The following is a 144,179-nucleotide window of genomic DNA, read 5'->3' as shown; positions in this document are numbered from 1 at the left end:
TGTTAGTATTCTCTCAGACCACTCTATTTGGTAAATGTTAGGCTAATGATGAAAATGGAACAAGCATTCTTGATTCTATTTGACTGCTCCACCTCAATCTCCATTACTAACCTCCCCTTATGTTCCCCCTTAAATGCTGCAGTAATTTACTGCTTTGTCCTTTTTCCTTTTTTATACATTAAATACTCTTCCTGTGCAATAATAATGGTACTTTAGTCTTAAAATTAGTATACAAGTTGATGAACACAAAATCTTGTTCATACTAGATTGCTTTGGGATTCATATATCCTTCTTCCTCTTTGACAGTAGCTTAAAGTTCCCAAAGGGACCTAAAAGACAAAAAATCCAAACTAAATTCAGGAGCTCTATTAGTCCTTCTCCAGGTTTCTTCTGGGTAGTCTTAGTGCATTGTACCCCTTCCCACTCTCAAGTCATCTAATCCAGAAACATGGAAGTAACATTGGATTCCTCTATCTTTCCCTAACACAGTTAACCACTTAACATGTTTCATAAATGTTGTTTCCTAATTAGCTCTGAAATGTATCCTGCATCCCTCCATTCCCACTGCTAATACTTGTCCAGGTTTAGCACTCCTTTTTATTTGTTGAAACAGAAAAAAATTCCCAGCTATCTTACCAAGCTACTTCAAATGTGATCTCTTTCAGCCTGTCCTCCATGCATCTCCCAGAATTATTTCTCTGTAGCACAAAGCTAGCTATGCTATCGTCTTCCTTAAAGCCCTCTATTATCACGTTGTAGAGAGTCAAGTTGAAATCCCTGTATCTGCCGGGCGGTGGTGGCGCACGCCTTTAATCCCAGCACTTGGGTGGCAGAGGCAGGCGGATCTCTGTGAGTTCAAGACCAGCCTGGTCTACAAGAGCTAGTTCCAGGACAGGCTCCAAAACCACAGAGAAATCCTGTCTCGAAAACAAAAACAACAACAACAAAAAAAAAAATCCCTGTATCTGACACGGAAGAAAGAGTTTTTAACTACATGTCTCGCTTCTGCCTTCCACAGTTTCCTTTTCAGTTATGTTCCTGTAATCCTAAGTATGCTTCACTATCTACCTCCATACACTACATCACACACATACACACACACACACACATACATGTGTGTGCATGCACTACTTATGACCTTCATGTCCCTGGGTGCTATGTTCTTCTTCACAACTCTCTATATACACAATTACTATAATACATCTTGTCATAGTTTTACTAGGTGACTTGCTGGCTGATATAAAATAGACATTTATAACATATGTGATGTTTTATTTTTGTCATATGAAAAATTATTCCAGTGCTGAGAAATATTTATAGAATGTTATCATGTTTCAGGCATCCTAGTGTTTTCTTCTAGTAAACCATTTAGTCTTCACAGTGGCTCTGTAAGATAGACACTGTTACAATCTGTTCTTAATAGATGAGAATACAAAGTCACAGACATCACTCATCATCAGTGATAAAGTGAATTCATGCTCACATATCTAACTTCAAAGTTAAGCTCCTAATCACTGCCCCCTTGCTACTGCACTGCTTTCATTGTGTAGGTAGTTTGTGTAAGGCAATATGATATAGTAGGTAATAGTATGGACAGCTCAGAAAGAAGATGTTCAAATTGATGCTCTGTAGCTTTCTATTTCCGTAAAAAAAGCTTTCTGTAGCTTTCTATTCTTAGCTTTCTATTTCTAAAATTGAGATTGCTATGTACAGATTAAATGAGGTAAGCAATACATGGTAAGGATAATTGTGTACTACTTGGTGCACATTAAATTTTTCATAAATTTGTTGGCTATTACAATTATGAAAAACAATAACACTAATGTTGGGAATTTCAGACATCAAAGAGAAAAGAATATAACAGGGTAGTTAAGAAAAGGACTTCAAATCTTAGCCCTACCTCATAATAAATGAATTAATTGCTGTGGTTCTCATATAAAACATGTAACAGAGCCTGACACTAAGTGCTTCATAAATTTGCCTTATGATAGCAAATATATTTCCATTGTGGCCTTTGCCTCTTCTGATGTAGGATTTCCCTCTGCATGCTGTGATTACTGTTAATGAATAAAGAACTGCTTTGCACCTATAGCAGAGCAGGGAGGATTGGAGCAGACCTAGGTGGGGTGAACTGGACTGAATGCTGGGAGAAAGAAGGGCAGAGTCAGGGAGAAGCCATGGATCTGCTGCCTGAGACAGACACTGGAACTTCAGCTGGTAAGCCCCAACTACGTGGCGATACACAGATTAATTTAAATGGGTTAAATTGATATGTAAGAGTTAGCCAATAAGAAGCTAGAGCTAATAGGCCAAGTAGTGATTTAATCAATACAGTTTCTGTGTAATTATTTTGGGTCTAAGCTAGCTGCTAAAACCAACAAGCTCCCTACTCCAAAACTCTTCTGCCTGTATATCTAGTTTATCATAATAGAACTTTGTTTTGATAATACCTGTGATAGCCTGCTGCCTCTTATTTTAAATTACTAGTCTACTTAAAGGCAGGCGTGATTTCTTTGTTCTACACATCCACAATCAGCAAACTCCAGACCACAGTATGATGAATGGCTAGACACATGCATATAGTTGTCAGTAATGGATAAATGATTGAGTCTGAGGTGCAAAACCAACAAACGAAAAGAATGAAACTTTTCAGGTTTGGGGATGTGGCTTCATAGGCAAAGTGCTTGCTTTATGATCATGAGAACCTGAGTCTAGATCAACAACAACAACAAAAAAACTGTACTTGGTAGACTGTAACTGCAGCACTGGGAATAGGAGAGAGAGGCCAGACAGGCTACCTAAATTGGAGCTCCAGGTTTACTGACCCATGTTAACCTTGTCTCAAAACATAAGGTGAAGAGTGGCTGAAGAATACACCCAATTTCTCCCTCCCCTCTGGCACCCACATGTACACTCATGTACACATGCACCATACAGAAACATATATATATCACATACATACAATAAAAATGATTAAAATTGAGGAAGTCCTATAGCTAGTACAACATCTACCACTGGGGCCAATTTTATTGACCAAAGAGTAAAATAGAAAACTCTTGTCAACTTCTGGAAAGACATTAAATATTTAATAAATGGCACTAAAATGTCAACTGACAAAGGCTATATTTCATTTTATTTAGTTCACTGTCCTACCCCCTTGGTCTTCACTTGAGTACAACACATTCTGACTTTCATATCAGTCATTATCTTGAAACTACTTTTCCCCCCAAACATGGCAACCTGTGGATCTGGAGCTGATGTAAGAAAGACTGACTGAGATGTGCATTTGTACAGATATGTCTACCTCTCAATTATGAAAGCTCTATTTAGAATCCTAACTGTGTATCAGAACAATATGGAGAGTTTATTAAATATGTAGTTACCCAGATTACGTCAAGATCATGTTCAGAATAGAGAAGAAAGTCAAGGAATCTACATTTTTTTAAGAATGTATCCAAATGACACCAACACAGTTCAAAAAGATACACAAGGTTAATTAATGGATATTATTGAATCCTTCCAAGCCTACATTGCTCATTTATATTCTTGTCATATCATTTACTATTTATCTGTAAACATTATGTAAATACATTCTTATGATATCTCACATAGCATAAGTCATGTGGACCCTGGGAAAGAACAAGGGTCCTGTCATACAGAACATCTGGAGACCAAATGTTTTTCTAGACAGCTTGGTGAAGCAAGAGTGACAAGCAATTTGGCCCCTACAGGAAGCATCCCATAAGCCTGTGGTTTTTTCATCCTGTCTTTGCACACTGACTTGTAAGCTGATCTAGGATGAAGGAGCTCCTGTTCCTCTCAGTGATTGGACGCACAGAATCAGAAACAGAAAAAAAAAAGGAGCTTTTTAAAATGAAGACAATAAAGATACTTTAACTTTTATATGGATGTTATTTTTAAATGTTCCTTCTAGTTCTAGAGAGCAAATGGAGAAAATATACAAACAAAAGACACCGACATAATCCAGTCTGCTCCAGAAGGCCACCACAGAACTTGACCGCTTAAAAAAGATACTGTTCTTGCTGCAGTAGATCAGCTTCTCACGCTTCAATGTAGCCAGCCTTACTATAGAAGGAGTCAGGAAGCTAGCCATTTGTACAGAAATGTGGGTTTACTTCAAAGCACAAATGGTCCGGTGCTATGCAACCATTGCTGATCTGGCTGAGTTAACATTGAGTTGCTGTCCTTGTTGTGGATGTGGCAGGCGCCACTCACATGTTGTCAACCATTCCTTCTCATGTATAAGGACTTCAGATAGCAGGAAGTGCATAGCCATTTCACTGTGGATGGGGGTATCCACTTGTTATCTGAGGAAATGGAATACCCACACATATAGCAAGTTACATGAAGCAGCATTATTATTTACAGAAAGGCAGCAAGAGACAGCAGAAGTCAAGATGGTGCTCTAAGTCTTAGCCCAGAAAGTTTCTTGGGGTAGATGAAGCCAGATCGCTCCTACTTACACCAGATGCGAAGCTCCTGAAAACAACCTGCCCTGGATTTTATGTCTCCAGAGTTATATGTCTCCAGAACCGTGAGAAAGTAGTGAGAGGCACACTGTTTCTAGGAGAAGCTAGAACTGAGACTAGAATGTTCTATGCAGCTCCCTCCTTACCTCGGAATGTTGTATTTCCATAACATTCCATAGGTATTATGGAGAACAACAATCAAGAGAATGCAGAAGACTGGATGATTTCAATGCTATTTTTTGAATACTCCCACAGACAGGCAGTGTAGGATCAAAAAAATAGAATCCTATAGCATCAAGCAGCTTCTAGAAAGGTCCATGAAAAAACAGAAACAAATATCAGTGAGAGAGCAAAACAACTACCAAAGTGAGAATCAGGCTTCTCCCCAGTAACCCTCATCTTCCATTTCATACCTACCCAGCTGATATTTTCAACAGGAAGTTGTGTCCTTTCTGTCAAAGGATGCATTCTTTAACCTACATTTTAACAGGCACCCCAGCCAATTTAATTATATGCTCTAGGACCCAATTATTTTCCCTCCAGAGAAACATGCAAACTAGATAAAGCCGGGTGCCAGCTAAGGCATAATAAGAATAAATATCTATATATCAAAAGAGCAGAAAAATGAACCATCTGTTCAACTCAATTTGAAGAACCTGTTTTACATTATCTCAGTTGATCATAGAATTATAATAGGAGCTATTGTTCCTATTTGACAAATAATCAAAGCGATAGAAACCACCCATGAGAGTACCCAATGTTACAAATCATGCTATTATTGAAATTAATGCTGATGCTTTAATAAGTGTCAGAAGTCAAATTAACCAACCAAATAATGCATTCAGATTGGCTCCCTGGGAACCAAAAGTGTTCGTATGTACATGGGATCACATAGTATAGCTCTTGTTTTCCTTTCAATTACTTTGTATAAGTTTATTTTGTCCTCATGAGTTATTAATTTCTCAGAATTAAAAACCTAAGAATGTATATTATTGTTTTTCACATAACGCTAATGGTAAGTTTGAGATAAAAAGCATGGATTCCCTGAAAATGCTTAATATTGATAATAGTGTTTTTCAGTTGAGCAAATTCTTTTAGATATCTTACAGCAGTCACAACACAGCAGTACATCGGGAAAGAATGCTCTCTGTCTTCTTTTGCATAGGATGCCATTTTATTTTTTATTTTAATGTATTAGTTTAATGAATTATTCATTGAGAGTTTACCATTTTTATTTAGTTATCATTTTTCTCTTTATTTTTTATACTGATAACAGTTTCCTCTCCCTCTTCTCCTTATGTTTCCCCCACCCAACTCCCATCTATCTCTTCTTCATCCTCCTACTCCTCCTCCTTCTCCATTCACAAAGGGGCAGGCCTTGCCACAGGCTTGAACAAAGCATGGCACATCAAGTTTAGGTAGGACCGAGCTCCTCCCCTACATAAAGCCTGAGAGAGGTAATCCAGCATGGGGAACAGGTTTCCCAAAGTCAGAAAACCGCCAGGCACAGGACCTAACCTCACTGCTTAGGAGCCTTACGAACAGACCAAACTATACAACTGTCACACACTTACAGAGGGCCCAGGTCAGTCCCATGCAGGTTTCCTCACTGTCTGTGCTCCCATGAGCTCAGGTGAGCTGTCTCCATGGATTCCCTGTCAAGGCATTGAACTACTGGCTCATACAATCCCTCCTCCTTTCCTTCAGGAGGACTCACAGAGCTCATCCCAGTGCTTGGCTGTTGATCTCATAACGGCTCTGTGATGGCAATTAGGATAGTCTCCAATCTGATTACAGGAGATGGCTAGTCAGTTCAAGCACCCTCTGCACTATTGCTAGGGGTCTTAGCTGGGAACATCCTTGTAGATTACAAGGAGATTCCTTGACGCCAGATTTCTCTCTAACCCTGAAATGCCCCCATCAAGTTGTCTCTTTCCTTACTCTCCCCCTCTGTTCTACCCCCAAACTGCATATCACACACCCAGCCAGCCCAGCCGGCTTCCCTCTCAAGTGCCCATTCACCATGTCCTCCTTCCCCCTTTACCTCCACTCCCAATTTACCCAGAGAGATTACCATTATTTCTCATTATTAATGACAAACTATTCAAATACCTACTATGTAGTAGGAATTGAGTCAGACATTAAAACTTGTTGAGGGTAGAGCTGCAACCCAATCAGCTTTGATGGGGAGACTTGACTGGAGCAATGAGGGAATGAAGAAATGACAAACACACAGACAAAGAAAAGATGGGATCAGATGGGCTGTGCAGTCTGATGGAACCATACCTATACCACTGACACTGGGAACTTGAGCATCTTTCTTATGTACAGTACAGGGGAAGTGGTTAGTCAGTCACAAGAGGAGGTCTAGGGCTATAATCTTGGAGGAGGAAGCCGCAGTTCCCGGTTTTGCATACACTGATCTTAAATACTTGTACTCGAACTAGAGGAAGAATCCTTTGACAAATTGAGCAAGATAGACCCATATAGGGAAAAGCTTTGCCAATTTCCCACAGAGCTGAGGCCTCGGTCTTTGTCATGGCTTTGCCCATGTGAACAATATACATTCACTCAGAGCTTCATGTACTCAGTACTCCCTCCCTCCTTACAGGGTACAAAATAAATCTCATGCTTCCCTTCACTCAAGGAAGGAATCCTGTGACTAAATAAGTAATGTACTGTAAGAATTGCCCAGTAAATTATTATTTGGCTTCAGGACTAAACTTCTTCAGTGATAAAAGTATAATGATACTCTAGCTAAATAATTCCATTTTCTTAGGGTTCTGATAGAAAATTCTTTCTCACATTGCAGATACATCTGTCTTCCGCATTCTACTCCTACATTATAGGCCTAGCTCAAGGATTTTCACCAAACACATTTCAAGTATTTCAATCCAACTGTCATCATCAGCCACCCTCAGCTTCCTTGTTTCAGTCCCTGCTTGACCAGTACGAGGAACAGACCAGTGTACCCCAAGGATTCTTCCCTGCCCCAGTTTCCAAAGTAATTGGTTTGTGGTAGAATGTGCATAAGCAGCTGAATTCAGCCTCTGTCATTTCAGTTCCAAATTGCTTGTGCTTTGAATAAGATACCGTCTGTGTTTGTTTAGTTTCTGAATCATAGCATCTTTTCCACCTGTGCCAAATGGGCTTTCTCCCTGAACCTATACTCTGATTTTCTGGCATTACAGCATAAACCTTGGTTAAGAAACTGATATCTGACTGGACTGTGGTGGTGCACATCTTTTATCTCAGCATACAGGAGGCAGAGGAAGGCAGATCTGAGTTCAAGGACAGCCTGACCTACAAAGCTCCAGTAGAGCAAGGACTACACAGAGAAACCCTGTCTTCAAAAATCAAAAATTAAACAAACAAATAAATAAATTTTTAAAAAGCTGTAATACAGTTATCACAAGAAAGAAAGGAGATCTCAGTTTGAGCACTTTAACAGACAAAGAGATGGAAGGGGAGGAGGGAAACAGAGGTTCCATATAAAGGAGTAAAAAGACTTGTGGGTAATTACTTCAAAGTGTCTTAGGTGATGAAGAGAAGAGATGTAGAACAAAGATGGGAAAGGTGGAATTTGATGTTGTTTAGAAGGCTCCCTTGCCTGCACCCTGCAGATCTGAGCAGGGATTGAGTGGGATGAATGCGCCTGCATAGGGGGCTGAAAGTTCAATTCCATGACGTTGATTTTCCTCTAGTTAAAAATAGCATGTCAAAAGCAATGATTTACACCCAAAGTGAATTCAGAGTGACTAATAACTATACTTACACCCACATAATTTTGTATGTTCTTAACATATCTGAGATTTCCACCTGAAAACTGTTTTCATATTGGATTAGGATCTGAAGACTATCTGTGAGCAATGCAGGTGGATATTCATAGGTTGTGTGAATAGAAGACTGTGGGTGGAATATAATTAGGAATCATGTTACATTGGGCTACAAAAGCTCTGAGAAATTTGTTGCTATATTATTTCATCATTTTCCAAATATCAGAATGTGCTTACATATATAAAGATAGCTACAAAGTCAGTGGTATAATGACATAGAACTGCTATCATATATGTGGACCACATCTGACCAAATTGTCATGTGATATGCAATTATTGTTACTTAGGAAATAGGAAACTGGCTCATCAAAGTGGCAGCACAAACCATTTTCTAAGTGAGTCAGGCATGGTGGTGCATACCTTTAATCCCTGTACTCAGGAGGCACATGCAATGTATCTCTGTGGGTTTGAGGCCAGCCTGGTCTACACTGTGAGTTCCAGGATAGCCAAGTCTACACAGAAATCCTTGTCTTGAACCTCCCCACCCAAATATTTCCAAGTGAAACTAGAGATTATGTGTATGTAGTGACTCTAGGGCCCTAATCTAGACATTTTAGTAGAATATCTAAGTTTCAGGAGTACAGAATTCACTTTGCTGAATTAATCATTAATTCTCTTATCTAAACAGTCTTATGGAGCACTATTTTGTATCAGCTATTATTCAAGCAAGAATTGGCAGCTATTTTCATAGGAGAAATGTTGCATAAGTTCATCTTTTCCCTTTCAACTCCTCTAGTTAAAAATAGCATGTCAAAAGCAATGGAAATTATATAAGTGCAACAGGAAAGATGAAAACAAAAGCCTCGCAAAGAAAACATGTTTACCGGGAAAAGTCAATGTCTCTGTCAGTTTCTTTCCTTGTTGTTGTGACAAAATCCATGATAAGATGCAACTGAAAAGAGGATGAATTCTGCCTGAAGTTCAAGGTGATGTATTCCATCAGACAGGGAAGACATGGAGGCGGAATCAGGGACAGATTATTATATTGTATCTACTGTAAGGAGGCAAAAGGTATACAGGAAGTGAGACTGGGCTATAAAACATCAAGATACACATGCAAGTGGCCCAGCAACACTTCACTGTCCCAAAATGCCCAAGCAGTACCACCAGCTGGGGCCCAAGTATTCAAACATAAGAACCTATGGGCAACATTTCACATTCAAGCCATAGCAGTTTCCATTAGGTGGCCACAGAACTTCTTTTAATTATGTTACATAACATTTATAGAAGGCCATTTATTTGAACTGAGCTTTTCCACTGGTTTCCACTGGACCAAAGCAAGGTGGAATTGCTAAAGTTTTATAGCAAGAAATCAAAAGTAAGTCACTCATGTAAGCTTCTGACTAATTCGATATAACAACTAAATTATCTTAAACAGACCAGGTTTAGCCAACATAAGAAGTCACCTCTGCTTGACTTTTTATTTTACTTTTTTTTATTTTTCCATTCAAAAATTTACATGTCCTCCCCTCCTCCCCTCCTCCCATTCCTCTCACGCTCCCCCACTCACCCTCTTCCCTCTCCCTCCCTCCTTAAGAGAGGGCAGGGAACCCTGCCCTGTGGGAAGTCCAAGCCCCCCCCTCACACACATCCAGGCCTAGGAAGCTTTGCATCCAAATAGACTAGGGTCCCAAAAAGCCAGCACAGGCAGTAGAAACAATTCCCAGTGCCTTTATCAAAGGCTTCTCAGTCAGCCCCCATTGTCAGCCACATTCAGAGAGTCCAGTTTGATCACATGCTCATTCAGTACCGGTCCAGCTGGATTTGATGAGCTCCCATTAGAACAGGCACACTGCTTCAGTGAGTGGACCAACCCCTCACAGTCCAGACTTCCTTGCTCATCTTCTCCCTCCTTTGGCTCTTTAACTGGACCTTGGGAGTTCAGTCTGTTGCTCTGATGAGGATCTCTGTCTCTATCTCCATCCATTGCCAGATGAAGATTCTATGGTGATATTCGAGGTAATAATCAGTGTGATAGTGGGGCAAGGCCAGTTCAGGCACCCTCAGCTCTGCTGCCCAAGGACATATCTAGGGACATCCCCCATGGACACCTGGGATCCCCTCTAGAGTCAAGTCTCTTGCTAACCCTAAAATGGCTCCTTTAATGTAGATAACTTCTTCCCTGCTTTTATATGCACCCTTCCTCCATCTCTACCCTCCCACTCCCCCAATTTCTCCCCAGTCTTTCCCTTCTCCCTTCTCTCTCTTAGAGAAGCCAAATAACATTGTGAACCCAAACAAAAACATATGTAGATCCTCCTGGAAATTGGAAGCAAACAAGATCGCTGGGCAAAAATTGGGAGCATGGGGGTAGGGGTAAGGGTGGGGGTGTGGTTGAGGTTGGGGGAAGAGGAGAGGGGGAGAGAGAAGGGAGAAGGAAGTCTGCTTGACTTTTTAAAAAGAAAGCAACTTTTGGCATAATCAATCCACTTTTGATTCTGTATTTCTATTCTATTCTATCTGTTTTATTCTATCTCAGTTCCTGCTACCCACACTGCACAATGGGGTTCTTTAATAATTTCTGGTTCTGAAGGATATCCAATCTAGGAAGTATTCATTCTTTCCTCAATCTGCCGAATTTATTTTGTATAAAGTACTTTAAAACAGATTGTTAAGCAAAAAAAAAAAAAAAAAAAAACAAAAAACAAAAAACTCTTGTCATGAACTTTCACTGGTACTGCTTTTAAACGGATATAGGTTAGGATACTCCAAATTGTCCAAAGACGAATAATTAAAATGGAACCTGGAACAACACAGGATACAAGTGTATTTATTTATACATGGAACTATATAATAAAAACCCCAATGGTACAAAGCACTTTGCCACAGAATAAATAAGTATTCTGTTCAAATATGCTTTCATAAAATTAGAAACAAAATGAGAATAATTAATTCTTAAATCAAGAACACAAGAGGTTAGAGCACCAGGTAAAAAATTGGTGGTCCAACAGCAAAGAGTGGATTTCAGCATTCACAACTAAAGAGAAATTTACTGGTCCTAGATATATTTGGAGATGAAATGAATGAGATTTGTTGATAATACAAATATGAAGTATGTGTGTCCACTCTAACATCCTGTATGGGTCCATATGAATGAGTTCACATGGCTTCATGTTTCTATAAAAATTTAAAAAAATAGCACATCTTAGTATGCTGACTTAAATGGTTATGATTATTGACTTTATGTGACAACTGAATGAAATCATTTCTTTTTCCCAGTACAAGTCTTGGTGTGGTTACACAAATATTTCATAATGGAAGGGGGCTCCAGCCAATCACTTAAAGACCTTAAAACCAAAGATTTAGCTTTCCCAAGGTACAAAAATTTCAGCTCTAAAATTGTGACATCCACTCTCACCTAAATTTCTATGCTGACTGATGAGCTTGGTTTTCAACTTGACACACACGGGAAGAAGGAGCCTCAGCTGAAGAATTGCCTCCATCATATTGGTCTGTTGGTGTATCTATGGGACATGTTCTAGGTTGCTAATTGATGTAGGATGGCCCAGTACTCTGTGGACCATGTCATCCTGGGCAGGTAGACCTGGGCTATACAAAAAACATAGCCTAGCAAGCGAGGAAAGGAAATCCAGTAAGCAGTGTACACCTTCATGGTTTCTTTTTCAGGCTCCTGTATTTGTTTTCCTTGGTGACAATGTAACTTTTAAATTGAAATTCTTTGCCCCTCAAGTAGTTTTCTGTCAGAGTTTTATCACAGAAACAAAAAGCAAACTAGGACAAGTCAAAACTCAAGAGAAAGGTACTGTGTGTGTGTGTGTGTGTGTATTTGAATTTACTTAATGAAAATATTGCATCTAATTATTTTCATTGTGGCATTTGGGGCAGTCAGATTTAAATATTGTAGATAGTTGTGATTTCTCATTTTAAAAACGCTTGAATATCTGCATTTGTCTTTCCTATATTTTGGCAAGCATATGGCATGTGTGTACATAGTAGTGTGTGTGTGTGTGTGTGTGTGTAGTATATGTATATGGTGTATGCATAAGTGTATGAATATGTACATATCTGTGCAGAGGCTACAGCAGGAGGGTAGTTGTCTTCCTCGCTCTCTCCCCACCCTATTGCCTGGAGACAAACTTTCTCATTTAATGGGATGCTTGTAATTTCTGTGAGCTCTTGAAATCTACCTGCCTCTACCCCCTTTGGGCATTACAGGCACAAGCAGCCTTGTTCAACTTTTTATGTGGGTGCTGGTGTTCAATTTCAAGTCCTAAAACTTTCAGAGTACGTGCTTTTAACCACTGAGCAATCTCCAGTCTTGTTTGCACAGTTTTTAAGGATGTTTGACTTAGAGAGGACATTCCAAATTGTCACAGCTTTATAATTTACAAAAATTTGACTCTGACCCTGGGTATGAGGGCAAGAAGAGTATTGAAAGACATACCCAACTGCCTCTTTTTATTTTTTTGATCTTATAGTTGGCTATTTCTGGGTCTTCTTACTGTAGAAGTGTAGCCACAATCAAAAGCACATCAGTTATACATCTGTTACACTAGCTTGTAATAGTCAGAAGGTCACAAAATAGCAAATTTCCTTCCTAATTTGCCCATCTCCTATTATCCCCTTAAGTATCATGTTGCTTTAGCAAATGCCATGCTTCTCTTGTCCATCTTCTACAACCTAAACTTGAATATTTCCTTTTTATTCTCCCTTATTTATTCCACTGGTCCCCTAAAACTGACTAAATGTAAGCTATCATACATTCAGGGCTTTAAAGAAAGGTTAACTACCTTGTTTTCTCTCTGTTTTGATTTCTCAAATTTTCTAGAAAAGGGATTCTTGTGAATTTCTTTTCTAGGAAAAGTCATACCCATGGAACGAAAATGGTGTTGGTGAAGTCAAAATGGGAGAAACAGTGCTGTGTGGACAGAACTAAGAGAAAAAAATGAAGTTTAAAGGGTATATCTGCAAGTATATAGAACACTTACAGTATATTCAGTTTTGAGGATATTTTTATGTGTGCCACATAGTCAACTTTGGATCTGTGTGAAAGAATGTATGACCTCAGAAGCAGTATTTAGTCTCATGGAATCATGTAGGGTAAGAGCCAGAAAGGACATTAGAGATCATAATCCAGTGACTTCATATTACAAAATGGTCACTGGCACTGAATGAGCTGGGCAAAATCACAAATGTGGTTGCAGTTGCCTCAAGGACTCTAATCCATGTAAACTAATAACTAAAGTAACCAACAACATGCTCTGTTTGATAGTAGCAGTAAATCCAACTACTTAGAGTCATAGCTGTTGAGAAGTATGGGCAGTCATTTCCAAGGCTAAATGAAGAAAACAAAATATCCCCTTAAATAGCAGAATGCACTGTAGTTAACACTCAAATTGAATTTACTATTTAACCATGTGAGATCGGGGCCTATTGCATTATAGGAGAACTTAAGAAAAGGGAAGTAAAATAAATGCCTGAAAATAATTATTTTTAAAACTATGTGATCTCAGGAGTTACATCACTGTCTTCCAGGGAGCTGTATAAAAATGAAAATTGTAAGGTTTTGGTTTAAAGCTATAAGATCAGCACATCTAAGTGCAAGGCCAAGTAGTGGAGACTCAATAAGTGTCAGAGATGATGCTTAAAAGTGCAGCTTTGGATCTCAGTTGTATTAGCAATCTAAAAATGTTTTAGGGTCTCCATGGACAAGAATGGTGTGCTATGTATTCCAGAAAGCTAGAAGAAAAGTTATTGTATATATTATTGAGGGGATAGACATGTTTACTTTAATTTGTGGTGATATTTTATTTATGCTTCTTGCCTGAAGATCAGAGGGCTGAGTGAGACATTAGTTAACCATAGAGGTCTATAGGTCTGTACAGACAGACAGAAAGTGATATGGGTGGGTGTAGAGAGGAATATAAGGTAGGAGGAAACAGGAGCTCAGTCTTTTTTAGACTGAAGAGTTAGCAAGGTAAGATTGGGCTGTGGCTTGTTCCTTTGTCTCCCTGATATTTCAGCATTTATCCTGATATATAGCTCCAGGTTTTTTTAAGATCAATTAGAACTCATGTAACACTAACTTCAACATTTCAGTAATGTGTGTGTATATATGTACATTTCAGGAAATGTACATATATACATATGTATACACATATATACACTGAATACACACACACACACACACACACACATTTATATATATATGCCTATCAACTTACTTGTGCTGCAGGAATTCCTAAAGCCAGTAGCCTTTACGTTACCTGCCCACTTAGGCATGACCTCTTATACTACTATATATGCCACTATAAAGCACATGTCCTGCCTCTCTTCTGTTTGTGGAATTCAGTTGCTGTTCTCCATTCAAGCAGAGGACTATAATCTGTGAGTCTACCCCTAAATAAATAACCCTCTATTATACTCACTTCTGAGTTAGTGTGGATTTCTTTTAAGCATCCAACTTTATCTGGCACTCACATTGATTCTGACTCCACAACTAATGCGTGGACACACTTAAAGGCCTAAGTGCAGCCAAAAAAAGTCTCCTACCCCAGCCTACCTGGTTTGATTTTATCTAAACAGTCTTTTTAAACCCCCGCCACAGTGAAGCTATGTGCAGCGACTCAGAAATTTCCCAAGCTCATGTACATCCACTCCCCCACTGCTGCATTCCCTACCATGTGGTGACTTGCACAGCTTCCAGTGTGTGCTCTCTGCCCATGAGTTCTGAGCTTCTTGCTCCATGTATGGAAATTATTTAATTGCTTAATTTGTCAAGCAAAGCATATTTCTCAATATTTAACCAGCATCAAGGCAAAAAAAAAAAAAAAAGCAGTTCAGAACTGTTCGTGGCACTGGGTTGTGCCACTAGTTGCAACTTTCAACCATGACACCTACTGGACAATAAAGATTATTACAACTAAAACAATTTACCAGACCTCATAACAGTAATTAATAAATCAATAAACTTGAAAGTTATATAATGGCAGACAGCAATACGATGGAAAATTTTAGTAACATTTTTGCTAATACTATAGATTGTATTCTGCAAGGCTTATATGGTTATTGTGATACATCCATTTATTGGTTATTGGGGATCTGTTTTCTCTTCATATTATATCCTTAAGAAAATGGTTTGATAGAATAGTCCAGAGTGAGACACTTTTAGAAATGATACAGTCTTTACAGACTAATAATAAATAGCTAGCTGACAAGATTAATACCATCGAAAATCCAAAGATACTTGAAAATTAATACTATTTAAAAGGGTAACATTAATTTGACAGACAAAATTGAATCCATGTCAAAGGATACTGAGAAATTATCTGAAGAAATTCATACTGTTTAATTTGACAATCAAAATTTAATAAATAGTTATGATAGGTTAGCAGATACACTATCTCTCCAGGAAGGCAATCTGTATGCTATCCAAATAATGTTCAAGGATGAGATATTATCTTTAAAGGAAAAACTTTAGACCTTGGAATCACACGTGCAGGATGAGGACCAGAGGCTAGTGCCTCAATGAAATCACTAGAGATATATACAGGCCAGGAGATTCAGGCTTTACAAAAGACAGTAGTAAAAAGATTGGAAATGATTAAGCAAATTATTGGAGCTGATGAGCAGGGAAAGAAGGTAGAAGGACAGGATTTGCCATCACCAGTAGCTGTCAGAGATGACTTACCCAGGGTTTTAGCTTCCTACCCTGTAATCTACTCTGACAAAGCATCAAGTTCTAAAGGCCCTAAAGGATCAAAAGAAGGTGGATGAATACCTATAGGAATGAATGATCTAAAAGAAATTAAGCAAGTAGTAGTAACTTATGGTTTGCATTTTGCATTTGTTAGGGAAATGATAAAGACATGGGCTTCTAGCATTAAAGTGATGCCACATAACTGGCTTTAGTTAGTTTTAACTGTCCTCGATAATGGGCCTAAACTGATGTTTAAATGTTATTTCAGGGAAGAGGCTAAAATTTTAGAACAGCAGGGAAAAGCAAAAGGACTTGAGACTTCCCAAGATCAAATTCTTGGTGAGGGCACTTATGCTGACCCACATGCTCAAGCTTTTTATAATGAAGAGATCTTGTCCCTATGCCACAAAGCTTGGGACAGGATTCAAGAACTAGGAAAATAAATTGAATCATATACCAGGGTTAAACAGGGCCAGAGAGAATCCCTTAGTGACTTTTTTTTTTACAAAGATTAACTAAAGCTGTACAAATAAGATAAGAGTAACAGACCCAGATGCTAGATGAATACTTATTGAATCTCTGGCTTTTGAAAATGCCAACTTAGAATACAAAAAGATACTTGGGCCTTTAAAGGTTATATCAGCACAAAGAGATGAATGGATCCTACATACAATGAAGACTGAGACACTTGACTATAATACTGAATTTGGGGTAGGAGAAGCAATTTCTACAGTAATGAAGTGATATCAAAATGCAAAACATTTTAATTGTGGCAGAATAGGACATCTGAGAAGGAACTGTAGATAAGGAATTCCTAGGAATAATATCTCCTCTGGGAATGGCAAGAATAGGAGGTCTCGGCCTTCAGGTATATGTAGAAGGTGTGGCAAAGTGTGACATTGGATCACTGAATGCAGATCAACAAAAGATAGACAAGGTTACCTGATACCATTGGGAAACTCCCTGGGGGGGCCTCTCTCAGGCCCCCAAATCAAAAGTGGATCAGTCATTCCCAGTCACTCTAAAGGATATATCTCACAAGGAAAATTTAAAAATCCAGAGCCTTCTGTAAAAAACCATACTTTTCTAGATGATGGAATAAGCATGGGGAATGAATAAAAATTCCAATAGGAAATAGGAAACATATATTCTGGCAGACTTCTATAAATGATCAAAGACTACAGCTAAGAGTGCGTATAAATAGCATTGCAATTATGGGTTTCATAGACATGGGTGTGAATATGAGTATCATTACTCCAGAATCTTGGCATCAAAATTGGCCTCTTCAAGAGCCAGGTGTTCAATACTAGGAATTGGAACCCTATCTCAAGTTAAACAAAGCACAAGATGGGTAATGCATAGGGCCAGGAGGACAGAGAAGAAGGCTGAGGATGTGACTAATATGGGGTTATGAGCTGCTTTAGCAATGGAATATCCAGACTAGCATTCCTGCAGTCCCAGAAACTCATAATTTTAGGAAGGATATTATAAGGTACTATAGACAAAGGTCACCAGCCATTCAATTTGTACAAGAACACAAAGCAACTAGCAAACCTTTAGAGGTACCAACAGTACTACCTTTAAAATGGCTAACTGAGAAACCAATATGGGTTAAACAGTGGCTATTAACAGAAGATAAACTATTGGCTTTAGGACAGCTGGTACAGAAGCAACTAGATGCTCATCATATTGAAGAATCAACCAACCCTTGGACCTCTCCTGTATTTGTTGTTAAAAAGAAATCTGGTAAATGGAGAATGGTGACATATCTAAGATCTGTCAATAAGGTAATTCAACTTATGGACCCTCTACAATCTGGAATCCCTCTGCCTTCTTTATTACCAAAAGGATAGCCTTTTATACTTATTGATTTAAAAGATTGTTTATTCACTATACCTTTACAAGAAAAAGACAGAGAAAAATTTGCCTTCACAGTGCATCCTTATAATAACCATTAGCCTACTAGGAGATGCCAGTGGATCATCCTTCCACAGAGAATGCTCAATAGTCCCACCCTATGCCAATACTTTGTAAGTCAGCCATTGGAAATAATACGTAAAAAAAATTTCATAAATCTATAATTTACCATTACATGGATGACATATTGTTATCTGATTCAAACAGATACTTTAGAAAGAATGTTTAAAGAAATAATGGTTTGCCAAAATTGTGATTACAAATTGCTCCTGAAAAAACATAGAGAGGTGATTCTGTCAATTACCTAGGTTATAAAATAGGTTAAAAGAAAAATTACAGGAGGCAGATGTGAATAGGTTGAATCCAAATCTTGATGGCATTTTAGTCATATTGACTTCCAGAATTTCCCCCACAGGAATTTTAATGCAATGGAAAGATATTATCTTAGAATGGATTTTTACCATATAAATCAAGTAAAAAATTAAAAACTTATGTGGAAAAAGTCACTGAATTAATTAGAAAAGGAAAATTGAGACTTCGTCAACTAGCAGGTATAGACCCAGCAGAGATTATAGTTCCTTTTACTTCTGATGAAATTAAAAAAAAAATATGGGAAGACAATAAACCTTGGCAAAGAGCTTGTGCTAATTTTTAAGGAGAAATTAATAACAATTATTATCCAAATTGATAGAATTAACCTTATGAAGAGAACTACTGGGATCCTTCCCTGCATTGTACAGAACACACCAATAACTGGAGCCCATACATTCTATACTGATGCAAACAAATCAGGAAAGCCAGGCTACAAATCAGAAGATTTAAGTAAGGTGGAACAAAGCCCTTATAATTCTGTCCACAAGGCAAAATATATGCTATTTTCATGGTACTAATGGGTTTTAAAGAACCTCTTAATATAATTACTGATTCACAGTATGCAGAAAAGTTGTTTTGCATATTGAAACCACTGAATTTATACCAGATGATACAGAATTAGCTTCAAGATATAATCAGGAATAGCTTTATCCCATATACATAACACACATCTGATCCCTTACAGGTCTTCCAGGTCCTCTAGCACAAGGTAATGCAGAAGTTGATTGATTACTGATTGGAAGTGTATTGAAGGCCTCAGAATTCCATAAGAAACTTCATGTCAATAGCAAAGTTTTAAAGAAAGTGTTTTCTATTACATGGAAACAAGCTAAGGAGATTATAAAGATATGTCCTACTTGCTCTTTCTATAACCAAATATTGCTAACTGCAGGGACTAACCCAAAGGGTACTCAAAGGAATGAATTCTGGCAGATGTATGTGTTCTACTTTGCAAAATTTGGAAAATAAAAATATGTACACCACACCACTGACACTTATTCAGGTTTTCAATGAACAACTGCTTTGAGATCAGAAAAAGCTGATTCAGTAATCACCCATTTATTAGAAGTTATGGCCATCATGGTTATATCTGCACAAATAAGACAGATGATAGTCCAACATGCTTCTCTAAGAAAATGGAATAGTTTTTTCTTATTATAATATAAAGCATATTACAGGTATAGCATACAATTTTGCAGGTCAGGCAGTTATAGAAAGATCAAATCAAACTATAAAGGATATGTTAAACAAACACAATGGGATGGAAAATACCTTCAGAAATAGATTGCATTATGCTTGAATTTTCTTAATGCTAATGAGAAAAGGACAACAGCAGAAGAGAGACATTGGATAACAGAAAAGTCTTCTGAATTAAATCAGCCACTGTATTTCAAAGATGTCTTGACATCACAATGGAAGCCACAAGATGTGCTACGTTGGGGAAGAGATTTTGGTCTTGTTTCAACAGGAGAAGAAAAGTCATGGACACCATCAAAATTAGTAAAGATTCAATATGAAAAAGAGAAATATCTTGAGAAAGAAAAATGACAGCTCATCCACAGAGGTGACAACCAATCAGCTGGTAAGGAAACCTCATAAGGGTTGCGGCATGGTTATGTTCTTGTCTTTGCAGGAAAATACTCATTTTCAGAAAGTCAAGAGACCCTGGACACCTAGATGCCTAAAGAGGAAAGGATAATTATCCAGATTATCCAAGCAAAGAGAATTATCACTTGTGAGAACATGTCATCTGAGGGTAAGAATATCTGAATACTAAATAAAATAATAACCATTACTCACTTAAAAATAAAAGTTGGCTTTTGAGTTGGACAGTGGCTCTGTCCTTCTCTAAATCCAAGCATGTTGTTAAAATAAAAATTCGGAGTTTTTGTCTCATGTCAGGAACCATGGTAAGGGACAGAAATAGCTAAGAATTTAGAAAAAAAATTACTTTTCTTCATACCTATTTTTGTGTCTGTCATACCTGTTACTGAATATATACGCCTGTATAAATAATGTTTAAATTTTCCACAATTAACAATGAATTTTCCTGCAGTAATCTTGGAAGTTTCCAGGAAGAAGATGGGGCCACACATAAATCCATCTGGTTCATGTGACATCAATATGCTGATAGTGCTACTATAAGACCTGTTTTCGGTACCAGCTGCTCAAGATGGTTCCAACTTGGTTAGCTGAAATGGTGTAATTTTTTTTTTTTTACAATGTTCTGGTCAGAACTCTAAATAGGAACCTCAGAAAAATCCTACCAAATACTCAGAGTCTATTTTCAATTGTATCAGACAGTAAGCTTGGGACTTAACCAACATTTTACTTTCGCAGGATCCCATAGAAAGAACATTGCACCCATAACAGCTAGAAGTAATTCTAAAAGATGATGTCCCCTCTCCCAACAAAGTTTGTCTTCAGCGTTAGGGACATTGTTTAGGTGTTGATTATAATTGTTTTAGTGTTGGGTGTTGAGGGGGAAATTTTGTAAGCTCAGGGTTTCTTTTGAAAAAAAGGAAGAAATTGGATGGGATAATAGATTAATTTGAGCTTACTCACACTAATAATAATAATGAGTAATGAAGTGAATACTTGTGAGCTATTATTTACATTGGTATAGTAGATTCTCTTATATGATTCAAACTTAAATTATATTGAATATGTTCCTATTTTCATCTACAATATTTGTATACCTAGGCAAAGTTACTTTGTCATATTGTATGCATGCATGCTTCTACCTCTTCTTAAGACATTTTGTATATTGACATAATTTTAGGATATTATTTATCTTATTGCAATATAATTTCTACCTCAGATCAAGATACTCATACATTGTTTATATTTTGAAGTTATTGTCCTCGTTTGCTGCACAGTTGTTTAAAGATTGTTTAATATTTTCATATGAAGTCTTAGTCTTTAAGTTATATAGATATTAAGATTTATAGGTCAATAGTCATCCATGTTTGTTATACTTAGAGTTAGACTAATCAGGTTCTTTAGATACATAGAGATTGTATTCTACATAGATAGGTAATCTTCAACCACTTCAAAGAGCTGTAGAATATGACATTTATATAACTTAGGGTTTTGTTAAAGTGAGACACGAGTGCTCTTGGCAGTACCGATCTATTCCCAAGAGAATGCTGAGCAGCAAAGACACCCCCACTTGGAGCTTGTTTTCTTCTTGGCAAAACTGGCCTCTGGGAAAGGAACTGCCCATGAATCCACCACTGACAAAATGCACCATTTCCAACCAGGACATGCATGATACAAGAAAAAAGACTGTCAAATCTTGCCAAGACAGGGTGCTATGGCTTTGAGAAATTTCCTGCCTCTGAAAATGGTATGTCAGTTACTCTAGGCCTTAGCCAAAGTTGATTGCTCCAACGTTGCAAATGAGGCTTTGGGTGATTACCCAAGTAGCTAGGTGTCTCTGTCATTTGTGGCATATTTTGGAAGTTGCCCAATTGCACTTCCTGCTTACTCAAGTAATATTATTTCCCTTCTCAGGTCTTCGATAGGGTTAAAGTCTAGATAGTTGTAGTTATTTTCCTCTCATGATTTGGCCAAGTTATTTATAATACAAGACTTAAACTCTTTAGGTAAGAATAATTATTGAAACATTTATCACATGTTTCTTGCTTGATATTGTTTGGGCTGATTGTAATTCTAATTTTTATACCTGATATTTGTTCTTATTGTATATAATTTTATATTAAGCTTAAAACTTTCTTATTTAAACAAGAGGGGGAGGTGCTGCAGGGATTCTTACAGCCAGTAGCCATTAAGTTACCTGCCCACTTGAGCATGGCCTCTTTTTTATATATGCTGCAGTGAAGCACGTATCTGGCCTCTTTGCTGGCTTCTAGATTCAGTTGCTGTTCCCTGTTTGAGGAGAGGACTGTAATCTATGAGTGTACCCCTAAATAAATAATCCTCTATTGTACTCAGTTCTGAGCTAGTGTGGGATTTCTTTTCAACATCTGTCTTCATATTTGTATAAATTTTATGTGTTTATGTATCAGTTAAAATTCAAGCGAAAGAATTATAGACTCTAAATCAGTTTGGCTACAAAAAAAATCCGGTTGTAAGGCAAGACCCTGTCTCAAAACAAGCAACACTGAAAATTAATATCAGAAAAATAAAATGATAATATAAAATATCATATAATTCATGAATTTTGAACACAAGAAAAATAATATACAGTATGTGTTAATAATTCTGGTGGAATAAGAATCCATTTTTTTATACTTGTTCTAATACATCCACTTTTCAAACTTTGGGTAAATGCTTTTGCTTTGGGAGGCCCTATTTATATTTATTTATATTATAACAATAAGCAGCAGTAGGAATTTTAAGCATGGAATGGTATTATATAAACTTTGCTGCTGAACAGTAACTAGAAAAGTGAACAAGTGTGGGTATGGCAGATCAGTAAATAGGTTATTGCAGTAGTCCAAACTAAAAGGTTCTTAGAAGAATTGGAACTAAATTGATTTAATTTTAGCTTTATTTTTATTGGATCAGGAACAGACTGGACAAGTAACAGGGGAGAGAAGTTTGTCAAGCATTATTGAATATTTGGTATGTGGTGAATATTGAAATTTTGGGGTATGAATAAATATATTGACAGTTCAGGCAAGTGAACCTGAAGTACAGATCGGGTAGGTAATGGCTGAGAACCTGGAAATAAATGGAGGAAACTGGGACCTTGAGGACTCTCCAAGGTCAATGGACACATAGGAGTATTCTGAACTAGAAAATGTGTGATGGCTAGAGGGTGGGTGTTGGCAGACATGGTGTCCGGTATGGAGCAGTGGTGATAGGCTGCTCTGGGTTGGCCATGAGCAGAATATGCTAAAGTGGAGCTGATATGGAAGTTAGTGGAGATGAAGATGCTAGGGAAATGACAGGATGCTGCTTAAATCATTTAGAAGAGAAGATGTAATTGTCACCCAGGAACCAAGATCACTTGTGATACTAACCAAATCAATAGCTATAAACAAGGAATGCTCAACTGGATGTCAGGAACATTATGAGTGGAAGATAGCTTAGTATCTATATTGAAAAGCCTTGAATAAAATATCCTGTATTTTGAAATGTGGGTCATCAGAGAATGAACACTCATGTTTTAAAAAAATGTAAAGATATACTTACTTATTTTATATGTATGAATTTTTGGTCTGCACATATGTCTGAGCATTATGTGTGTGCCTGGTGCCCTCATAGTTCAGAAGTCACTGGATCCAGAACTGGAGTTACAGATAGTTGTGTGCCACTATGTAGATGCTGAGGAACAAACCCAGACCCTTTACAAGAATAACAAGTACTCTCAAACACCAAGGCATCTCACCAGCAACCTCTACTGTTTTTGAGAACAGAGGTTTTAGGTTAAGGAAGAAGTTGAAATTAAATGAAAGGGCTTTGTACATGCCAAAGCAAGAATATTGTCATTTTTATCCAGTGGTTTATAAATTTTTGTTTCATGTAGAAGGTGGGGGGTTTATTAATTAATTTTATTTTTATTGCTAAAATTTCTTATTTATGAGTATTATTTATGGGAAAGTACTATGGTGTGTGGGATGTGTTTCAAGTTAATAAATGCAAAGTAGGTGAATAAAGGCCATTTGTGAATTAAGACTGGCCTTGTGTTTATAATAATTAGTGTCCAGTAATGCATTCCCCCCCACCATGAGTGCCCTGACTATTCTATTTTTGCACTGGATTTTTCTTAAATAAAAAGTCAAAGAAATCACTTCTTCATATATTTACTTCCACATCCAGTACAGCTTCAGGGACAGACAAGTGGGGTGGAAAAGGAATGAGGAAAAGACAAACACACAGACATACCAGACAGAAATCTGTCAGCAGCTGGGCTCTCTGCTTGAGAAAGCACAGCACCTTAATTAAATAGAGTCAAACAGAGAAGAATTATTGCATCTAGCTAAACATCGAGGAGAGTTAAGAAGGCAGGGTCTATGCTATACAATTTGATGAAGTCTAATGACTTAGCTAATCTCAGTAAGTAAGTCCCCTACATAGGGGAGCAGTCTTTGGGCAATAACATCTGGTGGCTATGGTGGATATTTTCTACACACACTCTCAACATCTGCACATGGACCAGAAGGGAAAGATTTTGCATTTCCCTCTGGGTCCGAGGCTAGGGCCCTTGACACGGCCATACCCATGCCAAAAATGCACACTGACACAGGATCTCACACTCATGACTCTCTCTATACCCCACATTTTAGTCTATTGCTTTGACTGTTATTTTTAATAGTCTCCCTTTGAGTGGCTCTCATACCATTTTCTCATAAGGTACACAGGAACTATTTGGAACTAATTATTTGTTCCCATTTTACCGATAGGCTCCTCTTATCCTACCAAAAAAAATCCATACCCACGGGTTTGGCGGAGATAGTACTCAATCAAGCACAGTGCTCTGTTGACTTCCACACTAGTACTGTCTACCACCTAACTGGAATTTGAAGTTTTTTCACACAGATGTTCAACAGTCATAGAAATTTTCTAAGACCTTTGTTTTTCGAAACAGCCACTTGACATCTTTTTGCTCACACTGATCCTCTCCCCTGGAATGTTTTCTAGTCCTCCCTGCCGTCTGGTTAATGCCTAAATAGTTTTCCTCAAGTTCTCCCAATAACCATCCCTTCCTTTGCACTAGGAATTTTGTCGCAATGAATTTTAACTGTGTGCTCGTGTGTGTGTCATTTCCTTAATTTCCTAGAATCATGGACTTAAAATAGTCTATTCTAGTTTGTTTTTTTTTTCAAAATGCCAACATCAAGTATAAGTATGTACTCAGGAAATTACATGTACTTAATTCAGAGGTAACTGGTAAATGGCAATACATGGGTAGCACAATCGATGCTTTTGGTCATTTGGTGCATCTAAGAGTGCATACTTGTAATGTGATATGCAATGTTGAAGTTGAAAGGAACATTTTCTGGAGGAGGTACTGAGTAGGTCCTATCATTGAGGATCCTCCCCTCAAATACCAGGTGATTACCAACCATGCGTAAAATGTTCTAAGGTCAAAGAATTTGCATTAATTTTTTTCCAAAGCACGCGAACAAACGTATGAGCAAATAAACCAAACTTCTTGTAGGGGAAGATGGCAGCAGGAGAGGTGGGAAAAGGGATTTCTGTTCTCAGGAGGTAATGCTCCACCAAAGGGTGTGAAAAACAGGTAGACATCAAACTGATACATCAAATACTACCTAGAAATGCTCCTATATATGTGATATCATATGTTTTAAATGGGCTCTTGAATACACAACCATTTAAAAACCAGGAAGGAGCTATTTCTGAAAGCTCTGGTTGCCAAAGCTTCGTAAGATGCTTTTATTACCATCTTTTTGTTTTGTGCTGAAAAAGAGGGGCTGGTTTCCATGCAGAGTTGTCAACTAACTCATAAATATGGAGGGGAATCAAGTCCCAAGTCATATTTAGAGGTTTATAAATTTTGTGTCCCTGATCAACCTCATTTGTAACATCAATCAAAAACAGGTCACTTCAAAGTACTTGTGGATCCTTTCTTCTGCAGTTAGGTTCCAAACTCACTAGTAAACATGAAGCACAGAAGACTGTATAAGGGTAGCCTTATCATTTTTAGTGATGACCCAACTGATGTGGCTTTTCCCCTAATTGATTTATTTTTACTATTTAAACGAATATATGACTAGGTGTTTTCATCAAATCCCCCTTCACTTCCTCCTTGCCAACACGCCCCATACTGCCCCACCACTTTTCCCTCCCTGTTTAATATGCTCTTGTTTAAACCCACTGACTCCTCCTAGTGCCAACAGTATGTGCATGGGTGTTATTTGCCTTTATAACAAGCTTTCTCAACCAAAATGGTTTAATTGGCACAACTACTATTGTTACAAAAGGAATCCCAAAGTGTGTGCATATGGTGTTTCCAAAATGCTAACCTCCAATTAATTATTGGCTTTGGGTGGCCGTCATTATATCCTCCAGAACCAGGAAACAAAAAGGTGCAAAACTTTTTATTATATATTGTATTTGTAAATAAAAAGACTGACTAGCACATGCTGCCTGTTATGTTATCTGGAGACTTTTTAATCACTTCCCATACTTTGAGCAAATGCAAATTCTGTTGCTGGTGCAAGACAATTTCACTGTGTACTGAGTTGAAAGTAATTACTAAGCACATAAGGCCTATACTCAGTAGACACCAAAGCATTTTCCACACGGTGCTTCATTTTCAAACAGCTAACTTTATTGTCAGTGAAAAGATAGGCACAAAGTGGATTTAACCTGCTTAACTTTATTTGATCTACCACTCATGATTACAGAATAGAATCACAACCACTATGAGACCACATATATTAAACCAAAAGTAATTCTTCTCGAACTATCTGCCAACCCCATCTAGCCATTTTATTAAACACATGCCATTGATAACAAAGTAGGTCAGGAGGAGGTTTGAACACTTCGTGTAACCTGCCCTTGCTACCAGAAGAAAATGTCCATGTTTCCAACCTTTCTCCTACTGTCAATGGTGGCACTTGGAAGAAGAATTTCTAAAGATTGTGGCAGACAAAAATTGGTAACAATGAACTCACAGCCAATACCTCCCTTTGAAAGTATTTCCTTGGAAAAAGAAACACATTTTTCAGTAACATATTCCATGTATAAATGAGCATTTAAGATAATAGATGTACAGCTAACAGACATGAGCATTTATTAAAGTTAGCACATACATCTATACTTTAAGCTGCCACATTATTTAGATTCTTCATAAAAAGTAGCTTGGGAATCAGTTTGTCAGAGCCACTCAACAGTGCAAAAGGAAGAAGAGAACAAGACAGGTATCTTGCTATATTTCCTGTCACAGATCATGGCAGATGCTTCAAGTTTCTACCACCCCATCACCCTGCAGCTCAAAGGCAACACTGAAAGGAAAACCTTCATTAAGACAACAGTCACAATACATGACTTTCAAAGGAAGTTCAAGTTGAGTTTACTTCCTCAACAATGTTAACAGTTTTGTATCAAGTATAGTTCAATCAAATGAAATTCTGCTGGACATGGGACATTGCGGGTAACAAATGAATAATAAGATCCTCATAGACCATCAGACAGTAAAAGTTAAGACAACAAATGCCCCCTCTTCTTCTAGGGTGCCAGGAAAATGCATACATTTTACTGTAAATAGGAGCAAGTCCAAGAAGAGGCTCCAAATGCTACATCCATATAAATGGGAAGAGGTGGCCAATTTGAGATTTTCCCATATAACTTAATTTTTAAACTTATACCTAGTAGAAATTTTCTCAAGAGGTGGAGACTGTACGGTCCATAAACAGACTATACCAGCACAATCTTCTTCCATTTCTTAGACGTACACTGTCCTTCTAGCAAGTTGCCTGGGCCTGAATACTGAGCAGGACTGCCTCTAGTGTGATGGGCCAGAAAGGTTCTGGAAAGTTCCAAATAGTACTTCCTCAAGGACTTCCTTCTTTCCCCAAACACATGATTTTAAAGAGATAGTTGCCATACAGTGAAGAAGGTACCATATCTGTCACTTCACAGAATGTGACTGGAATCATGGCTCCCAGAGTCAGCCCAAATTCTAGCAAAGAGTTGTCATCAGGAGAGAACATGAAAAGTTTTTTATTTTCATTCATTAGCTTGGGCAGAAAGTTGCTTTCCTGGTGCTTGCTGCCTGATTCTTCTAGTGTCTCAAGTTTTATTTCCTTGCAACAGAAAAATGGTGTGAATGAGCATTATTCACAGGACTGCACTTTCATGTTTCTATTTGGCGTTCACTCTTTAACTGAGGACTGATGGGCTGGATGACCATTTTGTTATTAATAATGTGAAAAAACTAGTTAATAGTTGTTGTATTTCCTTCACACACACACACACACACAAATAAATCCTTTGGAAGGTAATTAGGAACTACACAAGAATACAGGTAAATAGAGCAATCTTGTACTCACAGAGCAATACATAAAATGACCCCAAACACATGATTTTATAGGGAAAAACAGTTGAGTTGATGTCTTAGGGGTGCATTTCATGTAGCTCAATGATGAAATGGGATGAGAAAAAGAACAGTTCCATACAAGACACTCCAGCAGAGACAAGACGGAGAAATCACCCCAAACAATCTAGTCAAACCAAGGAGATTTTCATAAAGTAGGCATACCCTAGACTAGAAAGATGCCTTTTCTTCAAAACAGGCTCTTTTTTTATAGATAATCACTTCTCAAAATAGGTATGTAATTGGCAGAGCAGACAGATATGCTGTGTGATCTTGAAAAAGTCACTGAACTTCTCCAAGTCTCAGATTCCTCATCACTAAAGTTAGAATGTAGAGCTACATTGCTAGATAAAGTTCCTTCCCATCACTGAAGTCCATGGCATAATATATAGGCTACTCTTCTATCAATCTGATTTCTAACTTAACATATCACTAAACCTCTACCCCTTATACTTAATAGTCCCCCTCCCCTTACCCTCGCTATACCCCTGAAAACAGACCTTAATGATACTATCTGAAGTTATGTCACCTTATGAAGGGCAGAGACTAAGGACAAGGACCTGTGACAACTGACACCTTCTGTGTCCTTAGAGGCAGCCCTATGGTAAGGCTCCCTGTTTGGTCCCGCCCATGTATACATTCCCAGCTGCGTCCTAAGGGGTTTCCAAGATGGAGTCACTGGCAGTGAGAAGAGGTAGTTGAGGAGATTGCTGCAATCAACCTCTCTCCTGACTGCAGCCTGGCACTTTGGACTGCTTATGTTATTTCCATGGAGGTGACAGTTGCATGTGCCTTTGAAGACACATGCTAATTTGGGAAAACAAAACTGAAATAGTTCAAAGTATTAGCCAGAAATTCAACACATTCAACCTGTCCAAAAAAGATGTTTCCTCATTTTGCAAAGTATTGGCAAACAAAGACTGGGGAACCAGTCAGTGAATCTGCCTTGTGGAAGAAATAAAGGCTATGTCAGTCAACTGGTCAAATTTAAGGTGACTGAGCTGTGCTCATGACTATATCTTGACCACAAAAGTCTGCATGCAGCATCTCATGAAGCCCTCCATTAAAGCTTCTAACATCAGACCCCCCATGAGAGAGGAAGTCATGCATCACTCTGTTCATTTACTCTCCTACCATCTGAAAGCAATATATTAATTATCCAAATGCATAAATTATTCCAGAGTATATATATGAATGGATGAACCTCCAGGAGGGAACCAAAAGAATCCACTTCCAAAGCACCATTGAAATGAAGATAAATACCATTAGTATGAAGGGGCAGGGTAACTGGCAACTGGGAGAGAAAATTGGTCCAGTTCCCTTCTTAACCCCAATACTCTCTTCCTTTTCTCCAGCTTCCAAAGCTCCTAAAACGCTTTCTTTTCTCAGCTTAAAGAAAGATCTTTCTTTGACTGTTGTCTAGGTAGTCACTAGACAAAGCAGCAAATCTTCAAATTCTCTCCAGATTTCCACTTCTGAACTACGTGTTACAAACTGCCTTCCACACATGCTGTATTCTTCAATGAAAAATGACCTCAAATTGGAAAACATCAAAACAAATTGAAGCATCTGAAATCAATGGACATCGCTACCAGTTAAGAGTCCATGATTTAGATCAATGCCAGCAATTAGTTCTAGAGCACATTCTGTTTAACCTATCATCTTGAGGTACTCCCTATGTATTCCAAAATAGACTGGAATTATCATGGTATTAAGTACTACAAGAGTCCAATAAAAAGTCCCTTTAAAAAATCATACCCACCTCCCAACCCCATCATCACCCCAGATTAAACAAACAAAAGGGAAAAACGATCAAAAGAACTCTTGCTGATAACTTCAGCTCTTGAGTATGCTGTTTAGATGAGATATTCCACCATCTCTGCATCAGGTTCTTGACTCAGGATCTGAATGGGTGCTTTTCTTTCCAGAGTGCTGGAATGGAAAACAGGCCCATCTAAATGGAAATGAGAGGGTAGAAAAGAATTAGAGACAATAAAAAAGAAAAAAAAAGAGCTTTCACCAAACAACGGGAAGAACCACCACAAAACTAATTTCTAAGTGTGACTTGCCACTAGGTACATCGGCATCATTTACTTTACTGGTAAAATGGCCACTCATGACCATTTTTATTTTAGTGAATGGGAGAAAGCATTTCCAGAAGCTCTTTTTGTCTCTTCTCTGACCAATCCCCATTAGATCATGAAACATTCAACTCTGTCAAAATGGCAGGCACCAACTAATAGATCTACATCTGAGAACAAAACCAGAAGATAAATTGGAATTACCTGGCTTGTCTGGGTTGCACATCAGATTTGGTGTGGACAACCGGCGTGGTCCACAGCTGGTACCTGGACTTGCAGGACCCTCAGCCTGAACCAAAGCTGGAGTTGGAGTCGGAGCTGGAGTAGGAACTGTAGTCGGAGCTGGAGTTGATGCCTGAGTCGGAGTCGGAGCAGAAGCCTGAGCCGTTGCTGGAGCCGGAATCGGAGCGGGAGCTGGAACCGGAGCCGAAGCAGCTGGAGCAACCTGAACAGCAGTAGCAGCAGCAGCAGCAACAGCTGCTGCTGCATTAGCTGCAGTAGCGACAGTAGCAGCAGAAGGAGCGGGAGAAACAGTAGCAGAAGTAAGAGTTGAAGCAGCTGGAATCTGAGCAGCAACAGCTGAAGAGACAGGAGCAGCTGGAGAGACAGGCGCAGCTGGAGAGGCAGCAGCAGCAAGAGCAGCAGCATTTGCTGGAGATGGGGCAGTGGCAACAGCAGCAGCTGGAGCAGCAGCAGCAGCAACAGCAACTGGAGCAGCAGCTACCATGATAGTGGTGTTGGTGGCAGCTGTGGCAGTGTTGGTGGCAGCACTTGCAGTGATGGCAGCAGCAGGGGCGGCAGCAGCAGCAACTGGAACAGCAACCGGAACAGAGATGGGAGTAACAGCTGCGGTTTTGGTTGGTTCCGATCCACGTTCTGTTTGGGTGCTGCAGTCGCGACTGCCTGTCTTCGAGTGAGCCGAGAGCAGGGGAGTCGAAGGAGGCACAGGTGAAGGTGTGGATGGGACAGACTCAGCACGATAGTCTCCACCCAGAAGAATGCCTACAGATGAAGTGAGGGACAAGAGAAAAGTAGGTGATTCCTATCCAGACACGGATTAACTATTCACCCTTGTTCAGGAAAAGAAAATATATGACATTTTTCTTTGAAAACTGTTTTTACTTCTAGTGAACCTCTGGGATGCTACATTTCCCACCATAACTAAAGGTTGGTTTTGGACTTAGAGGATTCCTTCTCGTCTTCGTTATCAAAGTCTCAACACAACATATTAAACCTGTGTGTGTCCTTGGTACCTGATCAATTTTCTCCCCATTGGTGATTATGGCAGAGCAACTCATCAGAGTTCTATTCTCTTCCAGTAATATTAATGCCCCATATTACCAGAGAGCTGAAAATAACCCAGGAATATGGGGAATCTGTATGGATACCCACGAGGGTGCTTTTCATTGTGTAAACTACAGTGCCAACCATGACAATGGCTCCCAGAATGCTTACTCAAACTAAAGGATACTGCAAGAGTCAGAGAACCAGGAAAGGCAATAAAAACAACAAAAGATTTGAAATATATATTTGTTTGCTTCCTCGGGGTCAAAAAAAATGTCTCAGTATCTATGGGACTCTGAGGCTTTAATTAGAGGGGATGAAACAGACAGGAATTGAACATAAAAGCACATTCTGTTCTCATGTTGAAACAAAAGCTACTACCTGACCCCATTAGCTTAAAGAGAACTTTGGGTCCCCTTTCTGTATAAAAGGAAGGAACACAGCAATGCTGTAATTTTGAATTTTGCCTGAGATGAAGGCCATTTCGGATTTCAACAAAGTTCCCATGTGGCAAAAGCCAAATCTGAATTTTTTTTTTTTTTTTACATAAAATTCAAGTTGTCTTCCTTCCCATCCGCAAGGAACTCAGGATTCTCATTTTTCTTTTCAGGCTTTGGCCTCAGTTAATATTCTCCCCATGAGACTTCAGAGTTCCTGGGCATGTAGCTTGTTCCATCGGGGCCAAAAGTAACCCTGAATTCTCCTCTCTAGAACCTGAACCATTGTCTCTTCTCCTTGCTGTGTGTAACACAGGCGAGGCATTTTCTAAGTACATCACTGTGCACTTCCCTTGTTTGCTTTTATTTTCATTACCTAGGCTCCCCTTCCAGTTTTTATCATCTCGCTTCTCCTCCATGATGGGAGTACCAGTCAGGGTAGAGGAGTGGGCAAGCAGGCCTGATCCAGCATTGGAGATGGACATCAGAGACTTTGCTGGCCTCATGGATGACAGCTGCTCTGTCTTACTTGGCTCTTTCCTGGAGCGCTGCTGCAGCACTTTGATCATAGCATCCTTTTCAATAATCTGGGCATGGAGCGTCTTAATCCTAAAAGGCGAGAGAAAGTACATACAGAAACGTGGTTGCTACCTCTGTGTTCTGATCTCACTGCCTAAGTGGATTTGCATTCCCATCATCTTTTCTACTAAGTGTTGTCTGAGTTGGAAGGAAGGGTCAGTACGTTAGAGCTTTAAAGAAAAAAAATAACACATTCTATGGATGGCTAAGGAGATGCAAGCGGACATATAAGAACTTCTGCTGCACATCAGAAAATCAAAGTCAAATATCAGCAAACAGAAAGGCTATAGATCTAAGATGTTGTTCTTTGCTGAAGGAGCTCTTCCATAGTAACAGTACATTCAGTGAGAAAATGGAGCATTCTACTAATAATACATGACCTTCAGGTAAAATGTAAATGACACTCTCAGTGTGAACAGATGTTTTGTTGAGAAATCGGCTCTATTATAGAATTGAGCTGTAGTGTTATGAAGAACACCTCAGTAGGAATGTCAAAAATCGGATCTAGCAGAACGCAAACGAAAATAATTACAAAATCCAGGGAAAGCAACCCTACTTGGAATTGCATAGTTGAATGTTCATTATAATGGTCATCACATCAAACCTTAGATAATCGATTAGCGGGAGGGAAACGGGGAGGGGACAACACAATCTAGTTCATTACTTATGAATAAACTTTCTTGTCCTTCTCTATTGATCTAGCTGGTCTCAACTTCAACTTCTCAATCCATCTGGGTCCACATCCAGATTTTACCTTCCTTCCATGTCCATGCAACGCTTGTTGGCCATCAGAATTTCTTCCTCTTCCTTCTGGATGCGGGCCTCTAAGGCTGTGTCATAGCTGGTGTTAGGAGAGTGGCTAATGACCGTTGTGTCTCTGTGGAGGAAAATGGGCAGTGATGATGATGAAAAGGTATCAGAATGAATAGATGTCATTCTCTATCCTAAGTCAGTGGATGTTTTGCTGAAAGATTTTAAACTGAACTGAATCTCAATAGGAACGGTTGGTTTCTGAGGGACTTACTGGAATGAGCTTTCAGCAAGGAAGATTTCAGGGTAGCAGACCCTGGCATGGACATGGCTGCCGAAGTGGGGATTTGGTTAAATATGTATACACTGGCTATATGGAACTGGATAAGCACATCTCCCCCAATTTTCTAGCGGCCGTCTTATTCAGCATTTTAGGTCCCCAAAGAGCAAGAGGAATCGGCACACTTTCCACTTTATTCTTCTGACAGTCACATAGTGGAAAGGTTAAACTTTGGAAGAAATTGGAGGGTTGCTGGGTAGGATTTGTGACAGTTGAATAGCATTTACATATGAGAGTAAGAAACAAATAACAGGCACAGTTTGGGCACAGGAACTAACAAAAGGGGCCTTGATTCGGTGCTATTTGGTTCTTTATCTAATCTACATCAGAACTATTCTATCACCGAATGCATGAGCTTATACCAACTAAGTAACTATTCTCTTGCCAGAGCGCCAGCTGGGAAAAGGGTCATCAGGTTCCGCCTGAAATTGTCTCAGGCCATTAATCATCGACTCTTATTGTGGAGAAACATGTGTGCATAGGAGAGAATGGCAGAAGCAGAGATGGGGAGGGGAAGAAAAGACAGAGAACTAGAGATGTGGACCAAGGGAAAGAGATGGGTATTATGATTGAGGGAAGACATATGGGATTACAAAGATTAACAGGACATTGGGACAATAGACGAAGAATGATGAACTGGCCCTGCTTCACCGTACTCCTCCCATATCCTAGGTATATTATCTGCTGGAAACTAGATAGCTATATTTTATTGGCATTAAGATTATGATGAGTACATGTTGGGTACAATATAATAACAGAGGAGTCAACAGATAGTAAGTTAACGTCCAGCTTGGGGAAGTTCGGGAGGCCTCTGCAAAAGCCACTGCTATCCCAAAGCCTAGAGCTCACTTGCAGAGTTGACACCATTCATTGGAATTGGCAAGAAGGAGGGATAGAGTTGATCTCATCATTTGCCAAATCCAAGCTATTTCAACATCCCCAAATTCTATATTCCTTCAGTGCAATTCACTTGTTCACAATCTCACTGGATTGTCTGAGAGAAAACAGCACTATGTACTTGATATCAAGGCTTTTACTATAGACAGGCCCAGGATCACGTCTAAACTTCCACAAATACTCTGCCACTAACAAACTTTCGGATCTCCCAAAGTCAGTTACATGTTTTATGCTTATTCTTCCTCATATGCAAAAAGGCAACAAAAATGACATTTCCTTCTACTTCATGTAAAACAAAATTATCAGGTAAAAACATATACCATCAGGCACAATAAATGCACTCAACAATTTTTTTTTTAATATTGAGAAGAGCAGAGGTAGAAAGAGAATAACAAAAAGTGGGTATTATGACTTTAAGACATTCTACCCCTTGGTGTAATCCTGGAGCCCATTCCTGAACTAACAGAGTGCCAAGGGAAACTGAAGGCTAACACTTTAGAGCCAAGCCTCCTGAAAAGTGTGTGGTGTCTACAGACACTGGGGGCTTGAACGTCCAGTTTGTCACTCGGGGAAATAGTGCTGGCCTACTGCCACTTTCATTGCATAAAAGACCAGTTTGGGTACACAGAGACCGGCTGGTTAATTGATATGGACACTGTGAACTCCTCAGGAATGGAGCCTGAAAATGTGGGGCACTTAGTGAATTCCGACAGGGCTGCCAGGACAGCCTGCAGCATCAATCTTCCTTGTAGAAGACCAGAGCTATGAAGCCAATGGCTCTGCAAATGCAACCTAGCACAGTGTTTGAAGGAACAACTTCCAGTACTCTCCGATTGCCCTCCAGAATTTCAGAAGATACTGGTTGCAGTCTGAAAACAGTATGCACAACACAGGCATCAGAACCAGATATACTATCATCTCAAAGTCTCAAATAAAAGGATGTTTGTCAATATCCCCCAAATTATCTCTCTTCTTCTTTTCTTTCATAGCATAATCCAAACTTTCGTACTTTTGAGATTGTCACTCATGATTTCCTAATTAAAATACTTTTTTTTTCAAGATAGGGTTTCTCTATGTGTAGCCTTTGCTGTTCTGGAACTCGCTCTGTAGAAGACAGCAATCCACCCGCCTCCGTCGCCTGAGTACTAGGATTAAAGGTGTGGGCCACCACAGCCCAGTCCTATTTAAAATACTTAGTGGACATTTAAACTTCAAGTATGGTGATTCATGCCTATAATCCTAGCCCTTTGGGATGCTGAGGCAAGGTGATCACTCCAAGACCAGCTGTACAAGTTTTAGGCCAGGCAAGGTCACATAGTGAGACCCCATCTCAAAAGATCAAAAATAGTTTCTTAAAATCAGGATACTAGCTATAAAGCAAAGGATAGTGAGCCTATAGTTCATGATCCTAGAGAAGCTGAATAACAAAGAAAACCCTAAGGGAAAAAAATGGATCCACCTGAAAATGGGAAATAGATAAGATCGTCTGACAAAATTGGGAGTATGGGGGTGGGGAAGAAGGGAGGGCAGAAGGGGAAGAGGAGGGGAAAAGGGGAGGGTAGAGGAGAACTTGAGGGAACAGGATAGTTGACATGGGGGAAGGACAGAGATGAGAGCAAGGAAAGAGATTTTTTGATTAAGGGAGCTATTATTAGGCTAGCAAGAAAGGCACTAGAGAAATTCCCAAGAATTCACAAGGATACCCCAGATAAGACCCTAAGCAATAGAGGAGATGGTGCCCAAATTGGCCTTGCCCTGTAGTCAGACTGATGAATATCTTAAATATCACCATAGAACCTTCATCCAGGAACTGAAGGAAACAGAGGAGCCCTGGGCTGAGCTCCCAAAGTCCAGGCGAAGAGTAAAAGAAGTGAGAATATGAGCAAAAGGTCAAGACCCTGATGGGGACACCCACTGAAACAGTCTGCCTGAGCTAACTGGAGCTCACAAACTCCAGCCAGACAGGTAAAGTACTGGCATAGGTCCAAGCATAGGTCTAAACTAGTCCATCTGAATGTGGGTGACAGTTGTATGGCTAGGGCAGATTGCAGGGCCACTGGCAGTGGCACCTGGATTTACCCCTACTGTTTGTACTGACCTTTTGGGAACCTATTTTCTTTGGACGGATACCTTGCTCAGCCTAGATATAGTAGGGAGGGCCTTGGACCTTCCGCAAAGCAATGTGCCTTACCCTCTCTGAGGAGTGGATGGGGGTGGAGTAGGGGGGTAGGTGAGATGGGAGGAGGGGAGGGAGTGGGAACTGGAATTGGTATGTAAAATGAGAAAAGATAGTTTGTTTTCTTTTTATAAAAATAAAAGAAATTTTAAAAATTCAGTAAATACAAAAATTATTTTTAAAAAAATCAATCAATAAATATGCTTCATATTTTCGTCTGGGTAGCATTCTGCTGCTTATTTAATACAAGAATGTTACCATAAGTGGAACATTGTGAGAGGCCAGAGAAGAGAAACACGTGGAAATGATTAGTCCCTGGCTGCAGGAAACTTGCAAGGGAAGACAAAAGATAAATAATTAACCACTACAGGAATGAGTCTGGACTTTAGTAGGCACTGAAAATTGCTAGAGCTTTTTCTGGAGAAGGAAAGGACGTGTGTCAGGCTTTACGACAATAGTATTATCTGTTGCGGAACTGTGATGGTTGGACCAGAAGAGAGAGGTACTTGAATCAAGAGAACAGTAAGGAAGGTGATTGAAGTAATCCCATCAGGCGATAATGAAAACACAAACCGTAATGCAGAAGGGGAAATGGGAACAGTCTGTAGAAGATGGATGTGATTGAACTTGGGAGACGATGTCAATGAGATAGCATTAGGGAGATGAAAGAATAAATGATAATTACATTTGTAATTCAAATCATGGACTACTGTTGGTTGTCATAGGAAAACAAGGAGAGTGTTTGGAAAGTACCGATGACTTTAGATTTCAGAGCTATTGATGTGCATTTGCCTTGAGAATGGCCATAAGACAATATCCAGTAAGTTACTGGAGATTTTCAGTTTAATTTCAGAAATGTCAAAACAACTATTACATCATTTTTCTTATTTCAGAAGTCATGGTAGAAAACCAGGTAACTGTAGCAGAATACAGAGTGAGAAGCAGAATATAGAAGCTGAGAAAAGCCATGTGTAGTATGTGTCTTCTTCCTGAGCTCTCTTTACTTCCTCCTTTTCTGAACATTCCAAGTACAGTTAACAACCCAATTCAGTAAATCCAACATAACAGGATAATTCATGGTTGATGGGTTGTTATCGTATTATCTTTTTTTTTAGCTGCTCTTCAGGCATAAATTCACCATTTATGAGCTTGAACTCAAAATCTGTATTGCCAAATCTGGTCTTCAGGGAATGCACAAGAACTTCTTGGTAGGGATTTCCATTTATCATATTAAGCACCTAGATTCTCTAGAGACACATTAACTCCGAGGCTGACTGCAGGGAATGATGGTGCGATTATTCAAAATGCTTCCAGGTGCCTAGGTAATAGCCTCAATTAATACTTTCTTTATTGAACAGCTAATGATACCAAGTTCCCCGCATCTCAGAGACCGGTAAGGTGAGAAAATGTTGATTTAAATCCTGATTTTTGTGCCCTTTTGTTTAGATTTAGAGATGCTATAATTCCTCTGGGCCTGAGACGAGAATGCATGACAGCATCTAAGGATAAGCAACAAATGTAAAATCCTCAGAAGAGCACTGCTTATTTTTGACCAATAAAAGATATTTTCTAATATTATTTGGATACAAAAATTATTAAATGTAAAAAACTATTTTATTTTATACATTGTCTTTTAAGCCTAGGCTGGCTTTGAACTCATAGACTTTCTCCCTGGCCCTCTTGTGTACTGGTGTTGTGCTGCCACTACCTTAGGTACTTATTTTAAATAAGAAAAAATTAAATTACCTTTTTAGAGAAGCCATGAGCCTTCAATATATTCTTTCTTTCTCACCCTCTTTCCTTCCTTTTCACTGAATACATTTACCTATGTACACTACTGCTCAGGGTCACTGTCTACTCCTGGACACTTCTAGTCCCCTATTCCTGCTTGAAGTCATTGTATCAACAACTTCCCCTTGACAAAAAGTTAGTCAGAATCAAAGTACTAGAAGGGGTATAAACAGATCACCCTAGTATGCCTTCTAACCCAAGAAAATAAATTCTTTTTACTCTTACATTACAATTTGCAATTCATTATAACTACAAGTCCCAAACTGGAAATAATCCAAATAGCCATCATCAGGTGGATGGATAAATAATCTATGCTATATCCATTGCATGGCACATTACACAGAAATAAAAAGGCCTGGGCTATTAATACATTCATCAACTGGGAAGGCTCAAAATAATTATGCTGAGCACAAGAAGTAAAACAAAAAGTGTAAACACAATACGACTCCTTTTATATTGACACTCTAGGAAAGGAGTTAGTAATTCTATGACAAGAACCAGATGACTCATTGTCTAGGGAGGAAGGCATCAAGTTTAAGGGACACAAGGTCATGTGAGAATGTGCCTCCTATTTTGATTTTGGTAGAAGCTCCACTGTTGTATTCATTTTCCAAAATTCAAATCATACACTTGAAGTTGATTAATTTATTACTGTGTTGACTAACATTTTAGCTGAAAAAAATACTCTGTCATTTCTGCTATTGACATCATTCAAATAGGGTGACTAAATTGTGACACATGTTGCTTACCTGTGAGCTACCTGTTATAGACCTGTGAAGTTTAGAATATTTTAAATTGAGATGCTGATAGAATATGCAAACACCAGGCAGTGTCTTAAAATGTACTACTAATTAAATTTATCAATATAAGTTACACATTTAGAAAAAATCCCTCTCCACCTCCTTTCCTTCCTTCCTTCTTTGTCCCTCCCCATTTTTCTTCTTTCCTTTCTTAATTAAATTTTGAGCACTTTTCATATGCAGCCAGTATTCCAGGCATTTACAAATTGTATTGAATATATATATATATAAAGTTTTCCACAACAGAAAGTGATCACAGGACAGACTCTTCATGTCTACCTTTAGGCTGGATGGTGGGAGGGTAACAAATAGAGAAGGAATGTGGAGAGATTTGGGCAAGGAAGATAGAAAAGCCTATAAGTTAAGATGTAACGTTTTCTGGCTGTTTCTCCCCAAATTCGTCATCGAATGAAGAATGAAGAAGAGGGAACCACTTTGCATAGCAAAGTAGAACGATCCTGTCTTTCAAATCCAGCACAGAAGGACTTGGAGGAATCATCTAGTGTAACTCATTTATGTCACAGCACTTTCAGTACAGTCTCCCTCTTGTTCTATCCTGTTGTCTGGATGAGTTATAAACATTCCAAATTTGGAACGTTTGCTGCTGGTAGAAGGTGTTCCTACTAGCTAGGAACACAGAGAACAGACTGAGTTTTAGAATATTAAATGATAATCATACATATTTTGCTGAATCCAGTGGTTACCTGAACACTTACCACATAGTAATATAAAGCAATTCAACTTAAGCCAAATATAATTCATAGAAGCCAACATATTTTGCATATAGGTCTGTAAAGGAATTCTCTCACTACATAGTGTCTTCAAGACAGGAGAGTAGGAGTGAGCGTTTTGTCTTAATATAATGACCCCTCCTGCCAAGCATCTTTCTAGCTATCCTGTACTTTGCCCTGGAGACCATCTGTAGTCAGTCCCAAGATACTGCCTTCAAACACTTTCTCATGCCCTGCACCATTACGAGCTATATCATCCCAAGGCATCTGTATAAAGCTGACAATGTTCCCCTGCATCTATCTCCCTGGCTCACCATTACTAGGTTTTCAGCATCCGTCTTTCACAAATAGCTCTGAACAAATGCTGCACTTCTTTGGGAGCTACTTGGTAATCTGACACTACATTCTGCTTCAAATCTGCCCCCAAGCCTTGTGACCATCTTCTGACACAGCTGGAGTTTCCTTGGCCACAACTATGACATTGGCTTTGACTGAGCATGCTTTTCTCAGGAGACAAAGCCAGGGAAGCTTCGGCTCATGAAGACCTCAAGATTAAGCCAAAGACAGCTTCAGTCCATCAAAGGTATAAGGTTATCTGGAAACAGGATGATCACATGGAGGAGAAAAGAAGTGCTCATGGAGAATCACGAGCAGGTTGAGAATGTGCCAGACCACAGCGCACATGATCCACTGGGCACCCTGATCACTGCCCAATGTCTAGCAAGTGCTGGACTCTACTGATGTACCATGTTTGGAAGAATGCAAAAAAAACCCTGCTGTTTTTATTAACGTTCTGGAGGAAGCCTGTTTGGGTGCAATATACTCTACACCATTTTCAACACTCAACTCTATGCTCAGGCTCTGTCCATTATTACAACCTAAGCCATCACCAGATTATAACTGCGTTGTTTCTTTCCCAGCTAATAGTTATGAAGAGTAGCAACATAACGAAACTAGTGAAGAGCAATTGTTTCCTAAAAAGTTAATCATTTTTTTTAAAAATAATATACAAAGAAGGTGCCTAAGAAACCAGAAATAACATTTTCTTTTGCCATTTTTTTCTCTGATACCAGACAGAATGAGACTCCTTATTATGTGATGAGCTCAGGAATACAAAGAATGTGGTCTTCAAATATAGACCTTCTCAAAGGGCAGTGATGGACTCATATTCGCCACATCCCCAGGAAGAGCCAGAGCTATCAAATAGCAGCAGCTACTCCCGAGTGACATTTGCTTTCCGAGTGGAATTTCTCAGGAGGGGATTTCACTTTGGTGCTGAGACTAAACAGCATGCACACCTGGCTAATAGTGGGCAACATGTCCAAATACATAGCCAAGCCCACCTGCATTGCTCCAGCTCACTAAAGTCAACTCAACTATGATTCCAAAACGTCCATAGAGTAAACATTTTTAAGTCCTTTAACCTCTGTCCTCAAAGTCATCCAGTCCTTGTATAATTGAAAGAAAGAAAATATATTTGAGAGAAACTGGGGCGGGGGGTGTGGGGAAAAGAGTATGGAAGGAGACGAAAGACCGGGTAATCTCTGCATGAATTACCATACCTGGTTTTCCCATCCTCGTCTTTTTAACTAGGGGTCCTCCTACCCACTACTTACCTCTGCGCAGCCACAGTTGCAGCAGCATCCAGAGCAAAATGTCTCATCACATTCTCTTCCAAGTACTTCTGCTCCCATTTTGTCATATCTGCTTCCAGGGCAAGAATTCTCTCCTCCTTTTCGCGAAGGAGCTCCATCAGCGCAGCAGCATTGTATTCTGAAGCATTAGCAGGCTGCGAGTTGCCCTGGCGCTGTGGAGGGAGACAGCAGGACCCTTCGAATTAGTGAAACAACAACCACAGTGTCCAAAGTCCATGTGAACATCATTTATGATTTACTTATTTATATCTCTTTACTTAATAGTGATGACTTTCTAAGACAAGATCTTACTCTGTAGCCTTGGCTGGCCTTAAACTCAGGAACCCCCTGACAAAGTTCTCCTACCAAATCCAATTTTGAGCTTTTATTTTATAAGGACAAGTTTGCCCAAGGTATTTTGTTCGTCTGTCTACCTGTTTGCATAGTGGTAGAGATCTAACTTAGATTTACGCATGCCAGGCAGGCACTCTATCATGGAGCCTTCTCTCCAGGCCACAAACAACCTAAGGTTCCTCTTTCTGTGCTGTGAGCACTGGTAAAGTGTTCCATCACTAAGTTAATCCCAACCTCGAGCTTAAATACTGATTCAAAACAAGGAAGTAGAATTTAGATCTGCATAGGACATGGACTTGCAATATGAACCTCCCTTGATCAGAAAAGGAATCTACCTTATCAATTGCAATGTTGTTAAGAAATTAGATTAATGAAATAAAAACAACATAAGAAATTAGATCAATGAAATAAAAACAGCAACCTTCACTTGACAGTAAAGTGCAAGGGAAATGAAAAAAATTAAACCTATGATTTGATTCTAAAACTGTTCCTAATTTATGAGATCTTTGGTGAGTTGTGCAATATTTTATGTGGAGAGGGGGGGTCTTGATTTTTATCCTCCTCTAAATCAGTAAGTAGTATGACCAGAAGATGTCTAAGGAGCACTTCCAGCTGGACGTGGTAGTGCATACCTGCACAGACTGGGCTGTAGGCCAGCTGGGATGACATGAGACCTGGTCTCAAACTAAAACAAAACAGAAGATCTGTCCAAGATCCAAAACCACCCAAGGATCTAGGTGTGTAGCTATTTTACTTCCTGTAGGATCTCTTCTTCTGGTTCAAGTGAAAAGTCAAAGGTGTAAGATACAATGATGGATTTTGCTGGCAGAGGAAGCTAAGGAAATAGGTAGCTTTGTGTTTACCCTGGCAAAGCCTTCTGCAGTAACACAGGGAGATGGTGAAAATGTAAAGATGAGAAAGCATTTAAATGCCATTAGTGTTTTGCCAAACACCAAGTAAAATTAATTAATTAATTAATTAACGCCCAGGAATAATGACATTTCTTTTCTCCTTTCCTTCATCCCATACCCGGTAAGGAAGACTCAGGAATAAACGGAATTTACGAGCCTCAAGGAGTAAAGAAGTAAACCATATTTCCAGGGCTAAGATACCTAACAGAAGAATCCAAAGTCCCCTCCCCACACTCTGGAGTTACATAAGCAGTAACAATTGCTGGAGAGAGAAAAAAGTAGTGATTAGCAGAGCAGCCAGAAAGTTGGGCAGGGATCTTTAGCGATTCAGCTGTAGTGAGTCATCATCCACACTGGGGCAAGCTTTTCAGCTACACTGGAGTCACCTGTACTTCTTTTTTTTAAATCTTATTTATTTATTTATTTATTTATTTATTTATTTATTTATTTATTTTGGTTTTTCGAGACAGGGTTTCTCTGTGGTTTTGGAGCCTCTCCTGGAACTAGCTCTTGTAGACCAGGCTGGTCTCGAACTCACAGAGATCTGCCTGCCTCTGCCTCCCAAGTGCTGGGACTAAAGGCGTGCGCCACCACCGCCCGGCTCACCTGTACTTCTGTAAGTAGCCTCTCACCAGTATTTCTGTAAGTAACCCTAATAAACATCATGGTTCGGGAAGACAGACTGGGGCAGAATCATTCCACTGATCTATCATCACTGGCCATCCCCAGGAAGTCGCACAGTACCTGCTGAATTCTCAGGGATTCCAGTTCCCTCTCCAAACGGGTCCGGAGTCGGTGCTCCAGCTGCTCGCGTTTCTCACAGGCTGCCTGGAGCTGCACTAGGGCCTGCTGCATCTTCTCCACCTTATCGACGTACACTTGCTTCTTTTTCAGCTGAAAATGCAGGGTGGCAGATTTGTAAATGGAAAGAAAAGATGGCAACAGAGTCAGTTACGAAACCCCCAAATCCAGCCTTTTTCTGAGATTTCCTCCTATTTCAAAAAGAACAAACCATGAGACGAACCCTTGGAAGACGCAGCTGGTTGCCATGTGTATTTTGTACAAATAATGGGAAGGAAGAGAGGAGCCTCTCTTGAACCCTTCCTCCTTCCCAAAAAGGCTTGTCTTCCCCAAGGCTATGCCCCTCAAAACAATACCTTAGACATCAAGATCGTCAGTTCCCCACTTCTGGTTGCCCTCACCTCTGCTCTTTACTATAAATGAGGATGCCTGAGGCAAAGTATGTTTCATTTTAGTTCTCCAACTTAATAAATGCTAAAAGGGTGGGAGGAGAAAAAAAGAACAATGTTCAGTTTTACCTGGTAAAGAAGCCTACCTCTTTGTCTTTACATTGCTTATTTGTGTGTGTGTGTGGGGGGGGGTGGAGAGAGGGAGAGATTGAGAGGAGAGACACATGCTCATGCATATATATATATATATATATATATATATATATATATATATATGTGGTCACATGCCCACATGCCTCAGTGGGTACATAGAAGTCAGGAGACAACTTGTGAGCTTAGATTTTCTCTCTCCTTCCACCATTTGGTTTCCAGGTGTCAAACTGAGGTTGTCAGATTTGGTGACAATCCCTTTACCTACTGAGACTTTTCACCAGCCCATAGCCCTTTAAAATACTGTCTCCTTTCTTATAATGGGGCTGTAGAAAGGGGCTACTAAAGATATAAAGAAGCCAGAGAAGTCTTTCAGTAAAATAGCCCTAGTTATGATCCAAAATAACCCATTGGTTTGCTTGGAAAACTGCTGCTTCTCTAATTGGTTATGCCATGTGATGGTACAAATGCCTTTTGGTTTCAGGACCAGCAGTATCTCACATATTTTTTATTAAAAAAACAACAAATGATTTGGGACTTATTTCCCATGTTGAGGTTGATTATTGTACAATTTTTACTTTTATTCTGAAACCAAGGATCCCTAAATACTCAAATGAATCAGCCTATATCTCAGTGAATGATTGAGTAAAACATGATTCTCCAGATTTGCAAGTCTAATATACCAAAGAAAAAGTTGAGACAACTGAAAATAAGAATGTGAGTTCTCTGTGCCCGTTTAACTTGCAAGCCAAACCCTGGCTCAGCAACAATGAGGGAGGAAGTGATTAGAGAGCCTTAAATGAGATAGTCATACTATCTCATTCAAGAGAACTGGGAAATGGGCAGGCAGTCTTAGCAGTTTGCTTGCAAAAGAACAGACTCTGCTTCTCACAACACCTGTCCAGCATCAGCCAATCCTAGGAGACCAACTTGTAGCCTCTTTCTAAAATAGAAATCCTCCCAAGTGAGGGACAGCTGCCATTACCATTCCCTTCGAGGATAATCTTCACCCCTAAGATTAAGAGTTAAAGTATTATTGTTAATCTGTACTAAAAAACTAAACCCAGTCATTTGACTATGGGTAATTCCTAAGCCTTGAGTGACTTCAGTGGGTAGCGGCAATATAACAAGTTGCTCATTGTACCAGCATTGTCCACATGGCTTTGATGAAGCCAACAGGACCCATCAGGACTTCTCAGTGCCGAAACCAGTTATCTCCTTCACGGCAATGAGTCTCCATCACAATTTTGCTCTGGTGGGGAAACAATATTTGTTTCAAATCATCCTCTTTCCATGTTCGAATTCCTTAGCTTTCTCCGTGGGGAAGGGAAACCCATCTTCTATCTTCCTGCCTCCAGACCTATGCATCTCCTTTGGCCATGAGAAGGCAAAACTTGGTAAACTGTTTCAATGTTTTACTGACATTTCCTTCCAAGACAGGCCTTGTTCAATCTAGCACTGCATGCAACCCAACAGAGGCAGATTTAAGTCTAGATGTTTTGCTATTTAAGATCATTTCCTAGGATATAAAATAAACAAATAAGTCATCATATCCTGCCTCTCAATATGCTTAAATGTTTCTTTTTGGACTAGCACAAGGAAGACATTTGGAGCAGGGAAGCCTCTGCCTTGCTATTTGCTAGGCATTCAGTACTGGGGGGGGGGGATCGTTCTTTATCCTTCACCTTTGGGGTTCCATAATGTTCCTGAGCTATTTAGAGTTGAATGTATTATTTGTAAATCATGCTGAAAATCCTAAGGGAGCAGTTCTATGCTAATGTAGAGAATGTGAACTATAATTACGAAGGCTTACAGCAGTTATACTTAAAGGCAATTAAACATAGACAGCATGCCGTTCTTGCCTTGATAGTGAAATACAGCAATGTAAGCTCTGAAAACTAAAAAGCAAGCAACCCAGCGTCACGCCAATTTCCCTATGCCCTGCCTTTCTCAAAAAGGAAAAGTAAATATCCTATGAAAAGCACTCCCAGAAAGAGGAGTCACTAAGCCAACCCTCTGGATGAGAAAACCAACATGGGATGAGGATGTTTTCTGAGTTTAGTGAAAACAGGCATATAGTTTAGACAAATTCTGCAGAGCAAGTTAAGAAAAATAAATACCATTATTGCTCTCATACCTCTTTCTTCTTGTCAAGGGAAGATTATAGCAAACACCATAAACACTACAAGCACCTGGGAAGCGCTTAACCCCTAGGTATGTCACAATGGAAAGTGACAATTCTTGAATGCTGCCCATGCAGGGCTTTATGAATGTAATTTACTAACTCAGCCATCTTCTAAGTTACATACTCCACATTTTGTAGCTCATCTCTAAGTACCACAATTCATGCGCTTTACCTTCATTACTATCCTAGATTTTATATATCTTACTTACCTTTATCATGGTGACCTCTCTTGTCTTCGCTGCCTCTCTCTTACAGTTATCTATGCTGTTAAGCTCCTCAAATATTAGATTACTAATTGCAACAGTAGACCCCCCAATTTTATCTTTCAAGGCCTTTGGAAATATTGCTGCTTCTTTCTTATGTAAGAACATACAGGTAGTAGCAATCTAATGTCCTAAGTTCTCATAATGCCTGAGTCCCTATCCTGGCATTCTCATTTAAGATCTCTGCAACTTAAGGAAAAGGTGCTTAAATCATTCTGACCTTCAGTTTTGATTTCTCCCAAGCCTTTATTACTCACTAGTCAATAATATAGGTACAGCAATAATGTAGCCTGTTCCTTTATCAGGATCAAATGAGATAACACGGAAAGTGCATGGAAGAGCATCTGCTATAAAACGTCCTTGGTGTTTTGTTTTGTTTTGTTTTCCTTCTTCTTTAGGGAAGAAAGTCATTACCAAGTCAGACAGGTTCTAATGGTCTCAGTTGTGAATGTTCATCACAAATAACCTTAATGTGCTTCTCATTGTCTTAGTGACCGACCCAGAGGATAAACCATTTAATAAAAAATAATCAGATAAACATTAAGCTTCAAATAGTTTATGCAAAGAAGGAACTAAGTGTAAATGTATAGAGCAAAACTGTTTATTGAAGATAAAATTAGAAAGAATCATTGAATATCTACAATAACAATATTTCCTTAAAAATGCTATTGTTTGTGGGGAGAGGGCTTCTACTTTATGACAAAGAAATACTTTGCCTCTGACAAAGACCTTTAAATGAAGAAACAAAAGACCTTGTCTACTCTTTCTCCCCATCCCATTTTCCATCATATATACACATGAAAACCTCTACTTGACAGCACAGTGAAAGATAAAGGAACACAGAGGCAATGAGGAGACTTCAGTTCTAGTCCTCAGTTGGCTAAGAATGACAACTTCCCCATTCTCTGCCTCAGAGTCTTGGTTTGTTAGCAAACAAATGAGGAGGGGAAGTTCAGGAACCAGCAAAACAAAATGGCCACTACTATGCCAGGCCACAAAGTGTTGACAGCTGCCTTCCAGCCATTATGACTGAGTATAAACAATTGCAACCATCCCTACAATGGCCTCAAAAAAGCAAAACTATTTACTGTTTAGTGACAGCATGGTATTTAGAGACAAAAACAAAACAAAACAACAAAAAAAAAAACAAAAATCAAAACTTCAAACTGTATTCCAGAATTCTAATGTTTTGTGGAGACACTTAGGGGGTCACTCCTATGGATTGGTTGAATCACCTATCTCCTCTATTGTATATGTGTGTTTTAGAATTCTATACAAAACAGAGCTCTGTCTGTATTCATCTCTTCTTATTTCTGATGTTTCTCTGAGAGAAATGGATGTCCACATTACACCACTCGTTTGTTTGTCTGAGACAAGAGTTTTTCTAAACTGCCCAAGCTGACCTCAAACTTAAGATCCTCCTGCCAGAAGGCTAGGATCACAGGTATACTCTACTACACCTACCATGATGTCTATCTTTCTATAAAACAGATACATCATTGTTACATAACAATACTTTTGCTTCTCATATACCCTTTGGTCTTTCACCTCAAACTGTTTCACTGCTTAGGAATTCTTTCTCCCACAAAGTTTTAAGAAGTTAAAAATAAAAAAAACACTAAACTAGACAGATAATGAATTTATGATGATCTCTACAGGTCTTTAAATTCCATAGTTCATAAACCTAGGAGTTCACTTTTCAGATTCAACAATGAGCCATATCTAAGAGTGTTAAATAAAATAAGGTCTTAAATAGGGCCCTAGAATATTGTCTAGTCATAACTATGGGGGATAAGAACTAAGAACATGCTGTGTGTGTGTGTGTGTGTGTGTGTATGTGTGTGTGTTTATGGCGGATCACAAAACATGTACACTTCTCATAGAATCCTAGATGATTTATTTTTGATGCCTTCAGTGTTCAAGGAAATGATGAGTTTCCAAATCCACAAGAGTGGCTTGGGTCTTCATGTGGAAAATGAGTTTTCAAAACCACAGATTAGTCATTCTGAGTTTCTAATCAAGTCCTGTACCCATGAGTTCCCAGAAGAAGCCAAGTAAATCCATCATTTCAACCTAAATCCCTCTGGTTATCCAGTGAATAGAAGAAATCATTCCATCCATTTAAGTTTTCTTAGTAAGCACTAGTTCTCAAAACTTGTCAAAGATATTTCCCTTCCTTTACTTTCCTCTAGCCCATATTCTCTCAATTTGTCTCCTTAACCCATTATTTTCCCTTGCCTTCATCTTTGGTCCACCTTATCCTCAGTCCATCCATTTTTGTCTCTCTATGAATGCTTCTTAACTATTTATTTGTTTGGCTAAGTCACCATAAGGGTATCAAGTCATCCCTATTCAGGACACATTTTCAAAGGAGAATCTTATCCAAGTATCATGATGCAGGCCTACCTGTAATCCCCACACTTCAAAGACTGAGGATAGAGGAACAAGTGTTCAAGACCAACCTTGACTATATGAGTCAGTCAGTCAGTCTCTCTCTCTCTCTTCCTCTCACTCCCCCCTCTACCTTTCTCTTTTACACACACACACACACACACACACACACACACACACGGAATCATTAAAAATTATAAGAAATAGGAGAAAGAACAGCAGAAAAGTACTTTGAAAACAAACAAGGCAAATCCTCTTGAGCTAAATCAATCATCTTTTCCACTGCACTTCTGTAAGAATTTGAACCCATTCCCAAGAATTTGGCAGATCCCATAACCTCTTCTGACTCAGGAAAATATGATCCCTACAAATGAATACCACGTGACGGCATCACTTCCCTCCTTCCAACAACTGTGGGTGTCTTTCAAACTGATTTTTTAAAGATAGCTATATACAAAATTAGATTTAGGGCACCCCAAGCTAATCACTTGCCTCAGGCATTCACAGGGAGTTTTTTAATCCATTGTTTTCTCATTGCTTTACAGGAAGACAAGAAGCAGGTCTAGTGGAGCTGGCGATTTCCCTCTAACTGTCCTGCCTTATCTGTGTTTTAATATTATCATCAAGGCTCCCAGAGAATAGAAAATATATCTTTTGTTGTTATTCATTTTCTTTTTCTCTTGTTACTCGGGTTCAAACCCAGGCCATGTGCATGCCAGGCATGTGCTCCACCATTGAGTCACATTAACAGCTATGTGTAGAGTGAACAAATTATTATACTAGCAGAGAGAACACTCACATAGGCAGGCACCCATCTTCTCAAGGACACTGAGGCTGATGCAGAACTAAATTAAGTGCCTTGAATATATCTAATCTATCTCTTGCCTTCTATTGCCTACAAAACAGTATTTTGTAAAAGCATCATATGGGCAGTATATTTTCTCGATTATTCTCCTTCATACAATGAGCTTTTATGTTGCCTCATGAGCTTTCAGGAGTTTTAATTTGATCTGATTTAGTTTTACCCGGTGACCCTGCTCCAAGTCAGGATTCACATTGAAGCAATTTGGTAACACTAGCCTGGTATTAGCAAGCTGCCTCTGTCCTTTGCCAAAACGTCTGTGGTCCGCTGGTAGATATTAAAAGACTTAAAGAGTAGAACACTGCCTCTGGAAACTTGCTGCCTTGGGAATAAAGAAACTTCCAAGGAATTTAAAAAGCCATATAGTCATAAAGGAATGAGTGAAAGACAAACTACAAGAGGTCACCCCATCTCGATTTGATATGTGGTCAAAGTTTCTTCCTTTTGAACATGCTGGATAAGGCAACCAACACCCACTACAAAGAAACTGCGTTGTCATAGGCATACAATCTTCATCCTTCGATCAAATGTTTTTCAAATAATTTGATAGTCCAATATCAGAGCACTCTGGGAAATGCCTGGGTGCATATGTATCTTATCCTATTAACCGTAAGTGTACACATATTTTACCGTCGTAGACTTCACTCAAATGTATAACATCTTAACTATTATATAAGCTTAAACTTCATCAACAGAGTCCAACTGATTAAAAATATTGGAGAGTGTCAAACATATTAATGATTGTACACAAGACATCTTCCTTTACTACTGGAAAGGAAGAATCTGATATATTATATGGTAGAGAGATGATATAGCATAACTTATCTTTAGAACAAAACAAAACAAAAAGCCAAATAAATTTAGTAGTGAGGGACATAGAAAGATTGACAAGTGATAGCCCTTAAGAAGAATGCTGGTGGCAGTGGAATAAAACAAGATGTAGGTACATTTGAGAAGTGCCTGAGAATGGGCTATCTTAACAAGAGCACAAGTCTAAATCATCACCAGCCACTCTGATGCCGAACAGGTTAACACTTTAGCCCCTTCTTCCTCAATCTCCATAGTGTTGATTATAGCCCCAAATCCGGTTCCCTGGCTCTCCCTCAGTCCTCCCTCTCACCTGCTGTTTTATGTGTTTCTGTACCCTGTGCCCACGATGTGTACCCTCGGCATCTTCTCAATCTGAGTTTGCCAAGTCCATTTTTCCCACCCTCCCTGGAACAATCACCCAAGCCACTGCTTCAACTCTGTATTCTCCTAATGTAGCAGCTGGCCAGGAACCCAGGCTGCCTTGAGTCTTGTGAGAAGACATGCCAGACATCCATGGAAACTCCTCAGTGAGGTTAAAATTAGAGAGGATGGGGAAGTTCTCTGTGAATGTGAGACTATTGTGGTTGCTTTAGGACACAGAGCTCTTTTGACACGTTTAATCAGTGTCAACTTCAGTAAGACACATGTGTCCCAAAAGATAACGGTAAGGAGGGCAGGAATGCATCATTTACCTCATCTGGCTGTTGGCTACCCAGGCTGTAGACTGATTTTAAGGTCTGTATCACCATGACTTGCCAGGGTAACAGATGTATTCATGCCTGTCCTAGCAGAATAGCTCTGTAGATGTCACGAGAGCATCGTTCACAGAGGAACAAGCTCACATTTACATTGAGCTTGGAAGAAATCGAAAGTTAGGGATTTAGGAAACCAGTTCTTGCCTGAGGTGGCCCTCCTGTGGAATGCTTTCAAGAGTGGCTGCAGAAGCCTACAGGCAGGAGGCACAGAGGATTAGAAAAATGAGGTGAATGTCACGGAATGTACCTACATGCTGGCTTTCAAGAGGCAAAGGCATAAAAGAACCCAAGGTTCCTTGACTCGATACACTTATTTTCCCTGCCATCTTGGTGCAATGCAAACTAGTTACCTGAGTGACCCTGAACTTGAAAAGCTGGGAAAAGCCTCCCCTCACCAAAAGGCCTGTTTGGAGAATGCTCTCAGAAAGCTAATTTGCAAAACAGGCAAGAGAACTTTGCCCTGGAAAAACTCCATATTTCTGAGCAGTAAGGAAAGTTCATAAGGCCCGACCTGAGTCATTCAATGTGTGTTTACACAGAACACAGGCAGGTCTTTCAGTGTCTCTCTCTCTCTCTACTTTCCAACATGGCTTTCCTTAAGCCATATCCATCAAGCATAAGAAAACCTTATCTACTCATGAATCAATCTCAGTCTCCCTCACTCTCACTTTGTGCCTAGAGATAGGTTCTCACTGGGTATTTCTGTCTGTCCTGGAACTCACTATATAGACCAAGCTGCCATTGGACTCCCCAAAATCCACCTACTTCTGCCTCCTAACTGCTGGGTTCACAGGCATGTGTCACCACACCAGCATGAAAGGCATTCATGAGACAGACACAGTCATTGATTCTGTGAAGGTATTACACTAAAAACCCCGTATCAAACTGTGAGAGAGTTAGTGAATTCTAAGATTCCTTACTGAGCAGTTTTAATCCTGAATAAGCAAGGCCTTCTGGGGAATCAGGCATATCAAGGCAATGTGACAAGGCTTTGAGGCACTGTCGTTTTCCATAATGTAAAAATATGTTTCTAAGACAGAAGACTGAAGAAGTAGAACACATTATGTTGATTTTCTACAACTTAAAGTTAACATTTCAGGCAAGTCAGGCTAAAGGATATCATGGATTACATGGTCTGATTGCCTAGTAAACTGAACCCGCAACCTAACTCCAACCAGTCTTTAATGCTCAATGAGAACAGCAGGGGAAATCTGTACATCTGGAGATCTCCAACAACTACGGCCATTTTTAGTGAGGGACAGGACGCAGGGGACTAAGGGAGGCAGGGAAGACATTTCATATACAAGAGCCGCAATGCCATTTAGTTGCTAAAACTACAATTTTATTTTGTTTTGGCTTTATAAGGCTTTCAAATTGTAAGAAAATGGGGGCTATTACTATTGTTTTCAGAAAATGTTTCACTATGTAACTTAAGCTGGCCTTAAATTTGCTATCTTGCCCAAGTGGCTTCCTACTAGAGATCCATGAAAGTTATTATTTCTCTTAAAACAATTCAAATTTCAAGATAGAATTTAAGAAGATTTGAATTTCTTAGTCAATTTACACTTCATTATCACATCTTTGCTGGAATATACTCATTTCCAAAAGTTCAGTGTTGTTAATTGTATTCTAGCACAATCACAACCAGCATTCAGGATTAATTAATTAATGACAGTACAGCAGCAAAGTTTCCTCTTTTTCACAGGAACAGTTTAGTATGGCAATAGAGAAACTTCTACATGGAGACTAATCAAATACATATTTAAATCACATTTTTAATAGTTCAGGGACCCTTGTGTTTGTTAAGAGATGGTTCCATACACTCACACAAAGAGCTGGCAAATTCAGTCATACCACGTAATAATATTCATTAAAACTAATCTCTAAGCCACAGTCAAGATCTTTACCGATGCATTCTCCTGACAGAAACTGTAACCTCTCCATGGGTCTTACTTTGTGTCAGACCTCTGAAGCCAGCTTCCATCTCCAGACCACACTGTCAAATTCAATAGCAAAAGATGTGGCCATCAAGATGCATTTCTGACCTACGACAAGGGACAGGTTTGACTTCCCATTGGGTGTGGGGAGAATAGGACCATTTCAGTTTCAAGATCATTGGAGGACTTGAAAATACCTGAAGTCATTCTATAGTTCTTTGTAAACAAGGCTTTAAAGTTCAGTAAAAAAAAGAAGCTTAAGTCAGGGCTAGGTATTAGGGAGAACTTAGGGTATGAAAACCATTTAGTAAATGAATTGCAGAATGAAAATTGCCTCCTTTGATTGTAATAATTTTATATTATAGAAGAAATGAAAGGAACCTGTAGAGAAGGAAAATGACATCAAAATCAACCCATTTGTGTGGGCACAGTTATAACCAGGAACCAAAGATGGCCCCTCTCTCTGTGGGAAGACTGTGTAAGCTGTATATTCAAAAGGATGAGAAGGCCAGGAGCTCCCCAGACCTCCTACTCTCGGGCTCATGTGCTACCTGAGGACACCTACCTCTTCTTCCAGCTTCACCACCTTCGCCTGGGCATTGCTCAGTGCCTGGTCTCGGATTTCAATATGTCGCCTTTGGTCTTCATTGGTAGAGCGAGCAGTAGCCAGCTCTGCTTCTAGCTTCTCTTTCTCCCGCTGGCTTTCTTTATCTGTGAGGACATGGAATATCAATATTGTCTTCCTGAAGCTGGGTCAAAGCCTTAAGTGAGCAAAACTAATATGCCATATATATTAATTACTTGACAGTGTATACTCTTCTAGAACATGGCTAAAAGAATCAAAATTTACAACATTTATATTTTATCACTGGATCAACCACTAACTTGTTGGATAAATAAGAAGCAACGGATAAGGAGATATAAAATGTCCTAAAAAAGGATCAAGCACTACACAAAGATGAACACACATGTATACATACATACACATACAACACAGAGTAAGTTTATTTCCTTGGTTTTGTGTTTGGAAAATGTTTGGCAAAAGAGCAACTAAGCTGAACAAAATTTCCCCCACTATCTCTTTATTCCAATGTACCAAATAGTCTAAATATGTTATTTCATAAAACAGAAGCAACCTCAAATCCTACTCCTTATGCAAGAACCTTTTCTGAGATCAAGACCATTAGAAAATGTGTCCTCTCTAGGGAAAGCCCTATCCAACACCATGGCCAACCTAATTCACTTCATTTCAGTATCTACCAAGTCTGGAGTTTTTATAAAGGGAATAAGGTAAAACTGGAAGCCATCTTATATTCTTTTCTACCCTTTCTTCTGCAGGACAGATTGGGTACGGAGGGATTGTGGGAAAGAACAAGGCAGAGTATAAGGGAAAATTAATTTAGAAATATAGGCATCAATTTCATCTAAGCAAATGATTATAATATGTAATAAAATATGTTTGTGTGCGTACAGTGTATTTTGCATATATGTGAACATACATGCATGCACACATTCATACAAACATATTTAGGGATGTAAATCTATGTATAATGTGTAGCCATGTATCTGTGCATATGTGTATCTGTGTGTATATGTACATTTGCATTGATAAAGGCTATATCATTAGAATGGAAGAGTCACTAATTACTGATTGCATTCAGAAGCAGAATAACACACATAAAGATGAAAGCACTGAGAAGTCTCTGTCAAGCAGGGTAAATCAAAGATACTAGAAATGAAGAGGAGAAAGGCACGGAAATAGAGAAAATGGAATCTAAAGAGCATTCAATTCCTTATCTCTGTTCAGATAAAATTGAACAACTGAAATCTATAGCAAAATGTGTACTAGGAGATGATATAGCAAAACGATGTGGTATTTATCTCAGCCATGCAAGGGTGGTTCCATAAATATCACAGCTCTTGAGCCTAAATCTATGATAAGCCATTTAAACAGGACCTTGATTCTAACTTCTACCCTCTCTTGACCTTCCTGACTTCAACATGAAAAGCAGTTAGGCCAACTACCAACCATATTTTAAATTCTTTTTATTCTAAAATAGAATAATAGAAAATTGTGACTCCATTCTAACAGAGATTTAAAAAGCTGGATTAAAAAGAAAAGATTGAAGAGAGATCTATAGAGAGCTCTCACAGAAGTGAAATTCACAGGGCAAACTTCTGTCCTCAAAGTAGGAGGTAGGTGGACAGAGAATCACAATTTACCAAATTAGAATTCCATGGGCAAAGACCACAGAAACCATGGGATCTGGTTAGGAAACCCTGCGTGATAATTGAGGAATCGCTAGCAGCTCAGTATGTACAAATGTGAGAGCTAATTCCTGGGAGAGGCGCTCATACTGAAACACCCACATTTTTGGAAGTTTTTTGTCACCAGGTGTTCATCCAGGTTCTCCCAGGAGGCCAGAAAAATATGTTATCAGCAGTAGGACGGGAAAGAACCCATCATGACACAGACGAGACATTTTGTTTTTCTCAACAAGACATGCCCTGAGGAGAAACTTTAACTAAAAGCTAATTTGCAGAAATACTTTGGATACTAAGCAGTCTGGAGGAATGATGATAAGGTCCATTTAAACAAGTTCTAGGCCTCAGAAAAATAAACACCTGACTCTAGGCCCCTCTGATGGCACTGCAGTAAATAGGGGTGGGGACCGAACCACATTCATAAGGTTTACAGTCCAAAAGCACAGACTCAAAATAAAAACCAAAAACCTAATCATAGTACTAGAAACCATTTCACTTGTTGAACAGCCCATGCTACATCAGGAAGGAATCTTCTGCTCAGAACAATACAAGGCAAGTATTGTTCAAAGACTTGACTACTGCAGTCCTTCTTAGCCACCATGTAATTCCTGCTACTCAAAAGTATAATCAAAATAGCAGTACTCTTTTTAAACTAAAGGACAAAATGCACACAGTTTTCTAAAAGGCACAGCCTGCAACAGGAGCAGACCCAGGTAAGTCAAGGATGTTGGAATGGTCAGATCATAACTTTGAAATGCCTTTGATTAATATGCTTTAAGTTTTTAATAAGAAAATGTAGACTGTATATGAGGACAGGAAAGTTATATAAATAGAAAGATGGACATTCTAAGAAAGGATAAAAACACTTTACAGATTTGCTGTTTTCGTTAATCCATATTAGTTAAGGATCCAATGAGATAACATAACATATTTCAATGAGAGAAACATGAAAAACACCAAGAAAGCCTACTAAAGAGAATAATAATCACCGTCACCATGATTGATGATGGAAAAGAATCACAGTTTCAAAAATGTCTTTTACTAAGATGTGAATGATTCTTTTATATTAGTTTATACAATGTGAAGGCTAAGTCTCACCTTTAAGAATAGCAATTTTGTTTCTGAACTTAACACTAAAGTATAGCTACAAGGGACCTTGACATATACAGCTATGGCTCCTCATGTTTTTCCAGGTACTTCTGTTATCTAGGACAAACCTCATACCAGAAACTCAAACAAATAGATTTGGACGTTATCTTCATGATGCCAGCGTGGCCTCATTTCCCACTGTGACATTATATACATCGATCTGAATAGATGTACCGTGAAAAGCAATGAGCATTTGCTGAATGTTCACTACATATCAGGCATTGTGCTAGCTTAATCCTCAGAACAAGGATATGAGGTATTATTCTTCTCTTCTCTAGTTTGCATATGAGGAAACAGGACTTGGAGAGCAAGCACGACTGCATTGTAAGAGCTCCCACATCTGGAAAATGAGGAGTGGATTCCACACTTAAGCTCAACCTATTCAAAGATTTTCTACTGTACCCAACTGTCTTCTGGGTTAAACTGCTTCTGTCTCTCCGGTTGCTGGAGTATCCTCCCAGGGAAGGCTTTTCAAAAGAGCTTTCTTCCTTCCTGCTACAGTTCCCACCTTGGAGGGAGGTTTGGATGCCCAAAGGCAAGAGAAATAAAGGGGTCAAAAGGCATGCTCTCTTCCCCACCTAGTTTTAGAACTGCTGAGAGTGTTTCACTCTACTGTTAATGTAATTTGGTTTAGCAAATAACTATATTTTTTAAGCCCACAGCAGAGCTCCGAGAGCACCTGAAATAGCATTTCCTCACAGAGAGGAGTGTAAGCTAGCAGGTCCAGGGCAAGAATCCATATGTTTTGTTTTACTCTGGGAGACTGCCACCATCTTCCTGCCACTGAACTAGCTTCCAGGGTAACCGTGACACCACAAAAGCAACTTCACAATTTCCCCTAGGTTCTGATGACACCAGAAAAACAGCATTCCTCACTCTTAGACTACCGACAAAGGACGGGGAGGCTCAGGGCAAAGAGGAAGAACAAAACTGTTCAGAAGCCAGAGCACAACAGAGTAACCCAGGCAGGGATGGGAATATTGTAAGTGAAGATCAAACAAACTTGTAAAAGCTAACTGGAAACTGCACAGAATGACATGAAAGGGTCACTGGGAGGCCCAACAAAAATAAAAGAGTCTGACAAGTCCCCAACAAGCAGGATAGCAGCGGGAGCTGCACTGAGGGAGGCTGGGGCAGGGCAAAGCCAAACTTAGGCATCTGCAGAAACAAGGACAGTTCATCTGTTCTCAACCCAATTTATTCTCCCAGTGGACTCAATCTACTATGGAGTTTTTATTGTTGTTTTTATTATAGCAATTGGAAAGAATTAGGCATTGTCTCGCTGGGTGGAGTCCATTAGGGACCCGATAAAGAAGAGGATTAATTCATTGTTACAGTCCTAGGAGTATTTCCAGACAAAGGAAACCCTATTATGAGGAAAGCACAGCTCTGCCCAGCCCTGTACCCTCCAACTCTGCAAGCAGAACCATGAATTCAGGTCATAGCAGAGCAGAGGCCCGTCCTTCTCTGGCTGTCTTCACAATCTCCCAGTGGGTAATAATATGATACAACAGTAAGGATTTAATAGGGGTGCAGGCTGGGGATTCCAAACACTAACCATTGTCCTGCATGCCCATCCCATCTACCAGAGCCAGTATATGGAAGCACCTACAACGATCCCTTCAGCATGAATAAGGACGAGATTCCCTAAGGTCTTGTCTCAACCATGACAATGATGGGGACCCAAGTGGGCTTTTTCTGACTTAGTCCAGAGAGTAGTGTGTCTGGAGGTTGTGGCAGCAGCATTCCTGGTGTTTCATGAAGCAGCAGAAGAAAGACATTCATTCTCTCCTGGTTGTTTGGAGAAGGCTAAAGAGTCAGGCACCATTGTCATAAACTTTTCTTCCATCCACACCAGCAACATTTCCAGAGAGGTTACCACCCATCCACACTTTCATACCTGCCTGTAGCGTTTCCAGACTTACTTTTGGCAAAGAGCTGAGAGATGGTTTTCCTGGTGTCCTCTGAGCCCTCGTACTCCTTTTCTGCCAGCTGCTTGTTGGCAGTCTCTAGACGGTCTGCGGGATGTGCAGAAAATCAGCAGGGCCTTACACATACCCTTCCAAGCACTTGCTATTTGTCTTCTAAATACTGGCCTTTGGCAAAAGGCAGTATCTTTTTTTGACAATAACGATGGGTGACACAGACCTGAGTTTGCAAATGTGAATCTCAAAACAGTACAAGACCTACTAAAGCAAGAGCCAGTGTAGGGAATGTATGCTTTCAAGGGTCTTATGGGTATTATGGAGCGCAAAGCCAGCAAAGACAAGGTAGTAAGTTCTAGGCCAGCCTGAACTATGTAGACCTTATCTCAAACAAACAAACAAACAAACAAACCAACAAACAAAACAACTACCAAGTTAATCCCACTAGTCCCTTACCTCTCAGATCTCTGTTGAAGTCATGCATCCTTCGAATCTCACCCTCCAGCTTGTTCCTCATGGCTTTCTCCAGAGTCTCTCTTTTAGAAGATGACTTCACCAAATTCTCATATGCCTCTGAGACCCGCTGGATTTCTGTCTCCACCTTAACATTAAAAAGAAAGATGGTAGCCGGGCGGTGGTGGTGGACGCATTTAATCCCAGCACTCGGGAGGCAGAGGCAGGCGGATCTCTGTGAGTTCGAGGCCAGCCTGGTCTACAAGAGCTAGTTCCAGGACAGGCTCCAAAACCACAGAGAAACCCTGTCTCGAAAAACCAAAAAAAAAAAAAAAAAAAAAAAAAAAAAAAAGATGGTGTTGCCGCTAAAAGTTTAATGGGAAAGACAGATTAGAACTGTACATACAACACTTCAGTGGCATCTTTTTTTCACAATTTACATATGGCCAGGAAGCAAGTGTAACATATTTAAGAACTAGGTTTTCAAAAAAGACTGTGAGCTCAGTAAATGATTGGACAGCTTCATAGGATTTCCATAGGACAAAGGTGTGTGTGTGTGTGTGTGTATTTCTGTGGGGGTGGAGTCAGAGCTGGGCATTGTGATTTCTGCCTCATGGAAGGCAATAAGATAAAATAGACTTCACACGATTTTAATTTCTAATTTTTTCTGATTTTGAAAATATTAATAATACTGTATATTGTATAGCAATAACTTTCTTTTGAAGCCTCAGAGCACTTCCGTGTGGTTCTCTCATTTTGCCCTGACATCTGCCCAGGCGATGTTACTTGACCCATGTTAGCAGAGAGAGTAGTTAAATCACCTTTACCAAGAACAAATCAGCAAATAGTCAGCCTCATGCAGTATAATTCAATTCCCTTTCACAACTAGCCAATCAAGATTCAGACAGTCAAGAAGACACAATTACGCTGTCAAGAGTGCAAATCTGAACAAGAATGTCCACATTATCCTCTCCTCCACTACAATCAAGCCAGAAAACTTAGGGCCAGACACTGCCAGAAGGGAACAAGGAGCAATGCAAAAAAAGAAAAGAAGTTATCCCTGGTTGGGGGAGGGGAGGAAAATAATTTCAGGGAGAGATGGCATTTGGAGTCAGATCCTGAAAGTGGGATTGGATTTCAATGGGTAGAGGTGAGGGGAAGGGTATTCTATTCTGAGTAAGCAAATGCATTCCCAGAGTGGCCAGGAGTCTCATTTGACTAGACACTGTGTGGTAGCCACAGGGAAGCTAGAGGGATATGGCTGTGAAGATAAGTGCAGTCAGGTCATAAAATGGTTTCAAATGCCAGGCATTTGGACTTTATCCCACAGTCACTAGAGTCAGTTGGAAACTAGTACCGATTTTTAACTCGAATTCATGTTTTGCAAGTCTTATAAAATGAGAAGAAAAGACCAACGTTCTTGTCCAGAATTAGCCAGAATCAGGAAGAAAAGACGAAATTAGACTCCAGAGTTTCTCTGCCACCAGTCCAGCTCCTGTGCACATGTAACAACTGCAGAGATTATTTGCATATAATTTATATAAGACAAATAAACCCCATGGCCTATTAAGCAATTTTCAAATTAAGGCTGACTCCTATAACCACTCTGCATTTCGATTCAGCTTTCCACTCTTCCTAAACAAAGCTCATGATGCTTTGGGAGGGGGGTGATAAACAGGCACCCCAATTGAGGATGGGGGAGGAGCAGTTGGGCTACAATCAGTTCCAATTCCAGCTGCCCCCATCTTCAAAATCCTGCTGGAGACAGAACTGCCTGCAAACAAATGAGGCTCACTGAAAAGAGCAGACTTGAAAGTGTTTTTCTCCTTGCAGATGGCACCAAGATAGCAGCACAGAAGGTGAAAACTGGCGAATGGCATTTAGAGACAAGATCTGCCGGGCCTGCGCCTGGTGAAGGCTTTTGCAGGAAATTCAAGTGCTGCAGAGGAGAAAATAAACATTTCCATTTGAAAGAGCAGGCTTGGTGTTGGTCTGCAAGAGGCAGCCAAGAGAAAGTGAGTGAGACTTCCTACTTGCGCCCAGGGCCCAGAGAAGGCGGCACCTAGAAGACAGCCCTTTTCTCCAAGTACACACATAGTCTGCCTGGGAAGAAGCTGTTGCTAATCCTTCTCCTTCCCCTTCCCCTTGTGGATATACTGTCCTCTTGCTAAGAGCAGTGCAACAAGACCGTCACAGAAAGGCCAAAAAGGGCCGAGCCAATGACTTGGTGTGGGTGGTAGAAGGCCTGGAAGACAGGGGGAGTGGTGGTGGGTTTCAAGATTTGCTTGTTCTACTTTCTGTCCCCAGGAGCCCCCAGTGCTCACTTGCTCACTCTCCTTCCTTCCTTCCTTCCTTCCTTCCTTCCTTCCTTCCTTCCTTCCTTCCTTCCTTCCTTCCTGCCTGCCTGCCTGCCTGCCTGCCTGCCTTCCTTCCTTCCTTCCTTCCTTCCTTCCTTCCTTCCTTCCTTCCTTCCTTCCTTTCTTCCTTCCTTCCTTCCTTCCTTCCTTTTTTTCTTTCTTCCCCCTCTTTTTCCTTTCCCTCCTTCCTTCCTTCCTTCCTTCCTTCGTTTCTTCCTTCCTTTTTAACTCTACTATCTGGTGTATACCCTATTTTTCCTTGCATTTTCTTCTCCCCTTTCTGTTCCTTTTTCTCGACCTCGGCATTGGCTAGAACTGGCTTCTCCAGACGTGCAAGCTATGATGATTGTGTTTTTCTGACATACGTCAGCACAAGGACCAAGCAATAAAGAAAATTCCTATTTTGCTCTCTGCCCTAGTCACCTGACCCAGCTGCTAGTGTCACCAGGGATCCTTGACAAAGATGATCTGGGCTCAGGAACCAGTAATTATGTCATAGATAAGGCCAGGCCACCCAAATTAAAAGTTAGAGAGGTCGAACCAGTTAAACAGGGTTTCTAGTCAATCGACAAAATTCATTTACAGCATTAGTGCAATGTGAGAGAGGGGAATTGTCAAACTGAGAAGAAAGAAAATATAAAATCAAGACGAAGTAATAGCTGTCAATCCACCCCAATAGCCCTCAACTGGATCTGAGGAAACTGAGAAAGCGGGCATCCTTTCCACTATATAAAAGCCACTTCACTATGGAAAAAAATAAGGCCGCTTCTCCTTTAGATAAAAGATCTGCTGTTAGCACATTCTTAGTTTTGTACATGCCCTGAAATTTCCATTCTTGTTGTCTCCTAGGGATAGAGCTGCTGAACAATACAAGGTTACCATCCTTCCCTCCCCACCTTTGGCCGCAACTTCCTGAACAGTCGGCAAGGAGATCATGTCACATGAACTCCTCAGGGTCAAAAGCTACAGAGGAGCCAAAGGCAGAACTGTATTCACTCAGCCACCCAGGCAAGAACTGAGGTTCAGGCCTCAAGATCCTCAACTGCTGAATTCCCAGCTTCAGCAGAAGGTGGGGGTGAGGGAACAGGGACAAATGGGAACTGGGGACACACACTCCTTTTTCTATTTCCTCTGCCTAGGGCTGTCACCTGTCACCCAGCTGTGGCGCTAAGCGCCTTTTGTGTGTCCCCCTCAACACATACACCCACACCAGGGAAATAGAGCAGATGCCGAAGCGGATCTGTACAGAAAGACCAAAGCAAAAGTGGGGAGGAGGGCTAGTGTCAAAGAAGAATTTGGAAGAGAACTCCCACAAGGAAGAGCACTGTCAGCCTTTTCCTGAGCCATACAAAATCTCAGCTGGTGGGATTTTTCTAGAAACTATGAACTATGGCTTTATACTTTTGACTCAAAATCATATGGGAAAAATATAATCAAGACAAAAAGCCTTTAAATGCTGGCAAGTTTTCCATGAGCACAGACCTTACTAATATTCTTTATGAAGAAATATATCTGATGACTTTTTGAATAAAATAACGAAAGAAGTCTTTCTTTAGGGTTATAGAGTCTGGGACATCTATAATATTTTTCTTTTAATATAAAAGCAAAATGTTACCTCTTTTAAAGAAAAAGGGGGAACAAAAGATGGTAGCGAGTGTTTATAGAATGAAAGTACATGATAAGCATTGTAAAAATTTCATCATGAAGTCCATTGTTTTGTTCTTATGATAATAAAAAAAGAGAAAAGTTAGTTATCCTAGACAAAGCCTTTTCATAAAGTTTGACCAACATCAGAGGAAGAATTTGAAAGATCTACCCACGCAAGATGGTAAGCGCACACAGAGGAAACCTTTTTATGATAAGTGCACACAGACGAAACTTTTATATAGGTATTTAACAGGTCCCACCAGTACGATTCAAAGAAGCCGCTATTGACCCTCAAGGGGAGCCATACCTTCTGCAGTCTGGACACCTTCTCATAGCATCCATCCAACTCCTGCCGCAAGTTCCGATTCTCGTCAGAGAGGATCTCAACCATCTGCTGGGCTCTCGAGACGATGGCAAAAGGGTCAGCTGGCATGGGCTGATAAGAAGCAGACGGCTGAGCCCGAGGCATAGCTGAGTAGGCTTCCCCTGGCTGCTGCTGTGGTACTGGAGGAGGCAAGGCGGGCTGGGAGAGACGGTAGTGGTCTCCCTGATGACTCTGATTCGGAAGAAAGTGTTGCTGCTGCCTGGGCAGGTGTGTAGAGTGGTCGCCTTGGTTAGCGGCCAAAGCGTGTTGGGCAGAAGACAGTCTCGTAGATGGTGGAGACTGCAGCAACGGATTCCCGGTCGTCAAGGAAGATGTCGGGCTGTGAGGCTGAGAATTCCTTGCCGACAAAGACAGTGAGATGTCCTGAGTTGTCCTGAAAAACACAGAAAGCCAGCTCTGATAAAGTTCATTCCCAAGGCACAAGTAAATGACACAAAGGGATACCCCCAAAATACAGGTAAAATGCGAAGCAAGCCGAATTAGATCCCCGCCAAAGAACTCTAGAGTCCCATTCTTACCGAGACATCCTGTGGCTCTGTCCAACAGCTACTGCTCACTAGCTATGAAGCCTTTGGAGATGAAACCAGATAACCTCTGAGGTAAGTATGAAAACTGTAAGATGGCTATCTCCACATTCATTCCTTAGTCATTTAAAATTCCTCTTGTACAAAGTAATGCTCACGGCCTGACTGAAAACTGAACCTGTCTGGAAAAAACTTTATGTATGCAAAGACTTCAATTTAGAAAATATGTTTACTTGGTTACTTAAAACAGTCGCTCGGTTGCCTTTCATCGTCCTATCTGCAACTACCTTTGAGAATTCATACACTCAAGAATTTCTCAAAGAGACAAAGACATTTATTAAATTAACACCAAATAATTATTGCTCATTCCAGTTATCAATTTAATAATACACATTAAGGAGCAATATGGAGGCTTGGAGAAGATACAGGCAACATTATTGTACTATTTATAGCACACTGAATCACAAAATTTAGGAATTAGAAAGACTTTAAAGGAATTATTTTCTTGGATAGGGTGAAACTAAAACCCAGAGAAGAAAACAGATGTGCTGAGGGATTGGATACGGTGCAGAGCTGAAACACAAGCCTGGAGTACATAACATAAGGCCCCGAGTCCCATCCCAAATGAAACAAACAGAAAGAGAAAGAAAGCCAAAGCCAGAGATCTGGGGAAGAGTGAACTATGGTGTTAGTGATAGCACTCCACTTCCAGCTCTGGCTTCCTGAATTTCTAAGCAGTGCTGTACAAATCCCCAACCTATTGCTTACAGACTGTCTCAGAAAGAAAACTTGGGTACACTGTTTAATATGGCTTCCTGATTTTTGGTAACTAATTATGAGACATGAAATATCAATACCTAAGTACAAATAATTTGTGCATAACTCTTAATTAAAACAATCAAAACATATGGATGTGTTATTTCCCACTATCAACACTAACAGGAAGCATTTATGTCTGTTTATTCTGAAGGCAAAAACATTATTTTTCAGCCCCTGGCCCAGGCTGAACTTTATATGTTCCTGAATTTCTCAATTCGGGGAAGACAGAGGACTAAGAACATGATTTAGATACCAAAAAGGTGTCCTCAGAGACTTTTGGTACCACTTACTAGCTCTGTGAAACCTTGTTCAAATTCCTTAGTATAGAAGGAGAGATAGCTCAGTGATAAGAGTAGTGGCCCAGTCAGAGGCCCCAGCTTTGGTTCTCAGAACCCACATAACAGCCATGTTCCAGGAGATCCGATGCGGTCTTCTGACAGGTATCCCGCATGCATAGAGAGCACAGACATACATGCAAGCCAATCACCCATACACATAAAATAAGTCCTTCTTAAATTTATCTTGCTGGGCATGAGGGCACAGTCTTAGCACTCATGTCCACACACTGAGTTCCAAAACAGTCAGGCTTCAAATGAATTGCAAAAATACGGGGAGCTCTACCTGTTTTGACTCAGTAAGAACTATAGCTTCTTTTCTACCGGTGAGATATGTTGACCTTGTTAGTGTCTTCCTGTTAATCTATGTGCTAATTTGCATAAAATTCTTGATAGAAGTTGGACAAGTGAGCAGAAGCCATTAACTTTTCACTAGCAATCCAGAGACTTTAGCACATTTCTCTCTCACACACTCCAGTAACCAGCATCCCCAACCACTCCTCCCTGTATAGGCTGTTTACAGCCCAGTCATCCCAAATATTTGCTCATGGACACAGCCAGTGACCTCAATACTCAACAAAAGTACTAAAACCTCTTTATACCTGTGGTCTGTCCCGCAGCCTCGTACATGCCTCTAATATACACACAATTCTTCCAATTTTACACACTTGTCGCTGGAACTAATTGGTAAATATGGAAGAAATCGCGTAAACTACTTGAGCATACAAGAAATGACACACTAGTCAAGCCTACAACTGGAGAGCTGACGCCATACATAACCTTTCTTCCCTAGAGCCCGGGGTGGTTTGTGAACTTACGTGGTGAAAGGTTTCCACTTCCCATCCTGTACATGTTCACTTTCTATACAGGTAAAAACAACCGTGTGCTTCCTTCCCAAGAGCTGTTTTAATATGTCTAATGCAGAGCTGGAATGTCCTGAGATTTGGGAGGAGGGGGCCTTTGAATCTCTTGGGCGAAAGAAGGTCTTAAATTTCATGTTCTCCAACCCTACTTTCAAAATGTAATGAAAAAAAAATCCCAGCACTATCTTTTGCCCTCGTTCTCAGGATCTGAAAGTCCACTGCCTGAGGTATATCTCTCTCAAAGCTTGAACACATAGTTTCAAACAGGGCTTCCTCTCCACAGCTCCCCTGGGAGCTTATCAAGCATAAGGGGCCTTTTACTCAAACAGACTTAGGCATCTGCCTCTCTCCTCCCTGAAGGGTGAATGGCCTGTCAAGGCCCTGGACAGTGCACAGCTTCTCAGGGTTCTAGCAAAAGATACTGCAAGGTTTCCGGAAGGTCTCTGGGGTCAGATAAGCCCAGGATGAAGATAAGCCAAAACAAAGCAGCTGCCCCTTGACTTCCCAGGCTACAAAAGGAAGCAGAGTGCTGGAAAAACCAAGGCAGTCCTTCCCTGGCAGATTTGAAAACAAGTAGTTGAAAAAGTAGGGACCCACTCCAGGCAAAAGAATTCCAGCTGGGCTTCAACATCTGCCCACCATCAAAAGGCAGGGCAATGGTAACCCTGAAATAAGGGTCTGTTGGAGAACATGGGGCTCAGGGAAGAAGACACAGGTTGAGGAGAACTCTGGCCTACGTCACAGGAAATAAAAACACACTGAAGACTACATAATAAAAGAAAAAGTAATGATAGCAATAAAGTGGCCAAGGCGAAGGCAGTGCACTCTTCAGGTCCTTCCACCCCACAGCATCTCCAAACACTCCCCACTGCCAGAACTAACTGGGAACAAGGAGCCAACAAGGAGACAATAGAATCACATGATCCCAGGGACAACCTGATCTGCCCCTCTGCTCCTTCTCTCCAACATCCAACTCCTTAAAACTCACAGGCTACTAGTGATCTGCAGAAGAGGAGACCTGGCTGGCTATCTATGGAAGAGACCACTCACCAAACTTGAAGCTGCTCCCTAAACCTGCATTGAGAGAGTCGATATATTCTCAAAAAGAGCTTGTAAAGACAAAAAGGGAAAGTAACACACATACACACATCCCTAGCAAATACAGACCTTCCCACCCTGCTACCTCTATAGGGTCCCCATTCTCTTCAGTCACTCACTCATGCGCCCATGAGTATGGGCATACCTCTCTCTCTCTCTCTCTCTCTCTCTCTCTCTCTCTCTCTCTCTCTCTCTCCAGAGCAGGTGCCACCAGCAGCCTATAGCTGGCTTCTCACCACAGAAAGGGTGCCTCTCTCCCAGGCTCTGCGACAGTGACTGTGAATCGTGGAACAGCTTGTGAATAATTCCAGACTGTTCCAATTGCACAAGTAGCTCTGTTCTGAGCTACAGATTTAGGTCACCCTGAGATTCTGTTCAACAAGCATTTCAAGGAACCTCAGATCTGGGCATGATTTCAACACCTGAAAGGGGGTGGCTGCTATATAAACAGAAGTGATTTTGATTTTTTAAAAGCACTTGATCAGTGTATAAACCCAGGATACAAAAAAAACAACAAAAAAAAACAACAAAAAAAAAACAGTTCAGTACTCAGACAAAGATTTAGAAATTTAATAATTCTTCGCATGGTTTGGCTTTATTTCCCCATCTGGAGCTCTGAGCATTCAAGCTATTTATTTTTCTAAGGAGGGAGGAGGGCATGGGGATGATGAAGTAATCAAAGGACTGTTTATAACATTGTGTTCATTTGAACAGCAAATCTCCAACAGTTCACCGACTCTCTGAAGGCAAATGAAGGCAGGGTTTTCTTTCTAAGGGCACTTTCTTCAGAAAAACTGACATTTTATCCTGATCTGTCATCTGCGGGTTCAGAATTAAGAGGTAGGTTTTCTATTTTTTTTTTTTTTCAATTTTTCTGCGAGCTACGGCTACTTGGGAAGATATTCACAGGCCATATAGGAAATCAAGCAGGAAAAGGTGTCAGCGCGGAAAAGCAGAAGACTTGTGGAAAGCTGTTGGACTGCCTCCGCCTGCCAAGGATCTTTCAATAGGTGCCACTCCCCCACGCAGGGCATGCAAAACGCTTAGAGACAGAGTTTGTTGGATGTATACTCAAACTTCGCATGGAAAACCTCTAGCTTAGGCAATTTTATTATTCATCCAGCATATCAATATGCTGTTCGTGTCCCGCAGAGAAGCAACTGTTAGAGTGTACCAGTGTGTTAAAATACTGCTCAAGGGCTGGGGGCGGAACTCAGTGGAAGGGCAGGGCGCTTGCTTAGCGGGTTGGAGGCCCTGGATCGGATGCCCAGCGCTGCCAAAAAAAAAAAACAAAAAACAAAAACAAATAAACAGAAAACAAAACCAAAGGTAGGTCAGCATACACTTTGTTGTTTCAAGGGCCATGAATTGAGATCCACAGAAAATTTAGAAGGAAAGAGAAAAGACACATATCTTCCTATAAAATATATGCAGCTTAATTTCTCTGGTTGTTTAATCAGTATGGGAAAGAAAAACCCCTCTTTGTCCCATTATTTATTTAGGCAGATCAAAGAGCTTTTCCATCTAGCTTCAAACACTGTGGGAGTCATTTCAGATCACAAACAATACTGGTGAATGAGTTCTGAAAATAGCTTTCCTGGGAAGGCGGGCCATGTGCTGAGCTGGGGCTTTGGCTTCAGCTCCACACCCTAGCCAACACACTCTTCCACAAGGCAACAGATCAGACATCACCCCATCCACAGGCCAGAAGGGAGGCAGTGCCTCCAATGTGTCCATACTGATGGGAAAAGCAAAACAAAAGCCCTAGGCTTCCTTGACATTTTCCTAGCTTGAATGGATTTCCACTAAGCTATGCAGTCCAAGGGTGCAGGCCCTCCCTGGGTCTTCCATTTCACTGGGCAGATGGGAGATGGGCTCTTGTAGTAGTTGAAAGCAGAAGGGGCCCTGTTCTTATCCCATTTTCTGTCCTGAGATGATTATCAAAAATCAGGCTCCTGCCTTCTGAAAACTTCAGAGGAACTTTCAAAGGGTTAAGAAATCACCCTGGGTTAAGGAGAAAAAAAAAAATCCTAAACCGGTAAAGCAAGGGGAGGAGCCTAAAATGAATTGCCTCTGGTCAAGAAGAAAAAATCAGGACCTGGAGGGGGAGAAAAGAAATACCAGGAAATGCTAGGTAACTTCTCTTACCTCCGCCCTACTCCACCCCAAGTGCCTTATCTCCTGACTCACCAACTTCAAACCAGGAGGTTCTTTCCCAAAGGAACGAATAGAGAGGCGAGGAAGATACCAATGAGATCACGGTCTTGGACTGTGAGCCACCTAGGGCATCAAACTTATGGATACCCATCATTACCTAACCCTGGTAAGAGGCCAGGATGCCAAGCATAACTGTTTCATTGCTGTGTTTGTTTAACCGTTCCCCTGTACCATGTCCTAAAATTGTACCAAAGAGTAGTAATATAACCAATAAAAAAGAATCAGGATTGGGTGAGTAGTAAAAATGACAATGGGTGCTGAATGATTAAGAAATACACTTAGGAAGAACAAAAGGTATAAAACGGAAGGGATGGGCAAAATTTTGCACATAGATTTTTAGTATCTGGAAGAACTTCTACAGAGATAATATGAATTTAACCTAGATGCTTAAAAACATGACAGGCAGCTGCCTAACCAGCTCTCTCCAGAGGAACCAAGAAGCACCCCCTGCAAGATATTTTCTGAAGGTCAAGGCAAGGAACATTCTGAGCCAGCACATGCATATAATTCTTCTCTCACCAACAATTGTATCTGCCTGGCTCTTGAGTGTCAAAAAGTATCACAATAATTCTCTGAGACAGTACAACTAACAGGAAACAAACATTGCTCCACACACACAAACGTGAATTGTGAGTGATGGAGGTGACACAATGTGGCAGACTTATTAAAGTCCAAGACAATCTGCTTCTATTTCTTAAGGAAAGGCCTTTAAGAACTCGCAAGATTAGAAATAATGACCCTTCTTGCAGAATCCCAGGAAAGAGAGCACATTAACACTAAAATGAGGCACTGCTTTTCTCTTCAGCCACTGGGAAGTTTGTTATATCAAGCCCTTTCCTTCCCTTTCCCAAAATGCAGCAGGAGAGGCTGGTTGGGGATAAAGCCAGGAAATGACAGAAAGGGAACTCTTACCTGGCCGCGCCATACTCAGGGGGGTGCTGATACCTCATCAGTTGCCCCTCTGTTCTCCCTGGCTGGTTCAGGCGATGCTCGCTATAGAAGAGCCCTGGCTCTTGGGGCTTGCACACTACAGACTGGGATGGCATGCCCTTGAAAGGGTATTCTGGTGGGGGGCCTCGGTGTTCCATGCCCTTCAGACTATGTTGGCTGGGAGGTGGCCCTTGAGCCTTGTAGAAGTCACTGGAACTGGTGGGATTCTTGTAGAGGTCACTGGGTTGTGGTGGGGAGAGGGGAGCACTGGTTACAGGTGGGTGGGCTTTCACTCCACTGGTAGCCAGTGACATCTGCATTAGTCTTTCACTCAGGGATCGGACATGCCCTTGCTTAAGGTCTCTAAGTCCTTCATCTTGGTGCATCTTTCCAGGATTGAGTCGCTGCACTGATGGGCGCCCCTCGGTTCTCATCTTTTGGTTAGTGACTCCTGTGACATAGAAGGCAGCGCCAACACTAGCATGCTGTTGGCCCCGGAAGTATTGTGACTGGACCTTGGCTTCTTCATAGGTCGGCAGTTCCTCATTATTCTGCATACGAGGGGACAGCTGCTTCTCCATGACGATGTTTTCTGACTGGATTTCCTGGCCCTGGGGTTCTTGTCGAGCAGGGTGTGCCACGAGCTGCTGGTGGTGATCCTGGGGACTCAACACGTCGGTCTGAGGGCCGGGGTTCCCACTGCCAGTGGAGAATGGGGGGCTATTCCCTGTGGCCTGCTGGTGTATGGCAAGCAGATTACGATTCTCACTAGGATTGCCATAGCGAAGCTGCTCTTGAAGCAGGCGTTGCAATACTGTAGTTCCTCCACTTGGCTGTTCTTCAGAATTTCTCATCTCTATAGCTGGCGTTGCTTTGTGAAGAGAGAGAGAAATTGGGCACTTGGGCTGCCCTTGACCTGGGAAGGGGAAACAGGAAGCTTAACATCCAGGTGATGGATTAATCAGTCCTCTAAAGGGGAAGAAAACGTGTTTTTGAAGGGGAGGAATCCATTACAGAAACAAAACAGAGGAACTGCATTCATAAATCGTAGATTAATTCCATGCTTCTTGTCTTTAGCACTGATAGGTTGAGGAACATTTAGTTCAAAAAGTGGTTTCCTCTTTTACCATGATCTAACTAATCCTGACTTACTTTCTAAAAGGAGTGGGCCAGCAAGGAGCAGTCAAGTAGGGTGGTGGTCAGAGCGGGCAGTTTTCTAAGACCCTTTCGAGTTTCATCTCTCTGTACTCTATTTAAATCAAAACTAGAAATCTTATGCTATGAAGGTAGAGACAGAGAAGTGGGCAAAGTTACCCCCTAAACAGGATTTATGAATAAGTTCAGCATGTAATATAGGAAAAATAAAATTCAAAACAATAACTTAAATAATAGGTAAAGAGAGCTTAGCTAGCACAGGCATAAATGATCCCTGCCTCAATGTCATTTTTTTCTCAGATTGCCTATAACTCTGAAACATAATCTTAAAAACATCTTTTTAGTATCCATTTTGGATGCTCCATTACTTAATAAGAAAATAGCTTTGAACAAGTATTACTGACACGTTTCTCTTAGGCCATCAAGGAGAGACATTAAGGCAGCTTGCTGTTGGTGTTAGGTAGGACAAGTGGATAGGGGGAAGAACCTCTGACATTTAGAAACTGAAAAATCCAAGTCCATCCTTCTGAAACAACATGATGACCATCTTCATCAGCTCTTCTAAAGAGTTACTATGGATCTTGTCAAATAGACAGCAACAGCACAAATTAAGATCTACGTCATAAGACTATGGCAATATACAAGGTAGCCTAAGCCAGTGCTCTTCTTTTCATGACTTCTGTTTCCTCATCTGAAAAATTGAAGGGCAAGTCACATGCACCAACCCTCCCGACTTGCGCATGTCCATTTACCAGACACTCAAAGACTCTAGAAAGAATCTGTCCTGCTAAACACTGCGAGTAAACAGCAATGCTAAAGCATGAGATTTTCACTGTAGAGACCTGAAGTAACTTGGTGTGCATGGACATGTCACACAAAAGTCACTGTGAGGGCCAATCTACTGAGTTTCGGGTTTCCAAATGAAAATGCCGCACTCTACCTACCAGGTCTTTATTTGGACAGTAAGTCTCCCCCAGCTCTCTGCAAATCCCTTTCCTTAGTGCTGCAGGGCATTCAGAATGGGGACAGCAGATGGACATGCTCAGCCTCTGGCTTCTCTTCCTTCTTGATGCCTATCACTACGTGCCTTCCAACTGTTCTATGGAATGAGCTAACCCAACAGTTTCCCTCCCAAAAGCACATTTTATTATTTTTTTATTCGGATATATAATTATCTTATTGATGGGTTTGTTTTGTGATATTAGAAATGGAACTCGGGATCACAGGCATGCTAGGCAAGCACATTACCGCTGAGCTATATTCCCAGCTCAAAAATAAATAAATAAATAAATAAAATAAATAAAAACAACTCTTTTGTATCTCATCCCTATTTTGGGGAAAAGTGTAAGCTAACCACCAAAAGGCTACCTAACTTAGCCTGTAATCATATTCCTCTCCACTCCTGTAACACTCTGTGGTTCCCAGATTTGGACTCAAGACTCAAATAGAAAAATCTCTTCTGTTGCCTGAAATTGGACAGATGACTACCAAATTCTTTTCTTCTAGCAAAAAAAAAAAAAAAAGGTAGAAACAAGAATGTTTGTAGTTAAGACAAATATTACTTCTAACCCTCTCCCACAAGGCAGGAGAATGTAGACACTGAGCTGTCCCAGACCCCATACCTTCAAAGGTATGCCACCCCCTCCCGTGCCACACCCGTCCTCCAGCACGCACACATAGGCTCCCAGGCATGCCCTCTTGTGGGTCAGCATGCACAAACTCAGGTCCCATGTGCTCAAGCACATGTACTCAAGCACGTACACACATACACACTCACATACACACTCACAAACATACACACAAATACACACCCACCCACAGGCACACTCTTACACACACACACACACAGACAGACATGTGCGCGCACATATATGCACACCAACGGTTCATACCTATTTCTGCTTTCTTTTAGGCTTAAAGCCTTGATGAGGATAGGGAACTCTTGCTTATGGGCAGCTCCAGAAACCGCAGCAGCAGATTCCCTCTCCCCTAACACTCAGGTTCAGGGTAAGCGCCGGCAAGAGTCCAACCACAGGTCACTCTGAAATGTTCAGGAAGGGTAGGGAGGGAGAAATCAAAATGTCGTTTCTAAGTTGCCACCATGAGCCAGCAATTAAACAAACTACTCCTTCCAAGGGATAGTCTTGTCCTGTGTTGCTTGGCTTTGAAATGAGTGGCTTTGAAATGAGAGCCCACTGTGCAGCAGGTGTGTGCAGGAGGTCATTCCAGTCTCCAACGGGACAGAAAGACTAAGAAGTGACCCTGGAAAGAGCCGCTGTGTTCAAGTCTCCCAGCCTTAGAAAGCCATGCCTATTGGAACCCTAGATGGTGGTAAATACCCACAATCACTGTTACCTTGGGAAACAACATTCAGTTGGTGTCAGTAGCAGGATAGATTCGTGAATTTAACTACCTTACGACCAGAAGGGAAGGCAGACATTGTAAGTTAGATCCAGAGTCCAAAAAAAAAAAAAAAAAGACCACTGAATATCAAACTCCTGACTCTACTGCCACAGCCTCGTGCAGGCAGAAGAAAAACAAACTTCAACCAAGTCATTTAATATTTATTGAATATTGAGCATTCCAGACATTTGCCAGCCTCGTACTAGACATGATGAGTCATACAGAGATATACAAAACATAGTTCCTGCTCTCATTGAGCTTACAATCTGATTAACGGCCAATCACCCTTGCAAGAGGAGGAAAGCCAAACAGCCTATTGGGTTCAAAACAAAACAGAATATGCCTCAGATTGCCCTCTCGGCACTTTCTCTGACCCAGGGTCTCAGCAAAAGGAATCTACTTCATTTCATTTCCATTTGAGATCATCTTCATTTACAGCTTTGGCTTTGAATCCTAAAACTCCCTCCAAGTCCAACCATCGCTACTGTAAAACTGAAGAGTTTGTGTTTAGGTAAGGTTGCACATGAACCACATCCTGGCCTAGCCATGACTCATTTGTATCACTTTAAAGGAAGAAAAAAAAAAAACTTTTACTGCACACCAGAGGCTCTGTGAGAAGCATGCCAATGCAGAAGAAGCACATGAGCATCATTGTATTTTGGGAGCTTTTCCAAAATTTTCAAGTTGAAAAAAAAATCCACAAAACCACACAGTGATTAATTTAGCATTATTTCCTTGCAATGTTGCCAAAAATAAACGAGCAGATATGGAGTGAACAAACCCGGAAATTTGTCTTTCCACCTTGTTTTGGTCCAAATTATAATCGTGATCAAAAGCAAAACTGCCTCCAATCTGCAAGGTAATTATTTGAGGGTGTCTCCCCCCCCCCCAGTGCAAAGCAGAGAAACACCTTTTAATTGGAGTCAAAGTGAGACTTGGGAGTAGAACTCTGGTAAATAACTAACATGCTCTTGTCCTACTCTGAAGAAAACAAGTGTCTGCTTTTCAACCGAAACCAGAAAATGGTCCTAGGCTTTCAAAGAGGAGCCCCTGGAGGAAAGGCACTACAGAACTACTGAGATTCTTCATGCTGATTTGAGACTGGCTTTTTCCTGCCTCCCTGATCTTCACTGGAGAAAACCTTACTTGACCAAAATCACTTTCCCCCGCCCCCTTAATTTTGTTCAAGTTCCTCCAGATCTTTTTCAGACCCCAAATCACTTTCTGATACCAACGAGACACTGTGTTCTCCCGCTTCCTTACCACATGGTTCTGGTTTCTGTTTTACAGGAAGGCAAATCACCTCATGAGAAAACAAACAAACAAACAAACAAAAATTATACAGAGTTCTCCTCAGCTTATGTCTCTTTTTTGATAAACTTTATGTCCATCAGCATGCTAAGGAAAAACATGACACTATTAACAAAAGAGAAGATCCTTTGCCTCATGCCCAAGAACCAAAATAATAGGAACTATGTAACCTTTAATTTGCCCACACTTTTAATCATGCCACTGCCAGGGATCTGACATCATCTTCAATCAATAAAATAACCTTGTTGCTCTTGGACACACAGAGCGCCTTTGAGGATAGTGGACCAGAAAAGAAAGGAAATGCCTAGCTCTGTTTCTAAAAATGCAGTATAAATCTATATATCCAGCTCCTCTGTAACAACAAGGCAGCAAGGTGAAGCTAAATTCTTGCTCCACTTGCAGTCATGAACCTCTCCCCATATACCTGGAAAGTGAGCCAAACATATTAGATGTTTCCCAAGCCAAGACCCAACAAAATCAACATTACAAGGTGGCCAGAACAAACCATATTTTTGCCCTTCAAATGAATTTTGCAATAAGCCTATTAGGTCTTCTTTCTAACCCTTCTTCTACTTCCTCCTTCCATTCTGCCTTTTACTATACAAACAAGGATGGAAAACCTAGTCTAGAAAACCGGTTTCTCTGCCATATTTGGATCAATCTACTTCATACTTTATTTCCAGAGAAGTGGAAAGCATCCAGGTCAAAATTTCTGTGACTATGTCTTTGTAACTAAAACATCACATTACACACACACACACACACACACACACACCCTTATTAAAAGCAAGAAGTCTGGGCTGGAGAGATGGCTCAGTGGTTATATTAACCTGAATCCTCTTCAAAAGGACTAGTGTTCAATACCCAGCACCCACACGGCAGCTCACAACCGTCTGTAGCACCAGCTCCATGGTATCGTACAACATCTCCTGGCCATCACAGGTACTGCATGTACGTCATGCACAAATCTATCCAGGCCCAACACCCATTCAAATAAATAAACCTAATAACAACAGAGCCAGGAAGTCCCAGTAGATTCATATGTGCTCTCTGGCTGGGCTGCTTAATGGCCTGATCTTTCATAGACACTACCTTTCCCAAGAAACCTTGCAAGCCAGAGCACACATTCAACTCTGTACACAGGATGTCACTGAGCTGAACAGATAGTGGGGATACAATAGAAACCCTGCGGCCAAGGGTTCTATCATCTCATTTCTCCAGTTTAAATCCTGAATTAAGTTCTTTGTTAATTGACCTCATCCATGTTTCTTTACCTGCATAGGTAACAGTAGCATCACCTAGAAATTAAGATCAGTGGTATACACATAATGGAAGATTATGATCAAGATTAAGAGAAGTAGAGGTATTCCACGTAAAGTGTGAAGCATGGATCCTGACACTCCATAAAAGCTCAAAAAAGTTAACTATTGCTATAATTATTTTGTCAACTTAGCTTTTATTCTAGAATGCTTTAAAAATGTTATGAAAGTTGTTTCATTTAAAGTCCCTATTTGTGTCTTAGTTACAGGGTTTCTAAGCCATCAACGGTCAGAATTCTGATAACTCTTGGGAGATCACTTAATGCCCCACAGTCCTGTAACTTGCAAACTGGATAGGCATTTGCTCCTGCTTAGAAAATTCTCGTAAGGGGTTGGGCAGTGATGCACATGCCTGTAATTCCAGCCTAGGCAGGTAGTTCTCTGAGTTCGAGGTCAGCCTGGTGTACAGAGTGAGTTCCAGGAAAGCCAGGGCTCCACAGAGAAACCCATCTTTCAAACCCCCTCCCCAAAAAGTAATGTGTAAGGGAAGAGTGGGCATCAATTCTTTTCTATATCATTCATTGCCTAGACCACGTTGGAAAATTACTGTAAGGCCTTGAAATTTTCAACCCTTACTGAGGAGCATGTGAGAAATCTGCTTCTAAAACATTAATTTATTTAAAAACATATTATATTTTAATTACTTTATTTTTATTTATTTATTTATTTATTTATTGTGTGTGTGTGTGTGTGTGTGTGTGTGTGTGTGCACCAGTGTGTGGCCATGTTCACTATGCTGTGCCTGTGCAGATCAGAGGTCAACTTGCGGGAGGCAGTTGTCTCCTTTTACCTTGCAGATCCTGGATATGGAAATCAAGTCTTCCCAGAGGCAGGTACCCTAACCCCCTGTGTCATTGTGCCCAGGTCAGAATTGTTCATTTTTTTATCCCACTTACACTTCCTTTTATATTGCTCTGAAGCAACTAACCCAAACATATTCATGGGCAACAAAATTATCACGCAGACAGTGGAGGGGTCAGTGAGACACACAGTAGTGGGGTGAATCCTGTTACCACCTATTTTTTTCCTCTGATATACATCATTTATAAAGGGGATTATTAGACCATGGTACCACATCTAGCCACTTAATGCCTCAAAAAAGTACAAGGGATTCATAAAAGCAGGACACACATAAAAGGAAGAAGGTTTAAGAATTTTCCTAGATCCTTGCTGCCTTAACAGTCTCTTCCACACTATGGTATTGTTGTTTACACTTTATTTTTATAAATAACATAAATATAGTGTGCACATAGTTATAATAAAGAAGATATTATTTTTATAAATAACATAAATATAGTGTGCACATAATTATAATAAAGAAGATAAATCACTTAGAAATCCAGTACTTCAGCATTGTTAAAATTTGTAAACGCTCTATTTAGACCTGTATAAAGCAATGGAAAACATCTAGTTTTGATTTTAGAGACAGGGTCTCACTGCATAGCCCAGACCAACCTGGAACTATGTAGTCCATACTGACCTTAATTAAACTCATGGCAATAATTCTGCTCAGTTTACCCAGTGCTGGGACTATGGGTTTGAGCCATCACAACCAGCACAAAGAAATATTAATATGCACAGAATATGGGATCTTACGTTTCATTTTATTATAAGCCTTTTACCCATGTTTTGGCATAGACATCATAACAAATATTGTAATGGCCATCTAATATTCCAATGAATGAGTGTATCAAGATGCACTTACCCACTTTCCAATTAAGATAGTCAAATGACTCCCAATTTTGTGCTGGCCTAAATAATTTCATTAAAACATCTTTGTGATTTAACCTTTTGCTATATTTTAGAAAAACATTTTCTTAATTAAATTAATGAAATCTTAAATCCTAATATAATATTGTTTCTTAATGATACAACCCCACAAGTGAAAGGAGTGGATCAAGGAGCAAAAATGTTTGTGAATAGCCATTTAAAAAGTAAATATACAAACAAAAAAGTAGCAGAAAGCAAAGCCCCATGAAATCTTTCTTTCACTTAATAAAATGTTCTTCTGCCCCCGTTTCTCCACCAGGTCAGAGCAGGGCTCTGGGGACACTGGGAAGCTTAAGCCAAGAGAAGCAGTTTAGGACCTCAGTGCCTTTTGAAATGGCAGAGCGTGGAATGTGGGCTCCCCTAGGAATCTAGCTTGCATGCACTTGCCCCAAATTGCCATTTGGCCAAGAAGCTAATTAGTAAGAACATCAGATGGGTGAGAACAGGTTCATGGCCTGTAATGGCTTATATCATCTTTCATTTTTGCCCTTGGAATGATCTGACCGTCAGCTTGAAGACATTCAGTTCTAGTGACCCAGCTTCTTACTTTCTGAGAACAGAATTTGTTAGTTTTGAGAGCCCAATCTTCGAATGTACATGAGCAAGGAGCCTGTGCATATGCCTCTATTTGCAGCTTCAATCAGAGTAGCACTTTTAACGGTGACCAGGTTTAATATAATATGAAGAAATGCCACCTGTTTAAATTGTCAATGTGTTATAGAAAGAGCACATATTTTACCATACAAAGTCACCCGGGTTTTAGGTTTTAGTTAGGGAAGGCAGCAGACCAGAGATACCCATGGCTTTGCATGAGGCCAATTTCTTTTCCTTTTTTTTCACTTCTTTTGCAGAACTCTCAGAAAAGTGGGTTCAGCCCCCACTTCAAAGATTTTCACTAATCATGCTCCATTTCTTCACTGCCCTGAATTCTGCTCAACATAGAAATGAATTCTGTCCTCTTTCTGTTCCTATGGCCCTTGTATACAGCTGTTTTAGCATTAACCAACATTTAGTGAGCATTTACTATAGCTAAAAGTGTTTAGCTTTCACTTGTACCAAGAAGACACTGGAGAAGAAAAAAGCAACAAATATTTCGAGCCTAGTCATCAGGAAGTCCTGGGAAGGTAGGTCTAATCTAAAATCTTCTGTAGAACAGAGATTTGCAAAGAGCTGAGTCGAAGGCACCGAATTTGTGGACCTACATGCTTTCAGAGACATTCTGAAATATATCTTTGGATGTCATTGGTATATGTGGAAGTGCTAAAGTTATAAGAGAGAGGGCTGGGCCACAAAATAGGAACAGAATTCACCAAGGCCGAAAGTATGATGGACCCGGAAGAAAATAAGCATTCGAGAAATGCTTACATTGTAAATGTGAAACAAACACCTTCACTTGCTCTCAGGTCACCTTCTCTATATAATTTAAATCCAGAAGCCCTTGCTTCAGGATCTAAGTCCCCAGTAGTAATTCAGAGACATAAAAGAAGGCAATTCTCCTCACTGGTGCTTCTAAGAGTCCAGGCAGAAATCACAGGAAGCTGAGCCAGAAATGGAAGTGCAAGTTGGTAGAATACATAGGATGGGGTACGCTCTTTCTATCCCAGTACCTAAAACACCAACTCATGTATTTAGTGTATGCAATATGGGCGTAAAGAGTGAATAAGACCTGCCCAAGGACTTTGATAGAAGCTACAACTGGAGAAAAAGTATGAAAGACATAGAATATTAACATCATTATTACCTTTAGTTTCTCAGCCTTCTCTCTACGGAGTCAATGGTTCTTCCACTTCTGTTAGCCTTCTCAGCAGCTGTGGGGGGAAGTAAAGACAGATGTGAGTAACTCCACTTTACAACTGGAGAAACACAAGTGCAGGGCACATAGCTAATGCTAACTCACTGGATCAAGGTTTCATTGTTGCTCCCCAGTAGGGTCAGAATCAGAAACCAAATCTTGTGACTTCCTGCCTGCCCTATATTCAGGTAAAAGACAAACCCTCCCACAGACTTCTTGCCAAGTTTGGAAGAAGACAGTTTACAACAGAAATCGTTTAAATTAACTTTAGTTAAAACTAAGAGAAGCTCATTCAAAAAGCCAAATCCCCTGAGCACGCCAACAGTCTGTCTACATAAGTATGTTTCCCCAACACGAAAGTATTAAGACAGTTCCCCAATAGCAGGAGGACGACTGGCTTCATCTAACTCTCACTGGTGCTATGCTGGCATAACTCGAAGCCTCCATTTTGCTGCAGACTCTGGAAAGGAGCCCCATTTGCTTTCAGTCAGGTTTTTGTGTCGGAGTGGGGTTCAGGTGCTGGCTGCAGGTGTGGCATCCAGCAGGTGCATGGATAAGAGCCAGTGTTTCATATCTTCATGCCAAAGAACCTGAGTCGCTCTCCAAAGACAGAGGCAGCCCCTCCTCCTGCTGCCAAGCTGCAAAAACCAGGAACTTCTTTTGACTCTGTTGTCTTGTAGAACTGAATCTAGACCCTGCCTTCTCAAGGAAGGACTAGAGGAAGATCAGTTACGCCACATGTCAGAAAGCCTAAGTAACTGCCCCACTCAAAGAAACTAATGCAGGCATGGCCCACAAAGAAAAAGCATCAGGGACTAGGTATAAAGAATGGTCATCTCCTACAAACTGTGGAGGGAAGGAAGGCTCAAAGTAGACCTTATATTTTATCCCTCTATAGGACATCTATTCTTTTGCACACGTCCCTGAAATCTCAGAAGCTAATATTTCTTTCCCTAAGAGGTGAAGCAAAATAGAAACTATTAGGAAGGCAGTGCTTATGGTTAGCCCCACCCTAACCCTTTCCCTTCATGTTCCCAAGAAATAAGTGCTTAGCCTGATCACAGAAACAGCAGGGTCAGAAAATTTACCACAGTGCCCCACACAATACTAATTGGCAGCTGCAGGCAAAAAGAAAGCTCTAGGGGGTAAAGCAGGTCATCAATATTTTCTTAGCTCCGAAAACTGTTTGCTTTAGAAAACAATCTGCCTCTCTCAATCTCTCTCTGTCTCTCTCTCTCTCTCTCTCTCTCTCTCTCTCTCTCTCTCTCTCTCCTTCTTTTGACATATGTATGTACTCAGGCAAACACACATATAGGCACACACACACATACACACACACACACCACACACAGGCGGGGATAGTAGAAAAAGGTACAAGAAAATCATGGAAGAAAAGAAAACAGACTATAACCTTAATAAAATACTGTATTATGATCCACTGTATTTCCTCAGTTCATACAGAGAACTCCCATTAGTAAGTTGTGGTTCAGAACTCATGATCCACAAGGTAAAACTGGATGCTAAATTAAAACGGGATCACTGTATAAACAGAGTAAAACAAAGATCTAAACAAAAAGCCCCAAGGTAACAGAGGAAATTCTATTTCTTTAGAATTGGCAATCTAAATGATTTTCCTCATCTGTGATTTTTTTTAAGCTTAAATTTGGTATCACATAAGGGGGAATGTCACTAATTCAATGCAAATCAGTGCCCCTGAAGACAACTAAAATGAATAAAGGATGCGCTAATTAGCTTTCTAACAGGGAAGGCTTTAATTGAACTTTTCTATAACAACCTTCATCAAAGTTTCCAGGGCAACTTCATAAAAGATGTCAAACCTGGCCCATATTTATATCGCCTTAAAATAATTCTCAATACACAGAAACACAGAAAGCTGATTTCTCTTCAATGCTGTTAACACTCAGGCCACTACATTTTCTGATGTCAGCAATCCCCTTCCCACAAATATTTCAAGTATGCACCACCGTCATTCTCCTTTCAATTATGTGGTTTCTCTGCTCCTTTCCTGATTGAGTCCAGGCCTCTCGGATAATGAGAAGCATGTGCTGGGTTAAAAAAAAAATGCTCTTTAAAAAAATACATACATCAGTTTCCTCTGCATCATAAAATGGGGCGACAATCACTTGTCCTTATCAGAAGTATCAAAATCTATGGGATATTATAAAAAGGGAAAAGATCATCATCAATGTGTAAAGGTGACCAGTTATTGTAATCTGAAACAACACCAATAAATATAAGCGAGATACCCCCCAAATCCACCCTTTCTAGCTTGGCCACATTTATATTTAATGTTATCTTAATGTTGCCTTTGGGGGTATTTAAGTTCTGACATACACATGGAAATGAGCCACGAATTGTAGAGCAAGCATAAATATTCCATCATTAATAAAAACCAGCTGTGCACAAAACACTACAACAGCTGGGTTTCAGTTACTGGCTATCACCAGTGTTTGTCACAGGCAAATGTTACTCAAAACTTTCTCCCTTAAAACACAGACGCATTAAACTCTGCTTTACTTTAACAAGCTTGAAGGTGCTCTGAAGGATTCGCTGGCCACTAGGGTGCATTCCAACTGTCTGTTTCTCAAACAATTCTCCCCATCCCGACAGTCACTACTGTCCTTTGACTTTGCCGCAAACTATGAGAGAATAGGAAAAAATGTTGAATGTTTTTAAAAGGTTGAGAGGGTCAATAGCACAAATGTAGGGTCAGTCTTAATTATGCTCAGAAAGGCAATAGGGCACCAAAGGGCACTGTATGTTATAAGTGAGCAAAAACTCATTAGACATGAACACCTGCTCAGGACCCTATAATAAGCCTGCTCTGCCATCATTCAAACACCTTTCATCCAATGACCTCAAAGCATATGCCCAATATGAAGCATACCTAAACACCTCTGTGAAGTATTAATATCCTCGCTTCCCAGAAGGGTAACTGAAGCTTAGAGCAGCTAATTCAGCTCCCCTTGGTCACATGGCAAGTCAGAGAGGGGCTGGGCAGAGAATCCCAAATCCTGGCTTCAAGTCACACAGACTAATGAATGCCATTTCAGGCAGCCAGAGAAAGAGTGAAAGTGACTTCACAAATGTCAAGCAAATCAAGAGAGAGAGAGAGAGAGAGAGAGAGAGAGAGAGAGAGAGAGAGAGAGGTGATTGATTTGCATTAGGAACTATTACCAAATAAACCAAACCCACCTGCATTTCTTTCCCCAGAAGCACAAAGGATGAAACACATGCCTGTACTTCACTTGGAAATTTGTACATGGTACAGACTTTGATTCCAGTATTTATATTTTGGCTGAAGAAATTTCATTCAATTTGTGAAGAGCTATTAGTTTACCAGGAATGAGTCTATCAAAAATTAGATATCACATGCAGACTATATTTTATTAAGGAATAACTAAAGGTCCCTGAACCTTAAGTTTTCACTATATACTAAAGGTCTCAAATTAAAGCACCCTCTGTGTGTGCACCACTTTACTGTAGGTATATGCTGTGTTCTTTATTGTCTACAAACTTTAGTTTTCTTGCTTTTTTCCCTCCAGTCTGACAAACATTATTTGTGAAGCTTTCAGACAAGCATATCTGGGCCTTCCTGCTCCCTTTTTCACATTCAGGATCCTTCAGAGTCCACCTAAATTTATATTACATTGAGATATCATAATGAAGCAATTTAAAAATAATGTCCAATGATTTAGACAAGTAGACATCGGGTTCTAGTTTAGTTTTCTTTTTTTTAAGTGACAGAGCGTAAGTGCAGGTCAGAAGGATAGCATCAATGTGTTTGCTGCATACACAAATGAGCCAATTCTAAGTGTTTAGAATTCATTTAAACCTATTTGTCCCTCCCGGAATTCTGGGAACAAAATGTGAGATTCTTCCCATGCACTCACTTTGGTTCTTACTCCATTACTCCATAGCAGTTTAGAAAGCTTTGTCTGTGACAAGTTCTTACTTAAGGGCAACATTACACACCCCTACGACCCAAACTATGGAAAATTCACATTAGTAGAGGAGCCAGAAAAAAAAATTAATGTGATTCTTGAAGTTTTGTATAGAGTCTTGGCTTTATTATTTGATACCACTAAACTATAAAGCCCATTTCTATAGATACATTATTACAGACAGACTCATCCCCACCCCACCCCACCCCCACATGCAGGATGAGTACAGGATTGTATAAGTTATAATGACTGTTGCACCTCATTCTGGTAGGCACAGCAAATTAGTGAAGCCTCAGAAGACAAGCTTGAACTTTCGAGAACTGATTGTCAATATCCCCCTGTCCAATCCCCACAATTTACAGTGAAGGAAACCTTGCTAAAGCCTGGCTCCTCTCCTCAAAGGGCTCACCTGGAAATCCTATCATAGAGTCTTATATTTAAAATGATACCAGTGGTCATTATTTGGAAAAACAAAAAAACAAACTTATAACAAACAACTTTCTAGGTCCTTGGGCTAGTCAAATATAATAACTGGAAAGAAAAGATTTTACCTTAAGTGAGGTAGAGAGTCTCATCCTTGGACGTTCAAAATCTGCAAAGTTATATTTGTTCCAGAAAGTAATGCTAACTCCTTCCTACAAGCCTGTGTGGGCTGAGTTTAATGTGGGCAGCACTATTACAAGCCAAAATGATATAGACAATTAACTCCATCCCATATAACAAAAGGCTTCAAAAGCCCAATAATAGCTTCATTTAGTTCAGGCAATAATCAAAACAGCAAATGATAATGTAGTCCTTTATGCAATAAATATGGTCCTGAGAAAGCCCAGTTATACTGAGGTGGTTTTTTATTATTATTATTTTAACCTATCAAGTCATAGTTTAAAGACACTTAATAGGAAAGTTCTGTTCAAGGAAGTCTGTGTAGATACTTTTAGAAAGCAAATGACCTTCTACTTCCTTTCATTCATTCTTTCTTTCTTTCTTTCTTTCTTTCTTTCTTTCCTTCTTTCTTTCTCTTTCGTTTTTGTTCAAATTGTGTGTGTTGTATGTGGAGAGGGCAACTTCCTTCGAAAGGGTCAGAAGCCCACCATGGAGGAGAGAAACGCAATGTCCCAGCCTGTTTAATGCCCCCTTAGTTCCTGCAACTAAATTCTAACCTTTGACTTGGGGGTGGGAACCTAGATTTTGGACCAAAGTCCACAAAAGGCAACAAGGAATGAAAAGTAATGCTAAAGTAAAACACCAACAAAAATTCCTGGGGGCAGGAAATCAAGCGCTCACAATTCTAAACAAATTGGTTCAGTCCCCAGCTAATTAACTTGTCACGCACATCTCTAAACCTACTGAATCTATGGGAGAAAGAGGTGATGTAATAGGAGATTTGGAAACATTTCCCATCCTAAAAGGCTAGACCCGACCACACACACCTCTCTCCATCCCTTTCAGTGGGTTTAAGCTGGGCTTAATGGGTGCAAAGGACAATTTCTACCAGACAGTCCTGAAGAATAGACTGTTCTCATGCATTTTAAATGCTCAGTCTCCATGGAGGAGGCTACCTGGCCACAAGTATTTCCCAATAGGGAATATATCCTCTACTCCTCCTCACTGGTAACACTCCTTCTGTCCCAAGCAAAACAAAACTGCAAACCATCCTGAGAACTTGGTGGTGGGGTGTGATTTTCTAGGATAAAGGAAAGGAAATGTTAAGAGCGGAGCAGGAGGGTGTGAGAAACTCCTCTTTTCTCCAAATGGAAAATAAGCCTAAAAAACTGGATCAAAAGAAGAAGGGAGTTGGGGGGGGGGGGAAGGGCTGCTTAATTACAAAGACACCCTTTTTAAAAAGGCCCAGGCCCTGGGAGCTCTTAGGAGAGGCCCAGAAGCAGATGTACCCACTTAGAATGCTTCCACTCAATGGGACCTCAAAGTCAAAGTATCTATCCCCTCTTCCTATTAGCATTCCAGAATCTGCTTCATTCTATACGAATATAGAATGGAGAAAATCAACCTCAGAAAAGGCCTTAGTTATGCATTAGTCTAACAAACTTTACTTCATAAATGAAAAATTGTACTTTAAGGTTCATATCTCAGTGTCAACTACAAATTGCTAAAATCTCTTTCTAAACTATTTTTCATCCAGTAAAGGAATTTACGATGTCCATGTAAAACTTACTGTACATACAGGTAGAATTACAGGTTTACTTTGCACCTAGGCTGTGAATTAGAAAGAAGAAAAAAAAACTTTCAATTTTACAGAGACACAAACTTTCCCAAAGAAAGAAGTAACTTAAAATGAAGTATGATGTAGCGCCAGAAAGCGCCTGTAAATGACACCAGGCAAACCCGTACAGAATAGTTGGGACCTGAGTTAGCATCCGTAAATAGATGCGACTCCTCTACAACCACCTGGCTAGTAAAATGTCCCAGGCCAGTTTTAAAATTTTGTTTGGTCAGGCCAGCCTTTCCCTCCTAGCTGATCTGAAACACGATAGCCTTTAAAATTGTCACCATGTAACATGGTCACATCCCTTCTCTACCTTCCTAACGTCTCGCTCCTCCCCCTCCCCCAGTTAAATTCAATCTATGAAAATTAGTTTAAAATGGACATACATGGTTTGCTCCCTAAAGAATAAGCAATAGATTGGGGACATCTCAGTAACAAGTCTTTCAACACAACCAGGGCTTGTGGCACTTGCCCAACTTAAGAGAGGTAGGAGATAGGTGACAATTTACCCCATGTCCAAAATGGCATTTCTGACTATTCTTAGCTACTGAATGAGGGGACTGAAAGGTCTGAGAAGGCTTCACAAAAGCTGGCCTGAGAAAAAACAGTTCACATGGCCAAACCCAAGAAAACTTACGTATCGTTAGCCCTTCGTCACTAAAGTTTATGGTAATGAATTATGGGAGGGAAAGTTTATATTCATAGAAGTTTTAAACTGTCGCCTGACATCTACTCTTCACGGAGGAAAGGGATAGTAACAGAAGGCTTTCTCGAATATTTTCCGTTCACCTTTCATTAATTTGTTGTCAGTCCCTTGCATCAAATTATTAGCGTATTATTATTTATTAGTGGCAATTATCAGGGACTGCTAACAGTCTATAAAGTCTGTCATTTCCCTCCTCCTTTACCTTCTGTTCATTTTTACCTATCTATGAAGATAGTCCTGTTATTGGTGAACTGAAGTACCATGGCCAAGGCTCGGACCTTAAAACAAACACCTCCGTTTGCAAAACTATTTATTAAAATCTTCTGATTTTTTGAAGCAAATAACGGCAGTCTCCACCTCCCAAACCTCACCACCACCACCACCACCACCACCACCACCACCACCACCACCACCACCACCACCACCACCACCACCACTATACAAACACACGTGCGTGCAAAAGCGGGTAGCTGTGTGGCTCCTCACTTCCAGGTTTGAAAACTTGAAGAATTCATGGCCTGGGGGTCAGGGAGGGTGAGCTCCCACCCCAAGCCAAAGCACTTAGAAGAAAGTTATCTAGCTATCTGAGATAAGGACAAACCTTCAAGCAGGACTAAAGGTAGACTTCCAAGTCCCTAACTTAGTTAAGGTCTTTAGTTCCTTAAGTGATCAATTCAGTAGGGACCTACAAGAACCCAGGGACGCAATAAGGAGCACCCATAGTAGTACCTTCCAGCATCTCCTCCTTCAAGTACGAGAGGAGTCCATACTTTTAAATTGTTTTAAACTTCATGCACACCTCGGAAAACTCAAGGGCAACAGCCAAGAAAGTGTAACATACAGGCGATCCCCACAGGCACATATAACAACCTACTCACAAATAAGGGCATGATTAAGTTCACAAGACCACAGACTATTGCCCCAGTTCCCCGCAAAAAGTAACGACGCTTCTCCTACCCCTGAAGGCAACGAAGACAAGGTGACGATTTTCTCCGCTGGCTCAAGTGGCTTCGGTCCCGGGCCAGAGGCCAGGGATGGGTAGGGAGGAAGCCCCAGGTCCGGGCTGCTCTCCACCTCGCTGCTCCCTCGGGTCTCTCCTTGGTGGCAGTGGACAAGCAAGCAGGATACCGGGCCGGAGGGTGGAGCAGCGGATAGTGGGAGGCGAGATAGGCTGGAGGTGGTGGGGGAAGGAGATGAGAACTAGAGAAGAGACGAAAGAGAACGGAGATGGAGGAGTAATTCAGGGGTCTACCAGCGAACGCAGCCAGAAAGCTCCTGGAAGGAAGGGGCGTGACTGCGATGAAGGCAGCTCCTGAGCAAAGGATGGGAGGTAGAAGAGGGGGAGGAACGGGTGGCTTTTCTTCTGGCGGTGAGCGGCTAGGACCGCCCAATAGGAGGGGGGTGGAAGATGAAATGGGCAGGGCCGAGGGCGGGGCCAGCAGGGCGAGAGGCGGGAGGGAAGCCCGCAGGACACTGGCGGGCAAAGGGGAGGAGGCGGCGCCCCAGGAGGAGAGGCGGCCTTTGGGCGGGGAACTTTTAAACAATTGATCTGCTGCCTTCAGGAGTCTAGGAGAGAGCTGAGATAACTCGCTGGCTCTCTTCCTCTCACGCGCTTGACTAGACTTGGTGGCGGTAGTGCGGACAGTGTTTGCAGGAATTAAAGCGGGAGAAAGAAAGGAACGGGGTTTGTTTGTTGTGTTGTTTTTCCAAAGACTTTAATAATCCACGGCGACAGAGCAGCAAAGTAGCGTGGGAGAGTCAGCGCAACTCCCTGCCCCCTCGCGGGCGGAAGAAAAATCATAGAAAAGCAGAAAAAGCAGTATGGAGGCAAAGCCAGCTTCACAAATCCAGGAAGGAGCAGCTATCCTTCGTCGCTCCCCCCCCACCCCCCCCCCGCGGGCGCCCGCCCAGCCACTCTCTGGTTTCCTTTGACCAACTGGCAACCCACTCAAGGCAAAGTCCGCAAGATCCCCCTCTTTTTTTTCCATTACCCCACCCCCAGCTTCAACCTTCCTACACCTTCCCTGCCTTCTGCCCCAAATCTCGACCAGGGTCCTTGCCTACTCCTAGAGTCTGGCCACTAGGGCACAAGGAAATGGGCGGGGCTGAGAGGAAGCTCCACCTCTTGGGAGTGCTTGCTTGGCAGAGCGGGACCTGAGTAGGTTCCACCCACCATTCTTTTGCATCTATTCATTGGCCAGTCACGCCTGCTGTTGAGTCGTGATTGGTCCTTTCAGTCGCCAATCACATACTTTGATCCCACCCGCCCTCAAAATTAATAAAACTAAACAAGTGACTATTGTCTGGCTCTCTGTGCTCCCCCAGCCTCTGCTGAGAATAGGTAGACGAGACGGTTGACTTCTTAGTCTTGTGCGATAGTGTTTTTGCCGACTGGGATATAACGTTATATTTAAAGCACTGTCTGACTCTCCGCGAATAGGTAATTGTTCCCTCTTAATCCATTAAACCTGGAAAGGGAAAGGACATGAAGTGTCAATGTGGTGCTCACATTTTCTGGCTGAGAAAAATTCATACTGCTCAAGTACACAGAGAGTTGAGTACAACAGCATAGCGAGGCACGGGATGAGGGGTTGAAATGTACAATGTGACAACTGAGTAAAAGAGAACGCAAAGAAGCAGTAAAGGGAGAGCAAAACAACAAGGAAGTCGAACCAAAGAAAGAATTCCTTCTGGGCTCTTGCCCATATTACCAAGCTGCGGGACTTTCAGAGGACTTAAATGTCCTTATCTGTACGAAAATGCTGTAAGGCATGAACTGGGCTTGTAGTGCTACAGATGTGAAAATAAAATGAAATGTATGCTAAAAACTCTATAAATCAGTCCACACTTATATGATACACATGGTGGGGACTCTAGCTCATCTGTTTTAAGCATTTATATCCAGGCTTGTGTAAGTTCTGTGGTTTTATTTTGAAAAGCCTCCTCTTTTCCTATAATTTTGAGGGTGGATATGAAGTTGGCTCCCTGCAGTTAGAATAATAAATTACCCCTCTTCTAACCAGAGTGGGTGAGATTGCTTTTGCAAACAGTTTTGCAGTTTCGCCACGACCTAAAGCTGTTGTGGTGCTGATGCTGAAAGAGGAAATTATGCTGTGGATCACCAAAGTGAACTTGAACAAACAGATATGAGCAAAGATTTTCCATGGAAACCACCATTCTCTGTAGATCTCTACTTCTTAGAAAACCTTTGAGTTGGAAACAAGTAAAAGTATAAAGGCTCCCATCCATTCAGAGCTGTTAGAACGAAGCTATACCATGAAAGAGGGCCATCCAATTCCAGCCTACCCAACGGGAGCTTTGTGTGTTGCCATGCATCAAGGCAACCCCAAAAAGGTATGCTTAAAACAAAACACTGTTTCATGATTACTAGGGTCTCCAAACAATGGGTATATGAAAGGTAGCAGGTGAGAGGCTGCTGCAGAGACTACAGTGCGTACAGCAGGTTCTCCTAGTAGCTGCTGATTCGGAGGCTGGCGCGGGGCAAAATGGACTCTGAGTAGGATTCGCTCTGTGTGTGAAAAGAGGTTACTTGGGTGATTGTTTTTTCCTTTGGGGAAAGTAACTTTTTTTGAGTGTTTAAAATGCAGAAGCATCTAGCTTATGAGGCAGAGTTGTTCTGTATTTAGAAACATGGACCCGGAACTAAAAGTGATGTGACCATCCTGAGGGATTGCGGCTGATCGTAACCACAAAAGGAAGCTTGTTAGCTCAACAATCCTGCTAAAATGGAAAAAGTAAAATATGCACATGGGAAGATGAAAGTAAGGCAAGAAGGAACGTGTCCAGTGATGAATTCTTTTGCTTTCTTATAGGTAGGGTCAGCACTCACACCATCCTTGGGTTTGTTGATTCAATGACATATCTTAAATGTCCTTCCTTTCATATCAAGACAACTACCTTACCCTCTACTTTGTTCTTAACTGAGCAAAACCCTTTCATTCACTTTCTTACCAAGGGGCCACTTTCCAATCTCGTGTCACCACAGAAAACTAAATTGCAGTAGCAAAAGTCTGGGGACTCAGTGTGATATGCTTGCTCCCGCTATTGACACTACTGACATTGCCGTCTAAAACACTTCCAAAATGTCTTTCTCACTGCTTTCGGAGCCTAGAAGTGTAAACTTTGGATATGACTAGCCAACAATTTGAAATTTTAATAGTGAAGCAGGCGATGTGTGAGTCATTTCTGACTTAGCCTGTGGCAAAAACAGCAGGTTTTTAGGTAAACTCTGTTTTTCCCTGGGGTCTTCCAAGTGTCTTAAGGTCTTAGGCGGTTCCTCCTCTCCCGCCATGCAAGACTTCCTCTGTATTTTTACCCTGAAAACCTTTCAGTTTGTTTAAAGTGAGTTTGAATTTATAAAGCTCTGCCTTGCCTGCTCTACTTAAAAGGGAAGGAGAGGGCAACATCAACAAACATAGACTGAAGTGCTCTTATGGACGAGACTAAAAAAACAAAAAGGTATAAGACTTGGCTCCTGCCTTCCAGCACATACACATGAGAAGACAACTAGCAAGTGTCTGCTAAGTGCTACATGAGCGGTATTGATGGTAAAAGCTGTAGACGTTAAGAGCGGGGAGTGAGAACTTCATTTCAGAGAGTGAGTTTACACAGCAGACTATGCCACACACATTTAACTAATCCCTCCAGCATCCCCATGCCTTCAAGACTTGCCTATAAAACATGGAAAGCCCTTGGGGGATACCAGGAGAATTAGCCACTAGCCGTCCAACACCTGTGTAAAGACACTGGGTAACTGCAGTACTACACATTAAGAAGCAATTTACTATATGGAGGAAAAAAACATGGATGTTTTCATCTGCAAACTAAAGATTCTTCATTCCGTGCTATGTACCCTGTTTGACCCTTTTCATAAAATGAAATTCCTCTTTTAGTGTAGAAAGTCTGTGCTGAAAAAAAAAATTGTCCGTCAAAAATAAATATCACCCTTGGAGATCCTGTGCGGAATGAAGGTAAGCAGCCACAGCAAGGGCCGATTGTGCTTCTGCTTGTATGAGGGAGCCGCAGGATGCAGATTCTTAGGGAAAACAAATGGAGGAGAAGTAAATGTGTGCCTGAGAAAAGCATGCTTCGTAGGAAGGGTTTCCATTCCGAAGCATGAAGGAGTTTGGAAATAGACAGTGGTGATGCTTGCACAATGATTTAATTTTACACATCCTTAAAATCAATGCAATGATGTGCAGTACGAAGACTAGATTTTTCATGTAAAGAGGGCAGCTGGAGCCCTACCATAGGCCACCAAGGCCCATCCTGCCAGGACTTCTATCTCTTCATGAGACATTTAAGTCATATGTACCTCATAAAATACTTCGTTTTTAAAGTTTTTTCATCTAATGAACATCTTAATAAAAAGTCTGTCTTTCACATCTAAAATTTTGTCTGACCTACAGGACAAGCAGAAAGTAGAGGGAGGTGCATTCTTCGATGCCTGCCATATTCTTGAAAGACCATAAAACCACACAGTCTTTTGCACTGAATGACTTCTCCACCCGTGGAGTAGCTGGGAGTGTGAAATGAGCACATCTTCCTCTAATTGCCTTGTGAACAACTAAATCATTGAAATGTGTTTAGGAACACAAGCAGGAGCAACATATACTCTACGACAAATAAATCCTACACATTTATGTCGATACCTACAGTTCTGCCCCCTTTCCCCCCTCAACCTCCGGAAAATAGCCTTAGACAAATTAGAAACTTGCTGAAAATCTGCCTTCTCTAGGGCAGCCCTGGAAAGCTTAGGCTCCACTTGATTTCTGAGCACCCAAACCCTGAACACGAAGATGCCAGCTGGCCAGAAGAGAGAAGCCTTGTCTGAACAGAACAGGAACCAAAGGGCACATGTGCGTACACACACACACACACACACACACACACACACACACACACACACACACTAATCCAGACACAGGAAGTTTGAAGCCTGATCCATGTGTGGAAAACAGCAATGTGGGAATTCAGGAAACAACACCAGAACTCTGCTCCAGGGCCAAGACCTGCTCAGCACTGGAGAGCCAAGTTACTCGTGGGGTACTTGTGAGCCTCAGGATTTTGGAATTAAATCAAATGTAGGGAAATAAAACTGCCTGCAAGTCTATTCCCCAAATACCTCCTCGGGTCCTGTTTGACTAACCTGGGTTCACCTCTTTATGATTTATGCAGGGCTTCACTTCATTTTAACTAAATACCATATCTCCCTCAGCAGTTTGAATTTCTGCAAAAGTCTAGGCAGACGATACCTCTAAGTAGGATTTGTTTGTAAATTCCTAGGTTATGTGGACCAAGAGGGATATGTGGAGTATGAAGAAAACACATTAAAACCTGTACTGTAAAAGGCGGTAGGCTGCACTGGGGGGAGGGGGGAGGGCGTATTATTGGAGTTAGTGATTAAAAAAAAAATCTCTGAGAGCCAGTCAGAAGGAAGTCAAACAGCTGAGCCAGTAAGCATGTTAAATGTACCGAGTTAGCAGGAAGTTCACCCTATGACATTACCCTTTGCAAATAAACTCTTGATTGATTCTGTATTCTGTTTTTGTAGTTAGCAGAGTGTGTGAGACTTGTTATCCCAGTTGGAGGGGAAGAAGGCGATGGCTGGAGGAGAGATTTATCTTCCCTGGCTTGCTGCTTTACTTTTGAAACTCTAGGAAAGGCAGGTCAGTGGCACTCCACTGTGATTTAAGACAGGTCCACTTTGCAGGCTCCAATCAGCCTTCTTTTCAGGTCTACCACTGTCCTGTGAAATTCACACAGGAAGCCCATTGTTTAAAATGTAAATACCTAACCTAGGAAGGGTTAAATAGTAAGCCATAATTGTGAGCTCTGGTGGAAAGGGCAGAGAGACTTTCTCTAGTCACCCAAACCTGGATTCCAACACAGAGCCACAGTTTAATGAGGAGGTAAATTACTTAATCATGGACTTCAACTTCCTTCCCTATAAAATCAAGGCAAATTCTCTGCCATAAGGAGTTGTTGTGAGAATTAAATAAAATGAGATCTTGTCATGAAGCCTGGCATAGCAACGTCACCTAACTCTCCTACATTCGTTTGCTCTACAGCATTCCAGCAGGCAGCATCATGGATTTGTTGGGGAGTGTCCAGCGAATAAAAACTCCTAACTACAAGGCTCACCTCATCCACTCTTGTCGCCCTGATCAGTGGAGTCACTGGCTGTTTCAAAATCTCAAAGATGTCATTTCCTTCGTCTTTGTTATGCTCTTCCCTATGTATGTGACTTTGGGAAAGCTTTCGGTCCTCATTTCTTCAATCTCGAAATATGAGTACTAGGTTGGGGAGATGACTCCCGTCGTTAGAACACCTGCTGAGAAAATGTTGGCACCTGAGTTTGGTCTCCTTTCCTCAAACACATAAAATCCTAGATATGTTGAATGCATCTGTAATCCCAGGCCTTTTATAGTGAGATGAAAGAAAATACATTCAGCTCTCTCACACATAACACACACACACACACATACACTTTATAAAATTAAAGTAAAATGAGCTAGGTGTGATGCCACATACCTTTAATCCCAGAATTCAGGAAGCAGAGGATAGTGGATCAGTATGAGTTCAAGACCAGTATGGTCTAAAAACAGAATTCTAAGCCACCAAAGATTATGTAGTCAGAACTTGTCTGAGACAAACAAAACAAAACCAAATACAATGAAATATGAATGCCAGTACTTATTTGAGAGGACGGTGGCAAGGATAAATTGACATACATAGGCGAATATTAGTTCATACTGCTCTTTGTAGTAATGTGAACAGCAAGCTATCCAGAGTGCCTGGGCTGTATGTATGTGTGTATATCTATATCATCTACTTTATCTCTTTTCTCTCTCTTTCTCTTCGTGAGACAGGTTGTGGCTGTGTACCGGAAGTTAGTCTGGAATAGCTTATGGAGGCCACGGTGGCTTCAAACTCATGTTGCACCTCTGAGTGCTGTGAGGGAAGGTATGAGTCACTGAGCCTGTCTAAGCATTTACTGTCTCTACTGAGTAGTTTTAAATCTAAAGCAGGGGATGGTTTTACTCACCATGTTGAAACTTCTTAAGCAGATGCCACCTCTAAGTTAAGTTACTAGATTCCCGATTTGACTAAAAGTTAAGGTGATGCCTGGAATACCTGCACAAATTTCGTTTCTAGGTGTTGGGCCTCCATTCTACAAACTTCACAGTGTGCGGCGACGACCTGAGTGCAAAGATGGAGCCTTGGGGATAACAAGTTTGTCTGGCCTATTAAGATACTCTTGTTGGGAATAAACTGTGAATACATGGTACAGAGGACAACTTCATAAAATGGAAGAAGCAAAGAGATTTTTGATCATTAAAACTAGACTTAACATGCACATATCCAGCTGGCTGTGGGAAATTAGACAGATCAATGCAAGCTTTCAAATGTCAGTTTGCTTGCTTACAGGGTGAACAGATGTTTATGATCATCCACTGTGCACTGGACACGGGTGTGAGCATTTGAGATGTTTGGTGGACACAACAACAGAATCCCTGTCCTTATGGACCTTGTATCTTAAAGGGATGTTGGAATGGGAAGAAGGTATTTGAGGACTTGTAAGTAAGTATTCATGACTTTGTCTAACGCAGTGCATAGTATAACAGCTATATTAGCAATAGCATTATTAGTGTTTATGTACATCTAATCTTACTCATTTATTTTATTTGGATATAAGTCTGCACGCATGCATGCCTGGTACACATGTAGGCCAGGAGATGGTATTGATTCCTTAGAGCTCAAGTTACAGACAGTTGTGAGCCATGTGAGTGCTGGGAGTTGAACCCAGTTCCTCTAGGGGCACAGCCAGTGTTCTTAACCACTGAGCCATCTCTCTAGCCCCAGTACTATTATATTTTGATAGAGTTAAAATTACTTGGTTAAAATTCAAGCAAATCCAGGTAATTTCTGTACAGTGGACAGTAAATGGATAAAAAACGTACTTGAGATGCTTATAATATATTCCATTCCATCCTGTCTGTCTGTATATTTGTTTGTTCCTACTGTGATTTCCTCCTTAGCAACTGCTTGCCTGATAAAAATTAGTCCAGGGTGATCCTGAGCAAAAGGTTTCACCTCTGCATGGATGAACTTTCCTCACATTGTTTCTGGATCAGAGAGCATGAGTGTGGACTCTTGACATTCGAAAGAGCTACTGCTGTCACGTTGTTAGCCAGGTGGCAGTAACCCACCAAACATTCTCACAAGCATCATGTCCTATCCCCCACGTTTTTTTTTAAAAATTGTATGTATTATTTTTAATCTGTACTTATATGCTGTATGATGTGCCATTTGTGGACGCCAGAGGACAACACGGTGGGGTAGGTTTCCTCCTTCCACCTTTATATGATATTAGGTTGCTAGGATTCTGTTGCAAGAAACTTTACCAGATCTGCCATCTCACCAGGTTCAACCCTCTTCGTGATAGTCTCATTTCCAGAAGAGTGGGCCAGGTTGGGAGGGAAGGATGTAGTTCCTAATTCCTTATGGTTCATTATTTCTAGTTTGATTGTTTAAAATGGCAATTTTTACCTCCCTACAGAACAATAGAACCGCGACTTATGTTTCACATGTTATGTGTTTAATTTCACCAAGTGTCATGTTTCCTGCAATATCGTGTTTTCAGTATTTCAACGATCACTTCTTTCCTCCTATAGGGACTGTGCAAGCTTAAGATGGAGGTGTCCGGAGCTAGAGCTGGGTTAGCAGCAGGATCCTATATTGCTTCCTTTTTCCATTGTCATTTGACTTCCTATCTCTATCAGATTACTTATCACACTGCTTTGGGACAATCTTTTTTTTTTTTCTTTTTTGTATAGCCAGCTCAACTGCAGGTTCCCCCGAGGTGCTGACAATGCGTGCTTAGCTGCTGTGTCTGCTCTCCCTGGAACGTGTTAAAGGTAGCATATACTAAATAGTAGGTACAGGTCTGGGGGAGGGTATAGAAATTGTGTTTCATAGCACTATTTTTGTTTTGTTTTGTTGTAACTGAGTAATTTATGACACTATTTTGCATTTAAATCAGATCTGAGGCAAGGACTCTCAGCAAGAGTTTGAAAAACAATTCCTCTAGACTGCTCTCTGCCTGAGATAACTCAAGCTGTCCTGACTCCATCTTTACAGTTTTCCTTGGTTGTCTTCAGCATTTTTGCAAATCTCCAGTTCCTGTTTCCTTGAAACATAGACTTTGAATTCAGAACTGTTTCAATGTAAAAGTCTTTTTCACTCATTGTTCTCTGAAAGGCTTGTTTTTCCTAACTTTGACCACCCTTCTTGTCTAGCTGGCTGGTAGTGTTCAGCCATTCCACTCCCAGTTGGGTCACTTCTTCCAAGCTGCTGTTGCTGTTGCTGCTGCTGCTTCTTCGCTTCTTCTTCTTCTTCTTCTTCTTCTTCTTCTTCTTCTTCTTCTTCTTCTTCTTCTTCTTCTTCTTCTTCTTCTTCTTCTTCTTCTTCTTCTTCCTCCTCCTCCTCCTCCTCCTCCTCCTCCTCCTCCTCCTTCTCCTCTTCCTCCTCCTCCTTCCCCTTCTCCTCCTCCTCCTCCTCCTCCTTCCTCTTTTTCTTCCTGTTCTTCCTCTTCTCCTTTATTTGTTTTTCAAGACAGGATTTCTCTGTGTAGCCTTGGGGGTCCTGGAACTCACTCTGTAGACCAGGATATCCTCGAACTCAGTGATGTGCCTGTCTCTCCCTCCCTAGTGCAAGGATTAAGGTGTGTGCCTCCACCACCACAGGGCTTCCAACCATGTACTTGTTTGCCAGTCTTTTGCTGGTTGAAAAAGCAGTTTTGGTTATGTTATTTGCAATGTAGGGAGACATTGTTTATCACCTACAAAATTACATTGAGACAGTAACTGACTTGGGTGTTATATTGCACAACAAAGTATCTATAGTAACAGTAATGCATCATGTATTTCAAAATTTCTAGATGTTTTAATGTGCTTACCCCAATAAATAGTAGGTACATGACGTGATGCCTGTGTTTAACAGCCTGATTTGATTATTATACAATATGAACATGCAAAAAAATCACATTATATGCCATAAATATGTACAATTAGGATGTCAGTTAGAAACTAAACCAAAGACGGGGTGGTTAAGCACACCTATAATCCTAGAGCAAGGAAGGTAGAGGAAGGAGAGTCAGAGTTTGGGGGCTATGCTGACCTGCATTAACAAGAGCTTACCTCAAAGAAATAAAACAAAGCAAACTGAACTGAAAGAGAAGTGTGGGGGGGTGCACAGAGACAAAGACCCAAGAAGGGGCGGAGGGGCAGAGAAAAAGAGCCAGCTTTGGTGATGCTACTTATGTAAGCTGTGCAGACTTTAGCAAGTAGCTTAACCCTTCTGAGCCTCAAATTTTTTTTTTTCTGAAAAAAAAAATTAGTCAGAAAATCACTGTCATGTCTTGGTATCGTACTGTCTTATTGTGAGCTTCGGATCAAACAACAGTTAAGAAAACACCTTGGAAACGAACTCAATGGTTATTTTCAGAACACCTGTGGTTAGTGTGGTTACCACCCATGCTGCCCCTTGCCCCCCTCCCAGTGAGGCTCCAAGAATTGATCCTGTCTTAACCCCCCCTAGCCTTGTGCTATTGCTGGGTGGGGGAAAGCATTGTTCTTCATATCTTGACAAGTTGATCTTGGCTTAAGACTTGTTGCCCTTGGGTCTTTTCAGTCAGCATCTGGGGGAGCCCCTCCCCTGCATTCTCAAAGGCTTATTATCAAGTGCCTTTTCCACGCTACCTTCCCAGCCTGCTTTGTCATCCCAGGGAAAAGTGATTCTTGTGGGGGGAGGAGAAAGGGCACATTGCCAACCTTTCCATCCTCCGCTCCAGAACTCCCAGGGTCCCTAGGCTCCAATTTCTCAGGTATAATTTCTTTACATGCACCAAGGTCTACCTTATGAGGTATTTTAGATGGATACCAGGAAGGTAAGTTACATTTTGCAGAGATTTCACTTATTCCCAAAGCTCTGCCTCCAATGCTTGGTAATTATAATACAAACCCCAGAACTTTCTCTGCCTTTGTGGAAAAAAAAACCCTTAGCATTTGCCTCCCCTGACCCCAGCTTCCAGACTGCTCTTGGGTCTGCATTTAAGGCTCCCCTGGGAATTCTCCAGCTTGAATTTGGCCAGATGCTCAGTGTCCTGTTTAAATCACACTCACCAGTGTTTTTTTTTTTTTTTCCATTTTTCCCCCTCTTCACTTTGTATAGCTTTTGCACAGATCCTTAGATTTACTCAACATGTTCCCTCTCCAAACAGTTTTCCCTGCTGGTTACGGCCACAGTAAGTCTTTTTCCTCATTCTGAATCCTGTCTCCTTTTGCCCAAGGCTTCCAATGAAACTTTTGGCTTTTTAACCACAGTTATTCAATAAGTATTCTTCAAGCTGAAATTGAATCTGAGTTTAAGCAAGCGCTATCTTGAACAAGGACATCTTGAACAAGGACTGGCCTAAGATTGTTTCTCAGTGGATATCTTTGGAGGCAACCCCATTCCAGACTGTTTAATTTAGCTCACGTTTTAGAAGTCTGGATGAAATGAACAGTAAATCATGACAGAGATTACAGAAACGAAGTTCCCAAAGTCTAAATAGGATTTAGTATCTGACTCTTAGCACAGAAAGTTTTCCTTAATGTCCTCGAAGTGTTCTGAATTGCTTGTAACCTTAGCTCCTGAGGTTGCAGGAAATTTCTGACTTGTTTATCTCCCCCTACCCCCATTTTACCATGTCATCTAGCCCTTCCACTCACTTGCTAGTCTATCCAGGGAGAGTTTAAAAGGTTTCTGTTCTATGCCCTGAACTCATGCTTCATTTCTTTCCCAAGGAATAAACTGACTTTCTTTGCGAAGACCAGCCCCCTCCCTCCCTCCCTCCCTGCATCTAATTAATGTCCCTTTGGCTTAGGTGGACACTTTACAAAATGAGGGCTCCTTGCTCATGTTCACGGAGTCTCCGAAAAATGCTCAGGGTAATTTGAAGACAGAGCAGATGTTAAATACAGGGAGATTTTTGCAGACAGCTAAACCACAGAGACACGTCAAATCCCCTCACGAACGAAGACTAACTCTGTTTCACCCACAAGGTGATTTACTTCCATAGCTCTTTGGAAGAAAGCAGGATCAGCTTACGAGGGCTCAGCTTATTCAGCAGAAGGGCTAATCTCTGTTAAAATGTATTTTGGCCGCACTGAATCTCACTCTCATTGGCTTTCCTTTGTACTACCTTCATAGTTAGCAAGCATGGCCACACCTTGCAAATGCTGCACAACTCTACAGAACCTTAGCCCTGAGTCCAAACGTAAACAGCAAAAGACTAGTAAATACTTAACATGAGATGGTGCCAGGAAGTCTCAGTTGAGACCCAGTTTCCAGAGCCTCCGTTATCAGTAGTGAGACAAAATGCTTAGATAACTACACAGGGGGCTCACTGAAACAATTCCGATGACCAAATAACTTCCATTGTATATCTTCTCTCTTGATTGTCACATATAATTTTCACACTTGTTTTTATTATGGGCACTGTAACCCCATTTTCCAAAGAAGGAAAGCAACAGGAAATAGCTATATGAACTCTGACTACCAACCAGGATGCACAGTAGGTGTTCAGGGAAAATCATCAAGTGTGCTGTCTTAGCATGAGGAGGGCTTTGAACGGAAGGAGATTGGGAATCTGCAGACGCTGAGTCTCAGCCTCTCCCTCTCTCTCTCTCTCTCTCTCTCTCTCTCTCTCTCTCTCTCACACACACACACACACACACACACACACTTTTCTTCCAGCCTTCTGCCTTCTGTTTTCCTCACCTCTTTTTCTCCTCTAAGTGACAACCCCAATTCCTTTTCTCCAGAGAACCACAGGAAAATTTCAGCCCCCTTTTGGGAAAGCAAGTTGTAAAATCTAGAAAAGTCACATTTTCCTCTCTTCCATAGTCACAAGGAAAGATGGCTACCTAAAAAGTTCAAGGAAAATCTAAATAGACAGGCCTTGCTGGGTTTCTCCTCAGTCTATTTCTAGGATATAATTCCTTTTTGTCCAATCTCATTTGTACATAAATGCATAGCCTCCCCTGAATCTGACCATCGACAAATTTTCCTTGGGTTCTTGGATCCTTATTGCTGCAAAACCTGCCCTCATAACTTTTGGTTCAATAAAGTGATTGTTTTTCCCTTGTTAATCTGTGGTGTAGCTGTCAGTTTGATGCTTATGACGAGTGAGGAGAGTTTCATACTTTTCTGCCTCTATAAATAATAACATTATTAAAGTTCTATTTTAAAAATGTCTGGCTTCTTTTTGCACTACAAGAAAGTAGACTGGCTTAATTGTAGCAGGCAGTTTCTATGCATGCTTGCAAAAGTTGAATTTTGCTGTGTAAGGTTAGAACAAATTATTGAGGAACTTCAATGCTACCTGGAGCAATTGGAGCTTGTTCTTTAGGACATTTTGGAGGCCATCCAATGTCCTTGGTGCTTATGTGATATTTAGCTAGGGAACAAGTCTGACAAGAAGCAAGGCTGATTTTCTTAGATCATTTATTACCCTGTGAGAAATATTTTAACAGTGGCATCTATGCCAGCTTGCAAGTGCTACAATGCACCTATGCTCAGTCAAGAGGACTCAGGCTGGGCTAGGGGGGCACTCTCTATGAAAATGTTTCAAGGATACTTGAAAGTTATTTTCAGAGTCTTGAGTATTTAGAAGCCCAAGATACATAGATGACAAAGTTTCATATATCCCAGCCTGGCCTCAAAAGTACTTTGTAGCCAAAGATGATCTTGAATTTCTGATCCCCCTACCTCTACCCCTTGCGGGCTGAGATTACAGCTGTGCAGTACCACACACATTTTCTGCGGAGCTGGAATCAACTCCAGAGTTCCATGCATGTTAGATCATCACTACCAACTGAGCTACATCTTCAACCCAGAAGTCAAAGATGTTTTATTGTCTCAAAAATTGATCAGGATCTGGGATACCTCACTCAGGATAGTGTTTTCTATTTCCATCCATTTGCACGCAAAATTCTAGAAGTCATTGTTTTTTACTGCTGAGTAGTACTCTAATATGTATATATTCCACATTTTCTTCATCCATTCCTCCATTGAAGGGCATCTAGGTTGTTTCCAGGTTTTGGCTATTACAAACAATGCTGCTATGAACATAGTTGAACAGATACTTTTGTCATTTGATGGGGTATCTCTTGGGTATATTCCCAATAGTGGTATTACTGGATCTTGGGGTAGGTTGATCCCAAATTTCCTGAGAAATCGCCACACTGATTTCCAAAGTGGTTGCACAAGTTTGCATTCCCACCAGCAATGAGGAACATGGGATGTACTCACTCATAATCGGTTTCTAGCCATAAATAAAAGACATTAAGCATATAATTTGTGATCCTAGAGAAGTTAAATAAGAAAGTGAACCCAAAGAAAATCATATAGTCATCCGCATGGAGAGGGGAAGTAGACAAGATTGCAGGGCAAAAACTGGGAACTTGCGGGTGAGGTGGCATGGGGCAAAGGGGAAATGGGATGAGAAACATGAGAAGGGGAGGATGGGAGGAGCTCGGGGGATTGGGATGGTTGGGATATAGGAAGGGAGGATACGGGAGCAGCGAAGTATATATCCTATCTAAGGGAGCCATCTTAGGGTTGGCAAGAGACTTGACTCTAGAGGGGTTCACAGGTGTCCAGGGAGATGTCCCCAGCTGGTACCTTGGGCAACTGAGGAGAGGGAACCTGAAATGACCCTGTCCTATACTGATGAATGTCTTACCTATCACCTTAGAACCTTCATCTGGCGATGGATCGAGGTAGAGACAGAGACTCAATTTGGAGCAACGGTCTGAGCTCTTAAGGTCCAAATGAGGAGCAGAAGGAGGGAGAACATGAGCAAGGAAATCAGGACCACGAGGGATGCACCCACCCACTGTGACAGTGGAACTGATTTATTGGGAGCCCACCAAGGCCAGCTGGTCTGGGACTGAATAAGCATGGGTTGATTCTGGACTCTCTGAGCATGGCGGACAATGAAGGCAGATGAGAAGCCAAGGACAATGGCACTAGGTTTCGATCCTAATACATGAACTGGCTTTGTGGGAGCTTAGCCTGTTTAGACGCTCACCTTCCTGGACGTAGATAGAAGACCTTCGTCTTCCTGCAGGGCAGAGAATTTGGACTGCTCTTCAGTATCGAGAGGGAGGGGGAATGGTGTGGGGGGAGGAGAAGAGGAGTGGGGATAGGGGGAGGGGAGTGGGGGGAGGGGGCAATATTTGGGAGGAGGGGAGGGAAATGGGAAACGGGGAGCAGGTGGAAATTTTAATTAAAAAAGAATAAAAAATAAATAAAAAGGAAAAAAAATTAAAAATTGATCAGGAACACTGTGAGTAGTGATGCCGAAAAGCCACACCATCTCTTCAATTTCTTTTAAGATCTATGTATCAAATGACCTTCTGAAACAATAGAATGGATTGCATGCCTATTATGTGCCTTTGCCTCCATCTTCTATCATTGTGAATGATATCACCATTGATCTCATTGCCTAATTACCCAAGTCGGAATCACAACAGATCTATAAAACTCTCCTCTGTCTTTCACCACCCATGTTCAATCAGTCATCCAGGAGGGAAATGGTGAGACTTGGTTTCTAGGGCTCGTTGAATCTCTCTTAATGGATATTATTCAGTGTGCCAAGATACCATACTTCAGGAGGATTAGTTTCTGAGTTCCACCATCACTGTTCTATTTATAAGTGTTCAGGAGTGCTCCGTATTCCTTTTTGGATAGAGCCCAAACTTGACTGGCAGGCCTTATACCTAGATTATTTCACTCTTCTCCTTAGTGCACGCTCTGTGCTCCATTAACATAGAGCAGTTACTTTTAAGTGTCTGTTCATGTCCCAGTGCTCTGGAACATACTGTGTTCTCTCTGTCTCTCCCGTCCCCCTTTTCTTTCTTTTCTATACTTGTAATTTCAGACAGTTTTGTCTTGCTAGTGTAGTCTAACGGTTCCCATGGTATTCTGATCACACATGGAATATAAAGCAAACCATTTCCTACTGTACTGTACAATGGCCTGTGTGCTGCTGGACAGTTTAATGTCAACTTGACACAAGTTAAAGTATGAGAGGAGGGAACCTGCTCTGAGAGGAAGGAAACCTCAATTAAGAAAATGCCTCCATAATATCCAGGTGCAGGCCATTTTCATAATCAGTGATTGACGGTGGAGGGCCCAGCCATTGTGGATGGGGCTATGCCTGATGTGGTGTTCCTAAGCTCTATAGGAAAGCAGGCTGAGGAAGCAAGTCATGGGAGCAAGCCACTAAGCAACACCCCTTCATGGCCTCTGCATTAGATCCTGCCTCCAGGTCCTTGCTCAGCTTGAGTTCCTGGCCTGGCCTCCTTTGATGATGAACTGTGATGTGGAAGTATAAACCAAACAAGCCCTTTCCTCTCCTTCTTTGGCCATGGTATTTCATCATAGCAATAGTAACCCTAACTAAGACAGCCTATCTAATTGTGTCTCTCATGACGAGATCTTTGAGGAAAATGGCGTATGTCTTTTTTTCTAAGACTAATATCTAGGTACTGTATATCAAAGTCTGTGTAACAGGAATACAAGGGCAAATAATTTGAACATGTTTATGGTGACATATAAAAGGCTAGTTTCATATTCATTTATGGAGAAGGAGCTCACAGATATAGAAAAGGAAATCATATAGTTTGCAGATGATGTGAAATTTGGAAAAGATCTCAATGTGGGGGGTTTAGGAATGCTATAAGCAAAGAGAAAATGTCAGATGTACCTACAGAAACTTCTTATGGTTAGATAGGGCAAGATCTGGCAGCACAGAGAATCCAACACAGAAATAATACAACCAAATGAAAGAGCCAACTTCCTGGGAAACTGAAGGCTAATAGTACACACCGAGTGACCAGAAGGCTACTGCTGTAGAAGGGAAAACAGACATTTAAAAGGAAATGGGCCTTTCGCCTTTTATTGACAAGAAAGTGTCTGTCAGGGTGAGAGCACTGTCAGTTTCTCCTTCTTGCCAACCCCCATGACTCTTGTTCCTTAGTACTGGCTAGAACAGTGTGTAAGATAGCCTGGCCTTGCAGTTGAGGGAGTGACTACCTGATATGTTTTTAGGAGAATAGAGTTTAAGTTCTTAGGGTATGTGGTCATGCTATGCAGTAGTCACCCCGTGTACATGGTTTAGTTTCCATGGCTTTAGTTCCACAAGGTCAATCACAGTTAGAAAACAATAGAATTCTTAATAAATAAAAACTTCACTCTGAAAATCTTGCTCACACTGTAATACCAACACTTGTTAGGTAAAGGCAAGAGGATCACGATGAGTCTGAAGTCAGTATGGGCAATACAGTGAGTTCCAGGTCAGCGTAGAGCAGAGGATGAGATTCTAATTGATAAAAACAAATTCATAAGCTTTAAGTTGTATGAATTAAAGTAACATAAGAAAGTTTCACATTGTCCTTCTCCTTATTGCCCAGAACATGATTATCCTTTCAGCTACTCACTTATAATAACTTAATAGTACTGGCTGTCATATCATCTTTGTTTGTATTTAAGTGGATACTATTTTGCTTAACACAGGCCCCCAAATGCACAAGTACTGGTGTCAAAGGTTTTTTTGTAGTTGATTGTTACAATTAGTCTATTTTGTTATTAAGTACCATGGCTAAATTCTTACTTAGCATATTAGTGACTTTTCTCAGTCCTTTGACCAACCACATGACAGTTGTAGCTTAAGGGAGGAAATATTTATTTTGGCTCACAGTTCAAAGGGTACAGTCTACCATAGTAGAGAAGGCACAGTACTTGGAACCGCTCCATCCATAGCTGTGGGAGGGTAAATTACAAAGCAGAAATCACATATAAGCTTGCACTCCCACCAGCAATGGAGAAGTGTTCCCCTTGTTCCACATCGTTTCCAGCATGAGCTGTCTCTTGTGTTTTTGATCTTAGCCATTCTGACAGTTGTAAAATGGAATCTCAGAATAATTTTATTTTGCATTTCCCTGATAGCTAAGGATGTTGACTATCTCCTTAAGTGTTCCTTGGCTTTTAATATTCTTCTGTTGAGAATTCTCTGTTTAGATCTGTTCCACATTTTTAAAAATTGGATTAATTGATTTGTTGGCATCTAGTTTCTTGAGTTCTTTATATATTTTGGAAATCAGCCCTCTGTTAGATGTGGCATTGGTGAAGATCTTTTCCTGTTCTGTAGCTGCCATTTTGTCCTATTGATAGTGCCCTTATTGCAACTTGATATGCTATGTTTAATACTCATGGGAGACCTGCCCTTTCCTAAACAGTAGAGGGAATTTGGTAGGTAGGAACAGAAGCAGATGAGGGACGTGGAGGAGAGGAGAGAGAGGGGAAACTGCAGCCATGATGTAAAATAAGTAAACAAATTTATTTTAAAAAAGAAGAAGAAATGAAAGAAAGAAACCAGAAAGCAGAGCATGGGTCAGAACCAAAACTGCGTACATCCTTCTAATAATCTTGACACCATGTCCACTTGATCCCCTCTAAAAGTCTCATCTTCTAGGTATCCCACAGTCTCAAAGGCTCCATAGTCTCCTCCAAAAATTACTATCACTAGATGAGAAGCAGTTATCTAAAACAGGAGCCTATGGGGGACATGCTACAGATAAACTATAGTATTATCCCTAATTTATAAACTAAACTTTATGATAGTTATATGTGCATAGGAGAAAATAGGATGCATAGGAGAAAATAAGGTGTATCCTATGTAGGGTGTGACATTATCTGTGGATTCACACAACCAAGGTTGCCTGAACATGTTGCATGTTATTGATTTTAGGATGTAATAAGGGAGTTCTAATATACTTAATTCTGCATTGTCCTACAAGACTCTGAGTGACATTTGCATGTAGGAGGTATTCTTTCCTTATAGAACACATCAAATAAGACAGTGTGGAATTAAAGACAGATTATGAAACTCAGAAATAGGGAAGTGTGAGAAATTAGTTATAACTTTGATATCTTGCTGCTCTATGCCCATGGGCAAGTTATTATCATTCTTTGACTCTCTGTTTTCTTCTATTTACAATTAGCGTGCCAATATGTTCTTCATGGTTTGCTATAAACCACATGAAAGAAAATATGTGACACATTAAGCAAAGAGTACATGTTCAACATATGTCAGTTGTAACCAAGGCAATGAACATGAAAGGATTCACAACCTCTACCCCAAAGCATTTACCCACTGCATGCCAGTTAGTCACTCAGGTTAAATTCTAGCTAGTGTTAAGGGATTATTATTATTATTATTATTAATTTTACTTCCCCTCCCTCCACTCCACTCCTCCCTGTTTCTGCCACACCTTGCTTCTCCCCAAGATCCACTCTTCCTCCTGTTTTCCTTCTGAAAAGAGAGGTCCTCTGAAGGAAACCAACTGAACACAGTACAAAAAGTTACAATAAGACTTGGCACAAACCCTCACATAAAGGCTGGGTTAGGCAACCCAATAGGAGAAAAAGGGTCACAAGACAAGGCTAAAGAGTCAGAAACACCACCTACTCCCACTGTTAGGAGTCTCACAAGAAATCTCAGGGAGTCCTGCAGAAGAAGAGAAGGAAAGATTGTATGAGCCAGAGGTTTTGAGAACACCACAAGAACATGGCTCACAGAATCAACTAATTCAGGCTCATAGGGGCTCACAGAGACTGAAATGATGGTCAGGGACCTTGCATGGGACTGCACTAGGTTAGGTAATCTGCATACATGTTATGGTTGTGTTCAGGACTTTTTGATCTTGATCTCAGACACAACTCTGATTGCTGGTTAGGCATAGTGAGGTATGTCTTCAATCCTTGGGGTGCTGAGTCAAGACTTCTACAAGTACAAGGCCAACTCAGGCTAGATAAGAAATGCTAGGTTGTGAGACACTGGTGCAAAACAAAAAAAAAAAAAACAAAATAAAACAAAAATGCAAAGTGGGCATGGTGGCACACACAAATGAATATTTGCTATTTCGAGGGGTCATACTTCAGGGTAATATACTTTTTATTAGTTAGTATCTCCCAAACTCAGTAATCATACTAATGAAAGCAAGGATGTGACAAGAATCAAAAGCAAAGTACGTTACAGTGAGTGGGAAGAGGAGAAATGGCAGAATATGATAGAAAATGAGGTCTTGGGCTGGGCATAGATTTCAGTGGTAGAGCTCTTGCCTAGCATATTCAAGGCTCTGGGTTCCATACTCGAAGCCTCACAAAAAAATTTCTCTGTACCATGTAGCAGAAAGGATCTAAATTGTAAGATGTAGTTTCTATTACTAAGATTGATTGTGTGTGGTTTTCTGGAGATCAAAATTGCTTCACCATTGAGCGATGTTCCATTTAATTAATTAATTAATCAATTAAATTAATTAAATTGATTAACTTAATTTAATTAATTTAATTTAATTAGCCTTATATGTTCAACACACACACACACCATAAACCATAAAGTGAATGCTTTATATTGTGACATAAAATGAACTGTGCATTTTATTACAATTCTGAGAATGAAACAGTGCCACACTGCGGCTCCTGCACTGAGTGTTATAAAGCAGATGTGGAGCTCTTCATTTTAGAGCAGAGGAGATGCTATTGAGAATATGAATTAATTCGCCAGGAAACATAACGACAGGGAAGAAAATGAAAGCTGTACATCTTTGTCATCTCAGATGCGAATGGAGATGTGTGAATGACATTTCTGGATAAATGTGAAATAGTCAGAAATACCAGGTGAAATCAGGCCTCTAGGACATCTACACACCCTCCGTACATGAACTACCAAGAAAATAAAGATGGAGTTGATAAGTCAGTGGTTGGGAAAAGGCACCTGTAGATCCTTTCTCCCCCAACCCCTATGTTCCCAATTCTGTCAGGTGATCTTGTCTATTTGGACTTTCCAGCCAACATCTCTATACATTTTTTTCTTAGGGTTCACCTTGCTACTTAGCTTCTCTAGGATCATGAGTCATAGGCTCAATATCCTTTGTGTATAGCTAATATCCACTTACAAGTGAGTTCATACCATGTTCATCTTTTTGTGTCTGTGTTACCTCACTCAGGATAGTGTTTTCTAGTTCCATCCATTTGCATGCAAACTTCAAGATGTCGTTGAGTTTTCTTTTAAACCACTGAGTATTACTCTAATGTGTAAATGTGTCACATTTTCTTTATCCATTCTTCAGTTGACGGGAAGAGGAAGAGGAGGGGAGAAGGGCAGAGGGAAGAAGAACCTGAGGGAAAGGGACAGTCAAGATGGAGGAAGGACAGAAATGAGAGCAAGGAAAGAGATATCTTGATTGAGGGAGCCATTATGGGGCTAGCAAGAACCCTGGCACTAGAGAAATTCCCAAGAATCCACAAGGAAGACACCAGCTAAGACCCTAAGCAATAGAGGAGAGAGGACCCAAACTGGCCTTGCACTGTAGTCAGACTGATGATTATCTTAAATATCGCCATAGACCATTCATCCAGCAACCGATGGAAACAGAGGCAGAGACCCTCATGGGAGCACTGGACTGAGTTCCCAAAGTCCAGTTGAAGAGTGGGAGGAGTGAAAATATGAGCAAAGAAGTCAAGACCATGATGGGTACACCCACTGAGACAGTTTACCTGAGCTAATGGGAGCTCACCAACTCCAGCCATACAGGGAAGGAACAAACATAGGACCAAGCTAGTCCCTCTAAATGTGGTTGACATTTGTATGGCTGGGGCAGACTGTGGGGTCACTGGCAGTGGCACCAGGATTTATCCCTTCTGCTTGTACTGGCTTTTTGGAAGCCAATTCTCTTTGGATGGATACCTTGCTCAGCTTAGATATAGTAGGGAGGGCCTTGGACCTTCCCCGAAGCAATGTGACTTACCCTCGCTGAGGAGTGGATGGGGGGGGGTTAAGTGGAGGGAATGGGAGGAGTGGAGAGAGTAGGAACTTGGATTAATACGTAAACTGAAAAAAGATAGTTTGTTTTCTTTTTTAAAAAAATAAAAGCACAATATAAGAGAAAAAAGAAATAAAAGAAAATTGAACTCTCCTTGGGAGAAAGAAAAGAATCTGTTTTATCTTGAATTTCCTCACAGTGTTTGGTTATTAGTCATTCAATAAATGTCTTATGCAAATCCCAAACAGTGTTCTTTTCATTTTCTAGACGTGCTGTAACAGAAGAACAGACTTTCTGGCTTAAAATAATTGAAAGATACAATCTCACAGTTTTTCAGGCCAGAAGTTCAAACTCCAGCTACTGTCACGACCAGGCTTGCACTGAAGCTTCTAGAAGAGAACTTTCCCTTGATTTTTCTGACTTCTGGTAGCCCCAGGTTTTCTTTAACTTGTAGTACCATAACTCCGTCTGCCTGCATCATCACCGGACCATCTGCTTTCTGGGTGTCTCTAACTTCGCATGGTATTAAGCCCTTGGGGGAGTTCTGCCTTATCTGCTAAGAAGTATAGCAGCCTTATTTAGGTATGGGGATCCACTGCAGTGACATCACCTTAAGTTGATATCTTGAAAGCTCCTATCTCCAAATGAGTTTGTATCACAGGTACTGGAGTTTAATTAAGCCTTCAACATCTCTTTGTAAAGAACACAATTCAACTTACATCATGACCCATATAATAGCGTCTCCTAATTCCCAAGCTGGCAAAATAGGGACTTTCTCTAGACCTACCTTCAAGTTTGGTGCCTCCCATGGTGACACTTTTACTCAATCTCTTTTACTTTATTCTTCTGAGAAAGATCTCTGTACAGTATATCTTTGAAGTCACGTTTCCAAACTTAATCCACTGGTTCACTTATGTGCCCATGACCATTGTGTGAGACTTGTTTATCTCTTTCAATGCACCGTTGAAATTTTTTTAAGGTGACTATGTTCTCTAGTTTGGAAACCTTTGAGTAGGGAAAAGCTGGGCTCCTGGAGAAGCAGGAAGGACTCCCATGCTGATGGAGCACAGGGAGAAACTTTTAGCCTTACCCTTTGGTTTGCAAGGCTCAGGTAGTAGATTTACGGTACCTGAGATCTAGCTGGTTTTCATTTCACCAGTTTCTTTAGGGTGCAGTCAGCAGTTCCCCTTCTGCAAAGCCAAAATCTAACTATGGTTCTAATCTCCGTCTTTCAGATTACTGAGTGATAAGAGAGGATTTGAACAATGTTTCTCTACTTGGGCTCCTGAAATCCGCACCTTGGAGAATGTCTGTTGGACATCTGTTAGTTTACTGTAATCCTAAAATTGACCACAGTGTTAATGACTTGCAAAAACAGAGATTCCCCCCTTCCCAGGATTGAACACCAAAATCCAAAGCAAGGTTCCAGTGGAGTCAAGATTCCTGAACCGACTCTAGGGGACCATATGTTTCCGGCTGCTTCCAGCCTGTGGTGGCTGCCAGCATTTCTTGATTGGTAGCTTTATCAGTTCTATCTCTGCCTGTTCTTTCAGTGCTTCCTCCACTTATGCTTTCCCTGCATGTTTAAGGAAGCTTGCTGCTTGATTTAGAATCCACCTGGAAAATCCAAGATGATCTCCTTATTTTAAGATCCAGAATTTATGGCATCTGTGAAAGCTCTTTTTTTTCCAGCTGCATCGTGTTCATGGGTTCTGGGGATTACACTGTGAGGACATCTTTTGGGGAGCCAGTATTCAATCCACTACAGTGTTGTTTTTCTTGGGGAGGCTCCATGAATTTTCGGCAGATTCTCAAGATTTTGTAAATAAAAAAAATGAGGAATTGATTATGTCTAAGTGTCTCCATTAAAAATTCTTTCTTTCTTTCTTTCTTTCTTTCTTTCTTTCTTTCTTTCTTTCTTTCTTTCTTTCTTTCTCTTTCTTTTTTCTTTTTTCTCTCTCTGTCTCTGTCTCTCTGTCTCTGTCTGTCTCTGTCTGTCTGTCTGTCTGTCTGTCTGTCTCTCTGTCTTTCTCTCTCTCTCCATTTATTCAAGGGTGAGTTGTAGACTGCCTCAGCACTCCTGTGGAGGTAAGAGGACAACTTAGGGGACTCGGATCTCTCCTTTCATTATGTGTATTCCAGAGAATCTAACTCAGATCATAAGGCTTGGCAGCAAGCCCCTTTACTAGCTGAACCACTTTACCAGCCCTTTAAAGATATTTTTTAAAGTACAAAACTTTATGAATGCAATTGGTGAGGTAAATGTTATTTGGCCTTTATAACATACCTTGGTCCCTTTGATTTAGCATTACTCTGATTTTTGCTGTACTAGTAAAGTTGCTCGTTTTAAATGTAACCATGAACCTAGTAGTCTTGATGGGAATGTTGGGAATGAACAGTGATTCAACATGCATTTTATTGGAAATTGGAGGGAAGTATGAAGGATGCAAGGATGAATACAACGATGCAAAGAAGCAGATATAGAGAAGACAAGTTTCACCCATGTTAAAAAGCAGGATCCAAGCCTCAGAACCTCTGTTGTGTCCCCTAAACACATCAGCCCTTTATGCTCCTCTCTACAGTCCTTTTAATATTTGGGTGTTTGAATTCATTCCTGTCCTATGTTATCAAGCAAACAGGGCAATCCTCTTGATTTGCCATAGCCAAAGATACTCCTGGAGTAACATTTAAAAAATATTACTAATATTTATGTAGTGACTCCTTTAAATGCTTGTGAAACACGTAATTAAAATATTGATAGAACTAGCTGAATTTAGTCCACCTCAAAAAAGTCGTGTGAGGCTTTGATTATCAGTCATTGAAATATTTAGGCAATGAATGTTTTCAGCATGCTTGGTACTATGTAGCTAGACAAGATGAGAGAAATAGGCCAGACAATCCCTCTAGATCACAGGACTGCCACGGTGCAGACCTGGCTATGCTGCTCAGAGGAATTTAATGTTTTCAGCTTACAGAGTAGCACAACCCGAGACACTCTGCAGGTTTCTGAATCAGTTCATTATTTGTTTAGTGCCCTACCATTTGTTTGACATTATGTGGACACAAGGCTCTATTGAATGAGGAGAGTGTGTTAGCTCGTAGGTCATAACTGGGGGGCTTGGAATTACAATCCAAATAACCTGTCGCACATTTCAGTCACACGTAGCAGCAATATAATTCTGTTGCTTTGGAAATAGTTAAAAGCTAATTTTACACTAAGAAGACAAGCTCTTGAAAACAGAGAAGGGTGGGGCTGTTGTATGATTGACAGGCTGTCATTAGTATTTGACAGATACCATGATTGTTTTTTCTAACAGGAAAATGGGTGATTCTTAAAAGCAATTTTAGATTCTTTTCTACATTTTTTTAAAAGAGTCTTTCATCAGTCTTTCTGTGTAGTGTTAGTGAATGAACTGTTTCCTCTAAAGGCCTGCACACTGCCTTTTAACCTTCACCTGCAGAGCAACAGATCAGAAACCTCTGGATGGGGAAAGGGAAAAAGCCTGAAATAAGCTTTTAGTTCATGCGGGTTTTTCGATGCATCTGTTTACAGTGTGGATCCTAGAGAAGACTGTTGCATGTTCGGGAATATTTTACCCTGATGATGAACTGTAAGACAGTGAGTCAGTTTCATAGCCTGACATTCCTCTGTAAAAGTACTAGAGAGCAGGTGCATCACTTTCATGATCTATGTTTGTACTGAAGACAGTCAGAGGTATCTTGCATGATAAACCATAGGCTGTACTGGATGATGGACCCTTTATGAGACTGCCTTAAAATGGAAACTTGCATTTCTCAACTTGTGGAATTTCGTGCAATCACGGTAATGGTCCATTTGGCACTACAGAACAGGAACAGCATAATTTTATCATAATGGTGGTGATATTACATCTACACAATGACATAGCCACATTTCCTACAGTCAGAACTACTCACTTTCATACATCTACTTCATTACCGTTAAGTTTCACAGATTGCTCTTTTATTCCAACTCAGAAACAAGTTTCCCATATAAACAATGTTAGACATTTTAAGCCTTCCTGCAAGCCAGGCTACCCATGACTAAGATGCTTAAAGTACAGCACAATAGTATCTGGACACAAACGCACACAAATAAAGCTCAAGGTTTTGTTTTGTATTTGTGTGTGTGTGTGTGTGTGTGTGTGTGTGTGAGAGAGAGAGAGAGAGAGAGAGAGAGAGAGAGAGAGAGAGAGAGAGAGAGAGAGAGAGAGACAGGGTTTCTCTGTGTAACTGCCCTACTGTGCTGGCTGTCCTGGAAACTCATTTTGTAGACAACAGTGGCCTCGAACTTACAGAGATCCACCTGCCTCTGCCTCCTGAATGCTAGGATTAAAGGCATGTGCCACCACCACCAGGCTAAAATTCAGGCTTGTATACAAGAAAACTATTATCAACCTTTTTTTCCTGTGTGACTTTTGCCCACTGCTATGCCATACTCCTTCCTACATCCCATCCTTCTTCAGGCAAACCTAGTCAAAACTATCAGTCTTGTCTCAAAGTGAGAAGTGAGTTCTTCTATGTCTGTGAGTGAGCCAGAAGTCATAGTCCTTTAAGGCATTAGAGGCTGGCTACCCCTTGTCTTCTGTCCTTGGATAGAAGTCTGAGTGTTGCCATGACAACACAGAACTCATGATTCTCCTGCTTCTGTCCACTCAGGGTGAGGAGGATTATAGGTATGTGATACATGCCAAACAATGCAGAGCTTCTTTAAGACTTTTTATTGATGGCACTAGTGGAAATGCAGGTATAAAAACTCTTAAAAACTCTCTGATCTATGCTACACTTTCTCTATGTCCATTTACTTCCTCAACATATGGGCATAAATCCAATTACTAGGTAGCTAGACTGTGCTCTGAACTTTGCTTTTTTTTCAAATAAGAATGAGTTCTTCAGGTCCTTTCGGTCTACTGAAGGATTCAGCCATATAAACCAACCTTTGTGATGCGACATGGTGCCTACAATCATGTAGTGCTTTAAGCACATAGAGGGGTGGGACAAAAAAGTCAGTGTTCTGCTTAAACAAAAAGCTCCCCAGACCCATCTACATGACCAGAGCAGATAGTAAAGCCTGGTTATGAAGGATGAGGTGCTCAGCAGGCAGACCAGAGACTATGGAAGTCATTTTAGGCTGAGACAAGAACTATAAAATCTCACCTTCGGAAAAATAAGCTATTTGGTGTGGCTTTCTAGAGGCTCAAAATAGGGCAGTGTGAGAAAAGGTGAGGTTGGATAAGGGGTTTTGGTGGAGAGTCTTGCGTGTCATGGTAGAAGACAGGCATATCTTCTTGTTGTCAGTGAGAAATGTGATGCTTAGATTCACCAAGCTAATTGCATTTGGAAAGGAAATTGAATGGGAGGAAAGTAAAGAAAGAGTTCCTGAATAAAAGGCAAAGAAAAAGAAAAAGAACTGTGCTAAAATATGCTTCACCATTTTTAGCTATTTCTAAATGTACAATTCATTAATCTTGCACACATCCATTGTTGCACAACCCATCTCCAGAACGCGTTTCATCTTACATGGGTAAAGCTCTGTTCCCATTAAACATTAACTTCCCACTTCCTCCTCCTCACATTCCCGGACAACCACTATTCTACTTCCTGTTTCTGTGAATACTCTGTGTCCCTCATGTTAATGGAATCATTTATTTGTGACTGGCTTATTTAGTTGTCTTTAATTTTTACATTAAAAGTAATTTGTGCCTATGGATTAACAATATCAAAGAGCACTAAAATGTGTAATATGAAAAGTGAAATCACAGAATGGATGATAGCTTTTGTGAAAGACGTTTCAATCTATTAACATAAGTGATTTTGTTGTATACTAACACTTTGCTATATAATCACTGAAAATTAGTAGGGACAAGAATAAGGGGAGGGTCTGGATCAATGTCATGAACACTGAAACACTGGGAAGGTGGTTCTGAATGGATGAGAAAACAGGAGTCTCCTACAGGACCCTAGAAGTCTAATCTTTGGCTTAGAATAAGGCAGAGGGTGAAGAGTATAGGTATGAGAATCCAGAGTTCACACATTCATTTTTGTGTGTGTATAGAAGTTGTTAAGAGATACTTCCCAAGGGTTGCACTTTGAGGTTTGTACCTCTATGATTTTTATGTGGCGCTGGGGATTAAACCCAGGGCTTTGTGCAAGGACCCTACCAACTGAGTTCCATCTCCAACTTGTAATGATCGTATTCCACAAAAAGGCTTATCTCCATTACAAATCAATAATTTCAAAACCTTTAAGACTACACACGGGAACAGCTTTTCTCTTTCTGTTTCTCAGTTCTGTTCCATAGTTCCATAACTATCACTGAGGCATCAGAGTTTTCACTGGCCAATAATGATGAGTAATACATATCATCCATGGCTTCCGAAACTTTGTTCATCTTTCCTTAGTGTCTGAAGGAGACACAAATTGATAGAAAAATAAGGAGAAAACTACCTTTCAGACTGAACAGACCCAGTGACAACATTTGCTGTTGTGTGAACTATTCCAGGGTAGATTATGGAATTATTACACCCAAGTATAGCTTGACAGATCAATGAGCTCAATTGGAGTTATTTACAAGAGGATGGATGAAGAGCCATCTACATAAAAGGAACAATTTATGAGTGATCAGCTACCCCACTAAGGAATAAGTCCTCTATAACAAACACTATCTACTGATATATCCTCGAAGAGTGGTGGGTTTTTACAAGCCTCCTCTCTTCCGAGAGGGACCATTAGTGGGCCCAATATTCTACACATCTACAGGTATTCATTGTCGCTAAGAAGTGGTCATTGGCTATGTCATACCCAGAGGTCAGCATTCTGCTACACTAAATCAGAAACTTTATGCTTTGTAATAGCCCTGAAGCTTCCCACTTATTTATAAAAGTTGTAGTCCATCAGAAAAGATGGGGACAACATGATATTTTTAATGTACTTGGACAATAATGCAATTTTTAAAAATATGTTCACTCTATTGAATAGAACATCACATTCTGCACAGAACTGGGGCAGTAACAATTCAACGAAGAACTCTAAAAATACCCATTCAACCTTTTGACCATCAAATTTCTGATCTAATAAGTAATTCAGAATTTATCTACATAGAATATCACCATGCTCACAAAATATATTTAATATTACCTTGTCTTTCTATGTTTTGTGGAATATTTCCAAGAGTAAAAATGAAACATTAAATAAAGGCAAAACTACAAACCTTGGAATTAGATGTTAAGTATGCTTACATTCCTCTGTAAATTACCATTTGGCATATCTTAGAAATTTGTTTAAAATAAAGTATTGATATCTAGCTAAATAGGCCTATTTTTAATTTAAATTTTTTATTGACTTCACATACCAACCACAATTACCCCTCTCTCAATTCTTCCTCCCTCCCCATTTACTCCTCAGAAAGGGTAAGGCCTCCCATGAAGAGTCAACAAAGCCTGGCACATGAAGTTGAGGCAGGACCAAGTCCTTAATAGGCCTATTTTTCACAATACATATAAAGTACCCAATAATACACTATAGAATCATTGGCTGGATATTCTATATATGCTAATTATATTAAACACTTGATATTCATTACATAATATGACATATTCAACACTGTTATGTAGACGGAACTTGCTAATTCCTGATTCGATCACAGAAATCAGGGACTAGACAGTCATCCTTGAAATTGGATTTTTTTTTTCTGTGAAGAAACACTGGGACCATGGCAACTCTTAAAAAGGAAAATGTTTGTTGGGGCTGCCTTACAGGTTTCAGAGGTTTAGTTCATTATTCTCATGTTCTCATGGCGGGAAGCATAATAGCATGCAGTCAGACATGGCACTGGAGGAGGAGCTTAGAGTTCTACATCTGGTTTGGTAGGCAATAGGAAGAGAGACTGAGCCACTAAGTGGACCTGGCTTGAGTTACTCCCAGTCACACACTTCCTGTAACAAGGCCATACCTTCTAATAGTGTCACTCTCTATGATCATATGGTGTACATTTTTATTCCAACCACCATAACTATTATCTCCTGGATTTGGAAGGTTTACCTGTATTACTTATGCACTTAATTCTACATTTCTGAGCAATGGCTGCATTTCTAGACCTACCATGGCATAGCATACTCACTAGTCATTTTTTCATTGACACAAATTACATAACTAAGAAGAACAATTTATTTTACATTGAAATTTCTTCACTTTTGTATCTTACAGTCTCAACCTTCATTGCAAATGTTTTGAGGACAAAGATTCTAATAGCATCAAGTTCCTTCAGCAAGTAATATTCTGAAATGTACTTAGTTCCAGTTGACGCCAAATTCATGAAGAATATCTCAGTAGATATCTGAACCTAAATATTTTCACTCTGAAAATTATATTACAGCACAAATTCATGGATCCTGCAGTTGATGATGTGTTGGTTTTTCTTTGGGAACTATACTTCATCTTTTCAAATTGTGTGAGTCTATCAGGGCTCATAACTTACATGCTACAAGAATGTACTTTTCACCCAGGTCATTCTGAAAATGGAATTCTATTTCTCTAACTACACTGATAGTTCTATAATAAGTCATTTGGCCAATCATAGCAAGAACAAAAATTTTTCTTTGAAAATATTGGTATTGAGTTAAAGGAAACAACCCTTCAGTATCTGAGCAGAAGTGTTGTGTCTCTTCTTAGTTGAGGGAGGTAAGAATGAGTGTGGTTTCTTCAGAGCTTCTCTTCCCTTTGTATAATGGTATTAGACTCCATGTGTTGAAAGCAATGATATTGTAATGTAAAAGGAATTTGGGTCCCTAAATGAATGACTTGGATTGGGGATCCTCTGCCTAATTATTGGCTACATTAGACAATCACTTGAATAAACAAAAATGTTTACTGTCTAAAGACACTAAAATTTTGAGGTTTTTTATTTATAGCATTTACCTTATCTTGACAAAAAAAAACCCTATCATGGAACATAACATATTTTATTGTTCATTGCATATTTTAGTTCTGTCTCCTACATTTGACCATGAGTTCTTTGAGGGCAAGTTCAGGTTTAAATTTATTCATTATTGAGATACCATCTTATACCTGTCAGAATGGCTAAAATCAAAAACACCAATGATAGCCTATGCTGGAGAGGATGTGGAATAAGGGGAACACTCATCCATTGTTGGTGGGAATGCAAACTTGTGCAACCACTTTGGAAATCAGTGTGGTGGTTTCTCAGGAAACTGGGAGTCAACCTGCCTCAGGATCCTGCAATTCTACTCTTGGGAATATAGCCAAGAGATGCCCAATCATAGTACAAATGCATTTGTTCAACTATGTTCATAGCAGCACTATTTGTAATAGCCAGAACCTGGAAACAACCTACGTGCCCCTCAATAGAAGAATGGATAAAGAAGGTGTGGCAATATACACTTTAGAGTTCTATTCAGCAATAAAAAACAATGACATCTTGAATTTTGCGTGCAAATGGATGGAAATAGAAAACACTTTACTGAGTGAAATAACCCAGACCCAAAAAGAGGAATATGGTATGTACTTACTCATAAGTGGATTCTAGCCACAAACAAAGGACATTGAGCCTATAGTTCGTGATCCTAGAGAAGCTAAATAAGAAGGTGAACCCAAGGAGAAACATATTTATCCTCCTCGATATTGGAAGTAGACAAGATTGCTGGGCAAACGTTGGGAGCACGGGTGTCTGGGTGGGTTGGGGGGAAGGGAAGATGGGGAGAGAGAAGGGAGAAGGGGAGGATTGGGGAGAGCTTGAGGGAATGAGATGGCTGAGACGGAGGAAGGGTGGATTTGGGAACAGGAAAGAAGATATCTTAAATTAAGGGAGCCATTTTAGGGTTGGCAAGAGACTTGGCTCTAGAGGGGTTCCCAGGTGTCCAAGGAGATATCCCCAGGTAGGTCCTTGGGCAGCAGAGGAGAGGGTGCCTGAACAGGCCTTCTCCCATAGCCACACTGATGAATATCTTGCATATCACCATAGAACCTTCATCTGGCAATGGATGGAGATAGAGACAGAGACCCACATTGGAGCACAGGACTGAGCTCCCAAGGCCCAGATGAAGAGCAGAAAGAGGGAGAACATGAGCCAGGAAGTCAGGACCGCAAGGGGTGCACCCACCTACTGAGACGGTGGGAAAGATCTAATGGGAGCTCACCAAGGCAAGCTGGACTGGGACTGAATGAGCATGTGATCAAACCGGACTCCCTGAATGTGGCTGACAATGAGGGCGGACTGAGAATCCAATGATAATGACACCGGGTTTTGATTCTACTGCATGTACTGGCTTTTTGGGGGCCTAGTCTGTTTGGATGCACACCTTCCTAGACCTGAATGGATGGGGGAGGTCCTTGGACTTCCCACAGGGCAGGGCACCCTGACTTCTCTTAGGACTGGAGAGGGAGGGGTAGGGGGAGTGGGAGGGAAATGGGAGGAAGTGGAAATTTTTAATAAATATATAAAAAAATTTTAAAATTTATTCATTATTGTATTCATAGTGTTTAATACAGTAATCAGTTGACAATTACAATAATGGATAGTTTTGAGTGAATACTAAAAATGTGTGTTCTGGCAGGCTCTCGCTGACTATTTCACCAATAAGAAACACTCTATTCAAGAGACTCCAATTCTTTGTCTGTGGAGCCTGCTCATTTGCCTCTCTTTTTAGTTCTGACTGTAGGTAAGGAAATGAGCTCTATACTGTTTTTATTCTAAGGGACGCAGTTCAAAGGTCAACCATGGCTCGTACACAAGAGATCAAAAGACTCCTATTCACATTTTAAGTTTCTTCTAATTGTAGCCAAAACAGTTATTCTAAAAAAACTGAATTTCTCCTGCAAAGTCCATAGATGTCAGTATAACATAGAATATATTGAAAACTACCTGCATGAGATACAAAGTTTTTATTCAAAGGATATTTTGAAATTCATGTATATATATATATATATATATATATATATATATATATCCCATGACACAGTTATTAGTCATTGTAGTTGAAAATCCGAATAAATATAGTTAGCCAAATTAATATTTGGCAAAAGACAACAAAATAAAACCTGTTTATTCAAGAGAATTTTTACTTTAATAGACTAAGCAGCCATATATACAAATGACTTGAATATTTTTTAAAAAATGAATGCTTTTAATTATAAATTAAACTAAAATTCATTGGTGTGTAACACGTTTTTAACAGGTATTTTGTGAGTTGGTATAAAGGAGAAATTTCAGTGTTGGGTGGAAACATTTTTCGTTAAGTCTTACAGAAGTCATCAAAAACTTTGTTGAGAAATTTCTGGAACATTCAGGCTATGCCACTTCCTGAATGGGCTTGCTCAGTTCAAAAGAAAATTGGATCCAACACAAAATAAACCCAGGAGGTTATCTCAGGGAGTACTTGGTGCCAAATAATCATTTGACTTTTATTTTTTAATTTTCCTACTTTTTTTTTTCTTTGAAGCTACCAGACGCTTCTGAGCCACTCTGCTATAACCTAATGCACAGGGGATACCTGTTTACCCTGCTGTTCACATATTCCTATAACAGCTCTTCTAAGGAGAAAGTACAGCTATCCTTCTGCTCAGAAACAATGCAATAAGGTTGCAATTTTCAAGATGAAAGATTATTTTGTTATAATTGCACATGTGGCACATTCCTTAATCTCCTTACACAGAATACATTCCAAATCACCTCTTAGAGTCAAAAGGGCACAATTAGTATATATTCAGATGCTAATAAGCACTGAGTTATTCAAACCTGTTTTTCTTTTTCAAACCAGGAAAATTAGAACTGAGCAGTGGCAATGGAAGCATATAAAAGTAGCAATTACCTTTCTGGGGTTCAGCTTTTTACATAAACACATTTCACGTAGGAGTTTTAGCAAGTATTTTTCAAGAGTAAGACTCGCTGGATGAGTGTTTCTCCCATAGAAGTGGCCCTTGCAATACACGGTATTCAGTTAACTATAAAACATATTTAGAGACTGTAAATTTTTACTTAAAATTCTTTAAGCTTCCCATTCCTTGCTTTTTAGACTGCCTATGTGGATTGTGGCATAAACCTTCATTTCATCTTGTTTTTCCTTTGAGACAATTCAACAGGAAGGGTGTCTTGATGGTTAAGGTGTTCTTGCTAATTGGTATTCGTTGTTAGACTACACAGAGACTGAGGAACATGGCTGCTTTAGATCTTGGGAGGCATTCTTCACAGATACTGCCGAATATTGCATCTTTGAGACTTCTCACAGCCACTATTCAGTAGCAGACTATTTTTCCAATATTTGGGTGTGTGTGTGTGTGTGTGTGTGTGTGTGTGTGTGTGTGTGTGGAGGGGGGGCATTGACAAACAGAAGAGCTGTAACAATTACTCTCTGACTTGCTTGAGTGGCAGGTTTTCTTTCCTGTTGTTTTGTTTCATTCTGTTCCCAGACATCACCTTGCCCTGTTATCCAAGCTCACCTCAAACTACTGAGTCCAAGTCATAAAACTGCCTCTGCCTCTCAGGTAGAGCATTCAGGCTATACACATGTGCCATGAAATCTCACTTAATGAAAAGATTTGTGTTTTCCAAATTTATCAGGAAACAGGAACAAAACGGAAGCAAGTTACCCAGTGGATTTTATGGTCTTCTGTCAAATTGCACATTGTCTGTGTTAGATAATATTGTCAATGTTAGCTTATTGTTGAACACAACATCTTACATCTCCGACATGTCAAGTTCACTAAAGCAACCTGAGTGTGAACATTTAATTATAAAAACTAGTATAACTGGAGGTTTCTCTCCCACCCACCAGATCCCAAATATCCACTCTGAGGCTTAATATTAATTGCAAACTGTTTAGCTGATGGTTAAGACTTATTACTAATTAGCTTTTACATCTTAAATTAACTCATTTCTATTTGTGTATTGCCAGATGGCCATGGCATTACCTCACATCTTGCTTCTTTGTTGACTGCTTCTCCTCCCTGACTCTGCCTTTTTTTTTTTTGCCTATATCTCTGTTTGCATTAACTGCCTGGCTCTATTCTGCCTGTCTATTGGCCAAATCAGCTTCTTTATTAATCAATGATAATAAAGCATAATCACCGCATATAGAGAGACATCCCCCATCATCCCCTTTTCTGTCTAATCAAAAGGCAATGTTTTAACTTAAACATAGTAAAATTACATATGACAAAATGGTTAGTCTATTTGTATTTGACAATATTAAAGAAAATACTCTATCATCTATCCTATAATTGTGAATCTAAAGTTTCATATCTAATTTATCTTTTATCATAACTAAGAAAAACTACAATTATAACAATATATTCTTCAACTCCATCAAAGAACCCAGAAAGATATAATATTACCTAAGTAAATAGGAAGTACATTGTAAGCAACTTTTAAAACTCTAGAATTGACAAAGACATCTCACTGCCTTGACAGTCATCCAAAGTTCTTCTATAACTTTACGACATTCATCTTCTGCCTGCAGGCAGATAGTATCTGACAGACTTTTCAATGAAGGAGGAAATTTTAAAGACTATCCCACCTATGTAGGCAGTCTGTCAGTCATTTCCTTCTGTCCTGTAGAATGTCTGGCAGTTTCTTGTGAATCAGGAACCCTGAAGGATTATCCAGCTTTGTTTTGATAAAGTTTAGTTGTCATTTTCCTGTGAGTTCTGCAAGCATATAGTCAAGCATTCCAGGCAAGCATATAGTCCAGCATACAGTCAATCCAGACAAGAGCAGTTTATTGCCCAAATGGGTAGCCTTGCCATACTGAAAGCAAACTCCAGAAGGAGCATCTTTGATGCTCAGGATCCTCTTGAAGTAATTAGTACTGTAAGGAACAAGAAAAGTCTAAATTCTTAAAACATTTTTGAGGTGCTTGAAGATCCATCTGAAATTATCTCTGAATAACCAGAAAACCTGACTATAAGTTTGACTATTATAGATGACTATTAATTTGTACTTTTTAGCTATACATTACATTTTTAAACAAGATGCATAAACATAATACCTTAAATAAGAGTAGAAATATGCATATAGTATAACAACATTGACCTTAAATTTGTATTAGTAAACCAAAATCCATACCAATATAAAATATTTTGAGATTTACATTTTTTTTGGATTAAAGTAGATTAAAAAATATACCTTTTTTCATATTTCTATATCATATCCCTCTTTTATTCTTTAGAAAGTGATTGACTATTGGTGTGGGAGAATGGTCTGTATTCTGTCAATTATATTTTAAATAAATGCTGATTGACTAGTAGCCAGGCAGGAAGTATAGGCGGGACAACCAGATAGAAAGTAGAGGCAGGTCAATGAGAACAGAAGAATTCTGGGAAGGAGGAAGCCCATTCCTCTGAAGTTGTGAGCCCACCACAGAAAAAGCAAGAAGTGACTGCCTTGCTGAAAAAGATTAGCATAGACAAGAACAATGGACTAATATAAGTTATAAGAGTTAATAAGAAGCCTGAACTAATGGGTCAATCGGTTTATAACCTAGTGTAGACCTCTGTGTGATTTCTTTGGGACTTAAAGATTGTGGGAACTGGGCAGGACAGAAACACCAACAACAGACTATGACAATTAATCACTTATAACCAACTCCCTTTAAATGAAGACAAACATTTATAAACAATATTTTGGGAATTTAGTTATAGTTTTTTTATACTATTTTCTGATGATTTGGGCATTGGTAATCTTATAAGGATCCTGAGAATATTTAGAATTATGGTTAAATCTTCAATGCAGTAATCTGTGAGGCTGCATTATCTCCTCCAGTTGCTTTGAAGCCATTATGGATGTTGGATCACTTGGGTATTGCTCCCATTCTAGGAGACCCCTCAGAGGGTCTTTCTCTATCAAACCATATTAGCCTGGAAGGAATCCACTGCTTTTCATCTTCTGTGGAAACAAAAGCAGAACTTCTTTTCCAAAGAGACACATCCTTAGACCCAAATTTTAAGTCAAGATATCTTTATGTTAGTTTAGCTTAGCAGCCTCCACAATCAAACCTCTCTCAGCAGTTAGTTCATTAATAGTCTAAAAATTTAAAGAAAGCACAATAGTATATGACCACACTGTGTGCCACTTGTTGTGTGAACTCAGGAGAGTCTATAAAAGGATTTCAAGAATTTATTTAGGTGTAAAATGAGAATCAATACTCACTGATGCAGAATAGATTGGATGTCACTGTGATCCAGCTGCTGTGTGCTGCAATTCTGCCCAGGGATGCTGGGGTCCAACCACTTGAGTAAGAAAGCTAGAGAGCACGTGTCCCCTTCCCTTCTTAAGTGATCATTACCAGACAAGACCATGCCTTAGAGCTTGCTGACCCAAAGGTCGTAGGCTAAACGATTTGAAATCCCACAACAGACTAGTCATCATAAAGATGAGGATCCTTCCCTCTGCTCTGAGATTTTCCTCATAAGGGACTGAGTTTTGAGTCCTTCAGATAGTCTTCATTCTGTTTTTTTTTTCTTTTTTTTTTATCTAGTGCAAAAGGGAATTGAGTTTTATGCATACTAACTGACAACACAACGTTGGGTTAACATTTCTAGGCCTGAAATTCTGCATCTGACAATTGCCTATATTAATGAATGTCTGTCCTACAGGATTGGTGTGACTGTCAAATGAGATAATGGTCGTAAAAAGGCTCCATGAACTGTAAGTGCTCTACAATTGCAGTGCATTAATAACCATAATAATCTGTTTAAAATGGATATGGCTTTTGTTTCTATGACTGCCTTTTCACCTTAGAAGCTAGAGATTTGTCCTTTAACAGGCCAGAGATTCTGAATCAGTAGTCTATCTGTCTGTTCTGTGTTTATGAGAATATTCCAAGGCAAATTGCCATTTAGTAAATCACACAAACTGAAGTCTTTGGTTCCAACTGGAATTCAGCTGAAAGGTATGTGCTGCTGTGAGGCACTTGAAGTGTGTTAAAAGTTCTCTCATCATGAGACAGGATAACACCGTCATGGAAACACGCAGGCCGGTTATGCATCATAGTGTTACGGGAACAATAAAATTCAACAAGTAAACAAACAGCATGTGAGTCTACTGAGTAATGCAAGTGGACAGGAGCAGACTTCTTTTCATCTGTGCCTTTCCTTGTGACATAATCCTTGATGTGCTTTGAATTTATCAATTTTGGAATGAAACCCAGAAGGAAAGAGACCCTTTTAGAGCTAGACATAGGGACATGTGTCTGTCATGCTCCTCGCACGATTGAGGTACAAGATCTGTTCAGGACCAGTCTAACACACATAATGAGACCTCCATCACAGATAGCGCAAAAGCAAGCAGAACAACAAAAGAAACCTTTTTTTAAATCAACAGACGAGGGAACAGCAAACATGTAAATTTCTAGAAGCTCAGCGATTCACATATCATTAGGTCTACGTGAAAACCGTGCCTGGGGAAACTAACTGTACCGCTGGTCTAGATGCAATGATTTCATAAGTGTATAGAGGTTGCTGCGTTTGGCGATGTGTATCTGTGTGAGTCAGCTGCAGTGGGCATGAATGATCTCTGCCACTCAGGGATTCCTTCCAGAAGGATATGGATTTTACTGTTTGCATTCTGTGTCTTAATAGCGTAGCCCAAATATTTGCATGTTATTGTACATAATTGTAAGATAAACTTATTTTGAAATGTAAGTAAAAATAAAAGGAAAGAAATGAAGGAAGGAAGGAATGAAGAAAGGAAGGAAGAAAGAAAGGAAGGAAGAAGGAAAAAAGGAAGGAAGGAAGGAAGGAAGGAAGGAAGGAAGGAAGGAAGGAAGGAAGGAAAGAATGTTTTTTCAAGCCAAATAGAAGTAATGATTTCAACTCCTTCGTGAAAGCAGAATGGGAAACCAGCAAGCCTGTGTGGGACGAGCGTGAGTGAAGTCCTGGTGGACCGCATAAAGGTTGGAGATCTTTGGAGAGGTCTTAGTGGCTTCAGCATTTTCCCTAGGAGACACTCTCAAAACAGACATTTTATTACTGCAGTGACCTTGAAAGACAAGCTAACACCGCAGCCCCACACCTGTTACAGTGACAGTCTTTAGAAGTTAGCTTCTATCAGGCATCTGGCCAGCTTGAAAGAATTTTAATCAGGAAGAGGTTTATGAGGTAACAGTGCCTGGACTCTGTCCCCTCTGAAGCCCTTTTCAAACTGAGCACAAGGTTGTTCAGTCAATCAGTTGCTTATCGGGGCCTATCTTAATTAGACTTGGGAAATCAGTATGCAAAGCAAATTGTCCTTAAGCAGTTAGTACACCGCCTCAGAAAGTGTGTGCTCTGTTCTTTTATTTTTTTTCTGAAAGGAGATTTTCTTCATCTTGAGAGTCACAGCTGGAGTAGAACTAAAACCTAACACCAGCCAGAAAACTTCCTGCTGGGTACATTTTCCTGGCGTTCAGCATAATTATGCAAATCCATCTTTGACATTAGAGAAAGGCCAATGACAATGTCAAGCAAATGTTATCCAATTTTCGCTTCGTCCCATTTTAGGTATTCATGGAGCTGGTGTTTCAGTGCTGGAGTATATGAGGAATCATTTAAGTGTCTGACAGAACCTCAGTTTAGTTCCTGCTCCTGGAGTAGCTTAATGACATGCTGTCTTTTATTTGATGTTAGTATAGCACCCATAGGCTGTTTCCACAACACTAACTACTGTTATTGCTGCTTCTTAGTATTAAGTTATATATAAACATAAAAGAGAAGCACCTGAAGCCAGTCTTCTACTCTTTTTGTTTGTTTGTTTGTTTCAGAGACCTCTATCCAACCCAAGCAAGAGTTGTCTTGGAAACTTTAAACATTTGAGGGCTTTTCAGGCAAAATAAAATAGGCACAGAACTCTATCAACCTTCATGATTAGAGAGGTTATGGAAATGGATTTGATTTATAGACATGGTGAACAAGAAACATCCATGATGTTATCTAAAATGGTATCACCATTTGGCCTGTTGAGTATAACTTGTCTTAATTCTATAAGGAAATCAATGGCAAAAAAATGAAAATCTGATTTTTTTGACATCAAATGCACCTTTTCACAGTCCATTTTACCATATCTAGAGAACATTGGAGGACTAGAGACAGTCTTCCACAGGGGCATTATGGCCTCTTTATGACACAGAACTGAGACATCTGCAAAATTTCTTGGAGAGGATCAGAAGCAAAAGCCTTGACATTCCAAAATCAGTAAGCTTAGGTGTTTGTTCAGAAACAAAGGTGACTACGAGGAACGAATGACCCAGAAAGTGATATTTCCTAGCAGTCTGACTACTGCAGAGAATTCCTACATTTCAGAAAAGATGAACTGGCTTGGAGGGACTTTGATGAGATAACTGATACAGGTTTCTCTGGTTGGTCTCCATAATAGCTCTGGCAGCCCTGGAATTCAGGAAGTCTGGAAAATATGCACAGCTCATTAAGAAACATATTTTTGAGGCTCAGTGACAGAGTGTTTGCCGGGTATTCACAATGTCCTGGATTCCATATCCAGACTGGCACACACACACACACACAAAAAAGATAAAAATATATTATGTGTTTTTGGGGTTTATCATAGAGTATCTTGGAAAAGAACCAGGGCTGTAAAGGGTCCTGGATAAAGGTCAAAGAAGTTATGCCGAGAACAATGAAAGGAGAAGTCATTATGAAAGAGCAAGACAGAGAAATATACAGCGTAGAGACAAGATTTCTCTACATGCAGAGGCATGGATTCTATTTCTTCTCTGAAAAGTGGGTGCAGAACAGTGTTGAGGCTGAAGTAAAAAAAAGCACAGATCAGGAGGACATTGTAGATAGGAGAGAAGGTCCTAACAAAACGACAGAGAATAAAAATTGGAGTTGCTGATGTGGTCTAAGCTCTAATGATCACTTCAAGAAACAGCATCTCTGGGTCTCAGAGACAACAAACAAAAAACAAAAGCTGAAAGGGATAATCTGATTTAAGAATCACTGAAGTAGAAACAGGATACTTACCTTCTGATAAGATTGTAGAGTCCTGAGATGGGAGTTGTTAACTACTGACTATGTCTCTAGAAGTCATATGTTGAAAGTTTAACTCCCAATGTGTTGGTATTAAAAAGTTGGTGTTTCTCTACTGTTTTGGTCATGGATTTAGAGGTATTTATGACATGATTGGTACCCTCGTAATGACAAATATAGGCACTTACATGTTTTGTGTTGCATTCTACACTATAAGGATACAATGAGGAAAACCAGCCCATGTTGAGGCCTTTCATCATTTTTGCTTTGGTGAGAAGAATGGAACCCAGAGCCTAATACATGCCAGGCAAGTGCTATACCACTCAACCACATACCCAGGTTCAGGCTGGCACTTGAATCTTGGACTTCCAGCCTCCAACACTGTGAAAAGGAAGTTCATGTTGAAACCATGTGGTCTTTGGATTCTGCTAAGATAGTGGTGAGAACAGCTCTAACTAAAGAACACACTGCATGTTTTTGCAACCAATTGCATTGCCAATACTTAGCACAGTCAGTAGCATATAGTAGGAATTAATGTTTTCAAGTGAATGAAAGATCAAAATATGTTTTCTTTTGAATAAATTTTCTTCTGAATTTGGCAAGTGGCCACAGGGACAGGAGACAAAAGAAGGTACATAGAACAAGAAGAAAATTAGAGAAGGGTTTGGGGTGAAACTTAAGGAAAGCTTGAATGGGAACCTAAATGATATAATTAATTTGTTATTTTGCTGAAGGCATACTTTGACATTTGGAGTGTTGCTGGTTTGATTTGTCATCATTGTGCATGAGAGATGAATCAAGGTATATTTTGGCTCCCTGATCTATTCCCCTGAGGCTTTTGTTGGTACAGAAGTGGTCTGTGATATGCATTGATTGTATAAAACTCAATGCGTTTCTTCTCTTGTTCATATAAAAAAAAGGCTAATGTCTTCATGTTTTTTTATGGCTCATGTGTCACTACTTGCATTGACACAGACAAGAAAGACTTTAATGCCCTTATGATCAAAGAGTACAAGTACAGACAGTGAATACTGTGCCAAAGTAGTTATTGGCCATAAAAATTCAAAAGCACCAACGGAGTATTCATGAAAGAGTTTCCACTTTTTGAATTGTTTTTTTCTCTGTCTTTATGACAAATTGTAGATTGAGCTTACATTTTATTTCATAAGAATTTAAACAGATGTGTGGTATACAAATGAGGGAATAGGTGAACTAATAGCAAACAACCTTGCTCTATAAAGAAAGTTTGTAGATATCTTCCCCAGTACCCGTTAAAGAAAACAAGGGTCACAGTTTTACATTTCCCATCAAGTTATTATAACTGCAGCCACTGGAACATCATAGCTTTGACATTTTGTAGAATAGACTAATGGAAAATTAATCATCATGGTGCATTAATTTTTGAAACATTCAAATTTCTGCTGCTTTGATTACTGGTGATTAATATTTCTACCTTGTATGTTTGGATTTAAAGCCTTTCTCCCTCATTTACCATCTATTGATTTCATGTAGGTTACTATTCAGTAATTTGTTTAGTGTTTCAGTTTTCTGTTTTGTAAAATTTTGGTAATAATTGTATCCGTTCCATAAGGTTATCATGGAGTATCTATGATATTAAACTTTGAGATTTTATAATAATGGTGGACTATAGCACAGAATGAATAGTCTTTTTTTGAAGATAGATGGAAGTCTGAAAAGAGATTGTTGTATTCATACTGAGAGTAGTCTGATTTTTAAGGGGCATGCACACACATAGTTTTGGTTGATACCCTGCCTACACTTCTCCTTCTTACTCCTGCCTCCCCATCTCCTGATTTCACCCTTCAGACCTAGTGTTCCTCCTTCCACCTTTATTTATCATGCATTCTAGTATATTCCCCATCTCTTTCCTTACAACCTCTTTATTCTTTTTTCATGTGCCCTTTTCTAATTTTCTGACTTCTATACATAATCATTCCCACATAATTTGATATGTGTCATATTTGCCTTCCTGATCCTTAATATAATATTTTCCAGTTCCATCAATTTTTCTACAGATTTAATTTTTAGGGTTGGATAAAATTCTGTTGTGTATATTACCACATTTTAGTTTCAAATAATCTATTAAAGGACATCTAAACTGATTCCATTTCCTGGCTTTGTTACTAGAGCTTAAATGAACATGGATGTACAAGTATCTCTTTGGTAAGCTATGGTGTCCTTTGGACATATGTCCAGGAGTGGCATAGCTAAATCATGTTACAGTTCTATTTAGTTTTTTTTTCTTTTGAGATGACTCCAGATTGATTTCCATGGTAGTTGTAGTTGTTTATACTCCCACCAACAATCACATACTTGCCAGTATTTGTTGCCATTTCTTCCTAATTTTGTATTTATTTATTTTTAGGCAGATTACTACCAGACATGTCTAAGAAACCATTGCTAGTTTTTCAAGTGCAATATTCTTTTATGAAACAATATCTTATTATGTAGCACTAGATGGCCTGTACCTCAATATGTAGACCTGGCTGGCCTTAGACTCATAAGTGTTGTGATTAAAGAAATAAACCTCTTTCTTATTTACTAACAAACTATGGAAATGATACCTAAAAGTCAGATGCTTTTTCTTTTTAAAAAGGAACCCTTTCAAGCATTTTTAAATTAAACTTACAGTACTTTTATTTATGTGTTTGTGTGGGGGAAAGAAACATGTCATAGTGTGTGTGTGGAGGTCTGAGGACCATGTGGGGAACTCCAGTTTTTTTCTTTTTCCACATGTGATGTGAGATTCCCCACTGTATGCTGTGAATACAATTGGTGACTAAAGAAACTGCTTTGGCCTGTTGATATTTCAGAACTTAGGAAGGTGGGGAAAACTAAACTGAATGCTGGGAGAAAGAAGGCAGAGTCAGAGAGAAGCCATGTAGACCCGCTGGAGACAGACGCTGGAACTTTACCCAGTAAGTCACAGCCTTGTGGTGATACACAGATTACTAAAAATGTATTAAATTAAGATATAAGAGTTAGTTACAACAGACATGGGGCCTGAGGATTAAACTCTGCCCTCAGGTTTGGTGGCAGGCACCTTTCTTTAGTTGCTGACTCATTTCTCCAACCATTTGTTCTCCTAATGGTAGCCATTCAGACTGGGATGAGATGAGTCTGTTTTTTGAGAGCCTAAGTTTACTGGGAAGTAACATATGCTATGAAACTATCAAGTTATAGCTTTTGCTCTTAAAATTTAAAATGAGATGTAGTATTTGCACATAGTTATAGGATACACTACCATAATTTAGTAAATTTATATAATTTCTAAAACCTCAAATTGTCTAACAAACCTTGTTAGTCAGCTTTGACTTGCTATGACAGAATGTCATAGAGAAAACATGGTCTTTTGATACTGTCACTGTGGACCTGTGGTGAAACCAAGCATGGGAGGGATGTGACAGAGGAAAACTTCTCACTTTATGGCATCTCAGAAGCAGGGAAAGAGTAAGGGAGAGGGTAAGGGAGAGAGAATAAAGGTGGGTCAGGAACAAAATAAATCCTTCAAATAAATACTCTAGTGAGCTACTACCTTCAGCTAGGACACTCCCCTAAAATCACATACAGTACGAGCTTATCAGTGTATCAGTTCATTGACAATATTAGCATTCTCATGGTCAAATCAGTTATTAATAGTGTGAACAGGATGCAAATATACTTTACAACATATTAGCCTTTGGGAACATTTTATATCTATACTATACTATAAACATTTTCTTGTCCTCAAACACCAATCACTTTTGCACATTAGGACTTTCTTGCTATTCTGTAGTTTTTATTGGTCATTTTGAAATATATTAATAGCTATTTCTCGCTATTCTGTATTCTTTAATGGTCATTTTGAAATATCTTAATACTTATTTAAAGTAAGAGTTGTCCTATTGTGCTACAGAAAAAAATACCAGAAGTAGTTCTTTTTAAGCATTTTGTGCATTTTACAAGCATTTTGTTTCATATATGTGCTGGCCTCTTTGCATAATTATTGAATTGTAGAGTGAAGAAATTGAGGAGAAATCCAGGCTACAATCATAAGGCCAGTTTAAAGAGAATGCAGAAAGGAAGAAAAATATAATACATCTGAACCTTAGAGAGAATTCACATTATGGAGTTAGAAAAAAGAATAACCGTAACGGCAGGGTCATATAGATAGGACCAGACAAAATAGATTGGAGAGGCACATTTTAGAAGATGTAGCAACTCTACCTTTTAAAGATTTCTACAGAAAAGTCAAGGATGACTAGGTTAAAAAGTCTTTATTGTAAAGATTTGATTTAATCAATATGTGCATTCACATTCCTAGAACATAACCAGACTCATGGGAAGTAATAAATATATACTTGTTAGTGAACAGATGAGTATGACATCAGAAGAGCTGGAGATATGACTCAATGTTCATTTCAGAGAAGATAGTAAGATATGAAAGATTATAATGGTATTTGTTTGGGACCTGGAAATATTTAGGAGTCTGATATTTCAGGGATCTATTTCAAGGACAAATAGAATCTCTAGGTATATTTGATTTCATTTAGTCATCAAAGTATCTAGCTCCAGAATTCTGTTCCCATACCTTTCTTCTGGCATTATAGAAAAATTTGCTTTTCTTATTGCAATGTGGAAATTTTAGTGGTTCCTGGAGTAGCAGTCAAGATTTAACATTTTACAGTAATATACACAGGTATGGGAGTAAGCTAATGGGCAAAAAAGAGTTAATTCAATCTAGGATGATCTAGAGTGTGTGATGAGTGTCAACAGTCTGAAAACTATTTGCTGGAGACAAAGTTAGCCTTCTGTAGTCTGTTTTAGACTATGTGCTTCCAATTTCTCTTTTTTTCAACTTTCAACAATAACGTTATTTACAGTTCCAGTAGTCTTGACACCTTGATTTCTGAAAAATCACAATTCTACCTCCTAATGTATATTTCCTTCCTACCCTCAAACAATATGATATTGTATATAAACACATATATTAAAAATATTTAGCAACTAGAAGAAAATGGTCACCAAAGTCAAAGGCAACATCACAAACCCTGAAAAACTTGAAGAATATAACTGCATATCAACAGAATGATATGCACTGACAATGATACCTTCAATGTATCAACTGCAAAGCATTTTTTGTACACATTGAAGACACCCTTAATTTATTCTTTTACTTTCAAGCAATCAATACTATTATAAAGTAAAATGTACCACAGACTATGTAAAATAAAACTTATGTGTAAAGACCTATTACCTAAAGTGATTTAAAATATAAACTTAAAATTAAATGAGATTCTGGAACTACCTACAATTTCTTATTCAATCTAGAAAGAAAAACACTGTGTGCTGATAATTAACTCTGAGCTTGACAATTTGAACAATCTGAAAAAATGAGAGTCATTTGGGTTTTCTTTGTTTAAGATCAGTCAAAGGAATTTTGGTCTATTTTCTTTCTTTTGTTTTGGAGCTTCAAAGAGCTGCGCTGAAAACCTTGAACTAAAGAGAGTGACAAAATATCTTCTGCTTCATCACAAAAAAAAAAATACAACCTCTGTATTTGTTCACTGATTTCCAGTACCATTATCCTGAATTTTTTGTGAATGCTTTGGCAATTGGTAAGCAGTTGGAATAACAGATAGTAGAGGAGACAAGATGAGGACAGATACTCAAGGTGATCATTCAGTGGATTTTGCATCCTAATGATTCACAACAATCCGGGAACCCTTCATGTTAGGGGGAAGTGGCTCCAGCTAGATTGGGCCAATTATCTAAATATGACTGAAAGGTGTGAGGGTTAGTGCTCTGCAGGAAATGAGCTTGATAAATGATAGTTTCCTTCCATGTGAAGCACAATAAACAGATAGTCCTTTTAGGATTTTATTTTTACAGAAAAGTAAAAAGAGATATAAGTCTAATGCTCCTTGATTCAAATCCAGGATGTCTTTGCCATAGGTGAAACATATATGTAAATCTCAGATACTAGGAAAACCTGTGGAAGGAATAACTTAAAGAATGTTCTGGTTGTCATAAGGGCTTTGAATAAGGTTGAAAATTTGTAATTTTCTAGATCCCCATTTGTTGTGGAATATTGGTTGAAGATGCGTTACATTTGTTTGTGCTGTGGAACATTTGTTTAATGACGCAAAGATGCGTTGCATTATTTTATGTTGTATTTGTTTAACTCTGTAAAGCTGTGTTAATTTGTCTGTCTGAAACACCTGATTGGTTTAATAAAGAGCTGAACAGCCAATAAAAAGGCAGGAGAAAGAACAGACAGGGCCGAAAGGCAGAGAGAATAAATAGAAGGAGAAAAATGGGAAGAAAAAACTGAGAAACAAGGAAAGAAGGAGAGGAAGACTCCAGGTGCGGTGCCAGCCACCCAGCTACACCACAAGCCATGGAGTAAGAAGTAAAGAAAACTATATAGAAAGGTAAAAACTCAACTATATAAAAAGGTAAAAACTCAGGGGCATAAGATAGATGGGATAATTTAGGCTAAGAAAATCTGGCTAGTAACAAGCCAAGCTAAGAATGGCATTTATAAGAAATAATAAGCCTCAGTGTCATGATATGGGAGCTGGGTGGTGGGCCCCCAAAAGAGTAAAAATCAATCAAACACACTCATCTGGACATAAGTCATGTCAAAATATCAGTTTCATATGTCAGGTAAATAGTTGCTCACTAAATGATGCTGTAGCAAGAAAGTATATGTAGCTAGGCTGAGAGGATGCAGTAGTATAGTAGAGTGAGCAATGGTAATCTTTTTCCTTGAAAACAAACATGATTGAGAACTGATATTTAGTTATCTGTGGTGAAGAGCGAACCGAGGTCCCTAGCTTCCAGCCAAGCACTCTACTAATGAGGTATATCTCAAAATCAGGAACTAGTACTTTTAGTATAATGTTCTATGCAGACACCTACACACACAAAATCTACATGTTTAATGAAGTCATCATGTGTTTGTTGAAGGCAGAAACAATTTTGATCTTTGCTTCTTTTTAATCATCAAATTCTCTTCCTCTTTAATGTGTATCAGTGACAGAGAAAAGCCAGTGAATTATTTTGTCTAATTTCCCTTTTGTGTAGGCACCATTTACTAATGATTAGGCCTCCAAGGTTTTGTCATAATAGTGGATTAGTTATAATCAGGTCTGCTGAATATAAAAGGAATGTAAGTGATCAGGCCCCTTCTGTTGTTTAGATCATGCCTTTCGAAACTTATCAATGAAGGAAACTATGCATGTAGATGTAAATGTGTTCCCGGTATTCAGCTACTATACTATTTTGAATTTTGATCAAGACTGCTGCTCAAAGGAAGAAAATCTTTTTTATAAATTTATTTATTTATTAAAGATTTCTGCCTAAAGGAAGAAAATCTTAAGGAAATATGACTGTCATCCATATTTAGCCTGCTGATAGAAAAGTTCTTTTATACACTTCATAAGAATTCTACAGTAGATTTTTTGTGGTGTTGGTGGTGTGTAAAAATATTAATTAAAGGCAAAGATATCATGAATTTTAGAGGAAATAAAGGAGAAGAAAGGTGAGTTGGGAAGGGGAGAGGGGAGGTTAGGAATGATGTTAATACAGTATTTATGAATAAAATTTCCCCCAACATAAAAATATTTAAACAAAATAGATAGTAAAATAATCATAGACTTTAAATTAATAATTGTCAGTCAGACATCATGGTCAAACCTTTAACCCTACACTTAGAAAGATGAGGGAGGAGGATCAAAACTTTAAGACTAGTTTGTACTGCATGAAACATTTTCTTAAAAAAGAAAATAACTGAACGAGCAGAACTATAATTGGAAATGTAGTTAATTAAAAAGAAGAAGAAATAGTGAAATTCTTTCAAACATAGTTAATCATTAGCAATAATATTAAGAGTGAATCATAGTTTAACACATTGAGACAGCACATATTTGTAAAAACATGACTGTCTTAAGATACAAGCCATATGATAAACTTTCGAATATTTCCAATATAGATCACACATATACAATGTTACTATTTTTGAGACAGTGTCTCATTATCAATCCCTGTTTGTTCTAGAACTCCCTATGTAGACCAGGTTAGCCTGTAACTCACAGATTTATCTGATCTTGTCTACAGAGTGCTAGGATTAAACGCATGCACCACCATTCCTTACCTATAATATTAATCTTAACTAACAAATTATGTACTTTAGTCCCACATGTAATTAGCTTACTCTGAGGCCACTGATTCTATCTTTATATGTTGTGGTATCCACGAAGTGCTCATGGTGACTGCATCTCATCTCAACTTATCCCTTTCTTTAAAGAACAAGCATTCTGTTTTGAGTTCTTTGTACTTTTCTTGCCTGCAAAATAAATGTGCCTAAGACCGTGATTCTTGAGGGGAGGGATTCAAAGGGAATTTAATTTCGTGTGTGTGTGTGTGTGTGTGTGTGTGTACCTACTAATGGTTCAGTACTATGCCAAGCACCGTCTGGAATGGGAGCTAAAAGGAGTAGACTGCTAACCTGCTTATTTGGCGCATGTGACTGTCTAGAACTGAAGTAAATAAAGAAGCCTCCGAGTGCAGTCATTCTTTCACAAGCTAACTGTGAAAATGCAATGTGTTTGGCAAATTCTCCAAGCAGCATAAAGAAATGTTCTATTTGACTGATAATAATATACATAAGTCAGTTCAAATTCTAAAAATGATAGAATAATTCTAAGTTTCAATAGCTAGAAACTAAAAATCACGAAAATAAATTTTAAAATGAACCAATACTGGACCAAGATTCTCAGACAAAAATATTTAAAGAGCTGAAAATGTCAAGGACTTTATGAATTTTCCCAAGAGCTACTCATAGTCCCTTTAGGCTCAGATAGTTTTCTTCTGCTGTGTCTATCCTGGTGTACTTTTTTTGCTCAATTTTTCCTCATTATCTTTTTGAGGTACCAAGCAATGAATGTGGCACCTCATGCCTACTTCCTGAGCTACTGAATGTTTTGAAAATTTGCAACTGGACTTTCATGATATTGGCTGACAATATCAAAAGTCAGCCATGAAATAACCAACACTGCCACCCAGAAAGCAAGAACGGCTCTTTGAGTAGGGAGTCATTTTAAAGCAGGGCACACAAATGGTCTGGGTTGTGTGCCCTTTGCTTCACTCCACATTGGCTTGATGTCTGGGATGTAGGCAATAGATATTTGGATTATGAACTTTGTCTGTGTGCTTCCTACAAGCCAAAACAAATTAGAACTTTAAGATCCAATGTGTCCTAAAAACAGATGTGTTCTGTATCATTTCATTATTAAAATAATGTATTTACCTTAATAAAACCTTGCATAAAAGTTTTTCTTGTGAGAATTGTCTAGGTGTTTGTGAGCATCTTATAGCAGCACACCTAACAGAAAACCACAGGAAATATTCGTTATGATAGGGAGGCATGTTCCATGGTAGCACTCAGTTTATTAGTTGTCATTCTCTTGTCAAAGTCCAAAATTCCCGATAATAATGTATGTAAATCTCTATCCTTTGTTACTCCGATTCCCTCTAAATGTTGATAGCTCTTCTAAGAGGAAAATGAAACACGAAACTTCGTGCTCAAATTTAAGTTGGTATCAGAACAAAAAAAAAGTACAATAAAAAAAAATAAAATAGTGGGATCATTACAGAAAAGAGCAGGAAGTCTCTCCAAAATACCAAAAGCCAAGTGTACAGATAATTTCATTTTTGAGTGTGCATTCCACAGAACTGAAATCAGGATATTAAAGACATATTAGTAAACTCATGTCTACTCCATCATCATCTAAGAGGTGGAAGGAAGGAAGTGTCTATTTACTGCCACATGGATAAAGAATCTAGCCCAATTGAATAATTTTTCAGTCTTTTGAAGGAAAATTCAGCTCTGTGTTGTGTGTTGGTGAGCCTAGAAGACATGATGCACAGGGAAACAAATCAGACATAAAAGACACATACTGGCCAGAGCAGTGGCTCAGCACGCACATGCCTGGGCTTCCCAAGCCTAATCCGAGCTCAATCTCCAGACCCCACGTGCAGCTGGAATGAGAAACCTGAGTTTTACAGTGCAGCCTTGTGACCTCCTCAGACACGTCGCAGCACCCAGGAGCCTGCGTTCTCAGGCAACGGTAACGAAAGAAATAAACATTTAGAAAACAAACAGTTTGTGAGGAATCTAAACTAGTTTAACCCTTAGTTTGGGTAGAGTAATGCTAAGAGGAGAAAATGGAGATTCACTGGTCAGTGCACAGATTTTCAGTCAGGCAAGATGCCTAAGTTCTAGACATCAATTGTACAATGATACAAGGTTATAGTTAATATTGTGTTATGCTTAAAATGGATAAAATGATAAATTTATGTGCTCATACTGATAAAAACCAAAGATAATTTTAAAATGTGGTGTACAAAAGATTTTCCCATTTACCTAGAATATTAAGATATTCTCAGCTTTGAGAAACACTCTATTAAGAGAACTTATTTTTCTTTCTTTAGCTCACCATTTTTTATCCTCATTTGTCCACTGGATTTTCAGGACTATTAATGAAGTATGTTTACAAACAGTCTGAAAGATGTCAGTCATACATGAATTAAAGTTAAAGGAATGCCACTTATTGAGATTATACCCACCATCACCACAGTATATGGAGAAGAAAGTATTTGCAAGCTTTGATAATAGATTCAGTTTTGGATTTAACACATTGAAGGAAGCAGATGCTGGACGAATCTCACCAATTTAGTTTTTTTTTAGCCATTAATAAAAATGTATTGCATCAGTAAATGGAAAGCAAAGCTAGGGAAATACATTAGGTAAAATTTATACTCCTAAGCCTGGCTAATTCTCCTGGGTTGCTTGCAAAACACTTTGAAGTTTCAGTTCTCAATTATCACATACAGACCAGGTGTGGTGGTACGTGCCTTTAATCCTAGCACTCAGGAGGCAGAGGCAGGCAGATCTCTGAGTTTGAGTCCAGCCTGGTCTACAGAGTGATTTCCAGGCATCTAGTACTGTTTCACACAGAAACTGTATCTCACATACAGAAAGGTGAGAATTATTTGGAATTTATATCTTAGCTCTGATATAAGAAAATTATGGCAGAGATTATAGATGAATCAGGATAACAAGAGGTAAAGATGTCTTGGTCTGGAACAAAGACATACTCTTTCACCTAAGGTTTCATGACTGGGTTGGAAGTAAGCTTGGGAGTAACCCAATTCCTTATTTTGTGGGACTGGAAATGATCCGTAAGACAATTCCTTGCAAAATGGCATTGCAGCATGAATTATTTCTGTTAAGAATACACTGTCTACATGTGAGCTTACAGTAGGAAAAGTCAGGGAATCAAGTTAAAAAAAACAAAACCAAGAAAAATACAAATATAAATGTGAGAAAATTTTGTATAAAATAACTTTAGGTTACAAACTCTTGGTAAATCAACATGAACTGATACATTACTAATATATGTCGTGTGTGTGTGTGTGTGTGTGTGTGTGTGTGTGTGTGTGAAGGCAGGACATAGCAAAACCAATAAAATTAATATGGTTGATTTCAAAGGTCAAATGTGATTCAAAACTTGAAGATTTTTGATAGTACATACCTAACATGAGTGGGATTTTGGAACACCAATCTTATACATCTTGTCTTCTACTTGAAGTTCAACCCAAAGCACTCTAGTTTTTCCTAAGCATATGAAGCAGGTAAGCTCCCAGGTGCTTCAGATAGAGTGTCAGGTTCCAAATATGAACCCTGTTGATTAACAAGTAATGTCAGGTTAGTTTCTTTGCATTTCCAGTAATTTAGAATGTGAGATGCTCCCCATGCCTACCACATAGGGTTGCTCAGATAAAATAAGAGAATGCTGGCTAAAAGCCCCTTGCCTACGAAAAGTAGAAAGTAGTGCTGTCAGCCTCAGATATCAGCATCTTCTAAGAGATGTGTTTCAGATTCTTTCCTGACCCAGGAGTGCTGGAAAGAAAAGCGTGATAGAGTGAAGTGGCAAGTAGAACTTGGAGCTGGAGAATGGTAAAGGATGAATTTCACTGAGAAGTTACTCTTTTTGGAATTACAGTCCAGTCTTAAAGTTTTCTGTAATTTCAGTAAGTCTCATTAAGTATGAAGTTTATTTTACTGCATCAATATATCACTTTGAATTTGTTAGAGCTTCCTTACTTGATTGCATTGGGGGTAAAATGACCTTGGTGTGCTGATTTTAATTGTTGTGTAAGTAATGGATCCTTATGAATTATCATCTTTCTCTTTCAGTTAATATAGGTGATAGCTTATAACTGCAAAAGAATAGTTAGAACTCATTTGTTCAAAGAAATTAATATCAAAAGATAGGTAACTCATTCCTTATCACTGAGCAGATATTGTTCTAATAACAGACACATTTTTGTCAAGAAGTCACTGGGATGGGGCTTTGGAGCCTAAGTGTCCCACCTAAAGGCAGAATTAGTCACATGACAAACGCTGAGCTCTTTCAGATAAAAGAAGAAATCTTTCCGACTGGTACATTTAAAAAACTTTTCACTTTATTCATTTGTGTGTGTTGTGTGTGTGTTGTATAGGTATACATGTGCTACAGTGCATGGGACCAAGCACTTTTACCTGCTTAGCCCCTTACTTTCTTAATTTGTTTTGCATACAAATGTATGCTTGATTTACTATCACTAACTGTGTCAAATTCTCTGTTTCATTATTTCATGGTTATAGGATTGGGGAGACAAAGGAGGGTTAAGGTAAATGAAAAAAGAATATCTCAAGAGATAGTGTCAACCTTCCGTTGACTACCTGTGACCTACATTAGCTTGCGCCACTTCCCAACAGACACATTCCTTTTTCTTGATCCTTATCAGTCTAAAACGTCACATGCTGTCTGGACCATGTTTTTGCTTCTTTATCAAGTCATTTCAAAATTGGTATATTGAATTTTTGTTTTGTTCTCTGATACATAGAATGAACTGAAGTTGTACTGAATAATATAAACACACTCCTGGCTTGAAATAGTCACCCGCAGCTTCTCTGTTTTGTTATAAATGCTCACCATCCTTTAAGTCCCAGCTCCAAGTCATCCTCTTTGATATCCCTTTCTGTCACAAGGACCTTCCTCTTGTTTTTCCTTCAGTTTTCAGTTATCAGAAAACAATTAACTTATTACAGCGAGGCATTACTTAACACCAGCACATTATGCTAAACATATGCTTAATATAAAGAACAGGTTCTAGAATCGAACAGATAGGATTTGTAATCCCACCTTCCAATTACATGTCTGATCTAGAATAATTCTTTTACTCCATCTGAGCTGGGATATCTGAAATAACTAGGATTTAGTTAATTAAACTAACTAAATGTAGTAGCACAAATTTTACTGTAATCATCTATGACATTAAAATATCAGGGATAATTATTCTTATTTTGTATTTGAGGAAAGAGATACATAGAGTTCAACTGATTTGCCTTAAGTCTCCCAGGAGGTTTATGATAGGGCCACTATTAGGAGCTAAGCTTCCAGCATACAGTATAAGGAATTGAAGTTCCAGTAAAGAAATGGTTCCTTTGTTTAGAATAGAGTTTCACTGAAATTTGTGTGGTCTTCCTGACTGGTTGATTTTGTGACTTCTTGACAGGTTCCTGCTGCCACAATTAAGTTGATTAGTCACAGTTCTTTTGATAAAATAACTAAATCCCAACAGTTTTTTTTAAATGAACATGTGATGTGGACCACAAACAGCCCTGGCACATTGTCCATCCCTCACCATATCTTCTCAATGCAGACTTGACTGGAGCTCAGACATGGATTGAAACTTTGTTGGTTTCTTTTACTACGTAATGCCCAGTAAAAGAGCAAAGCCATGGCAGGTCTTGATGGTACCTTACAAAATGAACAGAGTATTTTCTCAATTTTTAATGACTGAAAATGTTATGTCCTGTCTTTATTTGTCTTGGTTTGTGTAAAAGTATCATCCACCTGCCTGATTTTTATAATCATGTCGCTTATTCTAAAGTCAGAACGTAAGAATAAATTAGCTGTGCTGGGCTTTGAGTTTCTCTATTACAAGCCTGCAATGTGGACAAGCTTTCATTTCATACAAGATTGGGCTTTGATGTTAGTCTTCACAAATCACTTCCTGTGGTGAGAGGTAATTTTCTAAGAGAGTAGTGAAGCCCAGTTCTTGAAGACAAAGTCAGCTAAGTTTTTCTAGTTTCTTTAAATAAAACATTTGGGTAATGTTCCCATTTTTCTTGAATCAATAGCAGCAGAAATAGCACATTGAAAAGGAAGCAAGCAGGAAAAGATGGCACTCTTTAGTACTGAGCAATGTGTAGTCATGATCATTGTGATTCTATCCATATATCAAATTATGGTATTCTTTATAGCTATAATCCTTTTCCTACTTTATATTCCTAAGAAAGAGCTTATTCTTAGTGCTTAAGACGTCACAATAAACATAAATTTATTCATTTTAAAAATGCAATTCTTTGCTACTTTGTTTACTGTTTGCTTTCTGTCCAGCAGTCACAAAAATCCTGAGGCATCAGAGATGAGTGAGGCCTCGTCATTGCCCTCAAGGAATTCAGAGCCTGTGGGAGTCGACAAGGGCAAACAGATGAACTATGTTATTAAGTAACATAGTTGCTTGTTATTACTAAGATGGAAGCCAAATGCTGTGGGAGTTCCTTTCTTTCTCTCAAGAGTATCTGATTTATCATCTTTATCTCTAATTCATAAAGGGAAGGCAAAGTCCTCATTAAATGATTTCAAGCTTCAGAGAACAGGCCATAGAGAAATTTTTGGCAAAGGGTGCCTTGCCATTGTCACGGAAATAATATCAAGGGGCTTCCTACACCATCTGTGTCCAAGAGCAGTCTTGCTAATATTGCAGGTCTTCTAAAAAAAAAAAAGTAACAATAAAATATCTGGCTCCAAAGGAAGCACTCCCATTACTTAGCTTACCAATATGTGGTAGACAGTCATTGGGAGCATCTGTGGAGATGCAGAT

At 39.9% G+C, this 144,179-nt stretch overlaps 1 protein-coding gene across 3 annotated transcripts; it reads right to left on the bottom strand.

Moving 5' to 3' along the window:
- Window positions 1-26,550: 26,550 nt before the first annotated feature.
- Amot (angiomotin) lies at window positions 26,551-103,434 on the bottom strand. 3 transcript variants are annotated; one of them, XM_057759634.1, is made up of 14 exons: window positions 88,186-88,583; window positions 80,283-80,349; window positions 73,631-73,779; window positions 70,566-71,499; window positions 63,720-64,170; window positions 59,412-59,556; window positions 58,956-59,048; window positions 54,182-54,327; window positions 43,818-43,967; window positions 41,791-41,981; window positions 33,444-33,566; window positions 32,487-32,719; window positions 30,594-31,391; window positions 26,551-30,262 (listed from the first exon to the last, which is right to left on the bottom strand). In XM_057759634.1, exons 4-14 carry the CDS (start codon window positions 71,435-71,437, stop codon window positions 30,165-30,167), a joined length of 3,300 nt encoding a protein of 1,099 aa, XP_057615617.1. In that variant the 5' UTR covers window positions 71,438-71,499; window positions 73,631-73,779; window positions 80,283-80,349; window positions 88,186-88,583; the 3' UTR covers window positions 26,551-30,164. The 3 variants fall into 3 exon arrangements, with proteins under 3 accessions (XP_057615617.1, XP_057615618.1, XP_057615619.1); XM_057759635.1 differs by lacking the exon at window positions 73,631-73,779; XM_057759636.1 differs by lacking the exons at window positions 73,631-73,779; window positions 80,283-80,349; window positions 88,186-88,583 and adding an exon at window positions 103,388-103,434.
- Window positions 103,435-144,179: the final 40,745 nt, after the last annotated feature.

This window comes from Chionomys nivalis, chromosome X (genome assembly GCF_950005125.1).
Source record: "Chionomys nivalis chromosome X, mChiNiv1.1, whole genome shotgun sequence".
Lineage (NCBI taxonomy): Eukaryota > Metazoa > Chordata > Mammalia > Rodentia > Cricetidae > Chionomys > Chionomys nivalis.
The sequence above is the reverse complement of the archived record's forward strand: the minus strand, read 5'-3'. Positions and strand labels throughout refer to the sequence as shown.

Excerpts from the sequence above, each read along its gene's own strand:
- Amot (XM_057759636.1), bottom strand. The coding sequence starts at position 71,437 with ATGAGAAATTCTGAAGAACAGCCAAGTGGAGGAACTACAGTATTGCAA. Across the intron at positions 54,328-58,955 it reads CTCTCAGCTCTTTGCCAAAA|ATAAAGAAAGCCAGCGGGAG; the intron begins GTAAGTCTGGAA and ends ATGTCCTCACAG. Across the intron at positions 31,392-32,486 it reads AAACTGGAAGGGGAGCCTAG|GCATTCTTCTGGGTGGAGAC; the intron begins GTAATGAAAATA and ends CTTCATCTGTAG.